This window comes from Cyrtonyx montezumae, unplaced genomic scaffold (assembly GCF_038088225.1).
Source record: "Cyrtonyx montezumae isolate F1298 unplaced genomic scaffold, pur_monq_1.0 scaffold_3, whole genome shotgun sequence".
NCBI classification, from domain to species: Eukaryota; Metazoa; Chordata; class Aves; order Galliformes; family Odontophoridae; genus Cyrtonyx; species Cyrtonyx montezumae.
The window spans coordinates 154,192,215-154,325,335 of record NW_027072034.1 but is presented as its reverse complement, the minus strand read 5'-3'; the positions used below and the strand labels follow the sequence as shown (position 1 = coordinate 154,325,335).

At 43.0% G+C, this 133,121-nt stretch overlaps 6 protein-coding genes across 8 annotated transcripts; 4 read left to right on the top strand and 2 right to left on the bottom strand.

Annotated features, from left to right (window-relative positions):
• Window positions 1-55,051: 55,051 nt before the first annotated feature.
• HSPA14 (heat shock protein family A (Hsp70) member 14) lies at window positions 55,052-65,216 on the top strand. 2 transcript variants are annotated; one of them, XM_065743753.1, is made up of 14 exons: window positions 55,052-55,143; window positions 55,220-55,300; window positions 55,366-55,448; window positions 56,327-56,375; window positions 57,097-57,190; window positions 57,290-57,380; window positions 58,546-58,650; window positions 58,862-59,023; window positions 59,446-59,601; window positions 60,562-60,664; window positions 61,915-62,130; window positions 62,524-62,697; window positions 63,702-63,772; window positions 64,802-65,216. In XM_065743753.1, the coding sequence occupies exons 1-14, from the start codon at window positions 55,087-55,089 to the stop codon at window positions 64,878-64,880; spliced, it is 1,521 nt and encodes a 506-aa protein (XP_065599825.1). In that variant the 5' UTR covers window positions 55,052-55,086; the 3' UTR covers window positions 64,881-65,216. The 2 variants fall into 2 exon arrangements, with proteins under 2 accessions (XP_065599825.1, XP_065599826.1); XM_065743754.1 differs by lacking the exon at window positions 64,802-65,216 and having other exon boundaries at window positions 62,573-62,697.
• Window positions 65,217-66,565: 1,349 nt separating this feature from the next.
• On the top strand, window positions 66,566-73,442 carry SUV39H2 (SUV39H2 histone lysine methyltransferase). Its single transcript, XM_065743714.1, has 6 exons — window positions 66,566-66,593; window positions 67,113-67,258; window positions 68,183-68,854; window positions 70,102-70,248; window positions 71,775-71,904; window positions 72,940-73,442. Exons 1-6 carry the CDS (start codon window positions 66,575-66,577, stop codon window positions 73,047-73,049), a joined length of 1,224 nt encoding a protein of 407 aa, XP_065599786.1. The 5' UTR covers window positions 66,566-66,574; the 3' UTR covers window positions 73,050-73,442.
• Window positions 73,443-77,499: 4,057 nt separating this feature from the next.
• DCLRE1C (DNA cross-link repair 1C) lies at window positions 77,500-87,158 on the bottom strand. Its single transcript, XM_065743737.1, has 14 exons — window positions 87,050-87,158; window positions 86,909-86,960; window positions 85,632-85,716; window positions 84,693-84,752; window positions 84,197-84,252; window positions 83,488-83,589; window positions 83,128-83,200; window positions 82,828-82,968; window positions 82,179-82,280; window positions 81,495-81,631; window positions 81,279-81,333; window positions 80,110-80,198; window positions 79,209-79,309; window positions 77,500-78,482 (listed from the first exon to the last, which is right to left on the bottom strand). The coding sequence occupies exons 1-14, from the start codon at window positions 87,156-87,158 to the stop codon at window positions 77,503-77,505; spliced, it is 2,142 nt and encodes a 713-aa protein (XP_065599809.1). The 3' UTR covers window positions 77,500-77,502.
• A 2,747-nt stretch (window positions 87,159-89,905) lies between these two features.
• Window positions 89,906-93,494, top strand: MEIG1 (meiosis/spermiogenesis associated 1). The gene is made up of 3 exons (XM_065741594.1): window positions 89,906-89,987; window positions 91,110-91,272; window positions 93,138-93,494. The coding sequence occupies exons 2-3, from the start codon at window positions 91,114-91,116 to the stop codon at window positions 93,264-93,266; spliced, it is 288 nt and encodes a 95-aa protein (XP_065597666.1). The 5' UTR covers window positions 89,906-89,987; window positions 91,110-91,113; the 3' UTR covers window positions 93,267-93,494.
• A 3,016-nt stretch (window positions 93,495-96,510) lies between these two features.
• Window positions 96,511-101,793, top strand: TMEM243 (transmembrane protein 243). Of its 2 annotated transcripts, none has more exons than XM_065743713.1 (4): window positions 96,511-96,649; window positions 98,803-98,853; window positions 99,377-99,448; window positions 101,110-101,793. In XM_065743713.1, exons 1-4 carry the CDS (start codon window positions 96,572-96,574, stop codon window positions 101,230-101,232), a joined length of 324 nt encoding a protein of 107 aa, XP_065599785.1. In that variant the 5' UTR covers window positions 96,511-96,571; the 3' UTR covers window positions 101,233-101,793. The 2 variants fall into 2 exon arrangements, with proteins under 2 accessions (XP_065599785.1, XP_065599784.1); XM_065743712.1 differs by having other exon boundaries at window positions 99,344-99,448.
• A 1,012-nt stretch (window positions 101,794-102,805) lies between these two features.
• Window positions 102,806-129,169, bottom strand: DMTF1 (cyclin D binding myb like transcription factor 1). The gene is made up of 17 exons (XM_065743738.1): window positions 129,068-129,169; window positions 123,216-123,332; window positions 122,537-122,656; window positions 121,851-121,945; window positions 121,052-121,166; window positions 117,502-117,578; window positions 116,111-116,268; window positions 115,287-115,319; window positions 114,041-114,150; window positions 113,286-113,514; window positions 111,469-111,620; window positions 110,033-110,248; window positions 107,691-107,776; window positions 106,820-106,978; window positions 106,007-106,393; window positions 103,768-103,915; window positions 102,806-102,935 (listed from the first exon to the last, which is right to left on the bottom strand). The coding sequence occupies exons 2-17, from the start codon at window positions 123,322-123,324 to the stop codon at window positions 102,826-102,828; spliced, it is 2,304 nt and encodes a 767-aa protein (XP_065599810.1). The 5' UTR covers window positions 123,325-123,332; window positions 129,068-129,169; the 3' UTR covers window positions 102,806-102,825.
• Window positions 129,170-133,121: the final 3,952 nt, after the last annotated feature.

Sequence of the window (133,121 nt, the reverse complement as noted above, 5' to 3'; positions counted from 1 at the left end):
AATGCTGATAATGGATTTTGGTAGAGCCAATTCCAAAGGGAATTGTAATGGTGCACTTGCTGGGATGTGGCCATCACTGTGTGCAGCCTCAAGCAGATGCCAAGAATATGCCCTAAGTCCCACTCTACAGATCAACACTAACAGAAACGTCTCCCCTTTCACAAGCAGACTCAGAGAAGGAAAGTCCATCTGAACCTTGCACACAAACTTTCTGCTACTAAGAATTGTGACAGACCTGGTCCTGGAGAGGATAAATCTGTGCTTACAAAAAGCTGGAGGAAGGCTCCTTGATTTCTACCCAGGAGGTCTGCCGAAGGTTCAGGACCACCTAAAGGCCATGTCAACAAGATCACTCCTCTGGAATTTGCCATGGAAAATTACTGTTATGATTAAAGGTTGTAAATGATTAGAAGTTTTGCTGACTTGGTTTCACATGTTTTAACCGAGTGCCAGATTCTCCAGCAAGCTGGTTTTGATGTCTAGGGATCTGTGGTGTCCAAAAGGAATTTCAAAAGAAGCGATGTACACTTTCTATAAAAGACAGGAGGTGAGGAAAGCCTCACTGAGCACAGTGAAAGAGCTCCGGATTTGCATGGAATGAAATAATAACTAGGCTGAACTGCCAGACCTCTTAATGACCACATTCTCTTTCCAGAGATGGTAAAATGATGGACCAGCAGTTTTTAAAAGAAGCTTACATTTCCAGGAATCTCTTTGCTTTTTTTTTTTTTTTAACATAGGATTAAAAGAGATCATGTTATGATACCAAGATAAAGCTTATCCTTCAGTATATTTAGCCTAATTGGGAGTAGGAAACATCACAGATCCCTCAAGATTCCCAGCTCCATTTGCCCATTTTAGGAAATATGAGTAAATCCCCCAACATTTCCTTGCTTATCAGCCACACCAAAGGAAAACTGCTTGTAAAACAATATCCACTGTAATTCACTCTTGTGTTGGCTGGTGCATCCTGCACCTCTCCACACCACCCATGGAGGAATCCTAGAGAAGGAATCCCACAAAGGGGGTGTCATGGCTCCTCAAAAGCTTTTGAGTTGTGAAGTGGTCCAAAAGCACCACAGAACCCATTCCTCTGTTGATTCACTTTCCAGCAGATGAGCAGTTAGAAACACTTGCACTTATAGGATGGCCAGGACAGGGCACAGCTCACCTGCAAATAATATGAAAGAATCTGCTTGCTGAGCACTGATGTTATTTGGCATCTGTATTTTGGATCAAATCCACGTGTCATGGTGGCTTGTTTCAAGACGAGCAATGTATATCTGCATACACCGTGGAAAGGAAGGTCTTTTTAGGTTCTTTTTATCTCAACATACACAAACGGAGCAGAGTTTGGAAGTGTACTTGTGATACTGATGATGCTTTTAACAAAAAAATACTCAGCATTTGTTACTAAGGTACAAGCTATGTTGAGGCAGTAGGGAGAGGAATCTGAAACACGAGGTATTTTCCCATTTGCAAGACCCAAATCCATCCCTGGTATAACTCTGTCACTATTGAATTCCTTCAGCAAAATCCTTTTTAGACACTGCACCTTCTGTCCTCTGTGAACCTGATGCACAGTTTCTGCTAAAGCAGCTTTTTCACGGCCGAGGAAATAAACATCTTGGCCAATTCAAGCTTTCCACGTGTGAGTTACTAGCTCAGACAGAGATGGCAAAATGTTTCATTCCTCAGTAGCTGAATAAGGAATCTGGGGCTCAATGGAGAAGTTCTGCTAAGCTGTGAGCCGAGGTCAGACAGAAGGATGTGCTGAACCATTGGCAAAAAGAGCAATGCCTATGAAGGTGGAATCATAGAATCATGGGATGGCTTGGGTTGGAAGAGACCTCAAAGGCCATGCTGCTGCCTAGCACTGGTTAAGAATGTTTGTGGCCTTGCACTTAAGGAAGGCAGTAAAGATAAATCATTCTGAAATGCTTAATAATATGCACGGTGCAGGTGTTAAGCTTTCTTGCCACCAGCAGCAGACATGGCCTGGTGCACAGGTCTTACTGGTCAGCTCACCACCCAATGCTTGTATTCCTGTCTTGCCAATCATTAAATGTGGTGATAAAGTTAATTTAAGCATCCTTATTCTCCAACCCAGATGCAGGTGAGTGATGTGTCCAGTTGAAGTCCATCACATCTTAAACCCCTCCAGCCCTGAGCTACCTGCAAACACTCTGATTTTGGCACCAAAGTGTGATTTCTGCTTTGCTTGGGTGGCAGCCAGCTCGCGTGTGGTACAGCGCATAACCACACTGAGGCAGCAAGAAGAGAGCAGCCATCCTGTGGATTTTCTTTAGCAAGAAGCCAGAACATTGTTTTTCCTTCATTTCCCCTGGTTTCCTACTCCAGCTTTGCTTTCAGGCTCTGCAGAGGTGGGATGGGTGGTTTGAGGCTGCTCTGTGGGGTTTATCTTTCCCTAGCACTGTGGTATTGATGGCTGGTGCCAGAAGTGCCTAACGATGGGCTTGGAGAAGGAGGTACAGCAGCAAAACTGTGCAGAGAAGCCTGCAGAAACTTCCTGTTTGCATTACACAGCCTTATCCTGGAGCTGTTAGCATGGATCCCTGTGACACTCATCTTTAAGCAGGGATCTGCCAACTGGAGAGCAGTGGGCGGCCTGACCCAGCTCAGCAAGTGAACAGAGGACAAGAGGTAATGGATTAAAGTTGCATCAAGGTAGGTTAAAGCTGGGTATTAGGAAACATTTCTTCCCAAAAGGAGTGGTGAGACATTGGCACAGGATGCCCAGGGAGGGGGTGGAGTCACTGTCCCTGGAGGTGTTCAAGAAACGTGTAGGTATGGCACTGAGGAACATGCTTAGTGCACATGGTGGGGATGGTTGATGGTTGGACTGGTTGGTCTTAGTGATCTTTTCCAATCCTTATGATCCCATGATTCTAGAGAGCCCACAGCCTCTCATATTCTCACGTCACATCATATATTTGCCTGAACTGTACATGTGGAGCCCTAAGTGCACCACTCCTGTGCTGCGAAGCCATCAGCACCTTACAGATGGACATAACATGAGAGGCTGTTGAGTCACCATCACTGGACGTGTTCAAGTAACATGTAGATGTGGTACTAAGGAACATGGCTTAGTGGGCAGCGTTGGTGGTAGGTGGATGTTTGGACTGGATGATCTTAGAGATCTATTCCAGCTTTGGTAATTCTGTGATTCTAAGGTTGGAAAGACAAACAGAATCATCTAGTCCAGCCATGAAGCTTCGGTCTTTCCTCCAAGTTCCTCTTGGTATCCTGCTCATTAACTTGGTTTAGCTCAGATATTTACCACAAATAACCCTTTTGTTGTGTGTTTCGTTTTAAGACTTATTTTCTTCACAGATTTTCATTTCATTTGGCATCGTCCTTTTTTTTAGCCAAGAAAATACAGATTTTCATTTTATGAAAGTGACACATTCCTGTCAGCAACGTTAATTTTGATCTTTTCAGATTAGAGGTGGAAAATATTTGTTATTCCTTTTCCCAGAAAAACAACTACATTTTGTTTAGAATTGAGATAAATCACAATCCAGAGGGCAACTCTTCAGCTCAGTATTGATCTCCCTCTACTCAAAGCACCTCTGCTCATCAGCGTTTCTGTTGGATTGCAAATGCAAGAGCCAGGAGGTTTGCTTTCAATTGTCTGCCACAAAAAATAAAAGCTACCTCGCAACTGATTCCAACTGACCAAGGGGGAAAAACACGTCGGTGAAACATTTCATTGCTGCTGCCTTGCAATGCTGCCTCCAGGACATGGCACAGACCTGGCACACAAAGCCCTTCTTGTTCAAGCACGGCAGATTCAGCTCTGACATGAGCAAAGAAGACAGAAGTACCTTTTTTCTCCCACTCGTTTTCCATCAGAACAATGCCAACCCTTTGCAGCTCCATCCTGCTGTGCGGCACTACCCCTGGGTCCGACCTCACAGGCAGAGCTCTGCTGCCATCAGTGTGTGCTCAGCGCTTGTAAAGGTTGTGCAACTCCATGACTCTCTGTCTCTGTGTAAGAAACGTGGATGTTCTGATGTGCATTTATCCGGGATCCCCTTTTTGTAGGATCTCACCCCTCTTACTGTAGGCAGATGGAGTCCGTGTCCCAGGGGAGGGCTTTTGATTGGGATTCCTTCCACCCAGCAAGCTGTTCCATCAAGTGTGACTAACAGAACCCAAACTGTTTTACCAAATTGCCCCAGATTCAAATGCTCTCTGGCCTGTATTATTCCCAGGGCCAGATTAATCACCCCTCTGTATTCTGAGTTTACAAAGCAGATGCAGCAGTCAGACCTGATAAGTGATGCTGATGTTTGTGATGAAGGATCTCTTATCAGGACTGAGGTCTTCTCTTCTCAGGGAATACCTGTTGTCCACTCCTCCCGGTGCATTTCTGGAAGCAGGAGGTCCACAAGACTCCCAGAAACAGGTCTGGGAAGCCATGGGTAGGATAAGGAGCAGTTTCCCACTGAAACGAGCTCAGTGTGGCAGGGCAGGGAACAGACATCACTGATACCTTTTTAACAGATGCTCTGGGAGCTGCCAATGATTTTCACAGCCAGCTCTGCCAAACAGGAGTGAGCAACCTGCAGCCTGGCTGTGACTCACATCCAAAATTTTATAGACAGATTTCACAGCCTGACATTTCTTGCTAGGGAAAAGAGAATAACATTTTTAAAATTGAGATGGACAAATTCATCTTCATTTTCCCTGTAAGGACATGCCTCTGTGGCATACAAGCTGCAGGAGAGAACAAGTACTGTGCATACCCATAGTCATTATCTTTTGCAAGGGATGAGGTCAAAGACTTTTTAAATTGCATTAGCTGCAAATGCTTGTCCTGTTATTATACAGGCACAGATACACTGTGTTGAAAAACTCACAAGATCACAAGCAGGCTGTAATGGACCTGCAACAAGTCCCAGAGCTTTTATCTCAGTTGCATCTCTGTTTCATTTGCCATGATCTGAATGTCATCACGTTATCATCCTGGATCAGGTCAATTTATAAAAAGACACCACAGACAAGCAAGCTCCATGCACCATGTGTACCTGGTGAGGGCTCATTCTCCAAGACTGGCAAATCCAGCTCCTTCTGTGACTCCTCCTCCTCCTCTTCTTCCTTTTATGTTGCATTTCCCAAGGGAAAGCAGAGAAAACAGAAAGCGCACACTATTAAAATGTTTGTCAAAAAGAGATAAATGATTTTGAATGATACTGATAACAAAGGGAAACACAAATTACGTAGAAAGCATTTTTCATCTAACAGTTTTGTAATTCATGCCTGGAATGAGAGCAAGCTTCCCAACAGCTCCGTGCCAGACTTCACTTCCCCATGATGCCACTAATGTGGACGGAGGGTCTGAAGCCCAGATATCTGAAGCCTCATAAAGCCCACCCAGAATTAGAGTGGTACTTGTCTGGAGATGAAAATCCAAGACTTAATTTTGACACAAAAATGCTACATCACTTGTCTCATGTTCCAACTGAAGACATAAAGCTTCTCCATCCATTTCAGAAAAGAAATAAAATTTTACTGGAGTTATTCAACTCTTCCTTATTAAAATACTAACTCCAGTCATCTGAAAATCCCATTGGTGCCAAATGCAGAACAAAGCAAAAGGCACAGTTGTTTTTTCTTCTAAGTTTGTTCCTTGGCAAAGTGAATGTCCTCAACATTCCAAAGAAAAAGTCTGGTCACAGATAAACATCTGTTTTGTCGTCTCCCCAAGTTTATTAAGAGAAGGAATCCAGTGTTTCCCATAACTGCATCCAGATTATCAGAGAATCACAGAACTGTAGGGGTTGGAAGGGACCTCTAGAGATCATCGAGTCCAACCCTCTGCCAAAGCATCTCCCTAGGCCAGGTTGCACAGGTAGGAGTCCAGGCGGGTCTTGAACGTCTCCAGAGAAGGAGACTCCACCACCTCTTTTTGTTTTAGTGTCAATCTGACTGAAGTTACGGCATGTTCAGTGTCTTAACTCCAACTTATAACCTGAAGTACTTCAAAGGAGGAGTTCCACAAGGCCTGAAGTTGACCGTTGTCCACAACCTTTGGTGAATTATACCTCACAAAGGGATAGCCCCATCCAGCCTGGCCTTGAACGCTCCCAGGGAAGGGGAATTCACACCCTCTCTGGCAACTTGTTCCAGTGTCTCACCACCCTCACAGTAAAGGATTTCTTACTCTACCCCCTTCCAGATTAAAGCCATTTTCCCTTGTTCTGTCACTATATGCCCTTACAGAAAGTCCTTTAGGAGGATCTGTTTCATGATCTTGCCAGGCACAGAGGTCAGGCTGATTGTAGTTCTCTCGATCTTCCTTTTTCCCTTCTTGAAAATGGGGGTTAAATCATCTAGTCCAACCACTGATCAATTCTCACCATACCACTATCTATCCCCCTCAAAGCCATACCTACACATTCCTTGAACACCACCAGGGAGGGACAATAACTCCACCACCTCCCTGGGCAGCCTATTCCAATACCTCATTTTCTGGGACAAAATTTGTCCTAATATCCAACCTAAACCTCCCCTGATGTAACTCAAGGCCATTTCCTCTCCTCCTGTCAGTGTTAACTGGGAGAAGAGGCTGACCCTCACCTTGCTACAACCTCCTTTCAGGCAGCTGTAGAGAGTGATAAGTCTTCCCTGAGCCTCCCCTTCTCCAGACTGAGCAATCCCAGTTCCCCCAGCCACTCCCCATAAGATTTGCGCTCCAGACTTCTCACGGCTTCATTGCCCTTCTCTGGACACACTCAGAGCCTCAATCTTTCTCATAGTGAGGGGCTCAAAACTGAACACAGTACTGAAGTTGAGTATGGCCCAATGCTCAGCCTGCTGGTCAGGTTCACCCCTCCTCCCCACACACTTCCTGCACAATATCAGGCCAAACCACTTCATCTCTCCAGACCATGGTTTTCCACCCACAAGCAAATAACTACAGCCTTCCTGCAGGCTGTAAACCACAGATACATCTCTAGTGGGATATTTGGTGATGAGCTGGCCGTGGAAATGAATGTGAGTGATCCAGTCTTGAGGACTCTGCCCCGGGAATGACACGATGCAGGAGCTGCTGGAGCATAAAGCAAGCAAGAGATCACATTCAGCTTTCAGAGTAGTATTTCCAGATTAAATATAAGAGGGAAGCTCAGAGAGGTCAGAGGGGCTGAGCTTCACTTTCAGAATGACTCCTTTGACGTCCAAAGAGGCTTATTAAAAATACAGTGTGGATTGCAAATCTGTCACACACCCAAGCCACCAAGTGGAGGAGGAGGACGGATGAGGTGGCTATGGAGAACCTGTTGACAACAAGAGCCTCTCAAGTGACAAGGCAGAGAACAGTTTGCTGTTATTCAGCCTTGTTTTGACAGAAATTACACAGAGGAGCTGTGCGGGGGGCAAGGAATGAACATTCACATCCGCTTGGAGGTTTGTTTATAATCTTGTAGTGGGGAAGTATGGCTGTGAATGAGAATTAAGCCAGTTTAGCAAGGCTGAGTAGGAAGGGGAGAGACATCAGAGAGGAAATCATGGGGGTGAAGAAGAGGAAATGGAAATGATGGTGAGGAAGAGTAGCTGCGATGCACTGGGTGAAGGCTCAACCTGCTCTGCTCTGCTCTGCTCTGCTCTGCTCTGCTCTGTGGAAAACTTTTGTTGATTATCACCCTGGCTTTCCACAGCTGTATCTGCTATGGAGCACACTGGATTTCACCTGCTACCTGCAGTAGCATTTCTTGGCTATAGAGACATCAATAGGGTAATGCTAATGGTGATCAGTACAATGGCAAGCAGGGAGCTACATATTCTACAGGCAAAGAACTCACACCCAACATATGTTCCCCTGTTCATCTTTCATCCCCAGAGCAGCTGCCTGATAGCTGCTTTGCCACCTCAATTACGGCACCTTTCACTCGTTGCAATTTGAACTTTCCCCACAGAAAGATCCTTAATGGAAAATTCTGATGCTTGACTAAAAAACCAACCAATCAACCAACCAACCACAAAAACACCACAGTATTCATGATATGCTGAAGTGGAAGGTCTGGAAACGCTGCCAAAGATGCCTCTTGGAGATTTCTTTGGTTTTGAGTATATAAATGATTAGGTTATGATATTAATGCTCTATTTCCCTCAATAAACTACACTCCATCTTCAAAACCATTTGATTTTTGCAGGTAGTGCCTGTGAAAGTTTCAGGCTCTGAAGCACGGAATGTCCTAGAAGATGCAGGTCATGACACAATGGTGCCTGAGATAAGGGTTCTATTTTCCATGAATTTTCACTATAGAATATCAGAAAATAATTTTGGTAAGAGAGGCATTTCTTGTAAAACCATAGAGTCATATAATCCTTGGAGTGGGGAGGGACCTTTAAAGGTCACCCAGTCTAAACCCCCTGCAATGAGTTCAAGGAACTAAGTACAGGCACTGCTGCTGAACTGTGCCTCCAGACATATAAACTTCTCTGGGTAGGGAAAAAGTAAAAAGGAGGTCACAAGATGTGACATTTTTTAGTCTGAAGTTGATATAATGTCAAGGCATCTGAAAAATGTGACTTAGCACTAAATAGAGACACGAACTGGCAGTGTTTTAGCAAACTTCATCTGAAGGAATGTTTCCTTTTTCTGAGGGAATTGAAGAACATTTTGCCAGTGTAGGACTCTGGGCACAAGTATCCTGTTCAAACTGATCAGAAAATGGAGTAGGACAAACAGAGCGTGAGCATTCCTCCCTGCTAGAAGCCAATAAGGGTGACATGCTAAGGGGATGAAATAATGTCTTGAATGAAAGCATGGTGATAGGCAAGAGAGCTATTTATGGGCGCACAGGGCAAGGAATGCTTCATACATATTTCAACACTTCAAAGATAAAAAGAGGGTTTCTTATGGGCTTTGTGGGATAGATAAGAGGGTTTATAATAGCTACATTTCTGGCCCATAAGCCTTAGAAATGCGTGTATTTGGTTCATGTGCCAGCTATGACATAGAGACAAGCTACATGAGCAGCTCATTACATTGTGTAATTTGGGTTGTAACAATTAGAGCTGATCTTTTGCATTTCCCTTTGGCCTAGCAAAGTGGGTAGCTATACCACCCCGTGTACTCCACCAGGCTGAGATGGGACCCCTCTTCTGGCAGTGGGATGCATATCTATGACATCAGAAATTGTCCATTCAGCAATCCCTATTCCACTCTTGACCTCTTAGTAAATCACATTTGGTTTCCCACCACCTCAACTGGTTTAAATCCAGCTCAGATCAGTGGCACCTTTCTCATACAAGAATTATTTGTGGATCTATCCAAAGGCATTCATCATCTCCATCCCTTTCTTAAGGGCTGCAGTACAGCTGCAGCTTGTTGAATTTGGGCAGTGATTTGAAGCAAGGAGGGAGCCCTAGGGACTGCCTGGGCCCACAGAGATGTAAGAGGATATAGGATAAATAGTTCCTCCCTGTTTTCTTATTTCAGATTTTCTACAGACATACAATGGAATCTGTGAATATAGAAGGAAAGCTGCAAAGCCACGTGCTGAAATGTTTCGATAAACGTTCTCTGATTTTGCAGAAGAAAAGCAAAATCTTGCCACAGCACCACTGGGTGCTCAGCAGCCCAACAATTCTCTGTGCACTCTGGTGTGGGATCAGACATTTCAGTGCTAGGGTCTGCCAGCCTCTGTTTGGAGAGTCTCTTCAAGGGGCTCCAGCTCCAGTGCTGTGCAGCAGATGAGTGCATTTCCCATAACACTTTCCCATCTTACAGTGGTGATGCACCAAGATGTGACAGCTGGTATACACGACTGCATGTACCCATATTGGGATAACACCTCCACAGAACCCAACAAGGAGGAGGAGACATGTCAGAGAGGCAAATACATGGGAAAAATTAGACTTTCATAGTGTTTAGCAGGTAGGGAGCACCAGAGAGGTTCACCTGCCACAACAGTCATTCCCTTGCTCAACTGAGGCTGCTCCTTGGCACTGTGAGAGGTACTCACAGCACCTACTGATTCCACTAGTTGGATGGGTCTGTTTCTCTCTCCTCAGCTCAGATTTGGGGTGTTTAACTCTCAGTAAGATGCTGGGGCTGGACACATTTGATCTTAAGGAATGTGAGGGAATTAGACTTTGTCAGGGCTCACTGGATAGGTGCTAGTCTCACCAGTTCCTTTTAGGCAAAGTAAGAAATGTATTTTTATGAAGATCTAGACCTATTCTAGATGTTAAAGCATGAAGTTTCAACCCAAACGTTTTTTCCTTCAGGGTAGCAGGCATCAGCAACTTTCCCCACAGTTTCACAGTCTTCTCTTTCCCTTTGCAGCTATTAGCATTCCCTTAGAAGCTATTAGCATTGATAAAGGGAAGCACAAAAAGGCTGGGGGTTGGATGCTGTCTGTGCTAACCACCAGGCCAGCAGTGAGCACTTGGTCTGACAGCTGGTTTTCTTCAGCACAGCCGAGCCACGGGGGGATATCACACCCACCCACTCCTCCCAGCTTCCTCTCCCATGCTCTTGCAAATCCCAGTAAGGAACCACGCTGCCCTTTCACACAAACGCCTGGAGATTAGCAGCTGCCCTCAATGTCCACATCCTCCTCCAAAAACTGCTACAATTACTCCCCTAAGAAGAGAAGACTTCCTGGCTCACGCTGACCAAAAGCCCTGAAGCATGACACACACAGGCTCTGAGCATCCCCGCCTTGCAGTAGCAGGAAGATGGCACTGCAAAGATGATTTTGGATCACTTGTTCACAGCATGAACTCTCACCACACTGACCGACAACTAATTTAGAGTTAGCCTCTGAGTTGCTTATGCAGGCTTGAGTTTGCCCCAAAAGCACCACAAAAGAGGTGTCAGAAACTAAGCTGTGCTCCCTGACCCTGGACCCGGTAGGCGAGGGTCAACACCAGCCACCTGCAGGTTTCACAGCATCCAAACAGTTCTCCACAAAGGACAGGAAGGAAACCAACCTAACCAGGTCATAATACCACCAGACCACCAATACCACCAGCTGTCTAAACAAGAACAAGTAGTGGTCTGCCTGGTCACACACCTCCTCCAATCCATTGTGAAACAGCACAAGTTGTGAAGTCTTGTTTGACCTTGCCTTTCCTGCAGAAGCAAGTGGTGCCAGCAGTGACTTCTCCTTGCACATCTGTTTTTAAGGGATACTTTGTTCCTTCATCTGGGACTCACATGGCCATCCTTCCTGACTCTTATTCGGCCTCTGTACACTGCCATGCAGTGTCGTAATGGGACAAATTGCTATGAAGGCAATTAATAAAAAATAACATTTGTGGTCTGCCACCAACACTGTCTCCCATGTGGTGCTCTTACCAAAATCTCCATTCTCTCCTCAAGATCAGAAAACATCTCCTGGACCACACAACCACCCATCTCCGCCAGGTCAGAGGTCCTTGAAAAGCAGATTCCCCTCGTGTTTAATTTAGAGTGTGAGCCTAAGGCAGACACGTTTCTCATTAAACAGTGTAAGTCATACAGCCTAAAGCACATGGAAGTCAGAGGTTGTTCTTGGCTTCAGGCTTTCAGTTCCAGAAGAAACTTCCAGATGTGTTATGGGTTGTATATATGCTGCCCATCGCTATGGGATCTGAGCTCCTTCTGCATAAAGTTGACAGCAAGTACTTGCGTAAGTTCTTGGACTCTTGGTAGTTTATCTTTGTCTTTTAATATACATATGTGTGTATAAAAATATGTTTCAAAATTAAATTTAGAGAAAGTTTTCTGATTTTGAGAAGATTCACTTCTCACCTCGTTTGGCTGGCAGAGTTATAAGCTGAGCTGGAATAGCATTGCAAAGTGTCATCTTTATGATAGAAAGGCTTTTTATAAGGAGGGAAGGCATTTTCAGGGATTCAAAAGCTGGTCAGACTGGAAGTGCCTGATCTCTTCCTGTCCTGTGCTCCCTCACTGGATCTCCTCAAGCAAGAATGCTTTGTCACTGGCTTTCTCCAGCCTTGCCCTGGGCTCTGTGGTCAAATGCTCAAGCTCTTATAAACAGCTTTTGTATTTTCTGCCTGGAAAACCTTTTTGTCTCTTTACAGAAACATTACAGAAGTGGCAGAAACCACTTTCCAGTTGAAATAAAACCTCAATTTGGCTGCCCTTAAGCCTCTTGACTGTATTAAAATGCACTGATTGCATCAACAAATTGTAATTACACCTCAAGAAAAAACAGGGTTCTCAAACACATAGCACTAAGGCCTCAGCTTGAGATCATATTCTTATCAAAAATCCTTCTTATCAAAATAGACATTCAAAAATCATTCCTGCTCTTCCAGCCTTCAGGTCTCAAAGGTGTCCTTTGAGGTGTGGCACTGAGGGACATGGTTAGTGTTCGTGGTGGATGCACGTTGAAGATTGGCCTAGATCATCCCAGTGGTCTTTTCCAACCTGAATGATTCTATGATTCTACGATTCAGGGTCACAAATCTTCATTTGTTTCTAAACTAAGGACTTTGTAGATACAAAATGAATGAAAGGGGAAAGGTCTTATAATGAATGGATGAAGACAAGGATAAGAAAAAGCAGAGCAAAATGACATCTTCATGGAATGGACTTGGTAGTCTTCATGCACCCAGAGACGTGGGGTAGGATAGAGACAACATGCTGAGCTGCTTTCAGAGGGGCAAGCTCTAAGTGCCACAAGTGCCATAAGACAGGATATTTCCTATCCACCCTTCTCACGGTACCTGAAGAGATCACAATAAATAGACATGCACCCAGCACAGAATGTTTTCTTTTTCTTGCCACTGGACCATAGTCTGCCAGCTTCCAAGGCTTGCCTAGGGCTGGTGCCTAAGCTCTGGGTCCCTTTCTTATTCATGCAAAAGTTGAATCCTTTTGCATCCCTTTTTTAGGATATTTACAGCACTGTGACAGATTTTCCCCAGATCAGAAAGGGAGAACAAAGCTCACAAAAATCAATAGTGAATCCGTGCAGTGCCAAAGGGGAGACAGTGACCCTCTGTGCTATTTGTGGCAAACAGGTCAAGCAAAATGAGGCTGTGAAACACAGCCAGATATTTCTCACCCAGGAGGCTGGGAAAGGCTTTTTCTTCATAAAGGAGTGGGTCAGAGGCAGAGCAGAGCAAATCCATCCCAGAACTGGCAGCAAAAGACCAGTGCAGCAGTTACATCAGAGTATACACCCAGAAAGATGAGAAAGTTTAAGATGGGGGATAGACACAAGCAGAGAGTGCTTGCTAAAAGCATGAGATAAGATGCACAGAATCCCACTTTAAATAAGCCCAGAGTCAGACACTGTTAACTGGTTTTCCTTCTTCCAAGCAGAGAAGTGAAGTGTAACCATTTGGATCTAGAAACGTAAATCTTTTTAGATAGCACTCTGGGGGTCATTGGAAGGTGTCTGAACACAAACGGCCAATTCAAAGAATTATCCTTTTCCCATCTGCACTAAAGGAGCAAAAAAAGGGGTCATCACATCTCATCCTTCTGCTGAACAGGTCTTTGCTGGGCTCAGTCAAAACTCTGGAAGGAAAGGTGTCACAGGACACAGGCTAAGGGAGATGATCCTCAGCCAGAAATCTTAGAAGCATACAGAAATCTTAGAATACATATTTCAGTGTCAACACCTCCATACAGCTGAACCAAATTTCTCTCAAAATGTTCCTGGAATGCCTGATTTCTGTGGGTAGTTTTGTTGCATCCCATATCACTTCTGTTGATCCGGAGAGCACAGGACCATATTTGAAAGGTTTGATATTTACATGTTCACATCCTTGAACAGAATTTGCTCAAATAAATACATTCACCCACCTCCTGCCCCTGCCTGTGTGTGAGTGCAGCCTCAGTGCTCAGAGAAGCACTGCCCTGTTTAGTGCAGCTCTCCCACCAGTTGGGACCACCCTCAGCTGCCTCCCCACTTTTATATCCTTCACATATTTGCAGTTGAGTTAATCTCCATTGGAAAGTCCAAGGAACAAGAAATTATCCCCATGCTGGTGTCTTGCTTGAGCCAAGATTTATAACACTGGTTAATCTGAATTTGCTGGAGGTTCTTTGACATTGGTCATGTCAGGAGAGCTCCAGGCATCAAGCAGCTTCCAGAAAGCCTTTAATTAGGCACCGTCATCAAGCAAGTTGGTCTGTAGTAAGCAACAGGGTTGAGAACAAAAACAGAAGAGGAGGGAAGGAGAGGAACTCCTCATTAAATCCTCTTACATATATCTGCACTTCATGTAGCAATACTGGCAGATGACCGAGCCATGAGGCAGTGGGGCAATCCTGCAAGGGGCTATGCAATAAAGGTTGAGAAAGCTGAAGTTTCTGGTTTCTGTGGCTAAAGCTGAACACCCAGGACTGGGAAAGGTCCCACATCAGGGCTATACCTGCCTGATCTCAGGCTTCTGACACCCTGACACAATTTCACCAGCTTTGCAGAGATTAACCCTCATTCAGGGAACTTCGTGACCTGTACCCCCTTATGTGAGTAGATTTACTGGATTCACAGTGCTGGTTTGGGTTAAGGACGGTCCGTGTGAGCAGAGCTGCTGGGTCAAGGAAGAGGTGGTGACAAGGCCGTGGTTCTCTCTTATTTCTTAACTGGTGTTTATTTTAAGGGCAAACAAATGCCTTCCTTCTCCTTCCTGCCCTTCTCATTGCTATGAAAGGGGAGGAAATGGGTGGAGGGGAGCAACGTTTCACTTCTCCCTTTGGTTGGGGACTCACATGTTTCAGAGATGGGTTACCCCCAGGTGAGTTGGGGTAAATTGTTCCAAAAAATATGGTTTGGTTTTCCTTTGTTAGAAAATTCAAACCAAAAGCTTTGCTATTGTCAAGAATTAAGCTGCTACAGGACCTCTCATAGACAAATGTCCATGTGAAGAATGGAGGAGGCACTTAGCTAAGGACATGCCAATCCTGCCTTTCGATCACTTTGCTTAGAATATCCCCCCAGGTTGGATATTAGGACAAATTTCTCCTCAGGAGAGTGGTGAGGCATTGGCACAGGCTGCCCAGGGAGATGGTGGAGTCACCGTCCCTGGAGGTGTTTGAGGAAAGGGCAGATGTGGCACTGAGGGACGTGCTTAGCAGGCATGGTAGGGATGGACTGGCAGTTGGACTGCATGAACTTAGTGGTCTTTTCCAACCTTAATGATTCTATGATTCTAGGTAATCAGAATACAGATGAAAAACTTGAAGTCTGCAGCACTGTTCATCCCCTTCAGGGCTTCCTGATGGCTTTTAAAGTGTGAAGGAATCATTATCATTTCCCATTATGATCTTTTCCAGAAGGCAAGAGTTAAACTCACTTGTGGCTGTCACTGTGCTCCTGCACATCAGGGGAAAGGCTGAGAGATCTTTTTTGCTCAGGGACATGATTTAGCGGTGGGTTGTTAGGTTGAGGTTGGATTTGATGATTTTGAAGGTCTTTTCCAACCTGAGCAATTCTATGATTCTATGATCTTTCTTTCCCTTTGTAACACTCAGCTGATCTCCCTCAGGTGGCAGCAGAGGTGGCAGAGGAGAATGCATGCCTGTGTCCTGCAATCTGAGCCAGAAAGAGACTCAGTGCCTCCAGGTATCTGCACGTGCAAGCCCACTGTCCTGCACAGACACCACCCCAGCTCCCTGTTTTCCAGGTCTCCCAGCAGTTTTGCCCAGGCAGTTATACAACACCCCTCCTGTTGTGCTGTGTTCTGGGGTATTAACTGTAAAATGCAAACAAAAGCACCTTTGCCTCCCTTTCCTCTCGTTATTTCAGTGCTCCATCTCTCCTCTCTTCAAAACAAACAATCTTCTTGTAGACATCTTCTTTTTGGCCCTGGGGGCACACCAATCTCTATTACATGTTCTTCAACAGGTTTCTCCACCCCCATTCACAGAATGTCAGAGATTGGAAGGAACCTCGAAAGATCATCTAGTCCAATCCCCTAACATCAAGATGTACCTCTTCACCACTACAGACTCCATCTGCCCTTCATATCTTGCAGCCCATTTTTGACCTCTTTGGCTCTGAACAGCTCATTTGGACCTTTCCAAAGCTGCAAAGGATCACTGCAAGTGTCACTGCACTGCCCTACCAGACTATTCTGCACCGTTTTTGTGTTCAGAGGTAGGGGATGCATCCAGTCATGTGCTGTTCTTAAATTACTATTAAAAAAAAACAACAAACAAAAACAAAGCAAGAGATGTAGCCACCAGAATCAACCTTTAAAATTGTCTGGTTACTTTCGACTCAGAGCTTCTACATCTCACGAAGCTAGACATACGTGACCTCTGCAAGTGGAAATACACACATCTGTCTGGTCTGCACGAGTCACCAAACTTGCAGGGTAAAGAGAATTCTGCAGTCTCTGGTTATTCCTCAACTTCACTTCTGCTGTCATTAATGTCTAGAAGTGCTGAAACACTGGGATTGAACTGCACTGTGGAAAAAGTGCTGCGTGCCATAAATTGGACTCAGATGGATGTCCAATTTGGTCTGCTCAAGAGTGCAAATTAGTCATGCGACTTCGAAACGTTCAGATAAATGTTTCTGAAAGACAAGTATTTTTATTTCATGATTGGTACTTGGCTGGTAATGAAATAATAAGTATAATAATTTATTGGCCTTAAATTAGTCATTCGGAAGAAGGTCTCTGTGCTTTGCCCCCAGAGTGACTTGCTTTAAATCTCTCACTCTGTTATGCAGAAAACCTTGCCTAGGCTGCTCTGTTCTTCTTGTGATAGTTGGGAACAAAACCACTTCTACAATTGTCCCCATTTCCCTAAAAAGTTAATTCTCCACTGAGGACAAACAGCAGGAGATGAACTGAAGTCCATGGGCACCCAATCTGTGCAGGGAAGGCTCTTGCATACTGCCAGTGGAATATGGCAGTAAGAAGACAGGATTGCGTGCATATATTTTTAATGCCATTGTTTACTTTCCCCAACTTTTTCTCTTATTCCCATTTTGTAGGATGGCCTGATTCTGCAGAGTTCAACTCAGCCTCAGTCATCAAAAGACCAGTGAGATGCCAGCCCTGCAGAAAACAGTTTCCCATGTGTTGGAAGGAACAGATGAGTGCCATTGTATGATTGGTCAGAGGAGGGATGGAGAGGGTCCTTCCAGACCAAGTCCCTGAACATAGCAGTGGCATGTGGGCATGCCGAGCTGGAAAGACTCTCCTGAACCATAAAGGCATCACTCCAACTGGTTCCCTGCAACCCCAACCATAGGATGGCCAGCCAGGAGAAAAACGGCACAGGTCTCTTTGCTCTTATTTCTGTTGAAGCTTTGTAGAGCTTTCAGGGGAGGAGGGATGAGATCTTTATCAGCAGGGCAACTTCAACAATTCAGACAATAAATGCATTGTCTAGTGAAAAATTCCTATGGAAAGCTTACAGTAGGGACTTCTGAAAGGGATAGAGGAAGACTGATTGGAATTAGGTTTGTGTTGGATTCAGAACAATAATAAAAGGTGCATGGAAGAGTTCTCAACCTTCTCTCTAAGAATGTGAACTGATGCAATTTTACTGCAGAAAGGTGGTCTTTGTAGCAGCATTCAACATAAAAGCACTGAAATCAGGTTCCTTGCTGTGCCTTACAGTTCAGGCCACTACTCATCTCTGAGCAACCAGAGCTTCATGGTAGATGCAATCAGGCCTCAAGCACTCTGTCCTGCTCCTGTTCTGCTGTAGCCCCATCACTACGGCTCTGGATAGCCCAGAATTAGGGCTCCCATATTTCCAGCTGGGACTTGCCAAGTGGAAAAGTCCCAGTGATGGTCTGGGAGCAGTGTGATGGCATGTGTACAGAGCATGGAGGAAGAGCAACTGCAGAAGCAATGGCTTAGACTCTCTGGACGCCAAGCACCAAAGTCAGAAAGGTTGCACTTCTCTGCTGGCATGAGTCAGGAAAATGAGGGAAAGAGAAATGAAGGAAAGAGTCTGGGAAAATCCTTCATCTTTAATTGCCAGAGGTGTTGATAGAAATATGATCCAAAAACGTTCTGCTTTAACAAGATGCAAACAGCATGCACAGCCCTATGGCAGGGCTTTGTCACGTCCACCATTTGCAGGCATGTCCCTTCCCTGTGATTTGTTCCCAGCTTTGCCCCAGCCCCTTCTGTGCAGGTGCAGGTGAGGGGCTGAGCACAGCATGCACTGCAACATGGAGCACTCAGAAATACAGACCACAGAAATGATATCTGGAGAAAGACATCTCTGCCCTGAGGATATATTGAAGCCTCAGAGCCAGGAACAGCCCATATAATGTGTGTGATGGAGGACACAGCTGCACTGGGAACAGTCATTAGCATTGCATGGCTCATTAAATGCATGTTGTGCTCTTCTAATGGGGAGAGGGTTACCACCTCTTTTATTTCCCCAGGAAATCTGCCTTTGGTGCTGGTGTGCAGAAATACAGGCAGTTCATGAGAGGGAGAGGGCTGGGTTGTTTTTCAGCCAGATTAACAGGCTGACCTGCCTCACCATGTGGAGTCACAACTGTGGTGGTGACAGTAAAGCACAGCCAGGGCTGGGCTGGAATGAGATGGGACAGGGCAAGCTGGTCTTTCCCTCTGGGAAGATTTGAATTGGCTTCAGCTACTCATGAAAGCCCACTTTTAATTTGCCCTTTGGTGAGGATGAATTCTCTTTTAATGGGGAAACTGTGAGGCTCCACTGTGTCTTGGAGACACTTTAACCACAGCATCCTGCTGCAGATCCTAACCGAGTTAAGTGTGTTGAGCAAATAATATTTCAGCTGCTAACAGTTGAGTCAACATCAGGGTGATCAAGATTTAATCTGTTACTTCACAGGGGGAGACCATGCTGCTATTTTACAAAGCCTTTTTCATCATAATAGGATTCCCTGAATCAAAGGCTTACAGGTGAAACTTTGGGCTGGGAACGTGCAGTTGTGTTCCTGTCAAACATATGCTACTTTCCAAGCACAAACAGCTTTCAACTTCTTGCAGTTCAAGAGAATTGCTTTCCAGAAAGGGGAGGTGTTGCCTTCCCATGAGTTTGTGGTTTCATCAGGAATGTGTTGGTTGGGATGCTGCTAGAGAAGCATCCTTCATTACCCAAGAACCAATTCCTGGGAGTTAACCAAGGAGAAAATGACTATGGGAGGCTAAAAAATGCAGAATTTGAATCAGGAAGAGGTGAGAAGATTGCCTCCCCTTCATCTTGCCTGGCAAGGTTGTGAATGCCCTCTTCCTGGAAACATTCAAGGCCAGGCTGGATGGGACTTTAAGCAACCTGGTCTAGAGGGTATGTCCCTGCCTATAGCAGGGGGATTGGAACTAGGTGATTTTAAAGGTCCCTTCCAACCCAAACCATTCTATGATTAATTCTATGAATCTATTACTCTTTTCTCTTTTTTCAGTAGTAGAATCAAAACCTACCCCCTCTAGCTTTAAGCAACACCCCTTTCAAAATCAGTGGGGTAAACCAGACATTTCATTTAAAAACAAGCTGAAATGATGCTTAATATTTTTTGATCTTGTAGGGTTATCACTATGTAATTGTCATTGGATTTGCCCTCTGCAAGATTAGATTAGACAGGCATAAAGATTACTTCTGCCCTTAAAGGCTATTTATTTTGTCATGTAGATTACTTTTAGAGTTCTTTCGTTTTACTACATCGAAATTCTGAAGTGAGGCAGAGATTTCTAGTTCTGCACAGGACATCATGTGGTCACACCACCAGATGACCATTTTACCCCGCTAGAGATGTGGAAATATTATATGTTTGTGACAATCTGATTGGGATATCCTGGTGAGACACAAAGTTAGGAAGCAGGTGACTCACCTGAGCACAGAACCTGTATTTTTGCAACTGCTGATGACCACAATGAATGTCAGTGTTTGCATAGGGTGGTGCAGAGCCATCTCTAGCTGAAGTGGTTATTGCAGGAAGACAGCTCCTCGCTGAGGGACAGGTGTCCATTTGCAATCCAAAGTTAGGAGAGAAAGCAGTCCTCACTCTGCACCTGAGGGCTCTGCTGGGGAGAAGGATGAGTGAGGAGCCACTACCCAAACCTGAAACATGTCCTGATTGCATATTTTGTTCTGAGAAATCTAGGTTGACAAAGAAGCCTGTACAAAAATGGGAGAAAGCAATTGCTTGTAACAATGTGTAACAGCCTGGTCCAGCTCTCCAGATTTGACATAGGGGAGAATCGATCACATTAGGCATGTCTGGGATTACTGATGTTTGAAGAGTGAAAAGTGACTCTTCAGAAGATTTTTTTTTTTTTTGCAAATACAAAAGAATCTCTCCGAAGAGAAGGTCTGCTTAGGAGGTTCTCAGTAAGACTGAAAACTTACAGCAGTGCTCTGTATCGTGTGTTTTCTGATTATAGGAAACTGAAGTGAAGCAGCAAGCAGAGGTGTAGCAATTTGGGTGTGTAAGCAGCAGGGCTTGAAGGGGACCAAGACCAGAGGAGCAGCAGTTGATGGGCACTGGGGCAGTTCCTATGGCCCCATTGAGGGGTATCCTATGGGATGGGTGCATCGAGTGGCTGTGGTTGAGGTTGGTTGTTGGAAATGCCTTTACCTATTGGGAAGGGGGACAAAGAAGGGAAGGGGAAAAAAATGAGCTGTCAGGAGGGGAAGTGGTCACAATTTTCTTCTCTCAGAAAGAGAGGGCTGGCAACAAGTTAATGCCTTATACAAGCGAGGAACCAGCCCTCTATTGCTGCCCTTCTCCAGCTCATGATAGAGACCAGAATGATAAATCTGTTAAGTACTTCCATCAAGAAACATCACCACTCTGTGTTTCTGTGCCAGCCTGAAATGGAATGTTAGCTAAACACTGCCCTTTGAAGCCACAGCTAAATTTACAGCACTCCTAAGCCAGCTCTGGAAGTGCATTGGGTTGTGGAGCTACCCAAGTCTCTTGATAATGAGATGTGCTACAATGCGATGCCCAGCAAAAGAAGATGCACACCACACTCCTGCATTTCCTCCTCGAATATCCCCTACTTGTTTGAAAGCCAACTAAAGAACAAGGATAAAAAAGAGGTGAAATCTAAAGTGAAGTAGCTCACCTCTAATGTATTTCTGAAAAAAAAAAAAAGTTTACCTTGCCATATTAGATTACTCATACCTCCTGAAAGACCCTGAACATCAGCACATTCCCCATACTCCCCTTAGGTATGAAGTGTTGAAGAAGCATGCAGATGTGACATTTACAGACACGGGTTTGTGGGCGTGGCTGTGATGGGATGATGGTTGGTAATCTTAGAGGACCTTTCCAAACGTTATGATTCTGTCATTCGAAGAAAGTCGATGTGAAGCCAAACCCCTGCCACAGTTTGGTAGCTCTGCTAAGCTGCTCATCATTGTAGCATGTACAAACTGATGTTCAGTATAACTGTTTTGGGTATCTGCCCTCCAGTTCCACCTGCACAGAGCAGGCTGGCAGAATGAGTGAAGCACAGCAGTGGAAAATACATGTCCATTATCTTATCACTCTTTGCCATCTCCAGAAATCCATAATGACTGAGGTCCAAAATGCACTAAAAGCCTTTGGACCAATCATTTACAGAAGATCACCAGCATCACTGTAATTGGCTATTTCTAGTGGTCAGCTGGTGCCACGCTGCATTTCATGATACAAACAAGAAATGTAAGAAGGGAACTGAAATATTCAACTGTTATCAATCCATAATACCTCTGGAAACTGTTATGGATTAGAATCTATGTACATATGACTGTTAATAATTCTAGCAAGGCTAATTAAAGTTTTCCATCTTTTTTGTTCATTTGTTTTGTTTGACAAACAAATCTTTATTAAAAACACTAATAAATTCAGACAGGACGTGCACTTTTTCTTTGAGGGAGTGAATAAAGAATTGAAATTGCGAAGTACATATTCAGGTTTCCATGCTGCTTCTGTACAAACATCTTTGGGAGGATTCATTTTGGTCATCTCCGAGACTTTGCCTCATTTCCAGTTTTTCAGCACTAAGGGAATTTCTCCTTCCCTTTCATCTTTGCCTTCCCCCTGGGTTGGGAAGCTCACACCACTCTGGATTTATCACCCATCCCTTCCCTTCCTACAAGAGCACTCCATCATCTCTGTTGAGCCAAATACCATTGACCTTAAAACCATGAGCTAAAACACCTCCCAGAGCTCATCAGCCTTGAACATGCCTTTGTTTGGTCTTTTTTGGAGAAGATGAGCAGGGCTGGTGGCAGCCCAAGGAGCAGCACCTCCAGCCACACCCTGCTGACCTGGTGGCTCCCAGCACATCAGGGGTCCTGGCTTCTAAGATAACCTGGTTAAGCATAACATAGAATTGTAGAATTATTAAGGTTGGAAAAGACCACTAAGATCATCTAATCCAACTGCCAACCCACCACCACCACCATGCCCACTAACCCATGTCCCTTGGTGCCACATCTACCCTTAGCATTTCTTGTTACATATTACATAGATTTGCTGAGGTATTTTGAAGGACAGGTTAAGTTTCATGGTTTCTGCAAAACAAGGGTAGTTAAAAGAGAAATATTAAGAAATAAAAGATGAAATGCAGGCTCAGTGGAGAGGAAGGTAAGGTGTGTGGGAAAGCACTAAGGGGACAGATCCACTTACTGCATGCGCAGAGTCTGAGTTAAAATCAGAACACGATATTAGAAAAAAAACTTCATTATATCAGATTGTATAGACTTAGTTCCTCTAATGCCTTTCTCTGGCACAGCTCCTCTTGTTATGTGCCCATATGGGCTGAGTATTGATGCTTTGTAATGTCAGTGCAAACTACAAAAATGATCATAGCTTTGTCTAGCACCCAGCATAAGTCTCCAAGGAACAGCACTAAAGCAAGCTGGGCTCCAGATGCTCCCTTATATCTGAACACATGCATTCCTCCCTCTTGGGGTTTCAGACCTAACCAGGCAGATCTTACTGAGAAATTATCCCATGCTCCACACATGTGATTCTGATGATTTTGCTGGAAAATTGTGCTCCTTCCTGTTGTTGGTAACATTTGTTAATACAGGCTGATGGTGAAGGGAACCAACACAATGGGATTCAACCAGCACTTGCATCCAGGGGGTTTCTCTGCAAAGAAATTCCACAAGCAAAACTAATTATGATGAAAAATTATGTGTTAATATTATCTCTGAGAAAACGTTAAATTACTCTAGCCTGGGGAGCTGCAAGAATGGTTTAACTGAAATCGCTTTGTGTCAGCTTTCTTTCCAACACGTACAAGTGAAGCCCACTGGGAAAATCTTCCTGCGGAGAAAACAAATCCCCCTGGAAACAGAAAAGCTCTCCAGAAATAAAAGCTTCAAGAGGGCAGCTCCTTGGTGGGCAGTTGCTGAAGGGCACAAGCTTCAGAAATAGCCTCAACAACTGAGTCAGGCCCCAGATACCCCTGGGGATGTATCAGGAACAGGGCAGCAAGATAGTACAATGCAACCTGGCTTCCCTTCCTGAGAAGTCTCTAAGCAGCACCCTGTGCATGCGTGCATGACCCTAGGGATGCTCAAACCAAAGCCAGGCATGCTCAGAATAATATTTGTTTTGATACTAGAGCATCATTAATTTTGTTTTCTGTGCCTCTGTTTTTGTTTGTTTGTTTGTTTGTTTTCTCAGCATCCACAAGGACTTGAAAATATGTCCTTGCTTTTAAAAGACAGCAGATACTATCAGCTAACATCAGGTGAATGTCAGGTATGCCCACAGACCACTGGCCACCTCATGGTGGAAGGGATGAGGCACGTGCCCAGAAAAGGCCCTGCAGAGAGAGGGTGAAGGAATGAGAATCATAGAATCATAGAACCAAAGAATGGCTAGGGTTGGAAGGGACCATAAAGATTGTCCAGATCCCACTCCCTGCTGTGGGCTGGTTGCCACCCACCAGCTCAGGCTGCCCAGGGCCCCATCCAACCTGGCCTTGAACATCTCCAGGGATGTGGCCCCACAGCTTCTCTGGGCAGCAGTGGCAGAGCCTCCCTGCCCTCTGAGTAAAAAAAAAAATATTCCTAAGATCTAAGCTAAATCTCTCCTTTTTTACTTTAAAGCCATTCTTCCTTGTCCTATCACTATCAGACTATATAAAAAGGAAATCAGATCAGACTGCCCATGTGTTCCTTGTGAGAGGTACCAGCTTGTACTGAATGAGCTATGATGCATGGTGGGAGAGCAGAGCTACCCTGAGGCACACAAGCCCTCTCCTGTCCTTACCCATCATACAAGCAGCTTTGATTTCATCCTGCTGAGGACAGGCCATAAAAAAGCACCAGCAAATCACAACAAAAAACAGAAGAGGAATTCTTGGAAAATAAACATTTATATTGATGATTATTCCCTCCAGAGCAAGAACACAACAATCCAGAGGTAAAGGGAAGGAATAGAAGAGGTTATGGAAGTAATCAGTTGCTTTCAGTCCATATGCAATAACTATGAGCAAGAGGGACCCAGCCTGCCATGGTCTGTCCACAGCCAGGAGCACAGACCTGAAGGGTATGAAGTGTAGACTTCAGAGCTGGAACAGCTTCATTTGAGCAGGGAGAAAAGGCCCAGCTCTATTTGACAAGTGCCTGAGGAGTGTCTCAACATAGCGCGATGGCGGATGACTTCAGCTGTTGAGGTTGGGACAGATAAACCTTGTCAAAGTGAGAGCCAGAGGAAGGAGAGAACTTCCAAGGTGAAACTGGTTGGCTTTGTACACCATTTCTAAGCTAGACAGATGCCTGGAAATACCCACCTCCAGCAAAGAGTGTTTCAAAGGGTATTTCAAGAAGTGGTCAAGAGATATTTCAACAGTTATCAAGACTTTCAGAGGAGATTTTGTGGACACAGAAATGTTCTTCTTCTGCCCTTCTTCCTCACCTATCCATCTACTCACTTATCAACTTGAGGGCATTTTTGGACCTTAAATACTTCTTTGTTTCACTCTACTGAGTCACATGCAAAAAGATATGCTCCACCTCGTGAGACACCATTAATCTTCTGCCAGTGGATGGTGGCTCAAGATAAATCATTTTCATTTACTCCTTGGGCTGATTGTTTGAACTTCCCATGAGAAGAAAGTGTCACTGTTCCCTCGCTGAAGTTGTGCATGATTTCAGACCAGAAAGGATCTCAAGATTTAGTACTTAATTTCACAGGCTTTTCTGTTGAGCAAGCCAGATGATATACTGCAGAACTGTTGTGCAATGGAAGCAGATTTGTCTTAAAAAATATGAGATTGCAACATTCCAAATAACGTGCATGATTATATTTGTATGAAAAAAGAAAAGTCTCTTCTGCTTTTCCTTCCTGTGTGTGATTTTTTGTTGTTTCTTTTTGTAGTAGCAGTTGTTTTGTTTCTAATTATTCATTTGCAAATGTCACAATTAAGAAGAGCTGCAAAGGGTGGAGGCTGTATTTAACAGGATCAGCATAATGAATATTAGATGCTTCTGTCAAAGAGATAAATGTCTGTGGAACATGTCTGAATTAATAATTGCAGACAAAATGGAATAAAAAAATCTTATGTATGTAACCCAGAGAGTGGGGAAATAGGCTACATGAAGGACTGAAGTTCACTCAGGTTTTAAGGTTCAATAGAGAAAGCAGAACTGAAACTATTTTTGCAGTACAACATTTACATTTACTTTTAACCTTTCGAAGGCCATGTAACTTCTCAGAAGAGGCAGATTGTACCAAGACGTTTTGGCCCATAAAAGGAAGCAGATCCACGGAGGGGAATGGCAGCAGACAGAAGAGCTTTCAGACAGGTTTGTGGAAGCAGAAGAAGAGTTGGGCTTAATACTGGAACAGGATCTGCCCAAGAAGACTTCCAGAAAAGATGAACATGTTCAACAACCCATGGGGCTGGTTCCTATGGATGGTGAATCTGCTGCCTCTCTTACACACCTTTGCTTAGTTTCTATTCTCAGAGCTGGTAAAACAATAGGACTAGAGGCAGCTATGGCTGTGTACAGGTGAAAAGGCTGTGCTGTTCCCAGAGAAGGCAACATTTTGTTTGTGCTTTGTATTGGAGCAGTACAGCTAAGGGTCTCTTCTGCTATTGCTGCAGTGTTTTCCTGCTTAATTAAAGAGTTACAAAAAAAGCACTAATGCAAACAGAGCACATGGAAAGCTGTGGCTACTGGTGTTTGGAAAGGAAGGTGAAAAAAGCTGCATTCAAAATGCATAGCTGGGACCAAATTACAGGATCCTGACATTATTTATGGAGAGGTTTTAGTCTTTGTGTATATTCTTAACCTAAAATTAAATTCCCTGTGCCTATTCTGAAGCCTTCTGAGGCCTGTGAATATGAAACAGCATTTTGTGTCTGATTCTCAGGCACTGAAGTCAATGACAAAGCCTCTTGGGATGAACCCACTTCATCAACCACTTAGGATGGCTGTGTCTGGTTGTTTCATTCAAGGAACTAATGGCCCAGAATATCTGTTTATTTTTGCCACTGTTGGTACACTTATTCTGTGGTCTTAATGCTTCCATTAAGACTTTTGTAAACATCACAATTTAGGCATGTTGCTTGGAGGAAGGATGAATGCTTGCATCATTGTTGAGTTGCTGTCAAGTTATTGCCATTCATATATATGTTTTGTGTTACCACCTAGCCCTGTTATTGTTAATATTTTTAGGTAGTATAGTTCTCAACCTACGGCTACAGGACAAATAAGAAAAGCGTAAGTGAAAACAAATATGTTTTCATGTCAGAAATATTTGATGCCACAAGGCATGGTCTCAGAAGGTCTCAAAAATGTCATAGAATCATAGAATCATTTGAATTGAAAAGGACCTTTAAAGGTCATCTAGTCCAACCCCTCTGCAGTGAAAGGATGACTACAGCTAGATCAGGTTGCTAAGAACCTGGTTGAGTCTACTACATCTAGACACAATTGTGTATCTTTAATGATACATACAGTAGATTATCTATTAAGTTCTGGATTTACTGAGCTCTGTGTCTCTGGGTCAGTGTACAATCATGTTTATGGTAAGCTTGGTCTTGTTTCATATGCAAAGTTTGTAGAGTCATATCATAGAATCTAGAATCATAGAATGGCTCAGGTTGGAAGGAACCTTAAAGCCCATCCAGTTTCAACCCCTGCTGTGAGCTGGTTGCCCCCCTCCAGCTCAGGCTGCCCAGGGCCCCATCCAACCTGGTCTTGATCACCTCCAGGGATGGGGCATCCACAGCTTCTCTGGGCAGCAGTGCCAGTTCCTCACTATGCAAGGTCCTACAGACTACAGAAAGACTCCTCGAGAGCTTACGAGCAGTTTGTTGCTGGATCAAGCTCTTCAGGGACAAGCTCTTTGGCTCCTGAAACAAATCCAAAAACAATACAGCACACAGGAGCCTCAATGAAAACGCTGGTCCCAAAAGACAATGAAAACCGAGCTAGGGTCTTCTCAGTCTTCTTGTGCTCTACTTCTGGAAGAACCCGGAGCAGAAGGCTGCCAAGGCTGATAGAGGACAAACAGCCTTGTAGTTGGAGGTAGCCACTCAGGCTCCTGTGCAAGTCTCTCTGACCGGGTTTATCTTATCTGAGCTCTCTGACTGAGAGAGCAGTCAAGACTTGCATGGTCCCACACTCTTACATAATCCCTGGGAAGCCAGGTGCCCTTTTAGGCAACCTGGGCTCAGCCCTTCTTCATTAAGGAAAGATGCTCCCTCAAAGTGTCAGTTTTCCTCTTGCTGCCAGGGAGGGGTGATTGTAGCTTTACAAGGCTGCTTAGCAGCCAAGCCTTACTGGTTCAGTAAGAACACACAGTATTGACACAGTTTGCTTTATCAGTGACACAAATGCTGCTGAGCCACAAAACAGCTGAGCAACGACGTGTCAAGTCATAAATAACTCATCATGAGAAAAGTGTGCACTGTCTGGGCATAGAGCCATAGCATTCATCCTTAGATACGCATTCAAATCAGCTCCATTAGTATCATATTCTTCTGTAATTACTCCATTGATTCAAACTGCATCTTATCTCCTCTCCAAGAGCCACTAACACCCTTTAATTTACTGAGATACAGGACGAGAATGGAGAGAGGATGCTGACGTAACACCCATGTGTGTTCAGAGCAAGGCTAGGGAGCACATGCAAATGGGGTATGAAAGCCTGTGAATGCTGAGCAATATCAATTCTGCAGGTGCTAAGCTCTGAAAAAGCAAAAGCAATGCTAATGAGATGCATTTACTTCCATCGCAGCATCCCAGGACCCTCATGCTCACCCTAAGAGGAGAAGGGGTATGAACTCTTCAGTGACCCTGTGCCTGTGATGAAACCCAAAACCTGTCAAGTTTCATGTGGTCTCCAGTTTCCTCACGGAAGTTTCAAAGCTCTTGTGTTACATTACCTTGTTTTCAGAAGTACTTCTCATGAAACTTGACAAATTCTGCTCCTTAATCCCCCTAAAATGAAGCTCTTGTGACTTCCAAGATCTCCCTGAAAGTTTTGCTATTTCTGTTATTATTGCTGGCACACAGGAGGCTCATTACTACCCAGAGTTGCTGGAATAGGTTTTGGGGTGAGAGGGGGCATGAAGGAAGCTCTTAGGCTGTCTCTCATCATTCCAATATGCAGGAGCTGTCACAGAACAGCAGCTGAAAGCTGCATGACCCCTCTGCAAAAATAACCCAGCTGATGGAAGCTGAGAAATGAGGGGATAGGAATCAGATATAGAGAGGAAAAAAAAGAGTTTTTTTTTTTTTGACAAATAGAGTAAATTGCACCATTTTGGTCAGAATCACATCTGGAGTAGCAATTTCTTGCAAAAGATGAAGGGGGGAATGGCAGGATGGGGAATTCTGCAGGCAGGAGAGGGCTGGTGGTGTAGAGATGTAACAACCCAGGGTCCTTTTGATTAGAACTTGCTTCTATCAGCAAGATGGATTTTGTGTATGCTCTAACCATGGAAGTAATCAAGTTGCATGTTGGCCAGGATGAAAGGCTCTGTGCTGCACAGTGCCACTACCTCTGTATTTATGTGGGAGTGGAGAGCAAAGAAAAAATGTAATGAGAAAGTCTGGTTTCATTTAGGTGTTGTTTATATTCGGAGTCAAGAATTCCCAGCCCACACACACTCTTCCCAGACACTGGAGCTAAAGAATCAAGATTAAGAGGAAGAGATGAAAGGAAAACTTTACAGTGCTGTGTGCTAGTAAGGGAGGTTTTGGTGGTAAAGCACAAGAAATCAGAGTCACAAAACTGAATCCAGTTCAATGACTCCCTCAGGCTTCTTAGAGGGCTCTGGCCAAATCACCAAGGCCATAAATTCCCAGCTGAATTTGCCCAAGTGTTAAAATATAAATGTCATTTAAGTACATGGCAACATTTTTTGAGGTGCTAAGCTCCTGGAAATACTGGAGAAGGCAAGGGTGATAATGTTCCTCTGGCAAGCAGAGTGCATAGCTGAGTGCCCAGTCTGAGCACTTAAAAGGGATGGGATTTACCCTCTAAATTTAGTTTGCTTAAATGAAAGCACGACAGTAAGTCTGGAGAACATAAAGGTAGATTTTGCATGTTGAGCTGGAGAAAAGGCTGTCCTCATGTAGTGTCCATGATAAAATGACTTTAATATTGTTCTGCTGAAGGAGAAAAAACCTTCACAAAGTTAAGCATACAATTCAGTATCAGTTAGCCATTGGTCACAGAGTAACGCTGCTCCTTTTCTGATGATTGTTAGCTGTTAATTAGATATCAAAATACTTAACCACTTCCAAAATTTGAGTGACTGTACTTGGAACACATTCCTCAGCAGTTGGACACTCCAGGGAGGCTGAACACCAGCACTTGTGCCCATTTTCCCGTTAGCATTGCCAGGAACCTGGCCCATCACCTCCCAAGAACAGGGTCTCTAGCCACGGGTATGGGTGAGTTTGTCTGCAAGAAGTCCTGTTATTTTCAGCCAACCATTCCTACTATCCATGTGTTTATAGAGCTACATATGGGGTGTAGGTTCAGCACAGGGCTTTACCTAGGCAGCCTCTGGTATGTATCCTCCTCCTCAACTGTCCTCATCTCTTGCAGTCCTTTATCTCCGTGCAACAAGCACTTTCCCCCGCTGTAAATATGTGGCAAGTTGTGATCAAGCTCTATGTTACTGTTTATCTGCAGAGGAATAAACAGTTGTGCCAACTGGCAAGTGGAATGAAGCTCTCAAGATCTTGATGCAATGCTCTTACACAGTAACCGTAGATACACTGTCCTGAGAAAGAGCCACAGAATAGAATGGGGATGATAACATAAATTTATCTTCTTCTCTGTGTGAAGAAATATTTGAGGTTTCTTTTCATTTTCCTAGACAGCTGCAGCTATATTCGTGAATTTAGAAGCTTGAATAATTATCTCATTATCTTGATATTCAGACCAGTTCTGATCCAAAATCTAGTCTTCCAGAGGCTCAGAAAGGAGTTCATTGGGTCAAATGACTCTCAAGGTTCTTGAGCAAACAAACTAACCTATGTAACAGAAAGGTGCAAGTGCAAAAGAGATGTAGTTACACACTCAAGTTTTGAAAGTGGCCATAAGGTCCTTTAATGAGCTCTACCTGTACCAGAGGCACGACTGACACTTTATATAGGAAATCATAGGTGAGAGAATTGACTCCAGTGAGGCTCCCCAGCTACACTGGGAAGCAGAGTTTGCTTCATCAGATGTATCCCTCCCAGGATCTCTCATTTAAGGTCACAGATCCTGAGTTTCTGGAGTCTCAAACACCTTGAAAGGACAGAAATGATTCCATGATACACTGGAAGATTTTTGAGTTTCTTTTGCTTTGGAAAAAAACAATCTGAATTCTGGAGGTCAATAGGGTTCAAGTGAGGTGAATGCCATCATTAGTTACGAAGAAATCACTATTATACTTTTGTTAGCATGAAATATTTACTGGAGTTATATCACAAATATTGGTTCAGCACAATAGGGCTTTCTCCTAAGCTTCCACTCTGGAGTTTACCAGTGGCTAAAACTGGACTTGGAAGTAAAATATATTAATTTTTTTAATGTAGCTGTGGTCAAAAACTAAGCAAGCAAGCTTCAGTGTGTAGTTCTGGCAGCTTTGATTTATGGCCTAGTAAGGGCTGATAAAGACCTTTCAGGTAGTGCAGAAAAAAAACCAAAAGAATTAATTCCTTACATGTCAGAATCAGAAGAAGATGCTAGATGTGAAGAACTTCACTGACTTTTAATCATGATTTATTACCAAGGCAATCTCTAAATGTTAAAATGATGGTCAGTTATTTACAAGCACGTTGCTGCCACAGGAATTTGTCATGAAACAATCCTAACTCAATCTCTTCAGTAATCATATTCAAATCCAATTTTTGTTGGAATTGTGTATATATTGTATTTAAGGTTGGCTCCATCTGGAGCAGATGCAGTCTTCACATAAAGGGAATAATTGATCAAATTTCGTATTTGGTTACATGCATGCAACACAATTACAAAATGTGTGACTACATGTCCCCGGTGGGGAGGGTCAGCTGGAAGAACTTGTTAATTAGTGCATTGTGTGCTCAGATTAGAAATTTATGCTGTTATTAGCTAAAACCAGACTGAGCCTCCACTTGAAGAGGGCTATGCTGACAGGTAGGCAGCACATCTCTTGGTACTGAAAGTCCTCAGTATATTAGTCCTTAGTCCCTTACTGATTTCACTTTAAAGAGACAACTCAGCATATGCATTTTTCTTGATATAACTTCAATATTTAAGAAGATCATATTTTTGATGCAAGATCGTGAATTAAAGGTCTCTTGAATAGCACAGTGAGATTCCTGCACTGATACAGCATGTTTGCTTTTTGCCACCTAGCAGTTAGAAGTTATTTTAATGTAAAGGTTTCAGTTTGATTTTGTGGGAAATTTTGCCCATTCTGTAGCTTGAGAAACTGAGATATAAAGGGAAGGTCAGCGATGCCAAGAGGGAAGGAAATCTGTGTCTTTTCCACTGGGCTTCACTGGATCCTGTATTGTTTCATAGAATCATAGAGTCACAAAATAACCTGAGTTGGAAGGGACCCGCAAGGACCTTTGTGTCCAACTGCTAGTTCCACACATACTGCTTTTTAAGTGCTTTCAGAGGACAAACACTTCCCTTTCGACATTTGTAGCACATGAGAAGCCTGGAAAACAGAATCAGAGAATCATAGGGGTTGGAAGGGACCTCAAGAGATCATCGAGTCCAACCCCCAAAGCAGCTCTCTACACCAGGTCACACAGGTAGGTGTCCAGGCGGGTCTTGAATATCTCCAGAGAAGGAGACTCCACCACAAATTTAGCCTGCTTTTCACAGCAGCATAATCAACTGTGTGTAAGCAGCATGTATGCATCAATACACCAGAATCACAGAAATGCTGGTTGGAAGGAGCCTCTTCAGTCCTGTCCAATTTTCTGTGGTCTGTTGCCCACACTACATCAGGTGTGCCCTGGTTTTATCAGCTAGCACCTGCAGTCCTCCAAACACATCACTCCCATCACTTCTGGGCTGCTTTGGTTGTTCCTTAATGTCTACGCAGAAGCTGTGGTTGATGGCAATAGGACTGAAATAGCAGTCTGCAGAGCCAGGGTTCTGCTAACTGTAGCAAAAACAAACTGAAAACCCAGTAGCTCTCCTGGTTCTGTTAATTTTATTAATTCCAGCAGCTATATCTCATATTAAATCATTTTCCAACACTTCTTCCACAAGGATGGGAATCTTCGCCAAGCACAGGATTACTTGATCGTGAAAAAGAATCAAAGAAAGGCCATCTATATGTGTGATCTGGGAGGGAACTTGCTAGAGAAACGAACAACGAAAATAAAAGTGGTAGTATAAGAAAGTTGAGTGACACATGTGACTTCTATTCTTCCTTGTTTATCAGTGGAAAGAAAAAGCACATGTTCTCCAGTTACGTAACCAAGAGAAAATGAGAACAGTGTTATTTGCCTATCACTATTCACTGTTTTAGTGGTATCAGTGGCAAAATATTCAACTTTGCGATCTACTTGTTCAGGCAAGAATATATTGAATTCACCAAAGCTGTACTCCAAACTTTACTGTTGCCTCCAAGCACATCCAAGCTAAAGAAAAGATGGAAAACCAAGATTCTGCACATGCTAATGTTGCAGCCTTGAGATACCTGACTGACGATGCAAAGATGCAGCATTCACTTGAATCAGTGGAAGAAAATGCCTGCTCCTGTCAGGGGATTTTGGATCAGATCCAAAATAAGGGATGATCAATAAAAGATAGGAAGAAGCCTATGAATGAGAAGTACTGTAAAAGTGCCCAGTATGATTGCAAACATCCTGCAAGGCTTCTGATAATATAACAGGAAACCAATAGCTGTCATATTGCATTATTTGGGTAAGAATATCCACTAGTCCCATCTTGACTGCATCCCAATCAATACAAGATAAATGCTCCTATGGATTTTTTTCCCCCTTTTTATACTTTGTTAAAGAAATACATTTCTCTTACCTTGCTGCACAGCAACTTCTAGAGAACTCACCTTTGGCACATGGATGATGGATGGTCGCGGGATGTGAGTACAGAGCGCAATAGCATCGTGGTTCAGCTCATTAACAGCAAACACTGATGACTCTGTGGTAGCAGACAGTGGCTGAACTGCAGTATGATTGCTAGAACTGCTGTTTGTGCGGCCGTGCTTTTCAGAGTACCAAAGAGCTTTGAACATCCCCTCGCTGCCCCTCTCTTCTGCCTGCCTGAGGCTGCTGGCTGCTCGTGCAGCCGGCTGCTGGCACACAGCTGAGGTCCCCTCGGTCTTCTGCTCCTCCATGGCTAGAGGGCTCGTGTTGGGCTGGTCAAATGGAGTGTTTTCGTGTGCATTTCCGAAGCAGGTGAGCAGGGCTGAGCAAGGGAAAGGATGCATCTTGGATGACAGGTTATCGGATCCGTTTAGCCTGCTTTTCACAGCAGCATAATCAACAGGCTGCAGAAGAGAGCCCAAAATGAAAGCCCAGGCATAATGTCCTTACAGTCTTCCTAGACTGAGCATCCCCCTTTTTGGCTGCCAGATGCACCCAGGAGCAGGGTACTACTGCATGCACATCCCCCTCTTCCCTCCACTGTAGTCAGCCGGTTACCTCCTCGCTTCTGCCTGCTTCTATTGTCAGCAAGCCAAGGAAGTGCCAACACAATGAGAATGTTTGCAACAGTTTCATGCTCATCCCCTGAGTTGTCAGCAGCTAAACAAAGCCCTCACAATAGTCCCATAACCCTGGCAGGCTACAGTTACAGAAGCAGAGGCTGCAGCATTAGACGGTCCTCAGTTAATAGTGCTACAGCCTCAAGTTACCTGGTGAAGGAGGCAAAAAGATAATGTAGCCCGAGCTCTCCAGCCATAATAGCATCATCAAGTGTATCAGTATCATCATAACAATAGTATAACTTGCTCCAATTACACTGCTCAGATATTTATTAGCCATAAAAAACAAAATTGTTTATCTGTCACCGACTCAGATTGGAAATGCACTTTCAAGTTCTGGTGTGGTCGCTCGTTGAGAAGGGAAACTGGAAGGTAGCTCTGATCAGGGAGGAGAAGACAAGGTGCTGTGGAGGTACTTCATGTCCATGTTCTCTCTTTTAGCACAGCCAGTGGAAGCTCCTTCACTGCAACGCAGCATCACTGCTCCCAGGTCTACTCCAACAGCACCCCCTTCTCTTCTGGCCCTCTGCTTTCTGGGGAAAATCAGGGCAGCATCCCGTTGAAACTCAGCTGCTGTCAAGTGGACACAAGAGATGTTTCTTTGTGCAGTGTCCTGCAGATTAGACCCATTAGACCCATCATTATCATTCATCGTAGAATAATAGGTAATTCCAAGTTGGAAGAGACCCACAAGGATCATGGAGTCTAATTCCTGGCTGTACAGAACCACTTAAAATTCAAACTCTATGTCTGAGAGCCTTGAACTTGGGCAACTCAGGGCTGTGCCCAATGCCCCGAGCAGCCTGTTCCTAGCCCACCACCCTCTGGTGCAGAACCTTTCCTTAATATACCCTGACCCTCCCCTGATGCATCTCCGTGCTGTTCCCTTGGGCCCTGCTGTCACACAGAGCAGAGACCAGCACCTGCTTTATCCATCTAAATGTCCAGTGTTTGGTCTTAGAAAGGCCCACTATGCAATTTGAGTTGCAGGGGCTCTTGGTGCTCCATGTCTCACACTTTGGTTTGTAAATACCGCAGAGAAAATGAAATGCACTATCTGACTGACAGTATTACACAGAAGAAGATGGCCAAGAAGGCCAATGGCACCCTGCTTGTATCAGAAATAGAGCAGCCAGCAGGAGCAGGGAGGTAATTGTCCCCCTGTGCTCAGCTATGGTGAGGCTGTACCTTGAGTACTGTGCTCAGTCCTGAGCCTCTCACTACATGAAAGGCACTGAAGCCCTGACGTGTCTTCAGAGACCCTATAGCTCTCTACAGCTAACTGAAAGGAGCTTGTGGCAAGGTGGAGATCAGCCTTTTCTGCCTAGTAACAGTGATAGGATGGGAAAAAATTAAGTTGCACAAGGGGAGGTTCGGGTTCTCCAAAAGAGTGGTCAGGCCCAGGGAAGTGACTGAGTCACTATTCTGGAGCTGTTCAAGAAACATGTAGATGTGGAACATGGTTTAGTGGGGAAATACTGGTGATAAGCAGACAGCTGGACTAATTGATCTTTGAAGTCTTTTCCAACCTTAATTATTCTATGATTCTCTGACTTTGGGTCAGGCCCATCTCACTTCACTCATGGGCAGGTGAATGCAGTAGCACTGATTTTAATATTCCCCTTCAATGGCTGTCAGGAGATAAAAGACTGCTTGTGTTGATATGAAGCAACTTCCCTTTGTTTTGGACCCAGGAAGACATAGGTCTGTCTGGGAATTGAGCTATTTCAGATGGATCTGTTTGGCACCCATCTGGATGCCCTGCTCTTCTGCATGCTACTATAGGTCACTGAAAGTCTGGAACTCTGCTTTGGGGTGCAGGTGGATAAATATCCATAGATTTTTCTCTTAACCTTTAGATTGCTTCAATCCTTTGCTAGATTTGTCCTTGGATGCTTGTGTCCCTCAATTTCTAATTTATCAAAGGTAAGTAAAAGTATTTATTTATCTCAGAGGAGTAGAACATTAAGCCCTGTGAGTTGTGTTCAAGTATTGCAGCACTGAAAACCTGACAGGATCTTTCACATAAGAGAACTTCAGAAGCTGAGGAAGCACTCAGAATCTTGGGGTTTTGAGTTTTGCAGACTTGTAAAAATAATAAACTTTCTGATAGGATTTCTCGTGCCTCCATTCATGCCTGGGACTCTACAGGACAAAGACAAAATGTTTGCAAGAAACTTCTGACATATTCAGATTCTCAAAAGAGGTTCAGTTTGAGCCTAAACATAAACAAAAGTTTAGAGGCTATCGTTCCTCATGAGGCTAGTGCCCTATAAGGACATTTCCCTTTAGTAATCCTTAGGCTTCATAAAAACACCTAAGAGAAATTAGTAAGATCCTCTAGAAAGTTTTTCTGTGTACTCTTCCAAACTCAGCTCAATGTTTTTAAGAGTTTGCCCCACAGTTTGGTATGGTACTCTTTGGGTATTCATTGTCTTTGCAAGCGTTTCACTGTGACTGCATTGAAAACAGTAGCTCATATGCTTTCAACATATAGAAAAATCCTTGAAATTGGATGCAAAAGGCTTTGTAATCCACTGTGGCTTAGACCTTGGGTACGAACACTGGGCTAGCTGAAGCTACCCCATCAGTATTGACGGCACTGGAAAAATATAGACAGATTTTATGGCCATAAGAAGTCAGGCAAAGACAGGACTAACCAATCAAGGAAACAGCTGCTTTTATGGGAACAGCATTTGATATTTAAAGATGTGAACTATAATTTCAGTATGCTCAACCAAGGTAGGTGATTTGACACATCTTTAATAATGCAGTAAGGTGTCCCCGGAATTCAAATAATTATTTCAGTAAGTCAGTCAGCCAGTAACTTACACCCAGTTCTTTCCAGACCTTTAATAGGCCCTCCAAATACCTTTCATCAGCTTTCTCACATGTTTGTGGGTATACAGAGATACTAGGCTGTGTGAAGGCTAACTGCATGAATGAGCCAAGAGCACCTAAAATCAGTGTGCAACACAGGTGCATGCCTTTGTAAAGAGGAGTTGTTTTAAAAAGATGTCTGCCTGTGTTATCTTTGAGAAAAAAGGATATTGTTTGCTTTCTGTAAGAACCATGTAGATGCTTTTTCAGTCACCAAAAAGAACTAAATTCACTGCTGTCAAAAGTAAATCATAGAATAATAAAATCATACAACCACAGAATGGATTGTATTGGAAAAGACCTTAAAACCCACCCACCTTCAGCCCCTGCTGTGGGCTGGTTGCCCCCCACCAGCTCAGGCTGCCCAGGGCCCACCCAACCTGGCCTTGAGCACCTCTAAAGTTGGGGCATCCACAGCTTCTCTGGACAGCTGTGCCATTGCCTCACCGCCCTCTGAGTAAAGAACTTCTTTCCAACATCTAATCTGAATTTTCCCTCTTTTAGTTTAAAAGTATTTCCCTTGTCCTATTGCAGTCAGACCATGTAAAACATCAGTCTCCCTCCCGTTTACAAGCTCCCTTGAAGTATTGGAAGGCTGCAATGCAGTCTCTCTAGTCTTAGAATCATAGAACAATAGAATCATAGAATCCTTAGAGTTGGAAGGGACCTTGAAAGACCATCTAGTCCAACTCTCCTGCAATGAACAGGGACATGCACAGCTAGATCAGGTTGTCCAGAACCTGATCCAGCCTCACCTTGAAAGTCTCCAGGGATGGGACATCAACCACACCTCTGGGCAACCTGCTCCAGTGCCTCACCACTCTCACTGTAAAAAACTTTTTCCTTATATCTAACCTAAATTTATCCTCTTTAAGCTTGAAGCCAATTCTCCTTGTTGAATCTTAAAAGACTCTGCTAAAGAGTCCTTCTTTCCTGCACTCCCCTTTAGATACTGAAAGGTTGCTATTGAAGCCTTCTCTTCTCCAAGCTGAACAAGCCCAGCTCCCTCAGCCTTTCTTCATAAATGAGGTGTTCCAGCCCTCAAATATAAATATATAAGAAATTGGGATATGTATAATTAATCTCTGTATGTATAACTGATGTGTGTGATCTTTCCCTGGGTTTAAAGACAATGTGAGAGATTGCCACAAGAGAAGAACTTCAAAACGAACTGGTGATGACATGTAACAGGTGACAGTCATGAGCCCCAGCAATCAAGCTGACCCTCAGGTTTTCTCCATGGTTTTGACTTGAGCTCATCACTCTGGCTAACACTGACGACATGATTCAAGGTTAATTCCATTTCAGCAGATCTCCGTGTACCCATTTAGCAGTTTGCTAACCCAGTTTTACTTGTGATATTATTCAGACAAGTGACAAGATTTGCTTTACTTCTCTTGAATTTGCTCATAAATTACTGATGAGTTAAAATGTACTGGCTTAACGCCTCAGCAAGCTGTACATTTCAAGTACATGGAGAAGGTGAATTTCAGCCAACTCTTGACCTGTCTTTGGTATCATTCCTTCAAGAGAAAATTTTCCTTCAGGTGGTGGATATTGTAATCTTTTCTTAGCAGGAGACGTTGAATTATATCTAGCTCAGGCCTGCTGTGCCTCCAGCAAAGCCTAAGCTACTTTGGTTATTTGTAGTCTGTTTTGCAGCACACCATCCTCCTTGCATGTTTATGTATTGTCCCTTCTATCCTCACCATTATGCCTTTACAGTATCACTGATCTTCCAAACATCTCCCAAAGGCCTGTTTGTCTGCTGGGGGTTTTCTGTAGCCTGGTGTTTCCCTGCTGCTCCTCTTTGTCATCATGTTCTAAGCACTAGCCTGAATCTGCTCCCTCCATGCTATTTGCAGAAGGAAAATGTTCATTGTGTCAAAGTATGTTCTAGGTTAAATCTGAGCTGGTAATGACCAGCACAGCTCCACTGTGTTCAAAGTATGGAGGTCAGAAATGGTGAGCTGAATCCTGCCTCCTGCTGTCTATTGTTTAAAGCCTGCCCAAACTTTAGGCAAAAAAAAAAAAAAAATCAGCTACGTTCTGGCTCCCTTTACTTAATATAACCTGTCTACATATGCACAACATATAAGCCCTATAGAAGAATATGAGTAGGATATGAACGGAGCATACCTAAACCACAAAACACAGCTAGGAGCAGCTCAGCAGTACTGAGATGGAACGTAATGGAAGGCAGATCTGAGAAGAGCCACACAGATGGCAGAGGACCAGCTCCAAGGGAAGGTTTAAAGGGCTCAGTTGGACATGCAACAAGAAAGCAATAAGATACAATGCTCTGTTGCTATCTGCAAAGCATAAGGACTGAGGTTAATAAAAACATGATGATGGTAGTCAGAACACTCCAGTTTTTTCAATTAGACATCACTGGGAATAGGTGATGGGATTAGAGAGACCATTAGTCTTTAGACTTAAAACCCCATAGGGCAAAATGAGGTAGGGACTGAGTATGCTCCTCTCTTTGTGGGACAGACTATGATGCTGAGGGGTTATGACAATGGTTACCCTGTTAAAGGACACTGGACAACGAGTAGTTAGGGAAAACAAGCTTCCAAAAGCTGCTGGCAAGATGAAGGCAATGAAGGGCTCAACTTAAAATCCTTGTCAACAAATTGTGTTCTCCTGCTGCAGCATTTCAAAGAGCAGGATGACAGCAAAAGTCTGATGGATGCATATATGTACTCTTAATAACGATCAAGAGTCCTTGCTCAGATTTTCTGTTTTCAGCTATGCAAACAACATTCAGACTGAAGTCCTGGGCGTGGGAGTCAGCAGCTCTTGTGAACCGGGTCGTGATACTGCTGTTGAAATGGGTACCACCAAGATGATGATGTTTATTTAGCTATCCTCCCGCTGGGCAGTGAGAGCTGGAGAAGTCTGAAAGCTGCTAAATACATGAGTTCTTTCATAGGAAGCATCAGTAGTTTCTGAGGAGGATTTTGAGCCTTATTCTTCATGTTTATCTGCATAACAGCCAGCTGGTTGCCTGAACAGCAACCGAGGTGAAACTTCCATCTGAGCACGGGTTGTCCTTGAGACAGGAGCAGAATCTCTTCTGTCTGTAGTTGAAGAGGTTCAAGATTAAAAACCATGTTATTGCTTGCAAGTGGCCTGTCATGCACTACTGACACCCAGAGATTCTGAGCCAAAAGGGTGCTTTCATCTGATGCTCTGTAAATGATTGGTTCATCTGTGTTCTATACTTCCCTCAGTTGCACAACTAGAATCCAAAACTTCACACATTTTCAGCAATTTTCCATTTTTTACTCTCACCTACTAATATTAACGTGGTATGACAACACAGCAAATCAGAACATTATGTAAAACAAAAGTGCAATGACAAAACACTTACTCAGCTTCACTGATTTTATTTCATAGAGATTTCTTCTGAATTTACACAGGAGGGTGCCAGCCTCAGTGCAGCCTATTTGAAATACCATAAGCCTGCCTGATACCTCATTTTTACCCCAGAAGGCAAGTCACATTCAAGGAGTAAAAGAAAGGGATTATCTTGTGTTTCAGACCAGACACAAACCTCAGATGCAGCAGGTGCATCCCTGGACCCTCATGGCCAAGCACCACCTGGTTCACACTACACCTTGCTGGGACTTGGTGAGCACTGGATGGTGATGTGCCAACACAGACAGTCCCCAGCCAGCTGCAGGGCAGTGCACAGGTTGGCTGCAGCAGATTGCCAGAAGCCCTTTTGGAAATCCGTGTGCTGACTGACTGCCTCTATCCCAGCGGGGATTTTCCCTAACAGCTCTGATGTTCTCAGCTTCTGCACAACTGGCATGAGGGAGGGGATTTCAGCCTTCCCTTGGCTGCTCCACAGCCACGTTTCTGGCTCCCTGCAGCAATGGGCAGGCTTCAGCATCAGCCAAGCAAGCTGTGTTTGGGGCATCATCCTCTGGCTGCCTCTTCCTGCTGTGCTGGCTGAGCCAAACCCTTCCAGCCACACACCACAGATGGCTAATTAGTATCATGGGGAGAGCAAAGCTGCTCTCTGGCCTTCTGTGCTGGAAAATGACTAATCATTTTGCAGATGACATCCGTCGCTGCTCTGCCTTCACAGAGTGCAGTTCCAAGCAGCACAAACTTGTCTTTGGGCACTGGTGAGGATGCAGAGAAATGAGGCATGCAAAAGAAGAGAGCAATGTCTGTCACTGAGAGCATGGGTGAAAGGTTTCATGGAGGATGGCAATAGTTGCCCTTGTTGGATGTCCTCTCTGGATCCTCTTCGCTTTCCCTGTGGAGCTCTGGGTGCTTTATATAAGTAATTAAAAAATGCTGACATTTCATTTATATGATGAAAAATATCATCTCTTTTTCTTCTGTATAAAGAAGTCATCTTCCTGGCAATATATATATGGAAAAAAAAGAATGCCAAAACAACAATCACCTCCCAAAACGATGACTTTGGTAATTGATCTTTGTTTTGGGGAAGCTAATATTAAAAAGAATCTATACATTGGCCTAGCTCAGAGCTGGATGATTACTTCAAACATGGTTCAGAACCGTTTTGCTGTTCTCAGTCTAATTTTAGTCATGTCTGCACATCATTTGGCTTTGTTCACTTCACAACACCCATGCTAGATTCTTGGGAAAATGGAGAGCAGAGTCTGTGGCTGAATTCCCTATTGAACTGCAGAACAAGCCCAGCCTCTGACTGCACAAAACTCATCTCACGTAGAAGAAAGTGACATGAAAACTTCATTAATTGAGTCTAGAAGTCATAGCTATCAGTTGTGAGTGAGAGCTACAGCTTCATCTCCCATAGTAAAATGTGGGTTCTGATGGCTGGGGCTGCCCTGCAGTGCTGTGCTGACTGCCTGTGCAATATAGGCAGTTTGGGACCAATAGGATGAAATACATGTGTGTATTCATGCAGGGCACTTGTTGAAGGTTTGTTTACAGTGCTGGAAGGCAATACAGCTGGTGGGGTTTGCTCCTGCCTCTGCAGACATTTCGCTGACTCAGATCCTTGCTTAACCCTCACGGGCGACAATTCAAAGGCATTATTGTAATATTCAAAAAACAAATTATCCAGAACTTTAAAACAGTGGACACAGTTACCCACCTACACAAGTTTTAACAGAGGGGTGTCATTTTGCAGACATTCTGACCATGAGCTGAAACATGACAGACTTAATGCCATTGCACCTTCATGCTGCTTCCTTACTCCATGTATCACTTTTTAATTGAGTTACACAATTAAAATGTCCTTTTTTTTTACACCCACAGCTCACAGGTGCAGCTTTCCACTGCTTGACTGGCAGGGCTGAGTTCTGCTGGCTGCAGCTGGCTGCCCAACTGAGCCCAAAACACATGTAGCAGCTGTCTTGCTCTCACAGATGGCTCCGACTCCTATGAAAATGGTTTTAAATAGCTGTGTTCCCCTCACTTTCAACTTCACAGTGATATGATCAGGTCATGACAAACCACAGCGTGGGTGTGTTTTGCTCTACCTTCAGAAACAAATATTTGGCAAGAACAAAAGTTACTGGCACACTCAAGGTGTTTTAGGCTTGGAAAATATGACCCTTTATTTACATGCCTCCAATATGAAAATAAAAGCCAAATTTCAGCAGCAACTGTGAAAATCTTATTGCAGCTGGGTCTGTCTGCATCCAGCGTGAGTGAGTAGGTGGCAGAGGAGCAGCTGAGGCTGCTGAGCTGCAGAGGGGATCAATGCATCACATCTCCTACACACAAGAACCATTAAAACTGCTGACCACGTGGAGCTGGTCTTATACAGACAGAGGGCAGGCATAGACAGGAGCTATTAAGAAGGTGGATTCTAGCAAATAAACGGATGCCAAACTTGGCTGGCCCAGTGCTGGCTCTGCTCTCCCCGTGCTCTGAGCCCTCACCCCTGGGATTTTAGTTATTTTGAGATAGCTACCAATTTCACAGTTGCATTTTGAGTTCCACTGAAATCTCCCAAATTGTGGAAAGTCCTCAGAAAAGCTGTGGGGAAGCACTCACTGATAACAGTATCACATCCAAGGAGCTCTTGGCTCAGCTCAGCCACATGCCTCCAGTACTCCATCTCCATCCATAGCCACAAGCACAGCAGGAAGGTCACATCCCAGCCCAGGTCCTTTGGGCAGAATCCTCTTTTGTGGTTCTCTTGCCAGCAACAGTAACTACTGCTTCACAACTTCCTTCTGTGCTGTGCCATAGGTGGACAAAATGCTTTCTCTCATCATGTGATGCTGGGAGACAGAAGGCCTCTCTTTTGCCAGAGTCTACAAAATGGTGGTCTCAGCAGTAGGGAAAAAATAGCTTTTCAGGCTGCTGAGTTTGCTGGCATCAGCAAATGTTCAGTTACAGAATGAGACTGCTCCACAACGCTGCAGGCTGATGGCAGCTATTTCTGCATCAGCTAATTGGGTATGGGAGTCCCACCTGGTACACAACACATTTCCAGAGTAAACGTTTTCCTTCCCCTATTTTTAAAACTGTTCCTTAAACACGTACATGGCTTGAGCTCCTTTCCCACTAAATAACTTTGCATAGGACCAACCCATGGTACCATGGAAATTCTGGGGCTCTGCTGAGTTCATTTGACTCATGGCAACAGTGAATCTATCTTCATGTGACACACTGCTCCATGGTCACACCTCGGGCAAATGAAGTCATGGCTGAGGACACAAGACAGCCTGGAACTCAAAATAAATATGTGCTCTTGGCCACAAAGAAAACTGGTACTTTAAAAACTGCAGGCAATGGGTTTCATTCATTTATTGAAATTCTTTGGCGATGAAATACGTATTTGTGTTTTTTGCACATAGTTTTACCTGTCTGCAAAATGATACGGTAACTTAGGATAGGAAATGTAGATCATCTCGCTCAGATAAACTTGGGAGGAAAATGGAGGTAGGCAGAAATAAATTATGCTTGGCTAGGTCCCCGAAGTTTATACCCTCTTCCTTTATGAAGTGCTAGAAAATCTTAACAAGATGGAAGGGATGATGTGCAAAGGCATGTCTGGAAGACAAGTAACACTAACACTAAAGCAGGGCCTTCGTTCACTACCAGCTGACATCCAGCCACCCCAAAACTGAGTTTTACACTTCAGGCCATAACTCTTACTCAGTTTCTTCCTACTGAGCTACTGTAAAGCTCAGCCTAAGCAGTGTGTCCCAGACTGGATGGAATAATATCATCTGCTGCAGGTGGAGGGAGACCTGGTCAGAAAGGCAGATGATTGATAACTGATAATTACTGAATCAGGAAGAGGAACCTGGTGCTTCTCAGTGGTTCTAGCTGCCACTTTGCTTTTCTTCAGACTACATAGAATGGAAAGTTCTGTGTTACATGAAAGATTGCTCCTTTAGTCCCTTTCTCAGGGAGGAGAAATCTGCCCAGCCTTATCAACAAAGCTGCACCAGTGGGCAGGTGGATTCATCCCTCCAAATAGGTAAGGATAAAATAACTGGCTGTAAGGAAAACAGAGTGCATTCAGGTAAAATCCACTGAGAGTCTTGAGCTGCTCATTGGAGCACCTCAGCCTCATTTGACACATTGATTTCCAGTCCTTGTTTAGAGTAGATGTACCCAAATATCTTACTACTATGTATTTTTTCTATTCATCTATCTACTTATGATTGTGACGAGAAACACCGAAAACCTGCTGACAAACCAAATAAGACAGGCTCAATTCAATGACTTCAGCACATCTATCTCATCCATGCAGGCCGACATGACACAGAACCTCCAGCAGATAGACATCCTTCCAGGACAGCTGGAACTCCCACAGGGAGCATCCTAAATGGTGCTAGAGATGCTCAGGCTAGTGACTGAAATCTAGGTTTAACAGGCAGTGCAAGACTGTCAAGGGCCAGAGCTGAACTTTTAGGTGCTTTTTTTTCTTGTTTGTAACGCATTACAAGTTTGCTCATTACTCCATGGAATACAGACAAGGCTTTTTTCTTCCCTCCTGGCTGTGCTACATACATGCACCCTGATTCTCTTATTCTTTCCCTTGTCTTTGCCAAATCTCCCCCAGCTAGTAATAAGCAGGTCTTACTCTCTCCAGAGTGGTTCAACCAGAGGAAGGTTTTGTCCTGCCACTGAGAGATCTGCTGCCAATCTCAGGCTTTGTGACCAGCTCATATCCTGCCCACCAAGGCTGAAGCTGCTCACTCAGGTCTCAGTTATGAGTCTGTCCTGCTGCTATCCTGGGCACAGCAACGCAGACTGGGAGATGGCACACTCCCCTCTGGTGGGGTTAGAGGGGATTCTGCTGACTCAGCTGGGAGACAGGAGCTTTCTAAGGCAGAACAACAATGAACTCTGCTGTCCTTTTATGAGTTGTACAGATCTTCCTGCACCATCAATTTCTCAACTTAAAATTAACCTCTAGGGAAGGCAAATAATTCATTTAAACAAACAGAATGCCCTGGATTAGTGGGATTTTCTGGTTGTGTGACCATCTACTGTATAAGCGCTGAATAGCAAGGGGTTTGAAGAATGCCAAAGAAAATAAAATGTATCACACTAAAATATTTCTTGATCTTAAGGATGAGAGATGAGAGCTTAAACTATACTGAAATCCTCTGAAAACTTCAGCTTAGCAGAGTAAGCAGAGATGGCAAAATCCCTGGCTATCTGTGGGCTTTGGCAAAATCTAATACAGGTGGACAGAGATGTATAAAAGAATGTAGTGATGTATCAAAAGAGGTCAAATAGTTTATGTTTTAATTTATGATTGCTTCTAAACTGCATTAGATTGAGTATATGTGGCAAGGTGCTGCAAAGTCAACAAACAAAAGAAAATGCAGGATTGTTCAACAATTATTTCCAAACGAAGACCTGTGGTGTGTGGAATAAACCCTACAGTAAATCACAGATACAGATCAGATGAGGCATTAAGGAACTGCAGGGAACTATGTGACTTTCATGAAGTGGCAGGGAAAATTCACTAAATCAAACAGGTTTGATTCACCTTCCTCAAACCAGTCTGTGCTTATGCTGTATAGCTGCAGAATCTGTCACATTATCACTCTGCGTTGTTAATTTTTGTTTTAATTAGAGCATAGCATGTATTTATGCCCTACTGATCTTCCCATCCTTGATAAAGATTACAAGTGCATTGTTTTGCCCTCTGTGCACTACAGTCTGGCTTTAAAAACGCAGACTCAGACTGTTTGTTTTTCCAGGATTTAGCTTTATTCAGTAATAGAGAAAGGTTATCTGCAGGGTCCCTGCCTCTTTCCTTTACAACTAAAATGAATGGAAAGAAGCTTTTATGAAAGCCAGGATGCTGCCTATGGAAGCTGTAGCCAAATAACTGTATGAGATTGCAAGCTGGTTTTTGCTAAACCTCAGCTTCTGATAGAGCTGCATGAAGATGCAGTCTCATGCCACGTTTTGTCAGAACTCACTTATCCACAACCAGCAGCAAGCTGTGAATGCATCATTGGAACCCTCCTTCAACTCTCAGCCTAGCAGAGCTCAGAGGCAGCTCATGCAAACATGGCTGGAGTGATTTAAAACTGCCACACGTCAATATAACTCGTGCTTGTAAATTACAAACTCTACTGGTGTCGGCCTCACTCAAAATCAATGGAGAACCTAATCTCCTCTCCAGTTGGGTATTGATTGAACTCCACTGACTTAAATTCAGATCTACTAAATCAATAGAGCTCCCTAGCACCGACACAAAATCTCAGGTTAGAAGTACTTCTATCAGTGTAGCTTGTCCAAAGAAAAATCATTTTAGCAGGATTAATTTTTTTTTTTTTTGCCCGGGTTTCCCTGTGGATATGGTTGGACAACTGCAAGCAGACAAGCTTGTTCCTTAAGTCATTTAAGAGGAAACAACATCACTGCAAGGAAGAAACCTCCAAAAGGACTGGAAAAGCAGAAAGCAGGACGCCCTGTATGGTCCTCCAAAGCTTGACCATCCCTGTTTGCTGAGTGCTTGTGCATAATAGTGTGTGTTGATTCTGCCAGCTTTCTGCCAGAGTAAAATGAAAAAAATGAAATAACTGAACTGCCTTGCAACAAAGGTTTGATGTTGGAAGCTGATTCAACACATCATGGGGAGATCAGCCCAATGCACCTGGACAGGAGTGCGTTCTGTGCCAGCTCCTAGCAAGAATTTTTTACTGGATCCAAGGCAAAGAATAATATCAGAAGAGCAGATGCATACAAATAGTGGCAATGCATAGTAAGAGGTAGCATGTATCCTAGCAACACAGGCTTTAGGTGGTTAGTTTTGGTTAGCATTCTCTGACTAACAGCTGCAATTTTCATCTGCTGCTCACTTGCCCACCCATGCTGAAAGAGAGATGAAAGAACAGAGAATATAGGATAGGATCCATCTGTGCTAAAACTCATTTCTGAAAGTGAGATTCCTGCTTGTGTGGGTTTCTAGCCCTGATGGGCTGAAAGCAGCTCCAAATGCCCATTCCTGCCACATGTGATGAGCTCAGAGCTGGACCTTGTGCGGCACAACACACAGCTTTCACCTCAACTCTGCTCTAGCACTCCCCTCCTTCCCTACACACAGCACCAAAATACCCCACGATAAAATCTGTTCAGCAAGTAGAGACCCTCAACTTCACCAGTAATAGGGCAGAGCCCTCAAGTTTTATTTATTTATGAAATTCTTCTGTGGCTTTACTCACATCATGTTACTAGAGAATAGCACAGGAAAACAGCATGTGTGTGCCTGTGTCTGTGCATGTCATACATGACCTGTGCTTATGAACAGGTCATGGCAGATAGGGACCCTGGCTTACCTACTGCAATGTAAATAATTCATGATTGCATGTCTGTTAGTGACCTTTTCTGAAGGCGTTTGAAAAAAAATGTCTTGCATTGCTAGGTCACTACATAGGTAATTCCTAATAAACTCTGCAACAATACCTTTAGACATTCAGTACCTGTGAGGGATATGTCCTTGGCACCAGTGTCTGCTCTGGGGTTTCTGCATGGGCAGTGAGGGTCCAGCTCCATACTCAGGCTCATAAGTTCTGCCTTCACCATACCAATTCTTCTCACTCCTCCGCAGCCTGTCAGAAACCTCAGGTTCAGCCTTGCTCATCCTGGAAAGCTCCACGGATTTTAAGTCCAGTTTCCTTTCTATAAGAGGAAAGAATGCAAGAGATGCTTTAGAGAGCACGTAAGGCTTCACATTATCCTTAACTTCACTGTTCTGCCGAATAGAAATAAAAAAACACATAGCTGCTGAAAACTGCTGAAAGGCAGGCAGGGAGAGCAGCTACTGCACCCCAAACAACCCAGGCTTGCAGTCTTCTGCCCTCCAGCCTCCTGTGCTTAAAGTGTTTAAAGCTCAGGACCAGTGCTTTGTTGGTCCATGACATCCCTAGAGCTGGTGGCAGCAGCTCCTCTGTCACATTTCTTTTCCCCATAGCTAGGATTCTCCATAGTCCCTATGAGGAAGGCTGCAGAAGAAATCTTTTCAGCCCCCAGAGCAATCTCTCAGCAGAGAGAATCAAAAGACATGTCCAGCCATGAGAAGTGCCAACTCTTGTGCATTTCTAGAACAAAAGCAGCAGAACCACAGGACAAGAAGCCATGGGAAATGGGGCTGCATTCACTCCCCTTGCTGGCTGCTTATATGTGACATTCAGGTTGTATCTGCCACCACAATCTGTCTGAGTAAGAGCAGAGCAAGCAAGTTTTTGACATACAAAGAAAGCAAAGCTTAATTAACTGAAGGGGAAGAAGAGATTCCATTTATTCAGGTTATTTAAAACTCTGCAGTCTTTGTTAACAGCTGCTCAACTTGAACAAGCAACCTCACTCTCAAGGATTCAGCACTGCTCCAGCTTCACTGAAGAGCTGGGAAAGTGCCCATCCATGTGTGTGAGTCATCCAGACTGCTCTGGCTGAGATGAGAATGACAAACTCTTTTTCCTGGCCTAATCTGTAAGAAGACACAAACAGATTATTTCCTTTTCTTCTTAGGTTTAGAAAGTCAAAAGAACGGAAGGAGTCTGTGGGCAGGGACCCAAGAGGGACAAACAAATGTGATGAGGAAAGACCTCAAAGCCCAGAAATTTGCTTTAAAACCTCAGCCTACCTACACTATCTGAAAAATATGTCTTCTTAGACTTTTCACACATTTTTAGCAGAGGTACACGGTCACCAACTGACTTCAGCAATGATTTTTGTAGTCAAAGAGGGGAACACTTTCAGAACTTTTGAGAGCCTACAGGTGTAGAAGATGCACCCAAAAATCAGTGGCTAACTTTGCCAGAAGTTACCTGTCACAAGCATGGGAATCCCTCCTCTGTGGGGGTGAAACACATCTCCTGGCAAAGCAGAGACCACAATGGTGCCAGAGACCTGCTCATAAAAAGAGTCAATAACATGTAAATAATGGCTCCTCAGTTTCTAGGTGGGATTGAATTTTGTTTAATTTTATATCTATAATAAATCTTGTAGGTAACTCTTGGATTGTGCCAGCTCGTCACATGAATAAACATAATGAATGTGCAGTTAAATGAATTAATGCATAAGGCAACACACCAACGAAGCACTCCTCTCATGCTGGAGTGCATCACATGGAAAACAGTGGGGGATTCCTGCTAACTTTTACTATGTATGGAAAGCAAACAGACTGCCTGTGGATTTAAATCAAGAATGAGAGCCTACTGTCTCTACCTGTTTGATCTGCCTCGCTGGGACCCATGGTGAAGAAGTACTCTTCAGCACAGAAGTGGGAATTCCTGTTGGTTTGGCTCACATCTTCACTTTTCACTTTTTTATGGCTGTAAGTTTGAGATCTTGTGTTTTTATTTTCTGTTGTAGAACAGCTCAGAGGGATAATATCTGGAGATGAGAACAGGGCTGAAAAACCACCAAATGTTAACCTTTGGAAAACACAGACCTGAAAACCCATTTTCATGCACTTCTTGAAAGGGTGGCTCCACAGAGAGATTTCTGCTGTGTGGAAGGGACAAGCCAAAAAGTAGCAAGCCTTCATCAGCAGCTCTTCTGCAAAATTCTCAGGGGTTGCCCCACACTTCCAAAGACGTGAGGGATACCTGCAGCATCACTGATTAATATCAGAGCACAGAGGAATTTTACAATGTAAACTCTGTGACTGCACAAAGCTCCTGCAGTAGGACCCACCAATATCATGGTCCCGCACCTCTGTCCTGAAATGGAGGCTTTCAGCCCTCATAAGCATGCATAGCTTTCCACAAATATGACAGTTATTTTCTGTATGTGAAAGGAATAGGAGCCGGGTGGGTAATACTGGAGAGAAATATCAGGTGCCTGAAATACATCAGCCCTCAAGTTCTCACTGAGGGAGAACAGGGCAGTTGTCTGCTAATCAGCTGTGCAACATCATAGAATCAGAGAATGGCCTGGGTTGAAAAGGATCTCAAAGATCATCTAGTTTCAACCCCCCTGCCATGAGCAGGGTTGCCAACCACTAGACCAGGCTGCCCAGGGCTACATCCAGCCTTGCCTGGAATACATCCAGACATGGGGCATCCACAACCTCTCTGGGCAACCTGTTTCAGTGCATCATCACCCTCTGAGTGACAAACTTCCTACTAACATCTAAGCTAAATCTCTCCTGTCTTAGTTTAAAACCATCCCCACTTGTCCTATCACTATCAACCCATGTAAACAGGGTCCCCCCTCTGGACTCCTTGCCTCCCCCAGCTTCAGCCTGGAAAGGTAAAAGGGGATTTCAGTTTATCTATTCAGTCATCAGCTGCTGAACTGCCAACAGCTATACTAATTTTCTCCTGCAGTAATATGGTGTTTAGTGTCCCAGCCAATGATCGAGGAAGCTGCTGGAAAGAGTCCCACTGATTTCAATGACTGTCCAACAACACACTGAAAATTAAGCACTGATCCTCCAGACTCATTTCACACAGGCCACAGGACTGTCCTCTGTTACTAGCAATTATCATTATTATTGTCATTATGGGATTTGAAATAAAGCCCGTGAGAGCAGATGGACAGTGATTTTTACCTAACAGAAATTCTGCAGCTTAAGGAGGACTCTCTCAGAACCTAAACCAAAAGAGAACGGTTCCAGATGCTGTTCTGTCCCCTTTCCATCCCCACAGCTGCTGACCAGTTATGGCATCCACAGCAAAATTTGCATTTCTTTCAAGTGAAATGTAAAATCCATAAAAAAAAAAAAAATCCTTACGTACTGCAAGAAGATAATAAAAGCCTTAAGTTGAACAGGTGGTGAAGCTGCCAAAGGAAAGTTAGCAAGTTAGCTAAAGACAGGGATCGTTGACACTGTTTAATTTTATTTTTTATTTTTTAATTAAAAAGAGAGAGATGATTGCACTGTAGTTTAGAAATAGAACTCTAATTTCATCTCATAGATAATGGTGGGCTTGTGGGAAAGGAATTTGTTCTGTCAACTCTGTATGGATCCCATTAACACTTTTTTTTAATAAAAGGAGCTCAGAATCTATCAACACTTTCATCTCAGTTCAATAAAGCTAATCCTAGAGTCAGTTTTAACACGGGCATTTAATTGTGTTTAATCACCTTCTGCAAAAATCAATTCAGGTGACATGATACTGACCAGGACTGGTCAGTAGAGATAAGGAAGAGTGATGTTCTAGCTACCCCAGCCTATTAAAACCATCTCTAAGCAGACAACTAATTAATGTAGTTATCCTCAAAACACTCTCAGGAGGGAGAATGCTATGCTTGGTTTTGTTCTTTTTTTCAGATGAAGAACTCAAGTAACAGTAAATTTAAATGACTTCCTCAAGGTTACACCGCAAAGCTCTGACAGCATTCTTGTTACAAGCTTGTACCCCCGTCCCTAAATCAGTTCTTACACCCAAAATTAAGGTATCTGTCACTGACTGGCAGCTGAGCATGACTTATTTTGGCAATCAGCTCTTCCTACACCGCTAGATTAGGTGCCATTCTGGTTTGTAAGAAAGTGATACTACAGTGTACGAAATTCATCCCAGTGCTCAATGAACAATGGGTTTTCCACACAGAGCACAAAAGTGAATTTCATTCACATTTTACCTTGGAACCAGCTTGGAAAGCTCTGGGACTGTACCATAACACCTCCTCTAATTCACGTTGTCACCCAGGCCTGCATTATTAATCACAACATTTTATATTTACAGAGCACTCTCCAGCAAAGACCTCAGCACACTTCCTATCTATTACTAAAAACTTCCAAAGTTCCTGTAAAGTGATTCTGGCATCATTTAGGAGATGGAAAAACTGGGACATGGAGAGAAAAAAAGCCAAAATGCTAAAAGGAAATTATCTGCAGATTTTTCTATTATTCTCCATGGAAAAAAAAAAAAAAAAAAAAAAGAAAAAGAAAATGTACGCTGAAACATTCTCAGATTTTACCTAAGTAAGATAATCAATCATGATCATTACAGATGTGCCTAGGGATGACAGCACCTGATGAGACTACAGCAACTCCTGAAACAGCAAAGAGAATATGTATATCTTGCTTTATTAGCATAGATTGTATATGCAATTATCCATAGCACAGGCTTATTATTACTCTAAAGAAAATCATACAATCTTGATTTTCATAATTGCAACAAAGCTTTCTCAAACGTGACTTGTGTGAGTTCTCAATCCCAGCGATGAAATACATTCCCAGTGTTTAATTTGTCATTAGTGCCACATCTAGAAAACTGTGCCCAGTTCTGGGCACCACAGTTCCAGAAAGGCAGGGAACTGCTTGACATTGTCCAGTGGGACATTCTCTAATAAGCACTCTAGTGTACATTAAAAAAAAAACAACTGACTTCAACTTTACTGCTAACCTACTGAGCCAAAGGGGCTCAGTGTTGTGGATGATTTGTAACACGGCCATTGCACACTGTGTTGATGCCACCTGCAGGTATTAATGCCAGTCTTTCAGCAGACTTGCCTGCCAAGCTTTCTATGTACTTTTTCTGCCAAACATTTACCTTCTTTTTTTTCTTCTGGACTTCAGTGAATGACTCCAGAGCGGTCAGAATCTCCAGAATCTTGATCCATGCAAGCATTTTGTCCAGCTTATTAAAAATTAAAACAAGTATTTAATTCACTGATTGATCACAATATTTAATTATTGACAACCCACTAACTGCACTTTCCTCCTCCCCGCCACTTTGCTGCTGTGATTATGAAGCAATGAGGACACTGAAATCAACTTTATCAAGTGCCTTTTGCAAAGGACGGCAAGTGCTAAAGCAAACCCAGAAGTCATCTGCACCTTTCAGATAAAGCCAGCAATCTCAGGGGAGAGACACAGATATCCAGGAGTTCAAAGCAAGCAGTGCAAGTAATAACGATGGTGTAACTGCTTCCAGGGATTTAAGCAAGCTGTTTGAGGAGCTCATCTTATGCAAATTTATACATATATATAAAGTGGATGCTTTTATGAAAACAAGTAGCAGGGGCAGACAGTTTCCATCAGTAGGACACTGGCACCTACCTGTACGGTCTCATGTTGTCTTGAGACGGCTCTCCTTTTGAAAACCAAGAGGGAAGTGCCACCTAGCGGACCTCTGGAGGACAGTGGTGCTCTCCACGCACGCAGGCTCTCCCTGGAGCTTTCCTTAGCAGTGCCTCTGATCCCAACCCTCATCGCCAGGCTGGAGATCAGAGTCTTACAGCTGCCAGATACAACTTTGAACTTAATTTCCTGATAATTAAGTCAGAAAAACACATAAGATAATTAAAAGGAGTTCTCTCATCCTTCCTTTCTCACCCCAAGGGACACTTTAGAGTATGCACACTATTTACCAGCTACATAGCAGTCTGTTGTTCAGAGATTGCTTCCATTCAAATGCTTAGCAGATGTCACCGCTTTTTTATTTATTTCTTGCTATAGCCTCCACGATTTTCCTGCTATGGACATTATTTCTGCACTCAAGCTTTGCAGGCTGCCTGAGAATAGGGGCATTATTTTGAGTGACTTCACATCATGCTGTGCTGGCAGCTGGTCTCACAGCAGCAGGCCTGGTTTGTGGATAGCTGACAGATGTGCCTCAGACTGGGAGGGAATGAGCACCTCTGAGATTCTTGACCTGATCTCAGGCAGAGAAACTTCGTTCCACTAATTTGGAAATAATGCTAACACGTTTCAGCAGCATACCATACCATAACTACACAGTGCTGTACCAGAGAAGCATGGTGGGCCTGTCTGATGTATGTACCCAGGAACATGTGGGGCAGTAAGAAGCCTGGGACTGGGTCCTTCTCCTATTCCTGACCAGATGGACAGCTTTGCCCAGGGGTGTGAAAAGCTAACTTCCAGTTGCACCTTGAGTCCAGACTCCTTTCAGGCTGTAATCCCATCACCATAATTCACATAACTGGTGTTCGTGGCACTGGGATAGAAAGCATAAGAAAAATAAGATTTCTTTTCTCCTTTACCTTCCTAACTTTAATGTTTCTTCTCTGATCTCCCTCACCTTTGCAAAAGACCACTTTTCGTTCATTGCCTTCTTCTCCAATGCCATTTTCATGCTCCCGCAGGTCTCTCTTGCTCACCTTCACTCCTTTCTTTTCATTACTCTGCTTACAAGAGTAAACAGAAAGGAGCTGCAATTTGGGTATAACACAAAGGTATTGTTCTCAGCTGCACCAGCTCTACCTTTATCAGCACCGCGATCACCTCATGAGCAAGCTGAGTTCCAGCCACAGAGCTCTCAGTCAGCCTTTAGCTGGACTCCGGGCTCATGCCAGCAACCACTCGCATCCATTGACGCTGCCTGCACGCGCTCCGTTAACCGTGAGTAGCCATAAAACCTCCTTAGTAAACGCGTGAAATAGCTTCGCGCGCCCTTCTCGCTCCGATCACCCTCTTAATAACCCGGTGTTTAATTCACTCCGGGCTCCGCCCACCGCGCTGCCCTCAGCTGCCCTTTCCCGCCAAGCAGCCCGCTCCGCGTTGCTCAATGACGTCACGCCCACAATTGCTCTCATTGGCCACTGCGCCGGTGTCGCAGAGAATGATGAACAAACTGTGCGCGATCAGTATGAGAGGCGGGTGTTGATTGGTGGCCGCAAAGAGACAAAGGGGAAACGGGATTGGTTGCGCGGGGCATTGTGGGGTGGCGGGCGCGCGTGGAGCGGGTGTGGGTGATGGCGGCCATCGGCGTTCACCTGGGCGCTACCTGCGCGTGTGCTGCCGTGTACAAGGTGCGGGCCCGCGGGCGGGGTTTAGAGGCACGGGGTTGCGCTGCTGGGCGGCTCACGGTGCTGCTTCTCTGTGCAGGACGGCCGCGCGGATGTGGTCGCTAACGATGCTGGGGATAGGGTCACTCCTGCGGTTGTGGCTTTCACGGAGAACGAGGAGGTGAGGCCGCGCTCGGCGGCGGGCGGGAGGGGCTGTGCCTGCTGCTGACTCGTTGTTTCGCTCAGGTTGTGGGCCTAGCTGCGAAGCAGAGCAGGATAAGGAATGTTTCCAACACTGTGGTGAAAGTGAAGCAGATCCTGGGGAGGAGGTAAGCGGTTCTGTGGGTGCGCGCCTCAGTTGGTAAGCGTAGCTTTCCTCTCTAAATGTGTCAGTGCGGCTGTGTGCAGCGTTCTGCTCCTCAGCCGTGGAGTGATGTTAACTTGGCTTTGATGCACTCGACGTTAAAGGTTAATTCGTTGAATCATTAAGGCTGGAAAAGGCCGCTCAGTCCAGAAGTTGACTGATCCCTACCATGGCTCTCAGTTCCGTTTCTACCCTTTCTTGAGCAGCTCCGGGGCAGTGACTCCACCACCTCCTCAGGCAGTACCAGTACCTTGCTACTGAGAAGAAATTTGTCTCAGTGTCCAACCTCCCCTGGTACAATTAAGGTCTTTTATCTCTCCTCCTATTGCTGTTACCTAGGAGAAGAGGCCGACCCCCACCTTGCCCCAGCCTCTTTTCAGGCAGTTGTAGAGAGCCATAAGGTCTCCTCTGAGCCTTCTCCAGACTGAACAATTCCAATTCCCTCAGTTGCTCCTCATAAGATTTGTGCTCCAGACCCCTCATAGCTTCAGTCGCCCTTCTCTGGACACGTTCCAGTGCTTCAATATCTTTACTGTAGTGAGGAGCCCAAAACTGAACACAGTACTCAGGAGGCAGCCTCACCACTGCTGAGTACTGTGGGATGATCGGTTCTGTAATCCTGCTGGCTGCACTGTTAGTAGTTGAAAGATAGAGGCAGTCAGAACATTCACATTGGTTGTTATTTTTTCGTCTATAAATGTATCTGGAGAACAAGAAAAGGGATTTTGCCTAGGGTGTAGCTTAATATGTAGTTGACGCTGTAGGAAACAGTAGCAAGATGGATTTCTTGCAGTTATGCTCGAGCATACAACTTATTTTGCTGTTCTGGGTTTGTCTTGACAGTTCTGGTGACCCCCAAGCGGAGAAATATATTAAAGAAAGCAGATGTTCAGTGAGTATGATCTAGTTTTTTTGTTCTCAGAATAACTTGTTTCAGTTTATGCTGTTGTACTCTGCATTCATTGTTTGTGCCTTGCTGTTTGTGTTCTGTAGCAATTGGTTCTCAGTATATGATCTGTTTCCTCTTGTATATAACACGTTTATTTCTTTACCTGGGGGGGAATTACATTACTTTCTGAGATGTGCTGCCATAATGTAGTCCAAAAGAAAAATTGCATGCATCTCTTGACCTCATCCAAAGAGAATTTTTTTTAATAACATTACAGTGTTTCTCAGGGCTGGTGGGTGATGCTCAGGGTAACACATTGTGGTTACAAATATTTTACCATCTAATTTAATCACAGTACTTAATTTGGACAATGCTTTGCTTGTTACTAGACATTTCTGGCCTCTTGTAACATCCAAGGAGAAAAAAATACCTTGGAACATACCTTCCTAAAGGTGTGTGGTTTCCCTCTGGTTTTTGACTGTTGACATCCATAGGTTTACTTTTATTGAATAGAAACAGGCAAGGAGTTTAGTTGTTTTAGTACAGAAAACATTTTGATAGCAAAAGGAAATTTACAGCACCGTGGATGTCACCACTCTGTCTTTTGGATAATACAAACTCCTCCTTTTTTTATTCTTTAACTACTTAGAATGGAAACTAAAATGAACAAAACTTCTGGTAATAAACTAAGCATCTAACAAGAGTATGTTGTATTTCTTTACAGATAGTTGAGAAGAATGGAAAACTTCAATATGAGATAGATAATAAACTGATTAGCCCAGAAGATGTGGCAAAATTAATTTTCAGTAAAATGAAAGGTATATGATAAATGTTTGTAAGCTGTCCTCATAATTTTAACATATGATATGTTGGTGTTTTGCTTTTAATCAACATGTTCTGCCTATGTTTATAAACAGAAACTGCTCAGTCTGCATTGGGTTCAGATGTAAATGACGTTGTTATCACTGTACCATTTGATTTTGGAGAGAATCAGAAAAATGCCCTTGGGTAAGAGGATTAAGATTTCTCTGTTGTTTGATGTGCCTAAAGCAGACCTTCTGGCAGATCAGCAATGGAAGTTCTGCTGGACTTCAGCTTGCAGCTGTCAATCAAGACATTAGGTTCCTAGTTGAAACAGGGGAAAAAATGAAGATAGGAGATCAAAGCCTGACTAGGAACTTTTCGTGGAACTTAGTGTTGTGAAGTGAAATTCTCAATCAGTTGAATTGAATGGGAGTTTTCATATCACAATGGCTAGGACATCATTTAATGTGCTGTCTTTTCAGTGTCCCCTGGTGGTGATGGCAGGTGCTTTCTCAGCTCTCCTCCATAATTTCCTACTGCTTCATTATGCTTGCTGAACTAAATGGCACTATGTGGCTTTAATTGAGGACTGTGTTTATTTAGTATCTGCTTTTTAACACAAACATACCAGTGTTTCATTTGGAAAGTGCAGCTGTAAAAGTTCCTTTATCTATTTAACAAATAACAGTAATAAAATAAAAACATAACTAGACTTCTGCCATGACAAAAGTACATATATGAGTATGTATGGCAGCATCTTTCTCCTTTTGGATCATAGACTACCTTGTGTTGAACTGTCATGGGAAAACTTAAAACACACTTAGTGTTAGTCATAAAATGTTCTTGAGTTGGTTGATCTCTTGTACGTATTATAAACGTTCTGTTGCTGTAGAGTATGAGTTTCAAAATAGAGAAATAGAGAAACTGTTAGGAGAGCAGTTTTGGAGACAGTAAATGCAAGAAAACATGTAGAGGGAATGTTACAAGAGAGCTGCGGTGACTTTTGAAAGTAAAATTTTCCTGGTGTAACAACTGGTGAAATAATGCCATGCCTGAAGTTATGTTACCAGGCTTGCTTGAGGGTGGGATTTTAATCTTGCAGTTGAGTTTTTTCACTTTTTTTGCAGAGTGTGCAAATCTGACAGATCAGTGTTTTCCTCTGCAAATAGCAAACAGCAGGTCCAGCTAACTGAAGAAGGAAGTTGCAGCTGAAGTTCTTTGTATTTTTCTTTTCCAGTCATTTCACTTTGTTAATGCCATAATATAACCAAGTGCTGAATTGGTTGCATACCTAGCTATGATGAAGTCTTAATAGTGTGCATAACTGTAGTGAAATCGCTAAGGTAAATACTGTTATTTGTTATCACAGGGAAGCAGCTGCTGCTGCTGGTTTTAATGTTATGAGATTAATCCATGAACCCTCTGCAGCTCTTCTGGCTTATGGAATTGGCCAAGATTCACCCGCTGGGAAAAGGTAAATATTTTACTTGTTAAGTTTAAGCTTCTGTAGTTTAAATCTATAGAGACTTAACACATCATGTTCTATCCTGAGAAATCTTAAATGAGGAAAACGGATTCTAACCTGCAATATATTAAATGGTAGTGGTGATTTTAGAACATATGCCAAGTAAGCATAATTTTAGATGGCTTATTAATGCAACTTTCAATTATCTTTCCCATGGCAGCAATGTGTTGGTTTATAAACTTGGTGGAGCATCGCTTTCTATCACAATTATAGAAGTAAACAGTGGAATATATCGCGTGCTTGCTACGAACACAGATGATGGCATTGGCGGAGTTTGCTTCACAGAAGCTTTAGCACAACACTTAGCAGCTGAATTCCAGAGGTAGGTTTTGAATTTCAAGTATGTTCACAAGACAGAGGCTTCATTCTCTGATGCTTGTTTTCAAAAACAGAGTTCATAGTAACTCGTTGGATCTAGCAGACTGAGTCATTTCACTCACAGACAAAGGTATTAAAGGAGCAGTCAGCTATTGGAGGCTCTTGGAGCTGAGAAACAGATCAGAGACTTACATCTTTGTTCTAAATATTAATGTCCAAGTGAAGAGGAGTGCCTCCACACAGTGTTCTTCAGTTGGAAGTGAATGAGATGCTCTCGTTTTCTGTGAACTTTCAGTAGAGTCATTGTAGGTAACGCTAAAATGTCTACAGATAAATGTTAAAAGCTCTGAATATTTTTTTTCAGAAGGTTATTGTTGCTGCTCAAATGCTTGCCTTTCTAAACAGCTTTTTTTTTTTTTAATATAGGTCTTGTAAGCATGATATCAGAGGAAATCCCAGGGCGATGATGAAGTTAATGAATAGTGCTGATGTTGCAAAGCACTCATTATCAACCTTGGGAAGTGCAAACTGTTTTGTAGATTCACTGTATGATGGATTGGATTTTGATTGTAATGTATCCAGGTAAAACAAACCCTGAAGCTGCTCCTGTCATGTAAAAGTGTGCTTCAAGTTTTTTGGTTTTGTATTTAGAATGTTAATAAGTTCTGGGATTTGATGATGCTAGTTTTCGAAAACAGAAACCATTTTGGGACTCTTATTTAAATGAGGTCCAGAATGAAAGCAGTCACGGATATCTTGATGTTGTCTTTTTGACAGCTGAAGTGAAAAATGTTTTTATCTCCTTATTTATACTACTGTGTCCTGCTCTAAAACTTTCTTCCTTGGAAATGATCTTTTAGTGAAGCATTTAGTTACTGTTTTATTATATTATTTAGTTTTATTGTTCTTTCAGTCACCAGCAGCTTTAGCAAAATGAAATTGGGCTTTAATTTTCTTCTTTCAAAGCTGTGCAGGCATTGTAGTAGTAGTAGATCTGGTGCACTCAGGCACAGTGCCTCCAAGCATGAGAAGCTCTGCTGTATTGTTTGGCACAATTGGGATAGCGGTGCTAGCATTACAGAATTTGACTCAGCATGTTTTTGTGGAGTAAAAGATCCTATTCAGGTTTGAAAGAGCTTGAATTAAGCACAGGCTGTTCTTTTAATTTTACAAAGTACCTCAGGAAGCAGCTTTGAGTACCTCTGAAAGTCCAAGTTCAATTATTTTCTTCTTTATTGCTGTCTCATGAAAACTCGTCATTTTTTTTCCAAGAGTACACTAAGAAAAATGGATCTGTATTTCCTGAAGGTGTTCAGATGATAAAGATTCAGATGATGGAATAGATACTAGAGATATTACCTTAACAAAAATAATTAAGATTAGTAATTAAGGAAATACGATCTTGACTGCTTAGAAATGGCATAAAATGAGGTATCGCTAGAGAAGTGAAGTATATTCTAAGGATGATTGGTCTGTTTAGGTGTTTATCTCTAATGAATGGCACTATATGGTTTTTATTGTGTTGTTTTTTTTTCTTTTTAGGGCCAGGTTTGAACTTATCTGTTCTTCGCTTTTTAGTAAGTGTGTAGAAGCAATTAAAAAGCTCTTGGAGCAAGTTGCATTTACGGCTGAGGATATTAATAAGGTAATCATACTTGTCTGTGTTATGCCTTATAGCTTCACAAGAGAACACAGGGGATCTGTTTTCCTTATGCTGAGCTATTTCTGGATTTGCGTATGCATTTTTAGCTCTGATGCAGCAAAGTATATACCTTCCAGGTCTTTAGAGGGGACTTGAAGTAGAAAGTTAATTCAGTCGATTATCTTTGCTGATGCTTATTGAGTGAATGGTGGAGATTTGTCTCCATTAATGTGTTAGTGTAACTCTTGGAACAGTTCAGTATGTAGACGTTCTTTTGCTTTCACTCCATTTTTGGATTGACTTAGCTGACAGCTAAAGAAAACCCAAGTTTCAGCTTGTTCTCATGAGTTAAACAAGGTGCTTAATGTCTGCTTGATGCCATGGTCCTTTCCTCTTTGTTAGATTTAAAAACTTAAGACATTAGATGTAAAATCAGTGCTTTAATGTCGAAAGTTTTGAATAAAATAGCAAGTATTAGCAGCTGTTTCAGATGTCATTTTGGTACAAGAGATTTGCACAGCAGTTAGGATTAAGTTACTATCTGTAGGTAATGAGTACAGCAACATTCCTGGAATTGGTAGAAGAAAAGGCACATTGCTATTAAGCTTTCCAGCACAGAATGCCAGTCCAGTGCTGGAGTGTATTAACAGGAGCATAGCCATGAGAATTGAGAAGTATTTCCTCTCTCTGACAGCTGCATCTGGATGTCCATTTCTGTAGTTCACAGTAACAGAAATACTGAAATAGGATTCAGCCTCTGCTTGCATGTAAGGAGATGCCAGGAGAACTGGGTTTTCTTGGCTCTTGCAAGGTTCAGGGATAAACTTCTGTGTTGTCCACAGTTGCCTGGTTGGAAGGCATAAATAAGACAAAACATGACTTATTTGTTTAAGTGCAACCTGCACAACTTGTGGTATGGGGAACCAGGTGAAGAATTTGTAGCGTGAGGGCAATCATATGCTGTAAGAAGGGCCTGCAGAGAGGTTTTGGAATTTGTATAGCTGCCTGAGCTCTGAGCAGGAGATTAGACCTCAGGAGGTCTCTTACATCCTGCCATGGTTTTGTGATAGATTCCCCAGTCTTTAAAATGCTTCTTCAAGCAAAGATGGTATGAGGGTTTTTTTTTTTTTTAACAGCTATGGATGCTAAAAGATCTCAGAGCAGTTTACAGTTCTCTGTTGCAGGCTATTGCCTATCTTCTTTTTCTTCTTCCTTTCTGAAAAGAGATTAGAAAACATTGTCATATTTTCCAGGTAGTTTTGTGTGGTGGATCTGCTCGAATCCCAAAACTGCAGCAGCTGATCAAAGATATTTTCCCAAATGTGGAGCTACTGAGCTCGATTCCTCCGGATGAAGTTATTCCCATCGGTGCCGCGATAGAGGCAGGAATCCTACTAGGGAAAGAAAACCCTTCTCTAGAAGAAGCAGCATTGTTTATTGAGTGTTCTGCCAAGGACATTCTTTTTAAGGTAAGGGTAAAACTACTTAACTTGAAAATGTTACTGCTACAGTGTATGTAGTATTACTTATGCACTGTTGTTAAAGAAATAATATTGCCTTAATAATTTACCACTTAACTCCTGACCAGTGTGTGTTTGTTGCTATTGATAGAGAAACTGCTATTCACTCAGGGAGATAGATGGTGTCCTTAGTATTTCCTTAAAAATTGCTATGTCCTTGAAATGGCTGGATGTTTTTTCACTTAGAGAAACATTTTCTTAAGTGCAGTTGTTGTGATGGTAAATACATTCCTTCTGCTGTATCTTGATTTCTTTTCATTTCTTTTCTCATGCAGCGCTGTTACAAAGCTTCTAGCTCACTAAAGTACTTAAAATGCATGAACTTTTTCTTTCTTTTTAAAGGGAGTAGATGAGACAGGGGCAGACAAATTCACAGTGCTGTTTCCATCAGGGACACCGTTACCAGCTCGAAGGCAGCATACCTTGCATGCTCCTGGAAACACTTCTTCTGTATGCCTTGAACTGTATGAGTCGCTGGGGAAAAGTCCTATGAACAAGGAAAACAAATTTGCACAAGTGAGTATATACACTTCCCTGTATGCTTTTGTTATGGCCTACCTGGAAATCAAGTGGATGTAGGGCATAAAAAAATTAAACCAAAAGCAAGCACACTCCTGCTGCAACTTGTTACAAAACTAGAATGAGATGCATTTTTCTGGAAACTGTGCTTGAGCATTCTTCTATGAATGCATTGTGAACTACTGAGCACTTTTAAAAGAAATTCAGATTTCCCTCCTGAGTTTCTAAAAACCTCGCTGGTGTTCATGTCACTTCTGTGGTGCATTTAACTTGTCTAGGATGAGACACCAGAACCAGTCACTCAGGTGCCTACCTAGAAATATTACTTAGTGATTATTTTTAAATAAGTTACCTAGAAATGAAACTGTTGGAGGTAATGATGAAGCTCCTTCCCAGTAATTCCTTCCCTAAATTAGACAGGATGTTGTTATTAAGTACCAGTTCAGATTAAGTGAAGATTTAATCATGTTAACACCATGAAAAATGAAAAGGTAATACTTCATGTTGGCCCTTTGCGAGAGCATGGCTTGTTTGAAATGCTGTTAATCTTAGCTTTGCTTCAGTGTACTTCTAAAGCACGGAAGAGACTTGTCAGTTTCAGCCACGGAATATTTGATGGTAACTCTTTTTTTTTCCACCCTACTCATCCTGCAGGGCCTTAGAGGGATAGGGTAAGGAAGTTGGCTACTAAGTATAGAATTGATCCTAGATAAAGGAGTGTGCTCAGCTCTTAATCTAGTCTGTGGGGATTAGAAGTTCTCCACCTATCTTGCTGATAGGCTCTGAAACAGAAAAACACTGGAACAATCATGCAGACTTTTTTTAAGGGGGACTTTTACTACGGATGTGTGTAGTCTACTAGGGCATGCTTTGCTGTTGAGTACACATGTTAGACAGAACAAATTGCATACCTCAGTTACTGCGTGTATCATTTTTCCTTTACACTGCTGTGAAAGAATTCAGGGAACTTAATGTAAATTTAGTCTTTTTTTTTCTTTTAGATTGTGCTCCAGGATTTAGATAAAAAGGAGGATGGCCTACATGATATATTGACTGTTCTCACTATGAAAAGGTACACAAAATATTTATTATTCTGCCACTTCATGCTTCTAACAAATGGCTGAAGTATATCTGAGAGCAGTCACATTCTCAGGTGTCCTCTGGAAGGTGGTCCAGTAGTTCTGTGCCCATGCCCTTGGGAATAACAGAAGTGAGAGCAGTCTGTGGTAGCCACTAATAAATACATGAAGGACTTCTTCATAAATGCAGCACATATAAGAAGGTTGGTGGCCCTCTCCTTTTAGGGGCATGTTAAGCATGAAAACCAGTGCCACAGGAAATGAGTCTTCAGATGTGCTTTTTGGAGAACTACCTGTTTGCTATAGAGGATCTTATGGTTATGAAGGGGGACTTCTTAGGAACTTTATATGTAGTTGTGAGGTAAAAATGTACTACTTAAGTTTTCCATTTCTTGTAAGCAGTATTAATATTTTCCTAGGCATTACTAAGTTTCTTTTTAAGAGTTATCCAATTCTAAGTTAAAATATTAAAAACCTTAAAATAATTTAAGTAGTTTAAGAAGCACAGCAGTGAAAATACACTGGAACACATTTCTGTCTAAATCCTACATGTGACCATTTTATGCCTAGATGAAATAGGATTCAGTATAAACTTTTTTGTAGGAAGCTTTTTTTTCTTTGAAGTAGATTCTTTGAGGACTTTGTAATTCCCTGTGCTCTGAGGAACATGCACTTATCTGTTGATTGCCATCATTCATTTCTCAGTATGACTATTTTGAATGTTACTACATATTTCATTTCCAAATGTGTATTAATTTAGCTTGTTTATTTGTATTGTTATAACGGGATTGATTTGGGAATGTAGTTATATTTGGGGAAGGTGAATGCTTTAATGAAGGTAGAGAAGTCTGTATCTAAATATGCCAACAGTAAACCAAAACTGAAATGAAGTTTAAATAAGCACGTTCTTCCCTGCCTACTTTGCTCATCTTGCTTCCCTTCATTTGCACAGGACTACTGTGGAACAAATATTAACATACTAAGTGCTGTGCTGAGATGGTCCTTTCTAATTTTTCCTCTAGGGATGGATCCTTGCATGTTACCTGCACAGATCAAGATACTGGGAAGTGTGAAGTCATCACTGTTGAAGTGGCATCATAATCTCATTTGAAAGACAACGCCTTTCTGAGTTGATTTTTGTCTCTTGCTGACTTGTTCCCTGAAGTGATGACTGAGGTGTGTTTAATGAATCGTAGAGAACTGTTATAAACTGAAGTAAAAGATTAACTTGCCACCAAGTCTGTTTGCAGTGGAAAACATGGTGCAGAATGGTAGACAACAGCACTGAATTATCAGCACACTTTTAAAAATAAAAGGCATATGCCAGGTCTGTGGCTCAGCAACGAGCACATTACGTAGTCTAAAAATGTTTTGTTAGGCTAATCAGGTCCTGTATGTCTTTGGAGAGTATACCTGTGGTTTCAACCAGCAAGAGCTAGATATGATTACTTGAGAGTGGATTTTCACATATAAATTGTGCTGAAAACTCATGTGGATTTGATGTTGCCAGACACCACGGAGGTTGTGCCCATTTGAGCTGGCCCCTCGAGCAGGATTTTTTTCTGGAGTTACTGTAAGTTGCTTTTGTGATGTTACCTGGAAAAATGTGTGTAAGGGTTCTATGAGCATATTTATGTGTTAATTAATAAAAAGTTTTATACAGATGCTGTCATCCTCCATACTGTGTCACTGTTCTCAGCTGTAAATTACTGTATATTTGGAGATGAACTGACTCTTTAATTCTGGGTAGGGGAGTAACAAAAAGGAAGTGGGATGGGCAAGTATAGCTACAGGCTTTGTAGGTCTCAGTCTAATGCATAGTTACAAGAGGCTGCAGTTCAGACTTCACAGACAGATGTTAGTGTGCTCCATAGTCAGAGTGACCCAGGAGCAGCTCAGAAACTCAGGCATCAACGGATACTAGAAAGGAATGCCAGTTTGGATTTCAAGCAACTTGGATTCAGACAGACTTCTGGGTGCTCCTCAATTGCCCTCTTGTGGTTTGTGTTTTAATATTCTATATTACAAAAGCAATTTGATATAGATAGAAATCTCAGCATTCCAAACAAGTGTTTGTGTGCTGCCTGGCTTACCAGGCTAAGCGTGGCTTTGAATTTGCAATGCTGGTGGCTGAAGTACTCCCAACTTCTGCCTCCCATCCCCATGCTCCTGTCATCTTTAAAAGGTGAGTAACTCTGCACTATGTCTTCTTTTAAAGATCATTTTCTTTAGAAAGGAGTCTTGTAGAAACCCGAAGCCTGGTTCTGTCGGGTGAGTGCTGTCCCTCAGCCCTTATCTCGGTACCTTTGCACCTTTTTGGGGGATTTCTATCGGGCTGATGAGTGGCCGACCGTGCCTCAGGGCTGTTTTAAGTTTTATAGTGCACAATAATACGATTTGGTGGGGCTTATGGCGTTCTGGATGGAGTTGAAAGCTATTTGAGCCCCGAGAAGCAGCCCTGAGAAGCGTATTGCTCTGAGGGAACACTGAAAGCGTCTGAATCCTTCCCGTGACTCTTTGAACTGAGTCAGGCTGGGCCTCCAGGGCCGCATTCCGGCTCCTTTTGTCCCCAACCCGTGTTGCCGCAGCCGAAGCGGTGCTGGAAGCGAACAAAGAGTTCAAGCGGCGGCTCAGCTGTACCCCCGGCTGCCTCACAACGCGAACCATGAAGGCAGCGCGGTGCGAGGCGGAGCGGCCGCGCGGGCACCGGGAGGCGGCCGTTACCAGAGCACCGCCCTCCCGCCCTGCCTCTCCTCTCCCGCCCTCCCTCTCCCGCCGCCTGCGGCCCCTCCAAGATGGAGGGCTGGCGAGGAGGTGAGGGCGCGGCGGCGGCGGCGGTTCGGGCCGCGGCAGGAGCTGCGGACGGCAACGCGCTCCCCTCCCTTCCCCTCGCGCTGGGCGGGCCGACAGGGAGCGCGAGGGGAGCCCGCGGGACCGTTACCGCCGCCCGCTCGCGCTGAGGGACGGCATTGGGGGTTCGCGCGCTCCGCGGGGCGGGCGTGGGGCGGACGGGCGACGGCGGTCTATCCGCTCTCCCTCCGGGGCTCTGCTGTTAACGCCCGCCGCGTTAGTCGTGCGGTTTCCGTTTGCAGAAGTCCGGTGCTGCGGTGCCTGCCCTGCGGCAGCGGTTGTGTTGATGTGTCGGGGTGCGTGCAGCCGTGGCCGAGGAAGGAGCAGGGAGGGAATCGTGTTGGCCCCGCAGAGGAGCGCGAAGTGTGTGAGATGTGTGGTTGCGCTCAGCGGTGACGCGGCGACTGAGGCAAACCCGGTGCGGGGTGATTTCCGTCCAGCCGAGACATTAAATAGGATTCTTTACCGATTTTCTTATTGTAGCTTGGTATGTGCCATGTCTAGCTTCACATGAGACCCTCCAAGAATTATGTAGGAAGGAAAATCTGAGATGTAAATCCATTGGAATCACCAACAAGAGTCTAAAGAGTTATGAGGTGGAATATTTGTGTGACTACAAGGTAGAAGAGGTAAGAGAAACACAGACCAATTTGATCACTCTTTCAGCTGAAATTCAGAAGCCAGAGCCAGGTAGTTGTGCTCGTGATGTGAAGCAGCAGGCTGCAAGTGCGAAGCTGTGGATGACACCAAACAAAATCTTCTGAACTCTGTAAAAGCGGCGTAGCTAGGTGCTTTCAGTACGTTGAATGGAGCTTCTCTTTTTTATTTTTTCTTCCTGAAACGATGAAGATTTTGGAGTATAAAACATTTCCCTTTATGTCTAGAGGTAAAGCTGATGCTTTGAGGTTGTAACTTGCTGTGTATTACGATGCTTCTCCATTTGCAGGTAACTGTGTGTATTTCCCTCCACAGCGCTGTAGTCTGTTTGAAAAGTTAAGGCCATGTGCTGCAACTGGATTCCTGTGGCTTGATCTTGCTGCCGAAATTGTTACAGTTACTACAGTTGGCCCTTGTAAAATGAATACCAAGCACGTGCTCCTTGGCGTAAACACAGTATTGAGCATTTTGAACAGATTGCTTCTTTAGTTGATGTAGGACAAATAGTGTTTGTTAGGTGTTAGGTAAGTTTAGGATTTGTTGGTTTTTTTGTGTGTGATAAAACTGTATTCTTCCTATGCATAGAAGTCATACAACCAGATAGTATAATTTACTTAACTGCCTTACAAAACTAGCACCCCCCTACTTTACTGCGTTGTGAGATCTTCACAGCTCTGTATTTCTGTGCCCTTTGAGCTGCTACGTGAAGTGTACAAAACTGTGCTTTAAATTAACGTGCAAACAGAAAACTAGATGTTTTTTCCCTTTCTCCCAGTTTAATTTGTTATGTGGACATCAAGACCTCTCTGTACTGTGTGTTGCTTCCTAACTCTGTGATGTTGGATTTCGGTTAACTGAAACGTGGCTAAATGTGTTATCTGTTTCTGTATTTAAAGGGCAAAGAATATTATCTTGTGAAATGGAAAGGATGGCCAGAATCTTCAAATACTTGGGAACCTCAGAAAAATCTGAAATGCCCAAAACTTCTTGAAAACTTTCTTAGTGACAAGGATGAGTACTTATCTCGGATGAAAGAAGGCAGAGCACTGAAAGTGAGAAACAATGTTAAAGCTTTGAAACCTGCAGTTGCAGATTACATTGTAAAGAAGGCTAAGCAAAGAATAGCTCTGCAGAGATGGAAAGAAGAACTCAACAGGAAAAAGAATCATAAAGGAATGATTCTGGTAGAAAACACTGTGGATCTTGAAGGTCCTCCTATAGACTTCTATTACATTAATGAGTACAAACCTGCTCCGGGGATAAATGTAATCAATGGAATAACAACTGGCTGTGAATGCTCAGACTGCCCTGCTGAGAAGTGCTGTCCGAAGGAAGCTGGTTTTATTTTGGCTTACAATAAACGAAAGAAGCTGAAAATCCAGCCTGGCTTGCCCATCTATGAATGCAATTCGTTTTGCAGGTGTGGTCCTGACTGCCCTAATAGGATAGTACAGAAAGGCACGCAGTATTCTCTTTGCATCTTCAGAACCAACAATGGCCGTGGCTGGGGAGTGAAAACTCTGCAGAAAATTAAAACCAACAGTTTTGTGATGGAGTATGTTGGAGAGGTATGTATTTATCTCGTATGGATTATTTTGAAGGGGAAAACAGAAAAGCTCAGGAAGTGATGGAATGGAGAGAAAGGTCCCTGTCTTAAGCTGTATAAGTGTACTTTTGAGTAGAGGAACACACTGAATAGACATTTGTGATGGCAGTAAAATTGTGTTGTCCAAAATGTCCTCCATTCTAGAGGCTGTGTACAAAGAGCACACGTCTTCTGTGTCAGTAAATAAGTATTTGTGATAATTGTTTCAAAATTCCAGTACTTCTAAAAATGGATCCTCCTTTACTTTCTTGGCAGTCATATTCTTCATTCTTTCCTTATCTTTGTTGTAGTTTTTGCTGTTTCCCAGGCACAGATGTTACCAAACTGCACCCAGTCTGTCAGACCATTTTCGTTTCTGTCTGTGTTCAGAACAGAACTTTAATGCTGTAGACTACAGAGCTCAAGTTCCTCTTGTGATTTGATATATTACCTTGTGGTACCTGGTTGAGCCTCTGTTATCCTTCAGGGCCCTTCACATCAGCTGCTCCTGGCAGCCTCTCTGATGCAATCTGCTGCATTTCTGCCATGCATCTACTCTGCTAATACGATGATTCAGAATAATTCATTCTGTCCCTGCTTACAATTGTTTATGATCTTCACTGTGTTACCTCCACGCTTCCTGCTCCACATCTAACTTGTCAAGTTCATACCCTTTTGATTTATTCAAACATGCGGGAGGCTGATGTGATTGCCTGACTTTGTTGCTTGAAGCAAAGATGTGGCCTTTAGAAAAATTCAGTGACTTCCTTTTCGTATCCGTCCTGCTGCCAAATTGTGATTTCTTGGCTGATTGTGCACTGCAGAGTACCTGTACAGTAGAGGGCTGCAGACCAAGTTTTATAGAGCTGTGGCTTCTGTCAAACATTACTGTAGTTCTTCCGCTCCTTTGGGGATCCTCTGGATTCCTTCCTCTTGTTGGCATTTACCATCACCAAAATACTTAACACAGGTGATGATATATTTTCTTTCCATGAGACAGCAGAGTGCTGTACATCAGCCGTAGACAATTACATCTAAAGAAGCCTCAGTCACTAATTAGTTTAGCTCTATAAATGTATTCCTTATTCATTAGATACAGAGTGCTATTTCAACATGAAAAAACAGATGTGCTATTTTTCCTAAGCAAAATGTTTCTCACGGTTTTTATTCTTAAATTTCCTAATAGTTAATAATATGATGCAGGTTTCTTTTTTTTTTATCTTTTTGTAGGTGATTACAAGTGAGGAAGCAGAGAGACGAGGCCAGTTCTATGACAACCAGGGAAACACGTACTTGTTTGATTTGGACTATGACTCAGATGAGTTCACAGTAGATGCGGCTCGATATGGAAACGTGTCCCACTTCGTGAATCACAGTGTAAGACCTTGGTTTATATCCTCAGTACTTAGAGAATTACCCTGACGGGGCCAGAAGTATCTGCTCGTACTGCAGATATTTTCGTATTACATTCACACTCCTTTCTGAAGGTATTCATGCCACTGCAGTGCAGGCAGTTAGCACAGTGTCATAAACAGAATGGAATGCTTTTACTCAGAGTGAGAGTGCATAAAAAATCTGGGAATGTAAGGCTGCAGAAGGTGAACATCTGGCAGTTCTAAGGTGGTCACTGAATCTGCTAGTTCTAGACAACCAGCACAGGCCTTGATAGTTCTGTTTGTCTGTGGAAGTAACCGAAAGGTGGAACACGTGAGAAATTGTTCAGTGAGTGAGGAGTCAGAGATGACGGAACCGCTGCGTTGTTTTGTAGCAGGGCAGGATTCTTTGGGATGTGAGATGTCATCCTTCAAACATCAGTAGCTGGAAAAAAAGAAAGAAAAAAAAAAAAGACAATTAAAATTGCTATGCATTCTTTGGCATTTCTCTTGTGTGAGCACCTCTTTTCCTTCTCGGTATGAAATCTAAACTTGCCAGGGAAGGTGAACGTACATTTTAAAGAGGAAATTTTTCTGTTGTGTTCTATTTGCTGTTCAACTGGAGTACATAAAACATGAATCCTGAACTATTTGTAAAGAAATTATAGTGATGTTTAGTTCAGCAGCAATCTGTTTGTTACTGATGGATGCAGTCTCTGTTCTAGAAATACAGTAAACTCACACATTCCCATCTGTGAGCTGATGACATCATTTGTATTTCATTCAGGCTTGCTGGGAAAAGGGTGATGACTTTTCACTTTTGAACATGGAAATGAAATATTCTTGTACTTGTGAAGTTAAAAGTCTGACTTCCAGTTTGCTTTTGTAATATGGGATATGTTTTTCTTCTGAAAAGCACGTGTACCGTTTAACAAGTGTTTAGTGACTATTGACTTCTGAAACTTAATCTATCAAAAATAAGAAAGCAGTTTCTAGCTCATGCTTAGTTTGCCTGACTGCTCCTCCTGCCCATGACAGATAATTCAAAAGCTGAGATTAGCAATTAGGAATAGCTACCTACAGTATGAGATTTCTGGCCTGGAAGCAGTGTTTACGCTCATTATTGTACATTTACATTTATGTGGCTTAAAATGCTAGGTTGTTTTTTCTTCTTTCAGTGGATTATTGTTATTGTTATTAAGCTTGCTGATTATTTTTGTGGTTTTAGTTAAGTTGATGTTAACCTTTGTGGTCCTTTTTGTTGCCGTATTTGGAAGTTCCCATTATTTTAAAGAGGCAGTTACATATTAATGCAGTCTTTGTACTGCGTGAAAGTTGCCTTCTTGAAAGAGCTCTGCTTTAAGCTCTGAATGTTCTCCTTCAATGCTACTTCAGTACTGTTGATTTCAGAGGATAGGTAACGTGATTTTTAGACTTCTGCCTCTAGGAACCATTTCCCCCTCTCCTGAGTACTTCAGTGAAACTTACTGTGCATTTCTTCAACGGTAACTGTTACTTTTTGCTTCACAGTGTGATCCAAACCTTCAAGTCTTCAATGTATTTATCGATAACCTCGACCTGCGTCTTCCTCGAATAGCATTGTTTTCTACAAGAACCATCAAGGCTGGAGAGGAGCTGACCTTTGACTACCAGATGAAAGGTCTGCACATTTTAAGTGTTCTTGAGGGAAGTACTGGGTGCTGGCTAATTTTGTTGCAGTCTGACTAATGTCAATGTTTTAGGTCAGGCATTGCATCTCACTGGAACAGATGTTCCTCACTGACAGCGCATACAGCACACAACCAGAAGCTTTGTGTGCACCTCTAGTGCATTACTTCCTTCAGCACTCCTGGTTCAGAGCAAGGGGTTGTGGTTGGAACCTCTGACAAGGTAGCTTGCTTTAAAGATTTGTCACAGGGCTGCTCAAAATAATGGTCAGGACAAAAAATGTAGTTGGAGGCATTTAGAAAAGCTTCCTGTTATTCAAGCTGTCATTTCAGGTAAAACAGTTTTAAAGAATCCACATGAAAGCAACTGCTAGTGACAGTTATGAGGACAATTGTTAACAGCTGAGTGCTGTAAGGTACCGTAGGTGCATATAGTGATGGTTACACAGAGACTTCGGCAAGAAATGTTCTCGGTGAAATACTGCCAGCTTCTGTGATAACTGACTTTCCATTCAGGAATTCCTTGTATTTTTTTCCCCCAGTGTAGTATAAAACTTTTGAATCTGGTTGGCAGTGGTGGTCTGCATGTCAAGCTTTGCATGCTTGCAAACCAGTAAGCCACAATGTATTGTTTTCCCAGATAATTGATTTCCAAAGAAGTATCTTCATGCTCCACAGCTTTACCTCATACTTGCAGAAGCTCTTTCAGTATTGAAATCTCTTTAAAAACTGCCTTCATTTTTTTGTGGTGATACTGATGTTCAAGGCAAAGTGCAGACACAGCTGAGCAGTAAGGCTGTAGGCTTGAGCCTGAAGGGCCTGAGTTCACTGAGCTTTGGATCCTGACATGTGTGACAAGTGTTGGATAAGCAGTTACAACGTGGGTGTTGATAGAATAGCTTCACACGTAACTCTTCTAAGAGCTGGGGTGGTAGAAGTCTCTTTGAAGCCATTTGTCTGTCTTGAACGCCTAGCTCAAGTTCCATCTTTCCATTAAAATGTCCTTTTTGTGTTTATCTGTGTCACAGGTTCAATAGATCTGACTTCAGACTCTGCAGATGGTCTAAGCCCATCCAAAAAGAGGATCAGAACAGTCTGTAAATGTGGAGCTGTGTGTTGCAGAGGTTATCTCAACTGAGTTTGGGTACCCAAAGTCACAAATACTTTGTTCTCTTCTAAAAGAGTTTTAAGGAGACTCTTCTTTCGTACTTATATTATTCTTACAGCTTATGGAAACAAATACAACGAAAACAAGATGTTATGTTTGTAATTGAACTGGCATTGGCCAAAGAAAGAGATCTCATGTTTCAGGTTGAAACTGATAATGTGGATTAAAATTTAATTTTTCTATCATTGTTTTTTAGGAAGCAGTAAAGTATATGGTAAGAAAATTCTTTAAAGCGTACCTTGATTTGAATATGAAGCGTAAGCTCACAGTGGTAGGCCTTTTAGGAGCTGATTTCTGTGGGATAAAGTGGCATTGCATATACCTTGGGAAGAAAGTATGAGAAGGCATTTGATTTGAGTCCTGAGTCATAGCACAGTTCTTTTTTTCCCCTTTATTTTTCTTTATTTTATTTTTTTTTTGTGGTGGTGTGTGTGAAAGAAACGCGTGGAGAGGGAGTAGCAGTAACATTTATGGCACCAGGATGAGAGGCACTGGACCATGTCTGGGAGAAGGCTCGGAGGAATGCAGGTTGTAAAAGCTCCATTGTATTCCACACAAGTCAAATCATCAGTGTGAGCTGAGTTTTCAGCTGATGTCATGTTGTTTGGAAGCTTCACAAATAGAATTTCTTAAACCGTTGCATTCTGACTTTTAGTTTAGATTCTGTAGGAGGTCTCCATTTCTGCACAGATTTTGGAAGTATTGGGTTATTGCTGGTAACACACACACTTATATTTTCATTGCAGAAATTTGGCAGTCATGGCTGAAAAAAAAATTACTGGATACAGTTTGGAAATAGATGATAAGATAATAAGGAAAGCAGCCTGTTGCCCATCAACACTGATGCATTCTGGAGATACACTCAGTTATGTGTTAGGTGTAGAACTAGCCTGGGAATTGATTTGTATTATCAGTTGGTTTTGCTCAAGTTTTTACATAGTGTGACAACTTTTTTTTTTTTTTTTTTTTAACCTAGGGAAAGATAAAAGATATTAGGGCCTCTTTTTCTCTTGTTGCAAAAATGTTAACTTCAGTGAAGTTAGGCTAGGCTAGGGTGGAGCTACCCATTTGCTGTAGTCATTTGTAACATGTTCTTGAATGTAAAGGCTGAGAAAAATACTGTTCTTCAGCTGCTTGAATCATTTTATTATTATTATCTTGGAGTTGTCTTGATCTGTTCATCATATGTGCTAAGTTTTGCTTGGCTTCAAAGACACTGAAGAGCACTCGAGTTTGGTTATGAGTGGAGTTACGGCCAAGGTCCATGCTCTGGGGATATTTGAAGGGCTTTATTCTCGTGGATAGAAAGCTTGTTGCTTACAAATAATTGCTTACAAAATGCTGACAGTCGGGCAGAATGATGTTGCTCCCTAAATGGATGCTAGCTATGTATCATAGGTCAGCTAGTTGCCTTTATAAGGCGCACAGCTGTTGTCTCAGGTGAAGTCAAGTTCCCGGCATGTATCGGTTTACTTAATTTGTTAGAAAATGCCTTAAACTTCACACTATTTCCTGGCACTCCGAGAAGAGTGCTTCAGAGGATAACACAGGTTGTCTGTTGATTAAGAAGCGCCGTCGCGTTGGCACTGCACTCTTTGGCAGAAAGTGCAATTTTATCATCTGCTTCTGGACCTTAAAATCAGCCTCACGGTCGGAGCAGAGCGTGGGCCACTGAAGGTCCTACTGAGTTTTGTGATCTGCAACACAGAGACGTGTGCTGGAATGGTTGTTTTAAATGAATATCAGGAAACTTGCTCGTGTTTAAAGGTGTTTGATATGAACAGGCTCAGCTGTATCCACACGTTTGGATAAATGCTTGATCGAGTCAATTCAGAAGGCGTCACTTCTCTGACTGTATTTATTAAGTGGAACGTGGAGCTTTAACAAACTATAGTGTCTTCTGTCAGTTGGAGTTATTTGCTTTCTCTTGCATGTAGCCCACTTTAGAAATGCATTCCACACAGATGGAACCTGCAGCCTTTCTTTGGTACAGGAGTGCAGGAGCTCTGCAGCAAGAAATAGATTCCTTACTGGAGCGGTTTCTCCGGCCTCTCCTATGCAGGTTGGACAGAATGGTTTATCACCCTCTTTGAGTGAAAAATCACAAATAAATGCACATTCAAAGATGAAGTCTTACCAGTTGTGCTTGAGTTCCGTGTCTGCCTTTCTCCCGAGGCAGTGCATGTTATCACCAGCACTGAAGTAACACTGTTGTTCTGCAAGGATATGTATGTTACCTCTTGTGTGTTAAATAAAGGACCGTTGTGTTCTGGGAGGTAACAGTATTTTGTATTCATTTGAGGTAAATTCACATATCCACTTTCTGATTTAGAATACTGAACAGTATTTTTATCTGTATGTGTTCAGTGCATTTGTGTTTGCAGTTGGTAACTGAGCGTAACGGAATGCTGCATCACTTTTAAACCTCCTTCTGCTGTTTCTGTGAGTGCAGGGGGGAAACTGCCAAATTGCAAAAGAAGAACAAAGGTATTTTCCATTGATCGAGGAGCCTAAACCAGCCTGGCTTCTGCCTTTTGTTTGGCTTTGTGGTCTGTTAGCATCATCACAGCCACTACTTCAGTTGTGTACATGGACTTCTTAAGAGTCAGGTGACCTGTGCTCTATCAGCTGGCTTCTTTTTTTTGTTGTTGTTGGTTTTATTTTCTGAAGTAGCACAACTAATGCTTCAAGTTTATCTGTAAGATTGTCTATTTATTTAATCTCAAAGTTACATCAATCTTTGGGTCATTTCTAATGTATGTTTTAGGACTGTGTACCTTAGCATATGCAGTTTGTAAGCTCAGGAACATTTTCTTCTCACGATGTGTGATCTCTAGTATTGCTATCTTCCTACAGTTTTTGACAAAATAAATTAAATTTAGTTTTTTTTTTCTTGCTGTTGTTATTTTTGGGGAGGAAAACATCTCTCTCTGGCAGCTGTAAGAGTGCAGAGTGTTGCTGTCCTCCTAGCACTGAAAGGACTGCAGTGGAGCAATCATGAGGAAATCACATGTTTCCTACTCAGTTCATGGCAGATTGGAACTGGTATAAATAACCGGGGCTCTCATCTACTGCAGCACACTGTGAACTCAGCCCTGATCTGAAATTTATTCTGCAGTTAAGGAATCAAGCCAGCAGATAGAAATTCTGCTCTCTGTGACTTTATTCAGAGGTAGATACAACAGCGGTGTCATTCACTTCGGCCTGCTTGAAAAAGAAATAGCTGATAGATCCATATTCTGGAATTTATGTTAACGAATCCCAGGAACAGAGAGTAGGCAAAGTGACAGTGGAAAAAGCAGATGGATTTGAATATAAATCAAATCATACATAGATTGTAGCAATATTCTTTCCTGCAACTGCTGGCAGTAGCAGGGTGCTGCTGGCTGATGTAACGTTCACTTTCACTAAGGACAGATAGCAGAAAAACAGATGTATGCACAGTGGGGAACTGTCGTGCTGGAAGCATTTTTACTTAGGCTTTAGGGATACAGAAATTCAGAGGTTACTGCTAATTGTATGGATCTTTTATCTTAAAAGTATCAAAATCGAACAGAAACCCAAAGCTGCAACTCCACTGTAGAAGCTGAAGAGAATTTTGGCTAAACTTTAGTTTCGATGGCAAACGTGCACAGGGAATTTCTTTCTTCAAGTAAAGCAATAGATCTGAATGTGGCTAAATTCAGGAAAGTCAGTGGGATGTTGCAGAGATGGTGGAATTTGGTAACAGAAGTGCCCTGGGTAGCATAACCCGTCTAGGATAGCATCAGGAATGAACCTGCTATGACTCAGTCCTGCAGGGCAAGGCACTGCTGTGTGACATTTCATCAAGTAGCTGAAAAACAGCTGAGAACAAAACATAAAGGAGCTAACGACAAGCTGGCGGTGGCGAGCTCTATTTAAAGCACAGGCGATGAGATGTGGTACCTGCTCTGCTTGGAGGGAGATCAGTTTTACAAAAACACCACTGTCGTCGCCTCACCTGTTCTGCACTTCTTTAAAATAACCACAGTGAGAAGCTGGGACTCGGGGAAGCTGAAGCACAGCTCGTTTCAGTGCTTGCATGGTCGTTAGGGCAGATGCTGCACTCCTCCCCACACAGCTCAAAGTGTGGCATTGTATTAAAAGGCAAACTCTTAAAGCTCATGATAAAAGAACACACTAAACTTAGCTTAGCGTTCCAGCCCTAGCTTCGTTTGGTTTGTTTTCCATCCAGTTACAGCCCTGGAGAAGCAAGCCTTAGGAGGTAGAACGTGTGCTCCTGAACAAGGCTACAAACTTCTTTCAGTATTTCATGGAAAGAAGAACAAAGTTACCCAGACTGCAGTACAAAAAATGGCATAGATTCGCATAAATGCAAATAATAAAGAGAAGAATGCTTTCAAGTTTAAAGAACAATTTCACTATTATCATATCATCGGTTCTACCTCTTTTCAGGGGAATTTTTTCTCATTATGCTTTCACCTGCTGCTAGCTTCCTATACAGGTAGTACAGTTTCTCTCTTTGAGGTATTTCAGCATCTGGAGTTAAGGGAATTTCGAAGTCAGAAGAGCTCTGAGAGTCCCTTTTCAGCTCTAGGTCAGGAGTCCTGGAACTGTCACCTATCTCCACCAGCAGATCTTGAGCAGTGCCAGCGTCTGCACCTTTCTCACAGTCTTCGCTTTTCAAGTCACAGATGACATCAGGAGCACAGGACTGATTTTGGCCAAGCGGCTTCCACCTACTGTTGTCAGCTTGGCTGTCCTTGGGAGCCTCGTGCGATAGCACCGCTGTTCTGCTACCACCTCTGGCGAAGCAGCTGAAGTCAGCAGCACTTCTCTCTTGGGAGGTAATGAGAACCGTGTCCGTTTGGCTATCCCAGCCCTGGCTCCCTTGCTCCGATATGTGTGTGGACTGAGAAGAGTTCTGGGAGGAGATGTGAGTTGAGTCACTCACTCCATCGGAATCACTGAAGAGTGACTGGGACCCACCAGCATCTGCTGAAGATGGGAAGTTGTCCTCATTTTCAGAGCTCTCATCTCCTTTGTTACACTTAAAAAACATGTCCCAGCGAGGGATATCAGCACTGGGCTCGGGTTGGTTGCCAGGCGTCCCATTGCAGTTTGCTGTGGAACTGCCATCTGCCTCATGGGACAGAACCTGAGCTCTGTTTTTTTCGGAATCTTCCTCTTTGTCACCATCATCATCATCATCGTCATCATCATTTGACTCCTCACAGTCCACGAAGTCTACCTTGAGAGAGGTGTAAGCTGTGTTTGCTGTGTAGCTTTCTGTGCTCTCCTTCGTGTTTCTTCCAGCACTTTCACATTGTGCTGTTTTGGATGGCTTACTTTCCTCTCCCTGACATTTTGCAGCCTTAAGCCTTGTGGAGGTCAGTTCTGTATCAAAGAGCTCATCTTCATCTGTCAAGGAAATTTAAATAATAATAAAGAAGAAATTCATTGAAAGCAAAAGTTACTAATAAGAGAAAATGTTATTTAACTCAAATGGAAGCTTAGGAGGACTTCAGTGGCCATGCTTACCTTGCCTGATACCTTCGTACCTTACAATCCGCAGCAGTTAATTCTATAGTTTGGCTTTCGTTCCCCACAGTGTTACTGAATTCTGTCAGAGCCTTCTGCACTGACTGCAGCCTTAAGGTCAGCATTGTGTTGGAGCAGTGACTGCACTTAAACAGAACCCTCAGAGCCATTATTTGCCAGATCACATACTTAAAGGAAAAGAAATACATCAGCGAAAGATGCTGTTTAAAGAAAGCAGGCTGTGTGTTATTAGTGGCTATAAAGCACCTAGATGTGGATGTGGCTCTGGGCAGCCTGCTCTAGTGGTTGCAGACCCTGCCCATGGCAGGGGGCTTGAAACTGGATGATCTTTGAGGTCTGTTTTAACCCAGGCCATTCTGTGGTTCTATGAACGCTTCTAAAAACACACAAGGCCGTTAAGTACAGTTTAAGATTGCAATTAAACACACTTTACTATCGTCCTCTAGACACCTAACTTCATTTAATTTCTATTTCTGTTTTCTATCTGTACTTCTCTTGATTCATACACAAGTGCCATGGCTTCTGGCAGCTCCATTTACTGTTTGATTTCCCTTTAGGGATGGTACCACTATCTGAACTTCTTACCTGTGTCAGATAAGGTTCTTTTGCAGGCTCTCCTCAGTGTTCCTAAGGGCTTGTACCTGGGCTCTGCGTTCCTCCTGTAAGATCTGCACAATGGCTGTAATCTGAGGCAAACCAAGAAATCAGCATTTAGAATGCAGCAGATATTTCCAGGCACGAAAGGAAAGCTGTTGACACTGATACTGCAGCAGAAGTGTTAAACCAAATGCAGCAGTAGCCAGGGAAAAGGTTAACACTTCGGTGAGCTGAGACAGATTAAAATGCTACCAAAAAAAAAAAATTCTTTCATTTTTATTTCTTTACCTTAACATGTACAGCATTTGGAAACTATCTTTTAGGCCCTTGTTTAGAGAAGGCAAGATGGCAGGGCTGAAAATCTGACTGCGGCTTTATTCAATTATTGCAAAGGATCTCCTTTCCTATTAAGGAAAAAGACAAAAAAAGGAGCAAAGAAACAAGTCCTCATTTTGATCAGATTGAGTAATATCACTACTATTCTACTCCATGAAAGAATTAAGCTGCCAAGACCTTTAGCAGCACGTGACTACAGCCCTGTGTGGTACCGTGCAGGGGTGCTTGGACAGACCAGGAGTTCAAGTGCCCAAAGAAATTCTGTCTCAGAAACATCCCAGGAACAGCGCTGGCAAGCAGGAATAGGTCGAGAATAAAGAAAGTGGGACAAAGGGATCTTCAGATGCCACGCAAAAATAGTTATCAAAAAAGCCTCTATACATAGAACTAAAACTAAGAAAGTTTTCAGAGAGCTGAATATAGATGAACAAAAGGGCATTATCAGAAGAGTTAAGTAAAAGGCATTGGCCTGTTTGGAAGGCTGGGACTTGGGATAGCTGCGATCCTCACATGGACACGGGTCAGCTCCACTCACGAGCCAGCTGTCACTTACATTTCCACAACTTTGTCTTCTGAGCCACCCACTGGCAGTACGTTGGGATACACGTTCACAGGACAGATATAGCTCAGAAAATCCTTAATCTAAATCGAAGCAAAGGAGAAGCAGTTTAACAAGTTGCACCAATGGTTAATAATTCCACTTAAAATCTGCACGGACACAGTAAGTGCACTCCAGTACTCAGATACAAAGAACAGTATGCCCCGTAAGTCAAACAATACAAAGGTGTAACAAAAAAGTGCAGGTCTAGAAAAGGATGCTAAGAATTCAGTCTCACCTAACCACCTCACAGCATCAACTACGCAATCACCACGACAGAAAACATCAGAGAAGCCAGCAACAATGACTCCAGCAAGCTCCTAGGGAATGTGACACGGTGCTTCACCATCCATCTACTGCACACCTTATCAGCCTTGCGTTCTTCCTACTGGACTTAGTCACAAAATACTGCCTGCCACACTCTGCCAGCACAGCTGCCGCATATATACTACTTGGTGCTGACATTTAAAGTTCTGTAAGGCAGAGAAAATTACTATGTGGGATGTTGAAAACAGGACCGCCCTCCTCAAGCTCTGAACAACCTCCGTTTTGTACATGCAAACCTTAGCTCCAATCCAGCTTCAGCTCAGCTCATGAGAGAAGTACTTTAAGAACTGGATTGAGTCACATTAAACGAACGTGCACGATTCTAAAGATGATGCTACCACGGCCAATTTCGCTTCAACTTTTAACACAAAAAGAAGAGTAACAGTGGCAGCTACAATGGGAGAAAAAAATCTATTCAAAACTGTGGACAAAGGAAAGTGAAAGCTGCCCAAAACCAAGTCACAGCAGATAAACGTCATACTGAAAAGCCCAATGCCAAGAAGCTTTACTGTGTAACTGTGGTATGCTTAATCTAAAATAGGAAAGCAAGCAAAACAATAACAGTGGTGACACATACTTCAAGCAGAGAGAAAAAAGGTTTGTAATCCTGCCCTACCATACTACGTTCTGTAGCCAAATCAAAACATTGCCAGCTTGGAGATATCCATCTCCAACAACCAGGACTCCCTGTCGCCTTATGTGTTATTATTGAAGACTTTGCTTGTTCGTTTGTTTTATATAATTTTCATCCTCCACTCCAGAACAATCAGTCTACTCAGTGCTACAAGTATACAAACCTCACTGTATGAAGAGTGGAAAGAGAAACAAGCTCGGTATGTACTCTCTCCAGTCCTACAAAAAGAAAAGAGGCACACAATTAGATAGCTAGTTTTCAAGCTCACTCAACAGAGGCAAGACTAATTCAGTCCAAAACAGTCCATTTTGAGATTCAGTTACACAAAACCTGGCAAAACACACACCTGCCATAGATTTCTGTACGGCCTAATGCCCACCTTACTATTACGTTGGTTTTCTTGATCCTTTCTCCAAACCACATAGTGGAGGGTTTGATGCTAATGACACGCAAGGGAGTTCCATTTTGGCAACTGATTCCACAGGGCAGCCTGTTCCCTCGAAAGCAGTCATCGTCCTGTCAAATGGAAAATAAAATCAAGTCCAATCTGGATATTTTCCCCAAGAAATGAAGCCACACAGTACCCAGCCAGGCTAAAGCGTCAGCTTCCAGCTCTACTGAACGCCATCTCTTCTCTGTTGCATTCTGCTTTCATAGCTGACAAAGCAAATTAAAGACCAAAGACCCAGTGCCACCTACAGTTCTACCTGCACTCTTTCAAGTTGCAGCCTTCAGCTTCAGAGAAAGGGAAGGACACAAACTACAAGCACACAGCGCGTGGCTGCAGGAGCCATCATACATGCTGGTCTTGATATATAAAAATGAATAATGACTGATTTAATCTGCTCTTTGTCTTGCTTCAGTTAACAAGTTTCAAAATACAATTCAACTATTTCTAACATCAGCTATTATTCATACTAATCAAAAGGAAAAAAAAAAAGCCTTAACCTGCTAAAATTCTCATTTTCTACTGCATCAAGCAACTATTTGTGCCAAGCATGATAGCAGCAAAACATCTACAATCATGGCAAGGCTAGAAAAAGCTTTCCAAAGTTATGTGTACCTTAGGATGTCGACAGGCATGAATCTGAGTGTATCGATCTGTAGTTATGTGGTAGAGGATTTCTGGCATATTTTTGAACATATCAAGCTTGTTCACGTGCACCTAAAATAAAAGGCAAAGTTTACTCTTAATTGGCTGAATGCATTTGCCAAACTGCAGCTTTACAGATGTAGTTCTGCCCTCACTAAATGCCAGTAGGGATTTATTAATGAGTACTATATTATTAGTTAAATACCAAGTGAGGAAGTGTCTTGGATATAGAGAGGAAAGAGAATGTACCTCCTGTGCTACAGAGAACTCAGTAGCTATGATCTCTGGAGGTCCCTTCCAACACCTACAACTCTGTGATTCTTCAGAGAAAATTAGAATGCATCTGCTATTTATGTCATGTGCAAATGGGGAGAATTTTACAAGATATAAAAGAGAGGTAAATGCTGAACTTGAAAAACGAGGATTAACTTCTCCCTGGAGAGTCTAGCTGTTCCAGTAGATGTCACACACTAAAACTAAGTGGTTAATTAATTTCTGAGCACAACTGTAGCTTTTCTTAAGCACACCTATCACATACAGTAGTTCTCTTAACAGCCATTTCCACTTCAGTTCATAACTATTACTCAGGTTTTGTCTGAAAACAATGATGGAGCGTTACCTTGATTCCAAGTTCCTCACTGAGGTTTATGAACAAATACTCATATCCATAAGCAGCTTTGCAATTCAGCCACACAACGTGGTAGCGACTGAGCGAGGTCCAGCTTCGCACTAACTCTAAGATCCCATTCAAACACTCCTCCTGAAAAGTTCAGAAAAACAATGGGATTTGTCTTAGAAGACATTCATGAAGAACTATGATTTGACAGGCAATACCACGTCGCATTTTCAAGATCTACTAAAAAATGACTCATTAATTAATTAATGGCTTTAGAGCCTTCCGCAGTGTATTTAGACTTACCCTGCTTGGTATGTGATAAAATTTGGGATCACAAAAAGTGGTGTCCAAATAAACACTCTGGATGTCTTTTACTCTGAAAGAAAGAAATGCAGTATCAGAGTGAGCAATGCATCGCAGCAAAAAGATATACTACTTGCTCTCTCTTGAAAAAGGATGCAATTCTTCCCCTTTATTACAAAGGGCAAGTCAAAAGAAGCTTGTAACTGAACTCCTTACTGTAAATATATTCAATTCAACATAAAAAAAATTATACAGTTCCCAAATTGTCCATGTCCATATGATCTTGTATTGATTCTAAATCCCACAGATAGCCCATGCTCACCAGGAACTGAATTGAAACACAGATGCTTTTTCTCATACCTGGTTCCTGAATGCAAAAGCTCCATTCTGGCTGCTTCTCCTTTTGCAAGCCTGAAATCCCCAGTATATAGCACAGTGCCATTTTCACCTTGAAACAGAAACCTGTGAACAGAAACACTTCAATCAAACTCAGTAAAAAGTATTAACTGTCAGGTGTTGCTTTGTTGCTTCACTCGGATATATCTGTGTGACCAGAACACAGTGTAACAGAAATACAGGGCTCAACTTTTTCCCAGAATAATTTCAGGCAAACCCAACAATTCAGAGTCAGTGTCTCTGGGATAACCCAGCTAACTACTGAATCCAAACGACTTCTTTAGATCTCTGTATCAGAAACCTGGGCATGCTCTTTAACATCATCCCCAGTAAGCAGAGGATTCATTCTGAGACACAGTACTGTATGCCATTTTTAAGTACAGTTGTAGTCAAGAAACTTGTTCTTTATGGGCATGGAAAAAAAGCTCTCTGCCATACCAAGGGAGCAGACTTCTGTGCAGAAAGACCCCGGCCAGTACAGGGGTTTTCTAAACCCTGACTGAAACTATTAGCCCTACAACAACAGCATAACATTTACGTAAGAATCTTAGATTCAGTAGTCCTTTCCAGTTAGGACAAACAAAACCATCCACAACCATAGTATTTATTGACAACTTTGTCGGACAAATCTCCAGGCAGAAACACTTTGAATATTGAATAGAATAGGACATACATGACTGATCCTGGACAGTGGCCAGCTGGCAGAAGTGTCACCTCTATATCTTCTTTCTGCAACAGAGGGGTTTGCATTATTTTCACACTGGAACGAGTACTATTGGTACTTGCTCTGACACAGCAAAAGCAGCTCTCCGCAGCCACTTGTTTGCTTCACGTTGATTTTGAGTGAAAACAGAATCCCTTCACATTCCAGCAAGCCCTGGAGAGCAACAACCATCCTTTCATGGCAGAAGAGATGACTGAATATTGGTGCTGATGAAAGAATGTGTCAACTTGAGATCACTGATACAGTGGAAAGACGCAATCAGAAAAAGCACTCTGATAAGAAGAAAAGCAGAGAAGAATTCACGTGGCTACAAATTCTGGAGGAAAGAGGGAGAACATACAGTTTAAAAATAGCTTGTCCACTTTTGGAGTCACAGATAAACCTTACTGTCCATTAAAACATACCATTTTTCTTCTTTTTTTTTTTTTTTGTTTTGGTAACTTACCTCACCGGTTGTTTCATCTACTAAAGAAATCTGAGTAGGAGTTTCAACTTCCAGTGCAACCTGCAACAAAGTGAATATATGCATTGCACGATTTAATGAACATGGCTCATGTTTGATGAGGATTCCATATCCAAATAGGCAAATTAAGCTCACGTCCCATACGAAGTCATACATTTCTACTTCCAGTGGATAAAAAAAGCTGACTTCTAAAAATGAAACAGAGATACCTCAATCAGTGTGCACATGCTTACAAAGCTACGCTGGACTCTGAACAGTAAGCACTTACACTTCTCTGGAGGGACCACATACCTTGTTCTTAGATAACTGAAAAGCTAACTCCCCAGCCCCAGAGCACACCAGTGATCCTACAAGGACAGGTCTTCATGCTGCAGCTCAACTTCTCCTTGCTGTTCCCTATTACCAGAAGCAGAGTTCATCAATTGCATACATCACGCATTCCTGTGCTCGTATAAAGGAGATTAACCTACAGGTGGCAATTAGTCTCCCTGTTTTCACATGATCTGTGCTAACTCAGAGTCCTCCAACATACACGCTCTGTGCCCCTCTGACCATATCTGTATACGGCTGTTTTGCCAAGAAAAAGCCAAAGTGAAAGGCTCCCATCATCACCTCTCTAGGTCTGACCTCCAGCTTCTCAGCTGAGCGGCCTGCTCAGCTCAGTGCAGGTTTTACTGCACGACTGGATCCACAGAACACCCCATCCCAAATTTCTGGGCAGTTCCAAGAGAGGCATTCAGCAGGTACTCACAGAACCTGGGAACATACGGCTTCTCCACCACAAACAAAAATGCTCATCAATCAGACCACAGTCAGACTTCCAAATAGCTCCAAAACACAGATGTGCATGTCAAAAAGCATTTTATACTAACAATTCAAGCCATTCAGCATTTCAAAATTAAAAAACAAAAAATAACTTACAACGTGATTCTCCCAAAACTTGTACTTTGAGTTAGTCAACAGCAATTCCTTAGTTACTGGTGAACAATATAATTTAACTTTTAAGCTGTAAGAAAAAGAAGAAAAAACAGTGTTTTTATTCACGTTCTTTTTAAGCAGAGGCAAGGAGCAATCTAAAGATGCACTGTCCTGGGACACATGTGGACTGGGCACCTGGGACAGTCTGCAGAACACAGAATAGATTCTACAAAGATCTGGCTTTTGCACAGTACACAGAGACCTGGTGATCAAAGAGATTCTTAGCTTGTGTTTGAGGAGATGTGACATTCACTCTAACAAATGTAACAGAGCCTAGGAACCTACCCAAGCACTGAAACTCAGTTATCTGCATGTTCAATTGCTGAACTGCTTTCACTGCTGTGCTGCACTCCTCCAAAGAATTCATGCCTTCAGGAGGATTACAAACCCACAGAACAGGCAGTCTGTGTGAAGACAGCTGTTGCTAAAACAGAGAGTGCAAGTCTCCATACGAAGACACCTATTAAAGCAGTGCTCAGCTCTCTGCTGGTAAGGAGCAGTCAGAGCTCACGAGCACAAGCAATGGGCTGTGCCCTGTTGTCAGCACCACCTAACAGCCTTCCCACGTGACACAGCTCTACACAGTTATTAAAGGGGCATAAACTTCAGTGTGAGTCAAACTGCTTTCACTCACAGATCGTCCTTGGTTAGAACCAAAGCAAAATCTTCACAGCTTTTATGAGTCAGTGAAATAGACATGAGAAGGTCTGAAGTTGTGAAAGACTCATATTTTTATGAGTGCCTCAACATCACATATGTGAACAGAGGCTGCTCTTGTGAGTAAGAGAAAGGCAGGATAGACCACCTACAGTCAGAGATCAGAACCCTAACACTCGCTCAGCTGAGCTTAAGAAGGATTAAGATCCAGAATTCAGTTCTTCCCTTTCAGAGCATGATTTCTAAACCACTTTCACCATCTGGCTACTGACTTTTAAGCCACTGAGGCCAACATCTCCCTAATTCTCCACCTCAAGGACAAGACTGGCCAAAGCGTGCACCACCTCAGCACCTTGAGCAGCAAGATGAGAGCTGCCAAGCGGAAACCAAGCAAGCACCAGAGCGCCAGCAAGCAGAACCAGCAGGAGATTTGAACAGTGAAAAACCCACAAGGTCTTGAGAATCTCCAGAGAGGGAGACCCCACAGCCTCTCCCATAGAAAAGACGTTATCCCTCACATCCGTAGGGCGTTCCCGTTAGTCCCCCCCCCCCCCTCTCAGTACCTGCCCTGCAGCCTCCTCCTCAGGGCGGGCGCCCTCAGCCCCTTCATGTGATCTGAGGAGAAACGGCACGGCGGTCACAGAGCGGTCGCCATGGAGAAGGGCGGGAAGGTGCGTGGGGGGGGGGAGGGGGGAGGGGCTCACCCTTGTGGCAGTGCGACAGGAAGTAGGCGCGCGCGCGCAGGTTGTCGTGGTCGAAGCGGTCGATGGACAGCTGCGGGTACTCGCGCAGCCGGCCCCCGAAACGGCTCATGGCGGCCGCTTCCGCTTCCGGAAAGCTTCGGCCAATCGGGAGGCGAGCTCTTTTACTGTCAGCCAATCAATCGGACGCACGGCGCGATGGAGGCGGGAGCAAGGAGTTAAAAGGGTGGCAACCGCGGCGAGTGGTTGCCTAGCAACAGCGCGGTGCCGCCATCCCCGGGCAGGTGGGAGCTGAGGTGTCTGAAGATGTGGGAGCGGGCCGTGTGGTGATGGGGCGGGGTAGGACGGGGGGGGAAGCCGTTCGTGGTGGCGGTGAAGGGGTTAGGGGTTTTGTTTTGGGGCGTCCTGTTGTGTCGCTCGGGGCTGGGCTGCCCTGCAGGATTTGTATCGTGGTGGGAGCTTTGCTCTGCCTTGGTGTCTGTGTGCACAAGGATTGTTGTGGGCGTTTTGTCTCTGCTGCTGGTGGTCACTGATAAATGCAGTCTTATGTTGCAGAAGTTGTGTTCTTTTCCGTTGTGAATGTTAAGGAAACAGAAGGAGGGAACTTGGGGAAAGAAGCATTGCGGAGCAACTGATTTAACGAGAGGCAAATACCACACAGCTTCAGTAATTTGGAAGAAGTAAGTCGTGAGTTACTTGTACCTTCTCAGCTTCTGGTGGTGCTTAATGTTGTTCAGGGAAGCCAGGCACCAAAGACTTCAAATAACACAGAATTCTGCTGTTGCAGTGACAAAGAAGCTGGCTGCTGTGTTTCATTTCCCAATAGGCAGCTGGCATATGAGGGTAATATTCCCAGTAAGTGTGCACATTCTCACATATACTGCCTGTATACATACACAGGCTGAAAGCAACGCATTCACTGGCACCTACAGACAGCACTTATATCAACATGAATTATACAGACTGTTGGTTTTATTTTCCCTCTTCAAGCTCATCAGGACTGAGGTTTACTTGCAAGGTGTGGACAGCTCACTATAAATACACCTGCATTCACATATCTTTCAAGTATTAGCCCTTTACACTGGTTATCTGTCTCATCTGACAATTTTCCATATGTCCAGTAGTTATTTCACGTTCTTGGTGACACTGAAGCACAGGAAAATAAGAAAAAACTTTCTGAAAATAAATAAATGAATAAATAAAACACAACTATACTATGCAGGTGGTAGAGCACTGGCACAGCTTGCCCAGAGAGTTTATGGATTCCCCCTCCTTGGAGATCTTCAGAAGCTGCTTAGATGTGATTTGGGATACCCTGCTCTGGGTATCCCTGCTTGAGCAGATAGACCCAGAGGTCACTGCCAACCTCATCCATTCCAAGATCTTGTTCAGTCAGGGTAATACCAGGCCAGGGCCTTGACACCTGCCTGAACACTTAGGAAAATTCAAAGGTTCTCCTGTAAGGTCTGTTGAAATCATTGGAGATATCTCACTGACTCTTCTAGGACCCCAGATAGGCCCTGTGAATGCTGGCTTGTATAGGCGTTAAGGAAATAACATACGCAGGCCCAGGCTGGTTTGGATTCCATTGAAATTAAGCTGTCATTGACCTAAAAAATCTTTTCTCAAAGCTGAAACAGAGGTATGTAGAATCTTTCCATTTCCTCTGAATTAAGAGTAGGCAAACGTTGTTTTATGAAAGTCCCCTTCACTGTTCAAAGCTACTCTTAGCATAAAAAACTCTAGTATTTTGTAGAATTATGTTTGCTTACCACTGTCTTGCATTCTTTCACTTACCTATACCTGCCTGCTGTCTTTTCACTGAAGTGTAGACTGTCTGGAGTATGGTTCACCTTGTGCTCTTGTACAATGGGACCAGCTCTGTGCTTCCAACTCAGGGGAACTGCAGCGGACAAAATAGTGCAATTCCTAAAGGGTTTAAATATCAGCCTAAAAATGTCAAGTTGTATATATATTGGTGATTTCAATCACCAATCTAGCACTTTATGTGACATGTTATTGAGCAAGAAGACCTGTGGAAAAGCAATCCACAATAATACTGAGGCAGGAAATGCCAAGCATAGCCAGATGTCTTGAAGAACCACACTCATCAGATGAATTCAGCACATCCTCTAAAGAAGAGCTTAAGCCCAGTAACATGTAACTTATCTTAGGATGCCTAATATGTGCTGAACTATTATGAATTTAAGATCTAATGCCGTTACTTATAGCATGGTCTTTCTCAAGTCCTAGACTGACAGCAGCTTTCTAGCATAAACAGCACATGGAAAGTTCTGTAATGGCTACAAAAGGGCCCTTAGCAGCAAGGGCCTAAAGAACTATCTTGAGATAAATATTTTCCAAGGCTACGTTGAAGATCTATAATAAGGATATATGCTGAGCACATAATTTGTATCTGGCACCTCATAACTGGGTGTGAAAACTATTTTTTTTAATTATTATTACTAAATGGCTGCCTTCAATTACAAAAGACCAATAAGAGCTGCAGAACTCTTGCTACTTTATGTTTGAAGAGCTGAAACACAAGAAATAGATCAGTGTTGCTAGAAGAGAGACTTTGTGCATAATTTTAATTGAGCTTTAACAAAGCACGTGCAGCAAGGGATGAACGGTCCTTTCATTCCTAATGGTTCATACACTGGATGACAGAGATGGAGATTTCAGTTTCCACATTAAGATAGCAATTCTTGATATCATCTTCCTAAGGAAGTGTGAGCTGCAGTGTGACATTTGTTTTCTTTACTGCTCTTCTCAATTGATGAAAAACATCTGTGCATTGGATAAAACACCAGCATTCAACTTTTCAAGCTCTTAGTTGACACTGGAACTTGCTGAGTAAGGAAATGTTACTTTGTGTGGAGGGAGTCAGAAGCATCAGTACAAGTTCTGGGTGGGCAAGCATTGACTAGGATGAATTCTGGTAGGCTGTATGCCTTTCCTTCTTACCCCATCCAACTTATTTATTGGAACCAATACTTTGTTGTCTCCACTGCGGCCATACGACTGGCAGTGCATTTCTTCCTTCATTCCTCACCTATTCCAAACATTTCTTTGTAACAGCTCACTTCTTCATTTTTGTTTGCCATTTTGATGCTCCTTCAGTAGGAGGAAAGAAAAACCTGAAAAGCTTCCTGTCTCAAGTGGGCAGTGACTACAAAGGTGTGAAACTAGAAACTATTTCTGGGTTTTCTTTTTTTTATTATTATTTTTTATGTACCAGTATGCACCAGTAGATTTTAGACAGCACTGTTAGCTTGGGGTGGCAAAAATATCATGGTAACTGTTTCCTAGATAGAGAATTAGGGTTGATGGAGTTAGGGTAGTATGGTAAGGTTGTAGATGGACTCCATGATCTTTAAGGTCTTTTCCAACCTGAGTGATTCTATGATTCTAAGTATGGGTGCCACAGGTTTGTTTAAGATCAACTATTTTATTCTGATTACTTACAATGATTTTTTTTTCTTTTTTAACCTCAGACTTTGAGAGGAAGACATTATACTGGCCATACTTTATTTTTTTTTACTTCTGTTTTACCCATCAATTTATTCCATTCTAACAACATCACAAACTGGTGAGGGGTCTGGAGCACAAGTCTTATGAGGAGCGGCTGAGGGAGCTGGGATTGTTTAGTCTGGAGAAGAGGAGGCTCAGAGGAGACCTTATTGCACTCTACCACTTCCTGAAGGGGGGTTGTGGTGAGGAGGGGGTGGGCCTCTTCTCCCTGATAAATAATGACTGTACGAGAGGGAATGGCCACAAGTTGCGCTGGGGAAGATTTAGATTAGACCTGAGGAAATATTTTTTCTCTGAAAGAGTGGTCAGGCACTGGAATGGCCTGCCTAGGGAGGTGGTTGAGGCACCATCCCTAGCGCTGTTCAAGAAGCGTTTAGATGAGGTGCTAAGGGATTTGATTTAGTAGTTGGGTAGGGATAGTGATAGGAGGATGGTTGGACTAGATGATTTTGTAGGTCCTTTCCAACCTAATGAACCTATGAACTTGCTTTTGTCTTCTCCACTTCATTTTCAAAACCTCTAATTTCAGGAAAATGTCTGAAGTTTCTGCAGTCACGACTAAACCTGACATCAAGCCAAAATCCATATGTCATGCCAAAAAATGGTCAGATGAGGTAGAGAACTTGTACAGATTCCAGCAAGCTGGATACAGAGATGAAGCTGAATATAAACACGTAAAACAAGTTGACACGGTAAGAGAGTTATTACATTGAATTCCTGTTTCATGTTCTAAACTATTAAATAAAAATGAAGGTGCCTGTTAGTTCCTGTCATTATACTAGTTTCTGATATAGTTTGGTTTTTTTCTCACAGATCTGACTGGAATTCTTATGCAATTATTAACCATGCAGAGAAATTTATTTTACAGAAGTAAAAAACCAAAACCAACAGAATCACAATCCAGCCTGTTTTTGTTCCCCATCTCTTACACATTTGGAAATATTATCTGGATTTCTTAGAATAGATGTAGCTATCATCCAAAAGACTCATTCCATTTTGGGAGAGGACTATAAAGGTTATAGAGTGAATTCCCCAAAAGAATAGTACCCACACAAAATAATGAACGGTGGATGGTATGTTTTTATATGGCTTATCCAGATGGTATAAAGACAACCAGTAAATTAGGAAAGGTTCACCTGTCACTGACAGTTGAGGCTCACTGGAACTTTGAGGCTCACTGGAAGAGATCCTTCCCCAGTTGTGGTCAGCCCTTAAATGGGGTCTGGGAGAGGTGGAGCCAGACTCCACCCCTTCTGGTCACACAGGTGCATTGCCTTCACCTGTGCTCCTGCAGCTGACTCAGTGCTCACCTCAGGTGATCAGTCAGAGGATCAGGCCATGATTCAGCAGTCCAATACAAAGCTTAAAAACTGTAAACTCTCTGTAAAGACACATTCATTGTCCAGGAGCTCAGTCCTGTGCTGTTGCATTGTAGAGTGATCAAACATCACGCTCACTCAGAATTTGGTTTCTGTTTTAACTGTACAAAGTGGAAATGTTCAATGGCAACTGTGGTAAAGGAAGTTGTATCGTAGGCATTTGTCAACAGAGCCATCTAGGACCTCATCTTGTCCTTGTTACAGCTGGTGGCAATGCTCCCTAACACATCAAATGAGGTCATGAATAACAGAAGATATTCAGTAGTTTCTTGGGATTCAAAAGAGCAACAGAGGTTAATAGAGCAAACAACGTGTTGCCTGTATTGAATTTCTGTAACTGGTCTTCCAAAGCAGCATGTGTAATACGAAACACACAATTTTAAAAGATCTTAACCTTCATAGATGCTGCAATTAGTGTGGTAGGATCAGCCTGTTCAAGATTTATTGCAGTGTATAACCACACACAATTAAACCCTCATAAAAGTTGAGGAGCGTTACGCTGATTTGAAGTGCGTGTTCTGTTTGAACTTGCCAGGATCTAGTGGTGGTTCTTTTTGCACTTACACATTTCTAAATGTCACTATTTACTCCATACTGTGCTTCCATAGTGCAGTTATGATTAATGATGCAATTACAGCGTAGCTGTAACAAATGGTAAAGCTCTCATCTTTCGACAGAGAACACACATAACTCAGCTGTGTGCCAAAGTAACACAGAACAAAACTACCACTTCTGGAATGCTCTAGTTTAATATCCTATTGTCAGCTCTGCCTGGAGGAGAGATGGGATTTTTATTAATTGATTCTTAAGGTTCAGGCTGATGAGAAGTAATCACAGTTGATCAAGCTGGAGATAGCTATCAAAGCCATAAGTCTCTTAGGCTTGAGCACTTGTATGTTCAGAGCTTCACATAATGAGTACTGAACAGCACCATGATGATGCTGGCTTCCTGCAGGACTAATCCTGCTCGTTCCTGGACTTCTCTGACCAAAAAATTATTTATACCAGACAAGAAAACTGATTTCTAACATCTTGCTCTCCATCTTCTTTAATATTTAAGCAAAGTAATGCGAAGTATGTTCCGTTTCAGTGTTGTTGTCCCATAGATGTATACCTCATGTTCTCTACAAACAGCACTCAGTGCAAACTTGTTCCAGTTCCTTTCATTTTATTTGTAGGTAGAGTGTTGGCCAGAAACTGGATTTGTTAAGAAGCTTCAGAGAAAGGACAATACCTTCCATTATTACAACAAGCAAAGAGAATGCAAAGACAAAGATGTTCATAAAGTGAAAGTTTATGTATACTAATTTTACTAGATACCAAAGTTTGTATATTTTTGTATAAATCTTTCTGTTAGGATCGATAAATAAATGAGATTTGTACAAGCTGGTGTTTAAAGTATAAATGTCATTCTTGGGTAGAAGGGGAATAAAGAACCTGTTCCAAATAATTTGATATCAGAAAGATAAAAAGTTGCAAAGGGACTTGGTGTATTTGGTTTGACCCTGTGCAAAGTCCATTATAAGGGGGCTCATTAATCTTTACTCTTATCAACGTGTCGACACCGGCTAATGTCAGCCGTGGTCACTGGGTGTAATTAAAGACTGTGAAGCTCCAAGCAAGTCTGAAAGGTTAACTGAAGTGCCCGTGGAGAGGAGCTGCAGTAACGAGCTGAAAACTTGATTGTTTTAGTTTGCTGTTTATTTAGTTATTGTTTTGTCAGCTCCATTGCCCAGTATGTTGGCTTAGCGTTTCCCTTAGCAACCCAATGTAGGAGTCCTCCATCAAACAGCTCTGCTCAAATAAACATTCTCACACTCCCAGTTTCCTTATCAATCACTGAGACTGACCAGGTCTGTTTCTTTTGATTGTTTCCTCATTTGGAAGTCCTTGATCCGATACAACCCTGCTGGAATAAGCATTCCCACATGCCACTTCTTATCTTATTAATGAGGGCAACCCACCAAGTTTGTTTCTGTCTTTGTTCACACCAGCGGGTCAGGATTTCTGTCTGTTAAGTGCTTGTTCTTTTGCTTTGCCTCATCATCCCAATTTCCTGAGGCCCTTAGCCATCAACCAATAAACCATCTCACATCGTTAACAAAATATGTCAATATCTCCTGTCTCTAGACTACAGCAGAGGGTGGTCTAACATCTCTTAGGCATGGATTTAGATTTTGGCAGGAGGACGTTATTCATGGCAGTGTGCTCTGGAATATATCTTAGGGTTGTTTTTCACTTGAAACTAAGGCAAGATGCAAAAGCAGAGGGTCGCAGTAAGCAGTATAGACACGATATTCAAAAGATCTTGTTGACAACAGGTGGCAGTGGTGTGGCCACCTTAGTTAGATGACACGGAGATTTTTAGCCTGCATTTGTATTAAGTGCACTGGATTAACATGTGGAAGCCACTCAGAAGCTTTCGTGATTGGGAGTAGATGGCAAAGCCAGCAGGAATGCCACAGGATGGGGCTGCATCCGTGAGCCCACATCTCCCTCTGCTGACTGCCTCGTGGCTCCCACAGTCCCTGCATCACATAGGATAAAAAGGTGCTGATTTTTGTCACTGGCCAGGTGATCTCAGTGGTCTTTTCCAACTTGAATGATTCTGTGATTCTACGATTTTATAATTAGCCCATGTGCCAGGGCTGGAGGCATGGTCTCACTGCCCGAGGGAGACTTCAACTTTGATAGACAGTGAAAGCTGAGCTCCGTGGATGGTGGAGAGAAAACTGAAACCGCAGCACAGGCTGAGCTTGTGCTCAGATTCATGATGCCAGTGGGATTCGTGATGCTGGAGCTCTGGCCGTGGGTGTGAGAGCGCAGAAAATGCATTTTAAGTGCCGCCTCTTGCAGCACACAACACACGCTGTCCTCCAGCGATGCGGTGCTGACTCCAGCCAGACCTGCCCAGCCCAAGGCATTGATCTGGGCAGAGCTCAGACGCACATCCGAGAGCTGAAATACCAACGCACCACTAACGGTCACATTGCCATAGGTCAAGAGCTCTCGCTCAACCTGTGGGATTTATTTTCTGATGACATGAAGAGCCCTCCACCAGACCCTTCTTCACCACCCAGCGAGCGTGGGAGCGAACGCCTGAGGGCTGGGGGTGATTCTTCTGACTCCCACCCAGCACTTCAGCTGGGGACAGAGGCGGGCTCTGAGAACCCTCGGTCATGCTTGAGCTTCTCTTTCATCTTTGAAGCCGCGGTGCTTTGGTCTTCAAACGCAGTGACCGCGAGAGGGGAGAGGCCGAGTGGAGACCAAGAGGGCGTGGGCCCTGTGTACACAGCGTGTGCTCCGAGCGCCAGCACCGCCTCCACCTCCCATGGCTGAAGCGTTTTGCAATAGCAGTGCCCGGTTGCACTGGCTCGGGAGCTGGGGAGCTCCCAAGAGTGGCGACTTCTCCAGAGAAGGAGACCCCACCACCTCTCTGTGCAGCTGTGCCAGTGCTCCGTCACTGCACTGGGAAGGAGTTCCCACACACATTTGTGCAGAAGTTGCCATGCTTCAGTTTGTGGCCATTTCCCCTTGTCCTATCAGCACACGCTGCTGAGAAGAGTCCGGCCTCGTCCCTTTGCCTCCCGCTCCTTAGATATTTATAGATGTGAATCAGATCCACTGCCACAAATGTCTGCTCCAGCAATAACCACTCCCATGGAGCTACTTCATGAGATGAGATGAGATAGGATGGAGTGGGGTGGGATGGAGTGGGGTGGGATGGGATTGGAGGGGATGAGATGGGATGGGGGGAATGGGATAGGGTGGGATGAGATGGGATGGGGGGAATGGGATAGGGTGGGATGAGATGGGATGGGGTGGAATAGGGTGCAATGAGATGGGATGACATAGGATGGAATGGGGTAGGATGAAGTGGGATGGGATGAGATGAGATAGGATGGAGTGGGATGAGATGGGATGGAATGGGGTGGGGTGGGATGGAGTGGGGTGGGAGGAGTGGGACAGGATGTGACAGGATTGGATGAGATGGGATTGAATAGGACAGGATGAAATGGGATGGAGTAGGGTGGGGTGGAATGGGATAGGGTGGGATGAGATGGGATAGGATTGGATGACATCAGATGGAATAAGGATGCGATGAGATGGGATGGGGTGGGGTAAATGGAATAGGGTGGGATGAGATGGAACAAGATACGATGGAGTGGGGGGGGGTGGGATGGGATGGGATGGGATGGGATGGGATGGAATAGGGTGGAACAGAATGGAGTGGGACGAGATGGGATGGAGGAATAGAAATAGAATAGAATAGAACAGAACAGAAGCAAAATAGAAAAACAGTGGAATGGAAGGGAATGGAAGAGAGCAAAACGATGTAATCGAAATAAAATGAAATGGAAATGAATAAAATAAAATAATTACAAAAAAAAAACCAACAAAAAACCAACAAAACCAAACCCAACAAACCATAACACAGCGCGACACAGCACCGCGCGTGTGCCTGTGTGTGTGCGTGTGTGTGTGTGTGTGTGTGCGTGTGCGTGGGGCCGGGCCGGGAGCGGGGGCGGCGCTGCGGGCGGCGGAGCGGAGCGGGGCCCGGAGCGCAGCATGAGGGCGCGCCCCGCCCGCGCTGCCTCAGCGCCCCCCCGCCATGGAGGGCTTCGCCGCCCGGAGCTACGGCACGGGAGGGCCGGACAACCGCCCGCTGTTCGGGGAGACCTCGACCAGGGTGAGGGCTGCGGCCGGGTGTGTGTGTGTGTGTGGGGGGGGGGGGGGGTTGCGCTTTGCTGGAGGAGGGGGAGAAAGAGCCCCAATAGGGAATTCCCGCTTTAAAAATAAATAAATGTATTTATATATATATATATATCAAAGGCGACAGAAAAATAAACCCCGTGAAATTGCAGCGGTAAAGTACCCCGATAATGACGTCCCGCGGAGAACAACAGCCTCATATAACGAGGACTATCTCCCCCCCCCCCCCCCCCCTTCCCGCCCCCCCCCCCCCCCCCGCGCCCTCGGGACAGCGGCAGAAAGCGAAAGAAGCGACTGCGAAGCTGCCCCGGAAAGGAAGAAAAGCGGACCCCGATTCTGAGAAGAAAAAACCAAAACAACACCGCCCTTCAATGCGCAGAACGACAAAATCCTCCCTCCTGAGGAGTCCCTGCGAGATAAAGTGTGCTGCTCAGATAGCAAACCCCGAGCCAGAAACTGACCGGACAGATCTTGGGGGGGGTGGGGGGGGAGGATTTTGGGATGGATGGATGAGCGTGCACTGCTGGGCCGGACCTGGGCTGGGGCTTTGGGACAGGCAGGGATTCCTCTAGATTAAGCGAACCCCAAATTCATCATAGAGCCGAAGAACAAATCCCAGTATCCGTGGCAGCGCCGGACAAAGGATCTCTGTGCTGGCGCTGAATGGTGCCTTAGGAATGCCCAGGGTTGCTTAGGAACAAATGCTGGAGGGGTCCGGAGCTGGGACTGCTCCGAGTCAGAGCTGACCGTGGCTCGGGACGGGATTGGGTTTGGAGGAGCAGCATGCGGCAGATGGGGCTGCTGTGGATTTTTGGATGCTGTGATCTCTGTAGGGATGGGGAGCGGGGACAGGGCAGGGAAGGAGGTGGCCTTGGCCCACGGGATGGTGGCAGTGATGGGACCTGAGGGAACGGCGTGGAGCTGTGTCAAGGGAGGGAGCGTCAGGGGGTGTTAGGGAAAGGTGGACATGGAACAGGCTGCCCAGAGCAGCCCGGGCACAGAGGTTGAGGAGCATTTGGTCCATGCTCTCAGACACAAGGTTTAGATTTTAGGTGGTCCCGAGGAGCCAGGAATTGGGCTTAATGATCCTTATGGGTCCTTACCAGCCTGAGGTGTTCTACAAGCATGGTGCTGCTGTGCTGTAATGGGCTCAGAGGACCATGGAGGTCTGCAGAATGGGCTTTGGGGTGATAGGGGCAGCCCCGAGGTGCAGCTTTATGGAAGAGACAGAGATTCCGCTGCCGTTATACGGATGCAGCGCTGGGTGCGACTCAGTGCAAAATGAAGACAGGAGCAGCGATGTGATGGGAGGCAAAGCATCGCAGGAGTGGCATTTCTGGAAGGTGAAATTAAAACTGGAAGCTGCTCACGTTGCCCCCCCACCAGTTGAGGTTGCCCAGGGCCTCATCCGGCCTGGCCTTGAGCACCTCCGGGGATGGAGAATCCCTATGGTCAGCCAGTCCCCATGTAAAGTGATGCAGATCCTAAAGGAAAGTCTCCCTGGGGCAGCACACGGTGCTGCTTGTTGGAAACTGCCCATCACTGCTCTGGGACGTGGCCTGGAGGTGAAAGGCTCCACCATCCCCAATCCCCTTTAGATGTCTCGGCCTCTGCTTGTGTATTTTTAACCTTTTTACTGTGCTAAGCTGCCCGGGGCTGAAGTGGCCACGAGGAGCACAGCCTCTTGCTGCTCTGCCAAGCCTGGGATTTCAGGATCAGTGCCTCTAATCTCTGTAACCTGAAGTACCTTGTTCCACTGGTGGCCTGCTTGGAAAATTTCAGCACTCACGGGAAACCCTGACCCACAGGGACCGGTGCCATGAAGTAGTGTTCTGCTGCTGGTGCCTGAATGCAGGTTCTGTTTCCCCTCTCCAACCTGAGACACTCAGGGTCAGGCTGGGTGGTGCTCAGAGCAGCCTGGTCAGCAGTGGGTGTCCCTGTTCTTGCATGGGGTTGCACTTCATGGCCTTTAAGGGTCCTTTTCAACTCAGACTCTATGATCGTGCTGTCACACTCAGGCACTGAGGCTAAAACAGGCATTTTTTTGATAACAGGAATGCTCACTGATCAGTGCTGTGGGTCTGCTTTATGTGCACTTTGGCGTGTGTGTAATTCTCCTCTCCTCTTTAGGACAAGATCATCAACCTAGTTGCTGGTGGCCTGACGTTCGTGCTGCTTGTAGTAAGTATCCCATGTCCCATGCTTCGTGTCTCCTGTAGGTGATAAACCAGCTGCCTCCCTTCAGCCAGTGCCCCCAGACAGCCCATCCTTGAGTTTTCAAGTGCAAATGTCCCTTACACGCCTGTGTCTTGGTTGCTTCACAGCTTTCTGAAGCTTTGCCAGCATGACGTTATAGGACTGATTGTGCTGTCTCAATCCGTGCCTTCCTCACACTTGCAAGACAAACCAACCACCACCATGGAGTGTTGGTTCTATGGCAGGAGGCAGGGATGGGCTAGGAAGAATCCATTAGGTTGGCTTTTGGGAAGGCTGGCTTCCACGTGTGGTCTGCTGGCTCCCTTGGTCTTCACGTCTCACCCTGGTGGGGCTGATGGTCACTTGGGGTTGATAAGGGTCAGTGAGAAGCTGACAGGCAGCTGTGGTGCTCAGGCAGCACGAAAGCCTTTCATCTTCACAGAGCTGATGTCCGTCCATGTTTTCCTCCTTACAGGTCACTCTGATCAGTGCTTTTCTTTGCCCGCAGCTACATCCAAAACCTGTGAATATATTTTTTGCTGTCTGCATCTTCTTGTGTTGCATTTCTGCCGGCATACTTGTAAGTACCTCGCCTATTGCACGTGCTTTCATGTGTCACTGGATGGAACTGAATAAAGGCTGATTTACACGGTGCTTTTTTCTTCCTTACACTTGTGAGACCGGTGGGCTCTCACTGCTCTCATGGGTAATGCACCTCTTCCAGCGCCAGCTCCAGGTCACACTGCACAACTCAGACATGCTTCCTGTTGACTTTTCACACTGCCCCACTCCTCCTCTTACAAAGGGAAGAGGAGCAGAACCACGGAACTGTAGGGGTTGGAAGGGACCTCTAGAGATCACTGAGTTCAACCCCCTGCCAAAGCAGCTCCCTAGCCCAGGTTGCACAGGTAGGCGTCCAGGCAGATACTGAACATCTCCAGAGGAGACCCCACCACCTCTCTGTGCAGCTGTGCCAGTGCTCCATCACTGCACTGGGAAGGAGTTCCCACACACATTTGTGCAGAACTTTTATGGTTCAGTTTGTGGCCATTTCCCCTCGTCCTATCACACCACACACTGCTGAGAAGAGTCCAACCTCGTCCCTCCCCTCCCACTCCTTATATACTGATAGACACAGATCAGATCCCCTCTGAGTTTTCTTTTCTCAAGGCTGAACAGCCCCAGGTCTCTCAGCCTCTTCTCCTAAGAGAGGTGTCCCACGCCCTTTACCATCTTTGTAGCCCACCACTGGACTCTTCCCAGGAGATCCATGTACAGGTTACCTCTCCCCTTAAAATTTGAACTGTGAATGAGTCAAAAACTCAGCTGACCTTACTTTTTGGTAACTTGAAGACCACTCATCCTTTTGCAGTCGGGTTATTTCCAGTTTCATTTTCTGTTTGTGGAACGAGCATACTCCTGCTAATTAGCAGCTGCTTGAGGAAGAGTGCAGGCACGATCTGTAATTGATGTTGTAAAACTTCGGCAGCAGCTGTTTCTGTGAGCTGTGGCACTGCAACAGTCTTATGCTGCAGCAACATGGGTTGTGCCATTCCTCAAATCAATGTCATTTTGCCTCAGATGACCATCTGCATTTGTAGGGCCTCGAAAACAGCTTCTAGTTTGGGGAGGAATCTTCAGCAGGCAAATCCCGATGTCATTCACAAGGTTTTCTTTAATATCACTGCAGGGAAAAGAAGGGCAGGACACTGAAATACTTGGGTCTGTGGCTGGTTGTCACTCCAAGATAAATTGTGTAGGGCAAAACCTTCCATTTGTCCTCACTGACTTGGCTGCAGGACAGGTCTGAGCGCCTAAAAAACAAACACTCCTCAAGCAAGGAAAATCTGGGTATAAGGAAAAAGACTGGATGTTAAGATGGACAGATGTGTCAAGAAAGGTGACAAGACATCCCATGTCTTCATAGCCGGACAGATCCGTTAGTTCCAGTGACAGCTTTGTTTGGAGGAAACCACCTTGACAAATCCTTGTTTGTAAATTCCGTAAGTGTTCAAGGAAAACAAAAATGCAGTATCTTAATTATTAAGACAACTTGCTGGGCTCTACATTTAGTTTTCTCCATCAGGACAAAGCTGGGTTGTTAAAATAACAAAACAGAAACGAGCCCAAAGCAACCCAACTCCAGAAGATGCCAGTTCAGTTTCTACAGCAAGTTTCCTAGGATTCTTCCTGGAAGAAGAGCTGGAATTTTATCTAACACGAACTCGTTCTTTCTTTTAGATCTACTGGTATCAACAGGGAGACCTGGAACCTAAATTCCGGAGCCTAATTTACTATATATTATTTTCTATCGTCATGTTATGTATATGTGCCAACCTGTACTTCCATGAAGTGGGTAAATGAGAGGCACTGGGAGCACCCAGCGATGACGCTGCCGGATCAGCATGCCTTCAGCTCAGCTCTTGGCTCTACCTCACACATACAACGAGGACAGTGTGAGCCTGAGAGGAAAGAAGCGGATCGAGCAAGGACGAATCAGTACATGATTTTCATGTGAATGTATATGTGATGTCCCTCTTGTTGGGGAGAACTATTGCCATAAGTTGTGACATTCTGCTTTTTTTTTGAAGAGCTACTGTTGCACTTAATGAACATTCCAGTTGTACTGATGTTTCTGAATGGCACAAGCTTTTTCATTTTGGAAAAAAAAAGCATTTTTTTTATTACTGTACGAATAAACTGCAGCATTGCAAGGGTCTGTAGCGGTATAAATAAACGGCATCTTACAGTTACATAAGACAAATACTCTTTATTTTGTTTAAACTGAATATACAATTACTTCTGTTCCCTAGGCAACCATTTGAAACTACAACTTATTTTTCACATTAACAAAACCACAGACTGAAAAAAGACCAACTCCTGATTATGAAGAGCTAATTACAGAAATAAATAAAATAATTTATACACGAGTCTTTATAGCTTTTTCCCTCAGTCCCTAGCTCACAGGCTGCTGCTCAGCCCGGTGTCTGTTGCAATCCTTGAATGTAGGAATTCATTGGCTTCCTTTGCCTCAGGGCTCTGTGCCCAAGTTCTCACAGAGCTACTTCTCCAAGACTCTGCCACCTCCACACCAACCTCCATCCACTCACTTGCTGCACAGATCACCTCTAGAGGTGGCTGGTAGTGTCATGTAAACAGCGAGACCAAACCGTGCAGCCGACTCACAGCAACCTTCACAAGAGTTTAGGGAGAGGCTGGCAGGTACCAGAAGCTTCCCTTTCTCACAGGCCTTCCCTTTTTATTCAGCTTCATGTAGTGATGAAGGAAAAACCAAAAAAGATTTTCCATGTGATCTTTCTGAGTTCTATCCGCTGCCAGCAACGGACTACTCGAGAACAAGCAGACCCAACAAATCCCATAAGCATCTGTCTGAAGTCCTATGCTGGGGGCATACTAATAAACCAGATGAGATGGGAATACAGACCATTTCTTCATGACGCTGCCATGCTCCCTGAAGTCTTTGATGGAACACATTTCTTCCTGAAATGTAACAGTCTTGCTCCACATATTGCAAGAGTCAGTAAGTGCAGAAATCGCCACCCATTCTTCGCGAAACACGTGCAAACTATTTCTTGCTGTGGCACTAAGAGGCTGTGGTCCACAGTCGATGCCTTCCGTGCAGTTTTTGAGATGTGCAGTTCAGCACAAGTCAGATCAGAACCGACCACGTGGCTCCTGCAGTGAGCACTGCCTCCAGGGAACACTGGAACACACTGGCTGGGCCGTAGTACATCAGGCTTCTATTGGCTGCTCTCTAGGCCTTCACAGATGAGGTAAATGGCCTGAGCAGAAAAAGTGCACTGTCGTCATTTCAAACTGTTGAAGTTTCTTCTTAAAGACATGGACTGACTGCTTGCTTCAGAAACGTGGCACAGGGTTGTAACTAATTTCACAATGCAAACACGGCCAGTACAAAACGGACAGTTACTGCTCCTCTCAGTGGCAGCTCACTAGGTCCTCAACATCTTTTGAATCTTCTGAGTCAGGACTGCCCAGCGATGAGCCAATGATGTGTGACCCATCTCCGTGATGCTGTAGGATAGGATCTGTCAAAAGACACAGTAAATTAGAACTCATTCATTACTCGCTGTTCCAATATAACAAAATGTTAAATACACGTGAGACAGAAAATGCAGTCTGAGCTATGAAACAATTTTAGGCAATGTTAAATCAAACAAAACTGGTTCTCCATTTCTAATCTCAAGGGAAGCTGTGACTAACACAGATGCAACCAATGCTACTCAGGTTTGGATTCCCCAGGTATTAATGCTTCAGGCCTAAGGCTGACCCTCAGATGGATATGCAAGGAGATCCTTCCTCCAGAAAGGATTATTTGTTAGGTGCAGCACTGGGAGAATATACCTGTGCTGCTTCCAAGTTTGAGATGACTCTTGGCACTGGAAAGCATGGCACAAACTACTGAGCCCTTCCAGGTGAGTGCCATGCAAACATCCCAAAGAGCCCGGCCTCTCACCACGAGAGGTAACAAGTGGCAAATTGCATTTCTGATGTCCCTGGTGTTGTCTCAAATGAGAAACCAATTTCATTCTATCAGCAAGCATGAAGAAACACACTCTAAACAGAGTTACTCGTTAGCCTATGTGTACTAATTCAAGGCTCAAGGACAATAGAAACAGCTCAGTATGAAGCAGCTGTTGTTCTACTGCTTTTCCCACAAGGTTCAGTGAGACTTTCTTCCACTTCCACTGAAGTAAGTGAGCTTATCAAGTTGGTTCAAGTTTCACAGCAATGATAATAAGGAAAAGAACTCCAGAGAAAGCAAGGACCTTTGAAGCATTGTTTAAAGGAACTCAGAAGTGCTATTCTGATGTAGTGGGTCCTAGCTCCAGCATCTGTTACACAAAGGGACTGTCATACCTGTTAGAGTTGTCAGGGGCAACACTGATTCGCTGTCTATATCATCTGATGTCTGGATAAAACCATGGGAAGAAGGAACAATAAGCACAGTCTCATCGTCTATTGTAGGCTGATCAACTTGTTCTTCTATTGTTGGAGAACCCAAGTCCTGCAAAACACAGAAGGAAAGGACATTTGGGTGTTATTCTCAGTAGCACAAACAGAACAACCTGCTTTGGCCAGCCATACTCCGTAAGAAGCAACAGACTTCCCAAATGAATTTTCTCTCTCTAAGTTGAAATGTCAACATCTGAGCTAGCTACTTCAGCACTGGTAGGGTACATCTCATTCTAAGACAGGCATTTAAAATGAGAGAATGCACAGCAGTGATACAATGTTCCCAGGTAAGTAAAAAATGCTGTCTGTTAACAGGAACAACTGATTCTTTCCTCTACTTGCTCCCTCGATGTTCTGAGAGACAGAAGCAATACCTTTATAGTACTTAACAACTCCACAAATGTGACAGGTTTACCAGAGCTTAACAACTTAAATCTCCTAACTCCTGCTTCTGTGTCAATATTTTACTAATGGACACAGAGCTCAGAAGACCAATTTTAAATGTAGTGCCTCATCCTTTAAGTTGCTGACAGAAAGGCAGCTCAGAACTTTTTCGGTTGAACCACATTACATCAAAAAATTGGTAACACGCTCATTCCCTTCCAGATACAAGCTGTCAGTATCCCTACTTTCTTTTAGTCCCACAGCTGCTGTTGCTGCCTGTCCTTGTAGTGCTAACATTGGAAAGGAATAGCACACTTGGCTTACTCAGTGTCACAGCACACTCCGGTGGACTCCTGGTTCTGCATGTGTAGTGAAAAGACATCCAAGTTAATACTGCCACAATAACCAGATCAATTCTAGTTTGTGTGCAGCGTGCGTAAGGTTCACTCAAGCTTCAGGAATTACTGATGCAGAACAACAGCAGATGTAGCAGAGTGAAAACACAGGGATTTATTCCTGTTTTCAGAGAGTACAGGAAATGTTTGTGAGAGGTAACAGCCCCTTCTGCTCAAGGAAATCTTCAAGCTCTGGTTACTCACAGTGAACTTGCTTCCCTGTGTGGTTTCCACAATGTTTTTTGCACAGGCTTTCTCTGGTGCTGCTGAAGAGGAGCTGACTACCTGTGCTGCAGCTCAGTGATTTAAATGCACTCCAGATGCATACCCATTCATGCAAGACACAGTGTACCTGACCTGCAAAAGTCGGTTTCTGCAGAGGAACACAGCTGAAACCCTCCCATGAAAAGCACTATGTGGCACAGCTTAAAACTGAGAAAAGGAGGTGTGAAAAAAACCTGAGAATGCCACTGTGACAAATGGGCACTTTTCCCAGCCAGAAGTAACACAACTCTGCAGCATGACTGCCCATACAGCGACAACTCGAAAGTGCAGAGGAGTAACACTGGCTTAAAGAAAGCATAATTTAGACCTGTCTTTGTAGAGTAACGTTTCAATTAGAAATAGACAGTCTCTGTTTCTTGGAATTTAAGCTTAAATCTATCTAGAAGGATAAGGCAAGTAAGAATTATAAAGAACAAATTTTACACTGACAATACACGCCTGAAATCATTTGGATACATTTGTTTTTGCATCAGAGGTATTTGAGCTGAATGAAATGGAAGGAACAGATCTAGATGGTTTAAATGCTTCTCATTCCTATTTAAGAGATCCTTAACTGGAGTACTCTGTTTAGTGGAAGTCCTCAAAAATGGAAACCGAGGTGAGTGGTGCATCTAGAAGTACATCATTAGATTCATAGAGCAAAAGTTGATTACTCTCTCTCACCTCCTTTGCTCAGCAGTCTGCCTACCTACAAAACACATGCCCCAAGCAATTCACAGCCTGGTTTAAACAGCATCAAACAGTAATGAAGGCAGCTGTTCCACGCCATAGTATCATCACTTCCTACAATCACCACTCTGAAGTAGCCTGAGTGCTGAAGCCACAGCTAGGGACATATTCAGTGCCTGAGATGAAGTTAAATTTAAGCCCTAGTTCCAAATTAAATCATTCCACTTCCACATTCATAACATACTAATGATAGAGGATCCAAAAAAAAAAAAAAGCTCTTAGAATTATAACATGCATTAAATCACTGGCATATTGATATGAACCGACTAGCATAAAGGTCAAAGATGCAAGCAAATCATTCTCAGTATAGAAGCAGGGAAAAAAAAATCAGGTATTATGCACTCAATTACCTCAGTGACGTATGTGCTGGGTAAATCAGAGTGAGAATCCTCTTCCTGCTTCAGGCTGCCACCCGAAATCTCCTCTTCAGTTCTTACCATAACTCCATCCATCAGTTCACTGCCATTCCTGCCGCTGAATTTTGAGGCATCGTCTTCATTGTAGGCTGCATGCTCTTCATCGCTCAGCTTGGACTGATGGATGTCATCTGGGAAGCTGTTTGCTTCCAGGCTATCAGGAGGACCTGTCAGGTCAGCTGCCTGAATGTCTGAATCTACAGTAAGCTCTGCCTGAGTGACAGAGGAGGAGATATCTTCGGCAGCAACAGTGCGGATGATGACACTTGGTGTGTGGCACTGCACTGTGACATTGTCACTTGTGTTTAACAAGTGCTCTGGCTGTAAGCAGATTTGGGAAAGAAGAAAAAGAGAAAGCTTCTTTCTTTTCCTGCCTTTTGCATCACATTTTTTATTCAATTTCCAGTCTTCTTCTCTTTCCCTCCCTCTAATAAAGACCAGGGCTCCCACTGTAAGTTTTGTGAACCTCAGTATTTGCTCGTTAGAATAAACAGCAGGAAATCAGTATTTTGTTTAGCTGGGACAAACCACCAGATGGAGACATCATGTCCAGCCACAGTAAGAACTATGTAAACCAAATTTTCAAGCAAAAAAGACATGCTCATATTTCAGTATTTTAAGTCAAGTAGCACTGTTATGACTTAAGGATTGCTTTACAAAGTTAACATGCCAATATAGACAGATGCCCACACTGTCAAATTTCCTCCCTGCCCAAACTTCAGACATTTCACCACTCAGAATACATACAGATAAGGCATGAACTATGATCTGTTCTGGGGAGGCTGGAGCAGCAGCAGCTGTTAGGGTCATGGTAGGACTAGTCGTCAGTGTTAAAGGAAGGCCTTGGCTTGAGCTTGTCTGCAGTAAGTATGTACCCGGTGTTCCTGTAGGCTGGAGATGGAAAGACTACAAGAGATAACACAAGTTTAATACCCAAACACACTGACTTCCTGGGCAGCACTCAGCACTCAGAGCATGCTTGTTTAGCCTAACTGGAATGGCCCCTGAAAAAAACAACCCAAAACAAAAGAAAACCCCAATTCCTACTGCACTCAGTAAGAGTGCACACACAACCTCATCTACAGCCTTAGAAGCACTAAGATAAATAGATAATAAATTACTTAGATAATAAATAGATAAATAGATAAATAAATTACAGCCTTAGGCTACTAAGATAAATAGTGAGTCATGCAGAGTGTATTATACTGTACAACAGCAGGTAGGGAGTGAATACATTCAACTTAAGTCTCAACACTGAAATGAGACAAAAACTGCAATAAATCACAGCACAATGGAACTAAGAGAATCTCTCTGCTGGGAGCTTCCTCTGCCTCTTGTGTCAAATTTCAACAAAACATAAGCATAAAGAAAAACTTCACAGCATTAAAGCACCAAGACAGATTTAAAGCATTTAACTGTAATTCACATTGTACTCTGTACTCCTAACAAATTAAAACTCTGGAAATACACTTTGCTTAGAACTTTTACAGGTTTTGTATGTGTTAAATTCCTCTATCCATTTGAGACTTCTTACTTCTGCAAATGCCCAGTTCCAGTCTTAGAAATAGCAGAAGAGGAAAAAAAACCCACCAAAACAAATACCAGTTCTGTTACTTACTGGAAGAATCTCAAAGGTCTGCAGAGTTCCACTGTTCAGTGTTATCGTCTCAGAGTCAACTGTAGCAGTGGGGGAATCTGTTGAGGCTGCAAAAGGAAGGAAAGAAAGGGTAAGTACATAAACCAAAATGCTTCAGCCCCACAGACAGCATTACACACTGTAATTGCTACACAGCAGAAAATTGGTAATTCCAGTAGTATGAAAATACTGCAAACCTTATGACAAGGTTCTCTAACTGGAACCTAAGATACAGTATCATATGAAGAAGGCTCCAAAGGAGCAGAAAAAAGTATGCACAGTGATAAAAGCAAATACAGTAAAGTTACCTGACATCATCTAATTCCTTAAGATTTGTATGAAACTTGTTAGGAGTTCCAGTGTTATTGTATCTTTAGAATCAAGTATTGTTTGTTGAAACCACTGTTAGGTGTTTATTATTTATTATATTTGTTTATTTATATATTGCTTTTTTATTTTTATTTTTGGTTTTAACCTTCTTTTGCTCTCCACAGTAATGTCAGCCACTGATGACACATCAGGCACTCCCCAAGGTAGCTGCTTATCTTGTGTGCTGTGACTGAATTGTAGAAAAGCTGTAAGCACTCCTAGAACAAGTATTTATGTTTTTATTTCCATTCATGCTAACAGTAGCCATGAGAAGCATAAAGTATGGTTTACCTATCAGACATTTCAAGATCACCAGGTCTAAACAAGTAGTACCCTGGGCTTTAAAAGGTATCAGAAACTCTGCTCAGAACCAGAATTAAGAACTTTACTTATTCTTGAAAAACTCAGAAGTTCCAGGAAGCTGGAGATGAATATTTTGTCCAGGATTATGCAGTAATTCCATACACACAGGGCAAAAGATATGTCGACAGCAATGCTATGAGCACTGAAAACTTAACCATCTCAGAGTCTGTGCTTTTCAAGTAGACTAATTTTGGTTGCTAAGAAGACAGGAGCTCTGATTTTGAAACTTTTATTACTGCAACAGCAGGTTTGAGGTTTCCTGTTGCAGATTTCCTGGCATCCAGCAGCAGACAGCTGTGAGGTGTGGCCTGTTACTCAGCCAGTTATGTCCATAAAGCTTATAGGAATCACCCCTTTGAAACTCTTGAGTCTTCTATCACATGCAGCTGCAACTGTCTAATAGGTTTAGCTCTCAAGGCATAGAGAAACAGACAGAAAAGACATGATAAAAAATTCACTCTGTTTACATAAGCACAAACTCTTCCAAAAAGCAGATTAGTATGGGGAGGAGGCTTGTTAAGCAGACACAGAGGCAAGTGACATCATAAAATAACCATTACAGAACTCTGAAAGGACTAAGGGTTACAGAATACCAGTTGAATAATCAAAAACCAGTAGCTTTGACCAAGATAGATAGAACTTAGGACACTACTGATGTGTTATTACAGCTAAAAAGTTCAAGCTGTGGGACTGCATGGCATTCTACAGATGACACCTAAGTAGATTAAGACGGATTAATCTAATGAAATTATAGACAGAAAATTATTTACCAAATGCCTTGCTAGTCATACTCTAAAGAATCAGTTCTTAGCCCAACTAACTAACATTTTAATCAGCAAGCACTGAATTTTCCTAAAATTCACAAACATTGCAGAATGGCAGACAATGGAGAAGACAGGCTGCATATGGGCTCACAGGATTGGAGTAATTGGTTACCTTGTAAAATCAGCTACAAAACCAAAGAATAAAAATGACCATCAGGGTAGAGCTGGCAATAAACATTTGCTAATGAGCAAAGCTCTTTCACTTGAGAGGATGGGAAACACCAGTCTAAAAGTCGGTTAGAGAAGATCATCAGCTGAACTCATGAGAAATAACTGCACAAAATGGAGCAGGACTGGAAAAACTATTACATACCTTCTTCCATTACTGTTCCTTATCAGAAATTAGGCACCCTGGTGATCTATTTTAAAAAAGATTTTGTAAAATATATTCCATATTGTGGACAAGAGTTACCAGAAGAAACTTGAATATTAAACATAAAACCGCATTTTCCTTAAGAGGCCTCTGCACGTTCTCAAGAGCCCTTTTCAAAAGAGGTTTTTTCAACTAACATGTTATACAGTATACTCTCCTGTCTGTGCACACAGGCCCTGTGTGCAGGCACTACAATTGCAACTTCTAGCTCCTATTGTCACAGTTGTAGTTACACCTGCCTAATGAGGTTAGAAACGGGCAAACAGAACAGAACAGGAATCATTACCTGAAATTACGTCAAGACCAAAGCAGAATGAACTCCTCCTTCACCTTCTTAACATAAGAAAGCTTTGTTTTCACTAGAGGACAGCAAGTCATGCATTTCAGCTACTTACAGACATGTGTAATCTGGACTGGGATTTGCAAAGCTGTCACAGGGCTTGGTGTGCTCCCTGCATTCTCTTCCAAGCGAGCCACTCGAATCTGCACATGCTGAACCCCTGAACTGGAGTTAGTGTTTGGTAATCCACCTCCAGATTTGTTCTCTGAAAGCTGGTGCCCTGGATTGTTTTTTTGGTTCTCATGCAGCTGTTTAAGACCCTTTATCAGCACTGAAAGAAAGAATATTCATGCTCAAGTATGTTGGAGAAGGGCATTTGAAATGCTGCACATGACATTTACAAAGGATGAAAAAGAAGCAGAGACAACAACCAAATCCTTCTGAAATTGGAACCTTAAAAATTCTGAGAGACTTTAAACAGTTAGCATACACATGCAACACATTTATAGTTACCTACTGGAGTGAGTCTGAGTTTCTCAGGGAACCCAGATATTTCAGTATGTGTGGAAAAGAAAGAAAAGCTTATAATATTTTAGACCTTTTCAAAAGCTAGCACAGTATCTTCCCAAGTTACAGTTAAATGTTGTACCACTAGTTGGGCCATGTTACTGTAAGAAGTAAAACCTTCAATCTCACAAAAGACTGGATTGGATTTATTCATGTAGTTGACAGACCTGTCACTGGAAATAGGGACCAAGAGTCAGAACTGATCTCTCAGCAGCTGCACTACAATCTGCATACACAGTGGCCCATTACTTCAATAAAACCACACACCTCTTTTCCCTTACTATTACTTTGGTCCCTCTAAAGTCAGCACACAAAGTGAGAAAGCCATGGCCTTTGTTTTTCTAGTATGCAATAGAGGGAACTGTTACACATCTCCCATTTTTGACAGCACAAGCATTAGTCATCTGGTAAATATGAATAGATCTTGTTGATTCAGTCATGTAATTGTATTATCAGCTATTTGATGCAACAACTACCTACTAATGTAAGTTTTCTAACATATAAAGCAACTACATCCTCCCATTACATTACACCTTTTATTACAATATGACTAATTTCTACATTTCTGTGATATTTTTCCTCTCCCTACAACAGAAAAGGACTGAATGGAAGGTCACAGAGACTGAAATACTCCTTGGATCTAGTTTCTCTGACCAAATATGAAAGCAACGAGCGACACATTTAGAGTGCTGCCCTCCATTCTAAAAACCATCATCAACTGTGACCTGCCTGCTCCGTGCTCTCACTTAAAGCAGTGAGGGGAGTTGGCAATATTTACTATTTAGTTGTACACAATCTGGCTTAAGGAGCTGGATGTGGGTGCAATTTAGCCAGTAGAACCAAGGGGCCAGTAACTTCCAGCCTAAGAGTAATGCACTCTTCGGTCCACAATGCTTTAAGCAGACAAAAAAAAGATCCAGCCTTGTCAGCCTTATTCCTTTGATGCTTGTGCACGTTCAGAAAAGTGTGCAACTAGTACATTACCAGGGAATGAAACATCTTTGTGGTTTGCAATCTGTCTTTTGATGGTCCACCATTTACTCCGAAGCCACTGCGGGGAGCGGACACTGCTCCATCCTTCAGCGAGCAGATCCCAATTGATGTCGTTTTCATCAGAAACCTCAAGTTCCGCTATCCTGACAGGATACAGAAAAGATTCACCTGTTAGGAACCAACCTCTGGACCCGAAGGGGTGTTGCACATCTCTGGTCTTGTCACATGTAACAGAGGCAAAATGGCATGCTAGTGAATGTTCTGCCAGAGCTCACGTATCGACATACGCCTCCAAGGCTCCACGCTGCCAGAGGTCAAGCACAATCATAAACAGAAAATGGACTAGACCTGTTAGATGATCCAGTCCATCTCCTTGCCATGCAGGATTATTCTCCTTATTACATATACATTAGGGCTTTACTCAGATTATTGTTAGGCATTACAAACGATGGCATTTGTGTCTTTTATTCTTTGGAAAACCATTCCTCAAACACATCTCCATGACAGGAAATATTTCCTGAGATTCGCTCTGAACTTTCACTTAATTAATTTCATGTTATGTTCACTTCTGTTTTTGCCTAAATAATACTCATCCATCCTTAAATTTTTTTTTTATTGCCTCCTCTCAAATGCTTCTTAGCCAAAGTAGATAAAGATGAAGTTGGCTACAATATTAAACTGTTCCTCATTATTTAATCCCATCAGGCACTCCAGGACAGGAGCAGTCTCCACACAGCTCTGGCAGATGTTATGCACACAATGGACTCCACCAGAATCTGTGTAAACACTATTAATAAGTGCCTCCTGCTCATCTGTATCTGGAGCACATGAAAGGGAGGTGAACTGCAAGAAGGGAAAGGATTTGTCTAAAAGTTAAGGTCTCTTCATAAATCAAGCAATGATACTGAATATTGCTAGCTAAAAAACAGAAAAAAAGAAAACAAAAAAAAGGTACCAAAACCAGCCCTGAAGGATTACTGCACTAAGAGTTAAAAAGATACCACTTGTACATAAATACTAAGAATTATAACCAGCACATACTGAAATGTAGAATCAGGTTACTCATTTTGATTTCAGGTCAAACAGATTGAGGAAATTAGTGAATAGTGCTCTGTAAATAATTTTGTGATCCCCCTATATGCCTGGGATTTTTATTCCCACCCCCAGCTATAAACCCATAAAAATCCACTGGCTAAAAAGCCTGAGTTAAAGGCATTTGAAATGGGAGGAGGACTGGAGAGAGCAAAAGATTTCCAAAGTTACTGAGCTTTTTGCTATCAGGTTGCTAGTTCAAATGGAGTCATCAAAAATGCCGACATCCAATCTGTGTTTGTCGGCCTACATGAAATTAATTTGCAGTCTCAGTTTAGTTCTTTGTAGACGAGACGTCCACATCACAGAAACCACCACCACACTTGACCCTTGTTGGTCATCTCATCAGAGAGGCCAAGGACTGAATGGGCAGGGAGACTGAACTACCCTCCAGTTAAGGGTTAAAGTGCATTGGTGGGGCAATGTGTGGGAAGCTTGCACGGTCGCTGCCTGTGCTGTACCTGTTCTGTGGAATAAAGAAGACTTCAGTCTCCAGGGTTTTCAATCTGACACCTTTCACGAGCACTAAAATTCACTAAAAAAACAAAAAACAAAAAATATGTTCAATAATAAATCTCTGGGAACTGTAAATGCAGCAGTGACTTTTGGAAGCTTCTAAAGTTTTTAAAAGTCTAAGAAACCAGCAAAAGGGACCCCAATGGAATCCTGCCAGCATCACATATTCTGAACCTTTAAAAGCAACTGAAAAAACAAACCTTAAGATCAGATTTATTTCATCTTCCTTGGTCCACTCAGTCCCCCCACTCTGTTTCCAGTTGAGATAGTTGAGCCATTTAGAGCGACACTGTTTCTCAGAGCGTGTTCCGACCCGTTCTGCCACAGCAGCCCATGATACACCTTGAGTGACAATGTCACCTGGTTCTGTGCTAGTTAGCTCATGAACTACTTCTGCCAGTCTTTTTTCTTCTTCTTCTGTCCACTTTCCTGAAAGAGAGAAAAGCCCTCCAACTTAATCAGCAGCAGGTGCCCTCTGTTTTGATCTGTGACATGTCAACGGATAAATTCATCTTCATCACCTAATGCCATATTCCAGATGCAAGTATGGCTTGCAAATAAGGTATGACTGCCCTTATTTACAGACAATTGACAAAAAAAAAACCCACCTCCTTGACTAATCGGGTTAGGGTTCATAATTCATAATTCATTTTTGCCACACTCTTGTCAAAAAGAGAGTTTTATCCTCTCTTCTTGTGGATGAAGCCACACAGAACTTAACAAAATACTTACCTAAGCAACCTGGTCTGAGCTACCTGACTTATATGAGTTGAAGTAAATTAAACACATGTGGGTTTAGCTTAGAATAACTGCGTGAAGTCTGATGAAGTTCTTCCATGAGTGTCTCATCACCCTCATAAGGCAGAACTTCTTCCTTTTATCTAATCTGTTCTTGACAAAGGCAGGGATGGGACAGGTCTAACTGGAGTATGTCACTGCCTAGCATTTACCTCACCTGTGTTGCAGGTATCCTTCATCAATCTACAGCGATCTTTTACAGATGAAGCACTCCTCCCCAGTGCAGCTCCTATTGTGGCCCAGTCATTGCCATGCTTGATTCTCAGTCTGAAAAGAAACATGTCTATTAGCACTATTAGCATAGCACAGTTATGATATTATCTAAGTAACTCTACAAAAATAGGAAAAATGTGTCGTTTACAAGCTTAAAAACAGAATGAGAAGTCTCTTTGTTACTGCAGTACATCATTATATATATTTTCAGTCAGCACTGATAATTTTTCAGTATATCTCTAGAAACCTTTTGAATGGTATAGCTAAGCCTCAGGATACTTGTTCATCGAATGTTTATCATCTATTTGTCTTGCAGGTGTGTTGTGAAGCTTATTTATTGTGCAAGCACATTATGAATGTTTAGATAAACAAGCTATCTCCCTTCTACACAGCTTTTTCTGATTACTTTTCAAGTGGTATAGAGACTGCTGGAGAAATCTAAGTAATACCTGATCAAAATCCAGGCAAACTACAACTCAAAATACTGCAAAATCATACTCAGAATTGTAACTGTTATTTTCATCCCACAGACAATATAGGGTTGCTTATCATGTTGAGCCATGAGTATTCATGACACAATTAGAGCCACAGGCACCTTGTGAGTGACAAACTGGCTAAACTGATTCAAACAAATCCATCAATGTAATGTAATGGGCTCTCTGCCTTCCTTCAGTCCAATGTGGTTTCTTCAAACTGCTTTCTCCAAGCTGTAACAGGAGATAAAGCCTGCTGCCTCTCCTCCTTGACCTAATGGGTTGACAGCAAAATCAAAAAGCCTTACTGACAATTTATATATCTCTCTCATAGTTCATATGGAAATCCTACCCATGACTACTGAATTTCTTTACAAAGCAGAGGTTTCCTGAAGAAAGAGATTGCTGTTTTCCCCTAACACATCCACAAATGAGCTTGACTGTGCCTGTAAAAACCTGAAGCATTGCTAGTTTCAGCAGAAGGCTTGTTTTAGACTTTGCTGCATGTTACTTAAGTCATGAATATACACTAGAAAATACTCAAAAATAACCACAATTTAGATCTCTCTTCAGATTAAGGCTACAACTTTCTGATAGCTGAAGAACCCAAACTTACACCTGCCTTTACAGTGATTTCATACAACAAAACAACCTGTTCAACTACTTAAGGTACTCAGTACAAAAAAGGTACACAACCTTGTTAATAAAAAGACTTACTCTTTAAGCCTTTCAATTTCCTCAGGTGTATACCTAGGAAACAGATAAATGAAAAGACATCATTTTAAAGAGAAAGCACACAGCACAAATGTTTTTGTTTTACTAACCACACAGTACATTTTAATTACCACGAAGATTAAGGAATTTCAGCTCTAAGAAATAATAACAGAACGCCTGGAGAGAATGTGAAGAATTGCCATTTATCACATCAGTGCATTTCTAAGGCAATCTGGTCTAAAATTTCTTTCATTTTTCACTGAAACTCTCCTTTCTCAGTGAAGTCACTTTTAAAAACATAATTAAAATGTCATCTGTCAGTCTCTCAAACAAACAGCTACTTTTTTTCCTTTCTGTCTCAGTTTACAACCAGCATAAGGCAGAAATCAATTTAAAAAAATAACCATTGGGATAATATTTTACTTTGCAACCATCTTTAAAAACTAAAACCTTATGCCCCTACAGCACTTCCAGATCGCACCATACCCACTGCTTTACAGACGGGGAAGCTAAGGGCAGATGGATTAAGAGCAATTAGCTCAAGGTCACAGTTCTAGAAAGAAACTATACCTCAGCAGATCCATGCTTGTGTCAAAGTCTTCTAATTGCATCAGAATCCCCTCTGCAGTCTGCCTTTTAAGTTGTGGATACCATCAACTTAAATATTATCACGGCTGTTCAAGCAGAATTCAGCAGAGGTCACTTATGATCAGGAAGAGCTGGGTCTGTTTGGCTAGCATCTTCTGTCTCATGCGTAACATGTCAAACATTAAACAAATGACTCTACTCATACCAATAAAACCATGCAGCATTAGAGGTTTTCATACTTTCCAACATGGTTTCTGTCATCATACATGCGAAGAACTCTTCTATAAACAGCAAAGAGAGGCCGATTCAGACCCCAAGCTATTGTCCTGTAGAAATCTTTTCTTTCATCTTTTGACATTTCAAATATAATTTCAGTGGCATCTTTTATTCCACGGGCCTAAAGGGAAGTATTTTAAAAAAAAAAAGCTTAGATGAAGACTCCTAAAGATCAAGTAGAACATTTAAGAACTGAAGCTTAGCATACCACCGTGCAGTTCTCTATGTATTCCAAGTAAGAAAGCTCAAGATTTAAACTGAGTATTTATAAATAAGCTACTTTAAATAAAAGTCTCGAACATTTGGTTTTAAACACTGAAGCCAGGACAGAAACAGAACTCTAACTCTCCTCCACATAAAATCTGTCCAACATATTTTATTATCAGAAGTTGAACATCGTAAAAAAAACATAGTTTGATAGAGTTAGCTTGGTGTCATGCAAGGGAAAGTTGTCCAACAGTTATCTATCAACTTATTACTTCAGGTATTTTTGATCTAAAAGCAGTTTTTTTCCAGTTAAACTACTCTTCTTGTTCTAATGGAAATAGAAAGCAGATTTTAATACAAAAGAGCCAGTGGAATTAAGCATAAAAGGAAAGTTTTTGTTTCATCCCAACTTAAACTAAAAACCATAACAGTTTATTTATTCAAAGTACCACCTCTCCAGAAAACAAGCAGCAAGATAGATGAGAAAGTATGAATCAGACAAATTAACAGCAACTCAGTTACTTAAGTGGCTTAAAAACATTCATTAGAAAAGTATTACTCAATACGAATGATTTAGTGGCAGAAATTCTAATGCAGATGTGGGTAGGCAAAAGTTGCTAGAACCAATACCATGCATTTCTTATGCGAAGTCTGAATTCAGAGCTGTTTTGATCCACAAATGAAGGATGGTGAACCTGTAATATCCAGCCTATGGATCTGCAGCTGCAAGTGCTGAGTAAACTCAAATATTCTCAGCTGTAAGCCTACCACAAGTATGACTTACTGGCAATTATCTCTGTCGGCATGTTAACTGCATGCCTATTCCTATGCTGCAGTATGATACTGGTACATTAAGGGTAAGAAAGATACATCCTGTTGGCATGGTAAAAACAGCTATGATACAGGGTATCAAGAGGCTGGAAGCTGAACTCAGCACTTTGTAAGAAAAATTATCTTTGCAATATTCATTCTGTAGTCTTAAATCTTATATGTATAACTATCTTATGTATTTCAAATACAAAATGACAATATCTACTATGTACTGATGAGAATAATGCATAGCACGTTCTACAAAGTGCTGAAGGAAGTTGATTTCTCGTAGGAGTACAGCTATCCCAACAGGCAGATAATGTACTCTAACACATACCTTTAAGTAACGTTCAATGTTACTCATCAAAATGTCAATTTCTTCCTTCGACCACATCCCTTGTTTCCACTTATGGCCTTAAAACAGAAATGAAACTGAAGTGAAAGTCAGCAAAGCAACGTATCAGAAAACACATTCCTCATTACTGCGATTAATTAACAAAGAAAAATAAGCAGTAATTTTAGGTATTTTAACTAGAATTGCTTTTGAACAGATGTTATTTCAGAACTGATAAATGATACTTGGTAACTGTCAACTGCCAAGACATATTTAAAGCAAGCAAGTCAGATGCCTTGTCAAAACTGTTATTGTTTTAAAAGAACAGATTTCTCTTCGTGCTGCCAACTCACGTTTTCAGGGTCTTTCTTCAGCAAAACTATCACAGAACCATTAATGTTGGAAAAGATCACTAAGATCATCGAAGTTCAACCATCAACCCATCCTCACCATGCCCTCAGTGCCACATCTCCACGCTTCTTGAATGCCTCCAAGGATGGTGACTTCACCACCCCCTGGGCAGCCTGTGCCAACACCTCACCACTCTTGCTGAGAAGTAATTTTTCCTAATATCCAACTTGAAAAAAATAAAAAAGTAGAAACCTGAAAAAACAGAAAGCTTCTGTCTTGAAAGCAACAGAAATGACTATGTGCTCAGATGATTCCAGAAGCTGGAACTTAAAATGTGACTCATAATATTACTTAGGAAATTGGCAGCACTGTGGGCTTCTCCTACATGCTTTATTGCATCCCAGCATGTGAGTAGCACTACTCACTGGAGTGCTTGCCAGAGAGGTATGTGTATTCTGACAAACTACATCCTCTCTCTTTTTTTGCATTTAGAATAGTTTCCAGTGGTCAAAGACAACAGAAAAGACTGATGCTGAGTTTTATTTCACAAATAAAAGTGGCAAATCAATAACAACAAATTTTATGCTTCCTCTGTCTCTGACCGACCCTTAGTCACTTCAATGCCAGCTAAGCTTTGAAAGTAAAAGCAATTCACCTTATTGAAAGAAAAAATTCCAAGACTTGGTTTCAATAAAACATTAATACATTCCCCCCTTGAATTTATGCTTACTTTCCTCATTTTCCCCTTATAACATACTTAATAGCAATGATCACTTTTAATTAAGATTATGCTGGTGACCCAGTTTGGTGAGTGCTGGCTACCTGCCCATCTCTGCTCAGGAAAGTCAGGGTACTTCCTTCTCAGCCTGCTAATCACCGGAGCTGAGAAGCAGAACACACCAAAAGACACTATTCACCTGAATTCAAAATACAGGCATTATTACTAATTCTGTTCAAACTGACAAGAGAAAACTCTTCCCTCGTGCGTACGATGATTTCAATCTCTTCTTCCAAAGCTACAGAGGCAAAACTTACTACTACAGCTGAGATTCATGCCATTACCAAAGCACCAGAAGTGACCTCTGAAGGGACACAGCTACTTCTTTACATGGAATAACCTTTAATACCCTACTATTTTAGGAAAGAAAGTCTATTTTTGTACTTCACATTTGCATATTTAGAGCCAAGCTTATCATGCTTTCTTATCTCCAAGACCTCCAAAAAAGAAAAGAATCTCCTGGAAAGAGTCCAGCAGATGGCTACAAAGATGATAAAGGGTGTGGGACACCTCTCTTATGAGGAGAGGCTGAGAAACCTGGGGCTGTTCAGCCTTGAGAAAAGAAGACTCAGAAGGGATCTGATCCACGTCTATAAATGTCTAAGGAGCGGGAGGCAAAGGGACAAGGCTGGACTCTTTTCTGCAGTGTGTGCTGATAGGACAAGGGGAAATGGCCACAAACTGAACCATAGAAAGTTCTGTGCAGATGTGCATAAGCACTTTTTCACAGTAAGGGTGACAGAGCACTGGCACAGGCTGCCCAGAGAGGTGCTGGAGTCTTCTCTCGAGAGATTCAAGACCCACATGGATGCCTACCTGTGCAGCCTGCTGCAGGGAGCCTATTTTGGCAGGGGGGGTTGGACTAGGTGATCTTTAGAGGTCCCTTCCAACCCCTACAATTCTGTGATTCTGTGACCTGTGGGTATTAACAGCTGGAGATTGTTATAAAATGACAAGCTCAGGCAACACATCAAACTTCCAGCTCCTGTAAGTGGAGACAAGTAGTAGGATTCCTCCATAGCTGATCACGTGGAGACCTCAGAAGGAGCTCAGCTAGTACAGTTTCACAAATAAGCATATTTCACTGGAAAGGTCTTCCCCAAGTCATTTCTCTTAATTACAATCAGCAGATTTAGTACCCTCATTCATTCACAAGTGTAAAATGCCACTTGTGTTGCCACTTGATATGTCTGTGAGAGAGCTACAGAAAAAAAAAAACAGTAATTTTCTAACATGTTTTGCAGGACTCTCATCAAACATAAGGTCATCAAGCCACACGCAGCCATTTCTCTGCCAGATCACCAGCATTTGCTCCTTCAGTAGGAGCTGAGAATGTGCTGATCTCAGCAGAAGTCCTTCACCATCAGCTATCAAGAAGATGGCCTCTCATCCTAGGGCACAGAAATGTAGTAATGTGCTTTCTACCAGGCTGCCTCAGTAGTGTGATGAAAAGGGATCTCTGAAGAGCTCAGAAGCTCTATACATCTAATAAATAAATAGCAAGGATGGAAAAACTGTTAGAAACAACATGCAGTTGGGACAATGAGTATAACAGGCATGGACAAAATTGCTTGGCTTCCTTCCTCTTCATTCTCCATATCCAACATCTGGGCTCTTTGTGCATCATCCACATTTTTTCACTGACTCAGCAGCACTCTGGAGTAGAACTCACTGTGTAAGAGACCATTTGCTTCTGTTAGAGAAAAACAAGTTTTCTCCTCAAATTTTGTAACAATAAAGGATTTTGCTTAGGACTGATAGAAGAGAGTTTTTTTCTGCGAAGTAGTAAGGTCAGGATGAAACAAACAGTGGAAGGACTGAGGAATTCAGAGAGATGTACTCATTTGACACTATGTAAGTTGCTTAGGCATGCCTGGGAGGGCGGAAGGACAAAAAAAATCAACAACAAACCTGAAGTGCTCAGCAACTGCTGAACTGCTATGTGATCATGCATTTGGAAAGGGAAAAATGTTGTTGGCTGTTAATTTTAGGAGTAGCAGTGGTTATTTTAGTATTAACCTGAGCAGAAGTTCAGAAATCCTTTTTTTCCACAAGTACCTACCCTGTGACTGGTGCTTCCCATCTCCCAACCAGGTAAATGGAGCAGGCATACAACCATCTGCCTCATCTGCACTGAGACACATTCTCTACATGGCCACTAGAATTACTGTGACCACTTCAAGCATCGCCTCTCCTCCCTTCCAAGTGTGCCTTGAGTTTAATCTTTCTTCTTGCACACAAAGTTTAAGAGAGGTGGTGAAGACTTAATGCACTAGATTTCTCTGCAGTTTTAGAATTGGTCTTCTCAAGTATCTTCACTAAAAAAGCCAGTCCAGAAATTACTTTATACAACCTGCAGAATGTTCTCAAGGGCATTCTGAACAGCTCACATTCCTACAGAGAATATAATTTTAAGTATCCTACCTTTATTTGTCAGAGAATCCTTATCCTCTTTGGTTGTGAACCAGGCTTGACTAACAGCTGACACTTCTTCATTGCCCATTGGAGAGATTTCATCCAGCTGTTCATTCTGAAGAATCTTGAAAAGACAAGAATGAGATCACATGAAATCTTCAGTTCTTCCTATCTAACACAGAGGCATAACTTGAAGGAAAAAGAAACCATCGTACCTAGTTACCTTGCTGAAAGCTCAGAAAGTGCCACTTTCAGATGTTGTGTTAAAAGTAAAATCACTTCTCTCAAAAGACTTAAAGTAAGATTTAGCATCTTAATGACAGATGCTGTATGAATTAAATAATCATTCTTTACACTGTTTAAATTATAGTGAGTAGGAAGAATACACCTTCAGTAGAGAACTTTCAAATATGGTACACCCACAAAGAAAACAGAGTGCAATTATTACTGGTGACAAGCCTGCTTAACTCTGTTATGAAGTTACATTTATAATAAAAAAACCACCACCTTGTCTTACTTCTATGTTGATTACTACAGAGCAAATAGAACTGGAGGTTTACATCTATCACTGTTTACTGCACTGCTCTTCAGGAGGGAAGTCAGATTCAAACAACCTCTTATATACTTAAAATGATTCAACTGCACCTTTACAGAACATTTACAAATGAAGTCTATGCTCAAATACACCAGTTTCATACTAAAAGTAACTGTATTCATCTAATAACACCTTTCTGCTCTTTGTTTCCATTTTCATTTCAATTTACATAACAATATAAATAAAAAGGTCAATTTTGAAGTTTTACTGTACCTGAATCTGAGTAACAGTTCCTTCGTTAATCTCATCTTCAGCTACCTCAGTGGTAGCAGTCATGGTCACCTCAAAGCTCTGATCATTTTCTGAAACTTCAGAATAGGAAAGTTAGCTGTATACCTTACTTCTGTAACATATCTACGCATGTTACATGGGTTTTATAAATTGTCACCTTAGCTCTGAACAATTTTAAAGAGGCCTTATTTGGTATTTAATTGTAGACACAGTAAAATCATCGTAATGATTATCAACTCTGTTCACAAAATTTGCATATGGAAACATTCAGTTTTTCACGACTACAATCATAAATTGATTTGAAACATGTAAATAAAACACATTTGCTTCGGGCAAACATCAGGCACTGTGATGATGCTTCCTTTCCTGTCCTATCTTCAGGATTTTTCCTCAGAGAAACCTTTCAAGCCTTTTGGTAGCATTCTTATCCTTGCACTTGCACAGTACACGTGTACCTGCACAGTCCTCTGTCCATAAGGCTGATTTATTTTGCCAGTACTGTAAATACAAATTGTTGCAAATCATCCAAGACTCCAAGAGGTAAAAATGATAAATAAGCGTATTAATAAAATTTGTGAACAGAACTCAAAATATTTTGCTTATTATCTAGAAAGTTCACTTGTAACTCTTAGCAACAGAAACATTTGCTTCAACTTAAAACAACTTACTTGGAACTGCAACAACAGAAATGCAGGGAGTGGAATCATCAAGGCTCTGGTCATCCTCTGATAAGCAAAGCCTTTTGTGTGGAGGTTCAGCACTGTCTTCAGAGTTTACTTCATCAGTATCTAGCAACAAAAACATACAACACAGTTCCCTTTCTGTTTGCAAAGTGGAACTCTTGAGAAAAAACAGGCAATGACCAAATTGAAAGCAGAAGCATATGTCAGAGATGAGTTGAGAACTTTCTTACTGCCCAGGACATTAACATTAGTTATGGGCAGTAACAGTTCACGTACATTTCTGTAAAGTTTTCTTCATTAATTCAACCCACAGACCATTATCCTTCCTAAATCATCTCTTCACTGCATAACAAAACCATTAAGCCCACAGAAATTTGTGTACGTGCTCAGTGCTAAGAACACATTTTCAATGAATTAAATTGAACAGCCTTGTTAGGCACATACCTACAGAATTTTGGGTCTTATACATGACACTTCATCCTTCTTTAAACTGAAATAGAATTAATCTCAGCATAATAAACAGAATCCCAATAGCTTGTCTAATCGGAGGCAGACAAGAATGACAGTAAGATCAACTAAAAAAAAAAAGTAGAGTAGAGTAGAGTAGAGTAGAGTAGAGTAGAGTAGAGTAGAGTAGAGTAGAGTGTGCAATAGAATACTATACCATTTTGAGGGCAATGAAGTATGAGGTTCCCTTCAGTGTCCTGAGTCAGAGTCACGGAGTTCACTGTTTCTACTGTCACTGTGTCAGAATCTTCTTCAACTGTGCTCATACTCAAACCTGAAAGAGCAATGCACAGTCAGTTTCCTCCAGACTGACATGTTGCCCATAATGCTGGCTTCTTTTTCTCAAACATCCCATCAAAGCTTAACAGAGAAGAACAAATCTCCACCTGTTCTTTTACATGAATGATTTCGGAGTTAAAAGAGACGGACCTGCCACTGCTACTTCTGCATTCTTACACATTGCACAGAGTAACATCTGGTAGCTTCAAAGCTACTATTCTAGTTAAAATAACACTCAACACTCAGGAGCATTTACATCTACTTTGTTCTTTTTTTTTTTTTGGAATACAAACCTAAGCTCTTGCTTTTTCAGCATCTTTTAATATTTGCCCCTTTGATATCTGTTACATTTCTTATTAATAATATATAATAAATAAATTTCTCATTTATTAACTTCACTGTTACGTAACCTTGTGAAGTCAATCAATGCTAAGAAATATCTCTGTATTCATACTGCTCTTGGTGGAGCTATTTTTGGAGTGCTAAGCTGCAAAGTTTTATTCTCCTTCCACACATACAAATAACTGCTAGTGCCCCACCACCAAAGAAAGAACATAAGCACCAGAAAAGCTGGATGTAGGTAGTCACCAGCATAAAAGATACAGAGGTAGTAAATGCTTGGAGTAAGCAATATAAACTGAAGTAAGTGAACCGCAGCACTACAGAGTGCTCCTAGGAGTAAATCTCACTGCCATCACGGAAGCACTATTCAGAAACACAAAGACTGAACAAATTTCAATGTAAACTAGTACAGATAAAAACTGGAAATAAATAAATAAATATGTATACTCAAACACAGCCAAATAAATAAATAAATAAATAAATTACTTGTCATCAGAGAACACGGTCTCTGGTACCGAAGATTCCTGAGAGCAGTATGTTCTTGGAAGGACCAAACCAGGGCAGGTCTTTAGTAGTTGGGATGTTTGCTGCACAGCCACAGCACTGAATGTTAAGAATCAAAAGAGGTAACCTGAACTCCAAAAGGTGAAGAATTCATATGAACTTTCTGGATAACTATTACTCAGGAGAATGCTGCTCATCAATACCTGAGATCTCCACTGCAGCTGGGGAGGAAGGTACATCATGACCAGCAGCTGTCACAGAGCAGGAACAGGAATCCACACAGACAACAGCTGAGGCACCACAGCTAACAACAGCACTGAGGTCCCAAAAAGCATGGAAAGATGTGCACAGCACTGTCCCAGAAGTTGTGATGTTTCTAACAAAGAAACATCCCGTAGTGTAACCCCTGGTCAGAGCAGGGCTTTTATAACCTCCTGTCATCCTCCCAAGATTGGTTCATCCCAACAGGAGGTGCAGGCACTCCAAGAAACAGAGAATCATGTCCCATGTTGGACACTCTACATTTAGTGTATCTCAAGTTCCCTGGCTAATAATTGTAATCAGGACTTGGTGAAAAATGAGGAAGAGCCAAATTGTTCACTTGAACAGAAAAATTCCAATCAGCTTTAATGGATCAGCTGGAACCTCACAAGAAAACTCACTGTAAAGAACATGAGGATAAAGCCAAGTGGCTCTTCTGGACTTTATCTTTTTATTAGTTAAAATGCTCAAATGCAAGGCAAACTAAAGGAAACAAAGAAATGTGTTCTCTCAAGATACATTTACACCAGGACACCATCACTAACCTAGGAGACATGCGAATTAAAAACGACCTGCAAATCCCCAGGCTTTACAAGAATCACTGATTTCCAGATGAGCACCAACAGAACTGGCACGTATGCTGGAGATCCATCAAATGCAATGTAGGAGGGGACCGCCTGAAACTTACGGGGTGTTCAGTGGAGAAAACACAACTACTCCTGGTGAGAACACCCTCACACAGCTGCTCTGACACTCCACGTGCCCTCGGCCCTTCACTTCTCACAGGCTGACAGCTGAAGCCGTGCTGAGACAATGCTGTGCCATCGCACAGATCTTCTGGGATGGGCCACCCAAGTTCCATTTAATATGGGCACCTGCCCATCAGCTATACTGATATTTCAGCTAATGAAAAAGACAACAACAACGTCAGAGACAGCCAACAGCTTTTAATAAGTGAGACTGTAACAAGGAGCCTCCTCACTTCCACAACTTCCACCTCATTTTCATACCATTGTGGAGAACGTGAATTTCTGCTTTTGGATATGCACTGCTTTCTATTTAAAAGAAGCCTGCTGACTGCAGAAGTGTGAGCCAGGACACTTCTTCATCCTGGACTCCAATACTTTCTGCAGAGATACAAATCTATCAGGAATTTTATGTTCTGGAGGAGGGTGTCAGCTTGTGGGGAAAGGGAACAGCGCTGATTTGCACATGCATTAACAGCCGTGGATGTGCATAATGAAATGCAGTGAAGATTGAAGATTTTTCTATTTCTAAGCTAACAGTTGAGAAATAAATCCAAATTTAATAAGCACTTTATAGAGCCTTGATAGATCGTTGGGAGTGTTTACCAAAGCTAACACTTTTAACAGTTCCTGACAACCCTAAAATAGGTTTCAATGTACAACCAAAGAGATACGAGAATACTGTGCCCACAAGAATCCTTTATTACACAATGCCAACGTAGATTTTCCACCACATAATACAGTACTTCTTATCTGCTTTAACAAACATACAGCAAATCTAGGCAGAAAATAACAATGTTTATTTTATACTGAGTCACAAAAGGAACATTTGAATAAAAAACTCCTGTAATTCTTCATCATCTTCATCAGGCAGATGGGCTCAATTGTTCTGTGGGCTGTGAAAATTAAGTGCTTCTAAAAAAACCATCTTTTTCCCTTGCAGACAAGGTTCTGTCATTACGCCTTGTTATCAGCTCCATCTTATCTCTATTCTTCTGTGAACAGACATAAATCCTTGTATAAAAGGCTGTGCACTTCACACTGTGCAAAAGGTGTATTTCATTGAACTCTGAAGGAAGCAAAAATTAAAACACACTAAAGGAGGCTTCCACTTACTGAAGTATCAGAGGGAACACTCACATAGGATGCTTCAGGATCATGTGTTCATCTTAAAGTGACACAATGGAAACAGTGTCATTCCAGAACAACACACACCTCCTGTTTAATAAAACCTGAATATTTACTGCATTCCACAGCACAGCTTTTGTAAGCTTAACACTTCTGATGCACAATCAGATGCTACTGACTAGAGCCAATTCTTTCATGCCATTATTTGATGGGAAAAAAAAACCATAAAACCCAAAAAACTTTCTTCCCACACTGCATGGGTTACACTCCAATCTAAATCAAACTCACAGAAGAACTGACTTCAACAGCTGCAGCAAGAAGCTAAGAAGGGGACCAAATTGGATGGATATCAAACACAAGGACTCAGAGACCTGAGATCAATATACACAAGGATTTATTAAACTGTATCAATATGAGACTGCAGTCCTGTAAGAACGATTACATTTTACAAGTTAGTGGTATTTAAGGAGGTGGGGCACCACAAATAAAGGGAATATATTGTAGTGGATGAGACAAACTGTTCTCAGTTACATTTGGTGGAACTCCATGAGTGCTAGCCATTGATAGTGCCATTGATATTCTTATAGAAAGCACTGAGCACGCTTAAAGGTCACACACACACACATAGTGAAGTTTGCACTGCTTCAAAAGGGAAAACAAAACAAGAAAGTGTCTCCCCAGTAACACAAAGCACCCCTCAGGTACAAGTATGGGTATGAATAAGAATCTTGGTAAGACTCAGGTGTACTGAAGTGTTTTCATTCATGAAAATCCAGTTTCATTTGAAGCATTAAGTGGTCGACTTCTTCACCATTATAAAGAAGCAGGAATTTAGGATAACAATCACATTTTAGATGCTAATTGTAGAAGGTGTAAGATAAAACCATAGCTCTGCTGCTTTCTGTTAGGTAGATGAACACAGAGCTAGTTCTCACAAATAAGGGGCTGTTAGAAATGGTAAGAAACAGTACAGGCACATGGTAAATATTTCATAGAATCAAAGAAGGAAGGGACCTTAAAGTCCATCCAGTTCCAACTCCCTCCTGTGGGCTGGCTGCCCCTACATCAGGCAGCCCAGGGACCAATGCCTCCAGGGACAGGGCATACACAGCTTCACCACCCCCAGTAATGAAGGATCTAACATCTAACTTACATTTTCCCTCTTCTAGTTTAAAACTATTCCCACAGAATATCTGAAGCTGGAAAAGATGAAGATATTGAGTCCAACTCCTCCATTTCAGGTGTTCAACTCACTCTTCAGTCTTTTGGGTAAGCCATCCAATCCTACACGGACAGTTGTATTAGATGTCCAGAAAGCAATCATGAAGTTGCTGTCACTTCTGAATTAGAAGTGTCCACTTCCTTACTAAGATGTCTTCTGTCTTTGCAACAGGACTTTAATCGTGCTGTCAAGGAATTCATTGCATCTTTTGCCAGAGCAGTGCTGGCAAACAAAAACGATTTTCTAGATTACTTTGATGTATGACTTACAATAGCCACACGGACCTAAACAATAGTGAATAAAGGCATACAAACAGCGTGAGCTGAAGACCTGAAGTGTGCCACGCTGCACTGTGCCTGAGTACATGCTGGTGAATAAAAAGATCTCAAAAAAGAAGAAAAAAAAAACATAGGAAATAAAGGAAAAGCTTCTCTTGAATGGGCAAACACAGAAACGGAGAAGCTGTGAAGCCTGGTCCTGCTCTTGGATGTAAACCCGTGAATCAAAAAATTGAATTGGACTTAATCTAAACTAGGCATCATAGCTTGAGCAAACAGGTAACTTTAGGAAGAAACTCAGGGACCATAGAAATGCACATACTGTGAAGAGAGCTCCTGTTTGCAACTCAATACAAGGGTGATCCCATGAAGATAAGGACAAAACAAAGGTGGGTAGGGTGGTTGTTTACAACACAATGGAGGGTCCAAAGAAGATAAGTGGAATTGCTGTTTGCAACTCAGTGGGGGAGCCTGTGAAGATAAGGAGGTAGATTTGCTAGCGACACAACGTAATCCCCTTAACATCTGGAAATTTATTTCTAGCTTTAATCCTATGACCACCGGAGATGTCACTCACTTTGGAATTTCTGTCCATATCTTTGGAATGTGAGGAATATTAATGTGTTATGCCTTTAAATGTGTAGCCATTTCTCTCTTCAGTGTGCATATTTGGTGGAGAGATCCCCCACGCACCCAGCGCTGTAATAAAGGGAATACCTGCTTGACGTATTGCAATGTGTCAACTTACTTTGTCGGATTTCTCGTCATCACCCTGACCTAGGCAGAGTAACACACTTCAGAACCCACTCAAAGCCCCAAGCACCCTCAAATGATCACCTTCAATACAGACGAAGCAATGAGACGAACCACACCAAACCCCCAAGCTCAGGATACCCCAACCACACCCCGATAGAAAAAAAATGGTCCGATTTCAACGCCTTGCTGGTCGTTTATTACAGACACCGCCATAAAGGGAAGGAAGTTTAACCCCAAACCCTCAGCCCCCCTGCCCCGGCCGCCATTTGTGCCCGGCCCGCAGCCGCCGCCATTTTCCCGCCCTCTCAGCGGGCAGTGGCTCCGGCCGTGCGCAGTCCGGCTCGGCCCTGCTCACTCCAGCCCGGCTGAAGCGCGGGGTCGGCCATGGCCGCCTCCCTCCTCCCGCTGCCCTCGGTCCGCCCCGAGCACCGCCACGTCCCCGCGGCCCGGCCGCTCCCGGCCCTCGGCAGCCCGCAGGCCCCCGCGCGCTTACTTCCTGTTTTGGGTCCGGGCACTTGAGAAACCAGGATGGAGACTCCGAAGTACCAGGATGGAGGCGCCGAGCGGCAGCGAGCTGCGGTGGGGGAGGAGGAGGAGGAGGAGGCGGTGGCGGGGCAAAGCGCAGGCAGCCAGCGAGCCCGCCGGAAGGGCCCGCCGCCCGCTCGGCGCCGCTTCCGCCTCACCGCGGCGCCACAAAGCGCACAACGCTGGGCTAAGCGCTGTGGCGGCGCCAAAAAGCGCGCGGCGCTTCGAGGCGGGGAGGGCTCCGTGGATCGGCTCTGAGTGCCGGTGATGGTTGGAATAAATGCTTCAGTAGTATTTTCCGACCTTAACGGCAAGGGAGTGAAAGGCATCCCCTGTCCGTACTGAAATCACCTCATTGCATTTCACTTCTCTTTGGTTGCTTTGTTTTTGCATCCTCTCCCAGACCTTCTCAGGAGCTTTAAAATGTACCCATGCTATTGATAAATTGCAGTTCTGCATGCCTTCCTCAGGGGCTATGGTGATCCCAAAGAGTCTGTCTTTTTTTTTTAATCCTAAACCCCATTTTAATTGCTATGAATACTTTTATAGAAGTTTTAACGGAAGTTCTCACGGGCAAATCAGATGTTTTAGGAATATTGCAGTGAAAATGGGTAAGAGTGATTCATTTCACCTGTGGTGAGAAGGCATTACTAGAAACTTGGAGAATAGGATATCCCGAGTTGGAAGGGACCCATAAAGATAATTGCATCCAACTCCTGGCTCCACCCAGCAACACCCAAAAATCAGATCCTGTGTCTGAGAGCTTTGTCCACATGCTTCTTGAATTCTGGCAAGTTCAGTGCCATGACCACTGCCCTGGGAAGACTGTTCTTCACTCTCTGGTGAAGAACCTTTTCCTGATGTCTACCCTGAGCTTCCCCTGTTGTTGCTCCATGCCATTCCTTCTGCTTCTACCGCTGGTCACTGGAGAGGGGAGATCAGTTTCTGCCCCTCTGCTTTCCCGTGTGAGAAAGTCATAAGATGTGATGAGATCTCCTCTCAGTCTCCTCCAGATTGGACAAACCAAGGGATTTAACAGCTACCTCTCTTATGTCTTCCCCTCTAGGCCCTTCACCATCTTTGTAGCTCTCTGGGGACAAAACAGTGAGGAGACATCCCTGGAAACCCCACCCAGATTGGGAGCCTCTAAAAATCATGACTCATGCTGTCAGGAGAGATGCAGTTTTCCATAACATCTGGAGGCTTTTAATACTTTGAAATCTTGAAGCCATGAAGGTGTCTATCTGGAAACACTGAGCATGACCAGGAGAACTCTATTCTTCTGAACTAGCAATAGGAGGGAGGCTAGGCATGAGAGAGACCCCATCTAGTTTCGCATATCTCAGTGTCCATCTACAACTGCATCTTGTCCATGAAGTTTCAAATCAGTCTGCCCTGAGCGTGCTACAGCTTCAGGATCCAGGGGTAAATAGGATCTTCCCTGCATTGCTCTTCTGTAGAAGAGAACACATTAAAACATCAAGAAAAGTTGGAGATTTGCATTTGTAAAACCAAGTTTTCTATTTGGAACATGGAAGCAGAGGGGTGAAGACTGAATTTTAATGGAGACTCGAGGAAGGGTAGGGAGGAGATGTTGCCCATAAAATTATGGTGGTGAAAGTTAGAGAAGAAATGTATGGCTAGGACAGGAAGGTACCTGGAGTAAGTTGCTGAAAACAGTTCAGATTGTACAGAAAGCAATAATGTTGACATTTCTTATAACTCAGTCCTCATCAAGTGAGAAGTTCTAGAAAGACCTCATATAGTAAGCAGCAAGCAAAGAGGTCTTAGTATATGAGGCTTATTTTTTCCCTTATGTTATCCCTGTATTAAATATAAAGTCTTTATCCTTATTCTCCTTTTATCTTATTTATCCAAATGTACCTTATAGAAAACAATATTTTAACTAAACAATCTTTGGCTGCTTTTGTGTATCCCAGTGATGTTCTGGGATGTGTTGTTGTGCTATGTGATGATGATAGACCATTGCTGTTAGGTTGCACTGAAACACTTTGTGGGCTGAGGAACAGTATAAACCACAACATTTACTTTATATTGAGTTCAATCCAGACATATGTGGAAGAAGGAATGGTTTCAGTTCTCTAGTGTTTCATGAACAGAGTGAAATCTCTGAAATAGACTCTTATTCCATGGAACAAATGGGATTCATGCATATCCTGATTTGTCTTGTGTTAAACAATTATATGTGCTCATAATTACTTAAGTTGACAAAAGAACTAAACACGGAGTTTTCTGTGTACCTCACAATTCCTTTTTTAAGAAGTTGTTTTTTAAATCCACCCATACTGATTTTTACTTCCATAATGCCTATTTTCCTGGTAGCCACCAGGTGTCCCTACTGCAAGGTGCTCTGGGCCCACCAGTTGCATCCTAGAGACCCGACTCTTTGCAGTGCTGAGGTTAAAACTAAATTAGCATTACTGTGCACTGTCACAGAAGTGAGGCTGTGGCAGTGCTAGGATAATATTGTTGTGTTGGCTATGATATGCATACATCGCTTAATGTCTTCTGCCTCATGGTTTAGGGAGAGCAGCATCACAACACAGGCTAAGAGCTCAGGAGGAGTAAAGGCTCCTGGGACAGTTGCAGATGGGGTAGCAGAGATGAGCTGACATAAACATCACCCTAATGCCAAGTCAGAACAATTAGCAGGGGTGATGGAGATATTCTGTGCAGCTCTTAATTTCTTCCTTTCTCATGTTAGCTGGCTGGGATCAGCATGCCTAAAAACCTGTGTAAACTGATTTAAACAAGTCCCACATATGCAACTGAGCAGACCACCTTATACTTACTACTTAGGTTCCCTTGTCTGGGGAATTTTATCTCTTAACTTCAGTTTCAGGGATACCCGGAGTATATTTGTTCTGAGATGAGTGGCCACCTCCTGCTCAGCTCCACTTCCATACAGAGCTTTTGCTCCTTCTCTTTGGTTTTGAGAGCACCAACATCCCAGTAGGTTACTGCTGCAGAACTCAGCTATAGTAGACAGATACAGGACAGTCCCCTGGAGCTTCAAAGGGCTTCAGTGTTGTGGGAAAAACGACCTCAAATTTTGGGTAATTTTTGCTTAATTTAACTTATTGCCATTTAAGACCAACTTCTGGTTACTGATTTGGATAACAAATGGGAACATCATCAGTCAAAAAAGCACTTTAACACATTTTGTCCTTCTTCTGCAGGCTCAGTTTACCTTAGTCACCCTGTGAGTTACATTCAGGTTGTCCTAATTCCTTCGGTAAGGTGACAGTGTCAGAGGCAGACCCTGGCTGCCCAAGCCCTGCCAGTTGTACCTCCTGCTTCTGAAACAAGAAGGTTTTCCATTCTCTATGTTGCAGAAGGAATGGGGATCTCAAGTGTTTTGACTTGTAGAAGTTCCCATTGCATGTTCAGTAATTAAATGCATAATGAACTGTTCATTTAAGTAGACTGGTTGTCACCATGGAGGTCTTGCACACCTCTGCACTGACAGTAGAAGGAACTTCAGTACTCAGAGTAATGATCATTCTGCTCCACATTAACTGGCACATTACGTGTGCCCTGTAGTCTGTTGTGCTGGGCCCATTTCAGATTACTATTTTGGGCTGCGATTTTGTGTGTCCAAGTGGCCAAGAAGGCCAACAGCATCCTGGCCTGTATAAGAAATAGTGTAGACAGCAGGAGCAGGGAGGTGATCATTCCCCTGTAATCAGCTCTGGTGCGGCCGCACCTCGAGTACTGTATTCAGTTTTGGGCCCCTCACTACAAGAAGGACATTGAGGCCCTGGAGCGTGTTCAGAGAAGGGCAACAAAACTGGTGAGGGGTCTGGAGCACAAGTCTTATGAGGAGCGGCTGAGGGAGCTGGGATTGTTTAGTCTGGAGAAGAGGAGGCTCAGAGGAGACCTTATTGCACTCTACCACTTCCTGAAGGGGGGTTGTGGTGAGGAGGGGGTGGGCCTCTTCTCCCTGATAAATAATGACTGTACGAGAGGGAATGGCCACAAGTTGCGCCGGGGAAGATTTA

What these genes read in the sequence shown, in the direction of transcription:
- HSPA14 (XM_065743753.1), top strand. Translation starts at nt 55,087, where the DNA reads ATGGCGGCCATCGGCGTTCACCTGGGCGCTACCTGCGCGTGTGCTGCC. An exon ending in CGTGTGCTGCCGTGTACAAG is followed by an intron (nt 55,144 to 55,219) that starts GTGCGGGCCCGC and finishes TTCTCTGTGCAG; the next exon opens with GACGGCCGCGCGGATGTGGT. An exon ending in TTAGCAGCTGAATTCCAGAG is followed by an intron (nt 59,024 to 59,445) that starts GTAGGTTTTGAA and finishes TTTTTAATATAG; the next exon opens with GTCTTGTAAGCATGATATCA.
- SUV39H2 (XM_065743714.1), top strand. An exon ending in TGATGGAGTATGTTGGAGAG is followed by an intron (nt 68,855 to 70,101) that starts GTATGTATTTAT and finishes ATCTTTTTGTAG; the next exon opens with GTGATTACAAGTGAGGAAGC. An exon ending in CTTTGACTACCAGATGAAAG is followed by an intron (nt 71,905 to 72,939) that starts GTCTGCACATTT and finishes TCTGTGTCACAG; the next exon opens with GTTCAATAGATCTGACTTCA.
- DCLRE1C (XM_065743737.1), bottom strand. Translation starts at nt 87,158, where the DNA reads ATGAGCCGTTTCGGGGGCCGGCTGCGCGAGTACCCGCAGCTGTCCATC. An exon ending in AGGAGGAGGCTGCAGGGCAG is followed by an intron (nt 85,717 to 86,908) that starts GTACTGAGAGGG and finishes TTTTTCTTACAG; the next exon opens with CTTAAAAGTTAAATTATATT. An exon ending in TAGATGAAACAACCGGTGAG is followed by an intron (nt 84,253 to 84,692) that starts GTAAGTTACCAA and finishes CCTCTGTTGCAG; the next exon opens with AAAGAAGATATAGAGGTGAC.
- MEIG1 (XM_065741594.1), top strand. Translation starts at nt 91,114, where the DNA reads ATGTCTGAAGTTTCTGCAGTCACGACTAAACCTGACATCAAGCCAAAA. An exon ending in ACGTAAAACAAGTTGACACG is followed by an intron (nt 91,273 to 93,137) that starts GTAAGAGAGTTA and finishes TTTTATTTGTAG; the next exon opens with GTAGAGTGTTGGCCAGAAAC.
- TMEM243 (XM_065743712.1), top strand. Translation starts at nt 96,572, where the DNA reads ATGGAGGGCTTCGCCGCCCGGAGCTACGGCACGGGAGGGCCGGACAAC. An exon ending in TGACGTTCGTGCTGCTTGTA is followed by an intron (nt 98,854 to 99,343) that starts GTAAGTATCCCA and finishes TCCTCCTTACAG; the next exon opens with GTCACTCTGATCAGTGCTTT. An exon ending in GCATTTCTGCCGGCATACTT is followed by an intron (nt 99,449 to 101,109) that starts GTAAGTACCTCG and finishes TCTTTCTTTTAG; the next exon opens with ATCTACTGGTATCAACAGGG.
- DMTF1 (XM_065743738.1), bottom strand. Translation starts at nt 123,324, where the DNA reads ATGAGCACAGTTGAAGAAGATTCTGACACAGTGACAGTAGAAACAGTG. An exon ending in GAAGGATACCTGCAACACAG is followed by an intron (nt 113,515 to 114,040) that starts GTGAGGTAAATG and finishes TCTCTCTTTCAG; the next exon opens with GAAAGTGGACAGAAGAAGAA. An exon ending in GAAATAAATCTGATCTTAAG is followed by an intron (nt 111,621 to 113,285) that starts GTTTGTTTTTTC and finishes GTATCCTGTCAG; the next exon opens with GATAGCGGAACTTGAGGTTT.